The 142,345-nt window shown below is 42.2% G+C and overlaps 10 protein-coding genes across 16 annotated transcripts in view; 5 read left to right on the top strand and 5 right to left on the bottom strand.

The window, feature by feature from the left end:
• Window positions 1-8,040, top strand: part of pah (phenylalanine hydroxylase) — a 13,047-nt gene extending 5,007 nt beyond the window's left edge. For all 3 annotated transcript variants that reach the window (XM_061251046.1, XM_061251045.1, XM_061251047.1), the window contains exons 4-13: window positions 1,411-1,499; window positions 2,430-2,497; window positions 3,515-3,711; window positions 4,325-4,460; window positions 4,742-4,811; window positions 5,059-5,115; window positions 5,213-5,308; window positions 6,043-6,176; window positions 6,694-6,809; window positions 7,070-8,040. In XM_061251046.1, coding sequence (XP_061107030.1) covers window positions 1,411-1,499; window positions 2,430-2,497; window positions 3,515-3,711; window positions 4,325-4,460; window positions 4,742-4,811; window positions 5,059-5,115; window positions 5,213-5,308; window positions 6,043-6,176; window positions 6,694-6,809; window positions 7,070-7,113 — 1,007 coding nt within the window. In that variant the 3' untranslated portion in view covers window positions 7,114-8,040. The remainder of the gene's footprint in view (window positions 1-1,410; window positions 1,500-2,429; window positions 2,498-3,514; window positions 3,712-4,324; window positions 4,461-4,741; window positions 4,812-5,058; window positions 5,116-5,212; window positions 5,309-6,042; window positions 6,177-6,693; window positions 6,810-7,069) is intronic.
• Window positions 8,041-10,824: 2,784 nt separating this feature from the next.
• On the top strand, window positions 10,825-15,415 carry th2 (tyrosine hydroxylase 2). Its single transcript, XM_061251044.1, has 12 exons — window positions 10,825-11,249; window positions 11,461-11,638; window positions 11,859-11,947; window positions 12,123-12,190; window positions 12,413-12,463; window positions 12,714-12,859; window positions 13,131-13,266; window positions 13,517-13,586; window positions 13,823-13,879; window positions 14,190-14,285; window positions 14,813-14,946; window positions 15,146-15,415. The coding sequence occupies exons 1-12, from the start codon at window positions 11,031-11,033 to the stop codon at window positions 15,303-15,305; spliced, it is 1,404 nt and encodes a 467-aa protein (XP_061107028.1). The 5' UTR covers window positions 10,825-11,030; the 3' UTR covers window positions 15,306-15,415.
• A 3,744-nt stretch (window positions 15,416-19,159) lies between these two features.
• nup37 (nucleoporin 37) lies at window positions 19,160-33,628 on the bottom strand. Of its 2 annotated transcripts, XM_061252479.1 has the most exons (11): window positions 33,489-33,628; window positions 32,734-32,787; window positions 30,070-30,250; window positions 29,831-29,955; window positions 28,020-28,092; window positions 27,030-27,124; window positions 20,520-20,610; window positions 19,869-20,050; window positions 19,726-19,776; window positions 19,460-19,553; window positions 19,160-19,365 (listed from the first exon to the last, which is right to left on the bottom strand). In XM_061252479.1, the coding sequence occupies exons 3-11, from the start codon at window positions 30,220-30,222 to the stop codon at window positions 19,252-19,254; spliced, it is 978 nt and encodes a 325-aa protein (XP_061108463.1). In that variant the 5' UTR covers window positions 30,223-30,250; window positions 32,734-32,787; window positions 33,489-33,628; the 3' UTR covers window positions 19,160-19,251. The 2 variants fall into 2 exon arrangements, with proteins under 2 accessions (XP_061108463.1, XP_061108464.1); XM_061252480.1 differs by lacking the exon at window positions 32,734-32,787 and having other exon boundaries at window positions 33,489-33,616.
• A 64-nt stretch (window positions 33,629-33,692) lies between these two features.
• Window positions 33,693-43,717, top strand: parpbp (PARP1 binding protein). 3 transcript variants are annotated; one of them, XM_061251880.1, is made up of 11 exons: window positions 33,693-33,822; window positions 33,996-34,163; window positions 34,889-35,122; window positions 35,218-35,328; window positions 36,584-36,745; window positions 37,793-37,947; window positions 39,107-39,284; window positions 39,388-39,569; window positions 39,916-39,997; window positions 42,013-42,169; window positions 42,744-43,717. In XM_061251880.1, exons 2-11 carry the CDS (start codon window positions 34,014-34,016, stop codon window positions 43,073-43,075), a joined length of 1,743 nt encoding a protein of 580 aa, XP_061107864.1. In that variant the 5' UTR covers window positions 33,693-33,822; window positions 33,996-34,013; the 3' UTR covers window positions 43,076-43,717. The 3 variants fall into 3 exon arrangements, with proteins under 3 accessions (XP_061107864.1, XP_061107865.1, XP_061107863.1); XM_061251881.1 differs by having other exon boundaries at window positions 33,750-33,846; XM_061251879.1 differs by having other exon boundaries at window positions 33,772-33,870.
• A 26-nt stretch (window positions 43,718-43,743) lies between these two features.
• Window positions 43,744-45,098, bottom strand: pmch (pro-melanin-concentrating hormone). The gene is made up of 3 exons (XM_061251113.1): window positions 44,850-45,098; window positions 44,287-44,425; window positions 43,744-43,872 (listed from the first exon to the last, which is right to left on the bottom strand). The coding sequence occupies exons 1-3, from the start codon at window positions 45,096-45,098 to the stop codon at window positions 43,823-43,825; spliced, it is 438 nt and encodes a 145-aa protein (XP_061107097.1). The 3' UTR covers window positions 43,744-43,822.
• A 10,780-nt stretch (window positions 45,099-55,878) lies between these two features.
• On the bottom strand, window positions 55,879-71,936 carry igf1 (insulin-like growth factor 1). 2 transcript variants are annotated; one of them, XM_061251585.1, is made up of 5 exons: window positions 71,693-71,936; window positions 69,438-69,594; window positions 60,564-60,745; window positions 60,061-60,096; window positions 55,879-59,517 (listed from the first exon to the last, which is right to left on the bottom strand). In XM_061251585.1, exons 1-5 carry the CDS (start codon window positions 71,795-71,797, stop codon window positions 59,458-59,460), a joined length of 540 nt encoding a protein of 179 aa, XP_061107569.1. In that variant the 5' UTR covers window positions 71,798-71,936; the 3' UTR covers window positions 55,879-59,457. The 2 variants fall into 2 exon arrangements, with proteins under 2 accessions (XP_061107569.1, XP_061107570.1); XM_061251586.1 differs by lacking the exon at window positions 60,061-60,096.
• An 8,269-nt stretch (window positions 71,937-80,205) lies between these two features.
• Window positions 80,206-83,420, top strand: washc3 (WASH complex subunit 3). The gene is made up of 7 exons (XM_061252697.1): window positions 80,206-80,538; window positions 80,641-80,739; window positions 80,837-80,902; window positions 81,010-81,132; window positions 81,770-81,868; window positions 82,233-82,297; window positions 82,866-83,420. Exons 1-7 carry the CDS (start codon window positions 80,488-80,490, stop codon window positions 82,948-82,950), a joined length of 588 nt encoding a protein of 195 aa, XP_061108681.1. The 5' UTR covers window positions 80,206-80,487; the 3' UTR covers window positions 82,951-83,420.
• Window positions 83,421-93,191: 9,771 nt separating this feature from the next.
• sycp3 (synaptonemal complex protein 3) lies at window positions 93,192-97,850 on the top strand. Its single transcript, XM_061252756.1, has 8 exons — window positions 93,192-93,324; window positions 93,449-93,527; window positions 93,761-93,795; window positions 95,554-95,671; window positions 96,411-96,510; window positions 96,708-96,806; window positions 97,090-97,194; window positions 97,314-97,850. Exons 1-8 carry the CDS (start codon window positions 93,192-93,194, stop codon window positions 97,365-97,367), a joined length of 723 nt encoding a protein of 240 aa, XP_061108740.1. The 3' UTR covers window positions 97,368-97,850.
• chpt1 (choline phosphotransferase 1) lies at window positions 97,519-111,074 on the bottom strand. Its single transcript, XM_061252755.1, has 8 exons — window positions 110,633-111,074; window positions 105,064-105,211; window positions 104,362-104,503; window positions 103,502-103,586; window positions 102,696-102,827; window positions 102,390-102,548; window positions 101,933-102,058; window positions 97,519-101,338 (listed from the first exon to the last, which is right to left on the bottom strand). Exons 1-8 carry the CDS (start codon window positions 110,870-110,872, stop codon window positions 101,222-101,224), a joined length of 1,149 nt encoding a protein of 382 aa, XP_061108739.1. The 5' UTR covers window positions 110,873-111,074; the 3' UTR covers window positions 97,519-101,221.
• Window positions 111,075-112,847: 1,773 nt separating this feature from the next.
• On the bottom strand, window positions 112,848-141,699 carry LOC133134870 (myosin-binding protein C, slow-type-like). Its single transcript, XM_061251415.1, has 27 exons — window positions 141,688-141,699; window positions 135,726-135,767; window positions 134,145-134,255; window positions 133,537-133,685; window positions 132,665-132,782; window positions 132,454-132,505; window positions 131,342-131,398; window positions 128,332-128,495; window positions 127,677-127,809; window positions 123,812-123,936; window positions 123,561-123,666; window positions 123,254-123,420; window positions 122,986-123,151; window positions 122,661-122,767; window positions 122,169-122,305; window positions 121,871-122,030; window positions 121,648-121,752; window positions 120,947-121,135; window positions 120,075-120,209; window positions 119,745-119,912; window positions 119,476-119,564; window positions 119,023-119,218; window positions 118,533-118,672; window positions 117,911-118,070; window positions 116,830-116,966; window positions 116,011-116,197; window positions 112,848-113,150 (listed from the first exon to the last, which is right to left on the bottom strand). The coding sequence occupies exons 2-27, from the start codon at window positions 135,742-135,744 to the stop codon at window positions 113,059-113,061; spliced, it is 3,369 nt and encodes a 1,122-aa protein (XP_061107399.1). The 5' UTR covers window positions 135,745-135,767; window positions 141,688-141,699; the 3' UTR covers window positions 112,848-113,058.
• Window positions 141,700-142,345: the final 646 nt, after the last annotated feature.

Here is a 142,345-nt window from a genome sequence, read left to right as displayed (position 1 = left end):
GGGCACAGTGGGTGGATAGAATCAGAGCTTTGAATGGGGAAAAACAGGTAGATTTATGGAGTCAGAAGCAAAGTGTGCCAGGTCTATGTGGCCCTGTCTGCCAGACCCAGCCTGGATGACATTTTGATGCGCAGTCTGGACTTCAGTTCTTTAAGAGGGCAAGTCATACTGTCCTCTTGAAGAAGTATGTTTAACCTGATCTGTGAGTTATTTTCCCCACACATGTTACCATTGAAACATGACAAAGATTGTATAAGCTTGTGTCACTGTGGCCCCATAATCCAGACACATGAATGGTCTGCTTTCACACACACATTAGCAACACTGACCTCTATTGGTCAAACTGGTCTTCTTTCAATCCTATGATCTGCATGTCAGCATGAGTTTAATGCTGAAAGACCCCGTGCAATCAACACCATTATTTTAATAGTTGATATGTGTGATACATAAAGAATAACGATAAATAATACTATAATATTAAGCCCATTTTATATACTTTATAGGGTACGTTGTATTTCTTATCCCGAAAGCAACAAAGTTATAATATTGCTTTATACAGGAGGATACAGTATTGGTTATTATCCATGTTTATTGCATAATATAAATTTAGGCATTTATATTTTAACTAATCAGATTTGCTACCACTTAGTGGGCTGCCAATCATAAATGACCTTGAAAGGAATATCCAAACAGAACAGACAACCTCTGCAGAACTCCAACTCTCATGTTTAGAAATCACATACTTTACAGCAGAAGCCAATTTTTATATTTTCCTGTAAATGTAAAATAAAAAGTACGTACACATAATGATTTTTATGTTAAATGTTGTATACATTGCATAGGATATGGTTGGTGCAGTAAGTATTGAATAATTTAATGTCATACATAATTGTAATGTCATTACAATAACTAAACTAATGATTCTGTATTTTTGTTACTATATTTCTCTTTAACTGTATTTCTAACAAGCCATTCTTTAATACCACCCTCATTCCCAGGCTCTGGAAAATGTGATGCTGATATCAGTAATGTCAAGTCTCATGTACAAGATATTTTCTGGGAATTAATGGAATCATATGCTACTGCTACTACGACTTATTACAACCACTACTAACCACTGACTAATGCTTCACTTACGAAAAAAAATTAATGATATAGTGATTGATAATACTCAGGGCTGAGTATTATCAACTAAACTATCTAAACAAAAATGAGCTATACTCTACACAGGCACAAGGCTTTGCAATTTATGGCCCTGGGAGCCCCTCCAGACAGAATGCCTTGAACCAGCTCTGACCATCCTGCTTACAACTATAACCATCCATTGTTACTGTTACTGCTGAAAACTAATAGCTAGTCAGTTAGAAGAGATTGTAACCACATGGTGCTGTCATTGCTCTCTTTGCTCAGTGCCATGGTTTCCCAACCATATTCAGGACATGGATCTCCTCGCCAACCAGATCCTGAGCTATGGTTCTGAACTGGACTCCGACCACCCTGTAAGGAGATCTCTTCCCTTGGACATGAGAATACTCTAACTCTGTGTCCTAAACACTGAAACAACCAGAGTTGTTTCAATGACAGTCAAGGAAGCCTTAACGAGCCCTCTTTAATTTATAATGATGTTCCAAACACCTTATTTCGATTCGCCTGTTTATTGGCCTTATATCTCTGACTGTTGTCTTCTTATTTCTCAGCCTCCTTAACTGTTATTGGTACAACTCTGGTCCTCATATTGACAAACGCCAATGAGAGATGCCAAAGACAAAAGCCTACACCATACCTTATACGTGCATGTTATAAAGGTGACAGACTGCTCTTTAACTTCATAATTCATTGTTTGTCCTGTACAGAGTACAGAGCCAAAGGAACAGAAAATGTACGACTGTCCAAATACTTACAGACTGCACTGTAGCTAGTGTCCCACCTTGGGTCAATGTTGGTCCCAATCACTTAAAGAAATGGATTTTATCTGGTAAATTCAAAATTGCTCTAAATACTACAGCCATGATACCAAACCTGGCAGTGAGAACTTCTGTGGCGTGGTTATACGGTAGATGCATGTCCTGTCTGTCAAAACGTGACTTCCTTCCCTTTCTGTCTCCCCGGGATCACAGTGCGTATGCGTCACTCGCTGTGTCCCTCTCTGCTCCTATTCTCATGTAAACAATCTAGGCCGACAAACTGATGTCATTACTTTAATTGTGTCCCTGCAATTATAAATAATTACTCCCTTCCCTTCCACTATTAAAATTAAATGTATTTAGCATACGCAGGCAACACTCTACAAAGGCTTCATTTGAATGTGATTCATTGCGCAGACCAGTGTGGGAGTGAGAGGTGTCTGAGCTCTGTCTCGCATATATCCGAGTGTGTGGCCGCTGATCCTCTGGTCTGATGCATTTTTCATTTTATTTTTGATGATCTAGGGCTTCACAGACTCATTGTACAGAGCCAGAAGAAAAGAATTTGCTGAGATTGCCTACAACTACAGACAGTAACTATTTCGACAGCTTCAGAACTGCTTTAAAACAAACTGCACTGCGCTCTCTCGCTCTCTCTGTTCATGTGCCTCTGTAAAATGTGCGTGCACACGTGCACACGCGCATGGACGCAGACACACATGCACACACGCACACACAAGTGCTGGGACCCCGTTGCTAGATCTCTCCCCCGTTTTCTCTTGCTCCTTTGAGTGCTGGGCTGAACCTGTTTATGGAAAATTACCCCTCAGACAAAGGGCCTCAAATTGCAGGAGGCCAGCATGCAATTTTGAGCCTATGGCTTTGTTGTCATAATTGAGGTGTATTCTTCTGTGCCACTACAGAGAGCACCAGCGCTCAATGAGCGGGCCGCTGAAAGAGAACACATTTACATAGGAGTGGGGCCGACGTACGCTAATAGAATAATGAAGTAGACCCTCTCATTCCCAACTGCCCAAACCTCACCCACAACTCAGCTGTGCCTGTGTGTGTGTGTGTGTGTGTGTGTGTGTGTGTGAGTGCAAGCAATAGAATAGAAACAACCACATTATTATTATTATACACTTTACAATAAGGTCACATGAGTTGGCATTAACTAATGTAGTTGTTAACAGGAATTAGTTATTTACAAATGCATTAATTAAGCAAGAAATTCACTTGACATTAGTTAATGTATTTCTTAACTCCTAACTCTAAAAACTCAAGAGACTGTTGTGCGTGAAAATCCCAGGAGATCAGCAGTTTCTGAGATACTCAAACCACTTTGTCTGGCAGCAATAAGCATTCCAAGTCATTTCTTCCCCATTCTGACATTTGGTCTGAAAAACAGCTGAATCTCTTTACCATGTCTGCATGCTTTTATGAATTTAGTTGCTGCCACCTGATTGGCTGATTAAATATTTGCATTAACAAACTGGTGTACAGGTCTATCTAATAAAGTGTTCGCTGAGCGTAAGCTTGTGTGATTGACAATATATCCCTGTGTTCAGTGGTCCACAGTCTTGTGTGATTGACAATGTCTCTGTGTTCAGCGGTGAGGCTATTCCTAGGGTGGAGTATACAGAGGATGAGAAGAAGACGTGGAGAACTGTTTTTAAGGAGCTGAAGACCCTGTACCCAACGCACGCCTGCCATGAACACAATAGAGTGTTCCCTCTGCTGGAGAAATACTGTGGCTACAAGGAGGACAACATTCCCCAGCTTGAGGACATCTCACGTTTCCTGCAGTGTAAGAGCCCTCCTGCACACCGTCAGCCATTTTAGGAGAACACACGGCCTGCTCAATACACACCCTGTGAAGCCTGCTCAATACACACCCTGTGAAGCCTGCACAATACACACCCTGTGAAGCCTGCTCAATACACACCCTGTGAAGCCTGCTCAATACACACCCTGTGAAGCCTGCACAATACACACCCTGTGAAGCCTGCACAATACACACCCTGTGAAGCCTGCACAATACACACCCTGTGAAGCCTGCTCAATACACACCCTGTGAAGCCTGCTCAATACAGACCCTGTGAAGCCTGCGCAATACACACCCTGTGAAGCCTGTGCAATACACACCCTGTCAAGCCTGTGCACTATGGAGTCTGTGAAGCCTGCACAATACAGACCCTGTGAAGCCTGTGCAATACACACCCTGTGAAGCCTGCACAATACACACCCTGTGAAGCCTGCACAATATGGAGCCTGTGAAGCCATGCATATCTGAATAGCCCACTTCCGCATAAACACACACACAAACACACAGACATATATTCACACACATAAACACAGGTGGGCACACACACACACACACACACACACACACACCCACTCACATTATCCCTTTCTCTCAGCCTGCACAGGATTCAGACTGCGCCCTGTGGCTGGCCTGCTCTCCTCTCGAGACTTCCTGGCTGGACTGGCATTCAGGGTCTTCCATTCAACACAGTACATCCGTCACGGATCCAAGCCCATGTACACACCTGAGCCGTGAGTACACCTCCAGCAGGGGATCATGGCTGAAAGCACCCCGCCCAATGAATGAACTTATTGCAGGTCACTCTGGGTGAAAGTGACTAAACTGCAAATTGTTATTGGAGAAAAGATAATTTAGCAAGCAGAAAGAGAGAAAGAGGAGCAGTGACATCACTCACAGAGAGCGTGGGAGTCAACACAGGGGTTTGATAGACTGTAATTGCATCACAATTTGTTCCAAATGTGAATTTGTTGAATGAAATAATGGCAGGCACACTAAATATCCTTCTCCACAGGGACGTCTGCCACGAGGTTCTGGGACATGTGCCTCTGTTTGCGGACCCCAGCTTCGCACAGTTCTCACAGGTGCGGTGTTGAATGGAGCATTTTAATATCACATGAGACACTGCAGGGGAATCTGCACAGGCATAATCAGAGCTGCCATCACCGGATGCCATTCTCATCACCATGCGATGAGATCACCACTGACCTGGTTACATCAGGACAACACCGCCACTGACTGACACAATCAAGATGGCTGCCTTCACTGTGAAATAGTGTCATCATATTAGGGAATATATAGGCTATTTAATTTTTTTTTTTATCTCTGCAGGAAATTGGTTTGGCTTCCCTGGGCGCGCCCGATGATTATATTGAAAAGCTTTCCACTGTGAGTATGAAAGGAGTACTGTTATCATCATCATCACCATCACCATCACCATCGTCATCAGTAACACTGGGGCGCATGTCCCTGTGTCGCCCCTCAGGTGTACTGGTTCACGGTGGAGTTTGGTCTGTGCAGGCAGGACTCAGAAATACGGGCCTATGGAGCTGGACTGCTGTCCTCCTTTGGGGAGCTGCAGGTAAGAGTGAGGGGCCAGGTGTGAGGGTCTGTGTTTCCTCAATGTGGGTCTGTCTCAGATACTATCACAAAGTATATTCATGATGCCAGAGGGCGGTTCCTCAAGGAAGGTGGGGAAGTTTCTTGGATGTGTGGGATTCATAGGTACTGAGGAGAGCGCCCACACTGGTTCAGTCCTGCTGGAACCTGTAGGGTTAACAGGGTGAGAACAGGGAAGAGAGGCCTGGATGTTCACTAGAGGGGAATGGACTATTGACTCACTGACCGAGTATGGGTGAAGTAGGCTAGTAGTTAACCGGGGGATAGAGGGATGGGGAGGGGGAGAGGGGAGAATGACGAGGTTGTAATTTCATTGGACGGAATTATATCATACTCTGTCGACAGAGGATGTCCGGGTGGCAGAGCTGAGTGAAGCTGACTGTCAAACTGTGCCCTAATTCAGCCAGTCCCTGCACTTCCTGTTTACTGACACACCACGGAGTCATGCCAGTTGGGATTTCATTGAAAGGCTATGTATTTCTGTTTTCTGGAGCTGAGAGATTATGCTGATATCACAGCCTCCAGTCTCTGGAAAATGACATCATTGATTCACCATTGGTTGAACGGAATAAAACCAAATACAGGTTAATGACGTAATAAATATGACTTTATTCCGGAATACGGATAACTTAACTTTTGTTGAAAGCGGCAAATAAAAAAAATACTGTAAATACCACTGGTGATTTTCTCTTACAGTACAGTTTAACAGACAAGCCAAAACTTGAGCCATTTAACCCTGAAAAGACCTGCCTTCAGACGTACCCCATCACTGAGTTCCAACCTGTTTATTACGTGGCTGAGAGCTTTGAGGACGCCAAAGAGAAAGTCAGGTAAAATAAAGAAAATAATTCTGCAGGTCCAAATGTCCACCACTGTATACAGTATGTTTAAATAATGCTATTTGAAAACACCATTTAATTTAATGAGGAACACAACCTCAAAGAGGTTGCACAGAATAACTCCTCTGCCATTCTTATGTGCAGCCATCCTGTACAGAATAGGTCAGTTACCACTGCTATATTTGGCTGTCTAATATAAATGTCTACCACACAAGTATAGGTAGCTATATTTTTAGTCCTGTAGTCCTGAATCATGTGGAGCACCCAAAGTTACTATCTCTCCTTCAGGTTATGTTCTTGAAAATACAGAGGCTTAAATAATATTGTTGAAAAAAATATATTATAACATGCTAAAAGACCTGAATTATATATAATTTGATATTAGAAAAACATCGGTGCTGAATAGGCTAGTTAATAATTAAGTAGATAATACAAGAACAATGGAAGATTACAGCCGCAAGTTTAAAGACCTTTCTTCTGACATCGTATTTTTCTGACTTTCCTTTAGAAAGTACGCCGCGACCATTCCCCGGCCCTTCTCGGTGCGGTACAATCCGTACACACTGAGCATTGAGGTTCTGGACAACACCCAGCAGCTCACGAACCTGGCCGACACCATCAGCAGTGCGTGTGCATATTAAAATAATATCGTACATTTCTGAAATACACTAGACAAAAAATGTAGTCATGGTGGAAAACATTTATCTTTAAATAAAGAGACAGGGCTGTACAGTGTGTTTATTGGGATGCATTAGTTCGCTTCTAAATGTTTCAGTTTATGAACACATTTGCTAATTAGACGAAATGTTAGTACTGACAGATAACTGTCCTGCAAAGTGCTAATGTGACAACGTAACCTCACATTTCGATTTGCCTTGTTTCAGGTGAGATCGGGATCTTGTGCAACGCCCTTCGTAAAATGGAATGATGATTTTCACGTCTCCTGCTAATTCTTCCAGTTGTAAGATCCATTACAAGCCACACTTTCTCCAAGTGTAACCCTATCTGGTTCAGATACTTTTGAAATCGACATAGAGACAAAAATCGAATGATCCTTTGCAGAATATAATGTATATAACCTAATGCATTCACTGAATGTTTTAAAGCCTTGAATATTAAATACGTGTTTTATCTTATATGCATTTCATATGATTGAAGTAGCCTAAAACTATGAGTTTGTTTGTTTGTTTGTTGTTGTAAATGAATCAGATACAAGAAAATAAATAATCAAATCATTTACAAAATATTATTTGTAAAAGTCCAACGATGAGTGATTATCTATTTTCAGCGCGAGTAAATCTAGGTGTCGCCGGCACGTAGGCAGAAGATAATGACAGTAATTTTCAGGATCCAGATGAGACCATCTGCACTTAGAAGGATTCTCACACCAAAGCTATTATGATCCTTTGAGCAGTACGTTTTTTTAATAACCTGTTCATTATATTTTATAACCTCAGTGATTTTTTTTTGATCTTTCATTATCTATCCTCTTTTTTTGAAAACGAGAATATATCTAGCAACTTGTATGTCACTGTGGCCATAATGTAAATACGGGGGTTATATAAAAGTGAAATAATTGTTTTTTGTTTGTTTTTTTGTTTTTTTCAATTATAAGACGCATTAGCCAACATCTAAATATAAATGTATAAATTAAAAAAGCTTTAATGTGTCAGGCACCAGAGAAGTCTAATTTTGAAAGAAAGACATGGCACGTGGGTAAATACTTACAACGGCAATGCTTGTTAAAATATAAATCATTGTATATGCAAATCACTATATGCAACAAAGTGTATTTTATTCTCCACATAACATGTATACAAATAATTATAAATACAAATAAATCAATGCGTATTTATTGCTGTCGTCTTAATTTTGTGTTTGTGCTTATAACCGGAACCGAGTCCATAACACGACAGACCTCATGCTTTCTCACCGGATTTGCAAGGTCACAACAGGTGCGGCAACAATAAGAATTCCATTTACACACCATCCGAAACTATCTCTGTAATTTCAGTGGGTATACAGTATACCGAAAATACAGATTCTACACACGCTTTGTGAGCCTGCAATTCATATCAATATAAAACGGAGGAAGAAATATAACTAAAATGTGATCCAGATCCATCTTTCCTTTTTTATGGTTATTCGTAACCGTTCTTGTGATTTGATTACAACATAGTTATCCTATATTATGCAGGGCGTTAGTTTTTACAGCATTTTTATTTAGCTCAAATATATATTATTTTAAACAGAAGTCACTGTTACCACAACCCTCTGAACAGAATCACTAGCTGCAAAATGAAACATTTCACTTGCTCTAATGCTCTCAAAATATCAAATTCATGTCAAACAAAATCATTTTTTACCTTATAAAAATTCTACTCATGTATCATTGCACAAAGGTGCACAAAAAATGAACTAGAAGTCAATAGAGCACATACTCTTTTCATGACCCTTTCTGTAGTTTCTTTCATGGTGATGCATGATTTTATGGACATAAGAAATCATTTCACTTTACTGTAAGTAATAATTGAGTACCACAGCAGAAATTATATTTCACTCAGTAAAACACTTTAAAAATATATTTACAGTATTTTCTCACAACAGTTCATCATACAATAATTTAATTAATTATGCTGTAAACAAATAAAATAGTTGTTTTGCAGTAGGCTTAAATGTAAAATAAATGAATATACAATACATAAACTAATACAACAGTATGCAAAAGTGAGTAAACCCAATGTAATATAAATATATGTCCACTCGAATTAAATGCTCATTGAAGCCAAACAATTTTCATCAAATAATTGATCTTGCAATGCAGCGAGAGAAAAATCTTCTTGTGTGTTGGAGCAATCCTTGGCAGTCCCAGTCCCAGCCTGCAGTCATGCATCAATGAGGCACATTTGCACAGGGGGGTGGTGATCATAAGCTTTCCATCTCCATGCTGAGAACAGCTCTTCTATGGGATTTGGAAGTGGAGTAGGGTGGGAGGAACTCCTCTATGATGCACCTGTGTGCTGCAAACCAGGAGCAGAGTGGTGGAAACCAACGCTGTCCCAGACTACCACCAAACACTGTCCCAGACTACCCCCAAACACTATCCCAGACTACCACCAAACACTGTCCCAGACTACCACCAAACACTATCCCAGACTACCACCAAACACTGTCCCAGACTACCACCAAACACTGTCCCAGACCACCACCAAACACTGTCCCAGACTACCACCAAACACTATCCCAGACTACCACCAAACACTGTCCCAGACTACCACCAAACACTGTCCCAGACTACCACCAAACGCTGTCCCAGACCACCACCAAACGCTGTCCCAGACTACCACCAAACACTGTCCCAGACTACCACCAAACACTGTCCCAGACTACCACCAAACACTGTCCCAGACTACCACCAAACGCTGTCCCAGACTACCACCAAACGCTGTCCCAGACTACCACCAAACGCTGTCCCAGACCACCACCAAACGCTGTCCCAGACTACCACCAAACGCTGTCCCAGACTACCACCAAACGCTGTCCCAGACTACCACCAAACGCTGTCCCAGACTACCACCAAACGCTGTCCCAGACTACCACCAAATGCTGTCCCAGACTACCACCAAACACTGTCCCAGACTACCACCAAACGCTGTCCCAGACTACCACCAAGACTAGTAAATCTGCACCCACCAGGTCCCTCTCTAGAGGGGGGTTAAAGTCTGCCATTCATGGCCCCAGAGAAGGATATTCTATATTCTATGATATTCTATTATAGGTGTTCAGTGTTGTAAGGCCCAATGGTGGCGATACACATAGTCACATTTCCTCCCTGTTATCCAGGCACACTCGTTGCTGTCTTTCGCTTCTGTTTGCCTCCATTTCCCAACAACACCAACTCACTCGCTGCTTTCATAGTTGATTATGTCCTGGTGGTAGATTGGACAAAGGTGCACTTAGCATTTGCACATATGTAATAGTTTCACTTGTGTTGTTTCTGTTATCGTGACCAAATCGTGTCACTGAATGGGACGTCATTGAATTTTTGCACAATGTGTTGAGATTTGTGATTATTGATGTGCAAAAACGTGTTTGTCATTTCTATTTGAGCAACTATAAATTACTAACTTGCTTTGCAAAAATTGATAGTGTTTTCTCGATTTAGGCTCACGTTTATGTGGTAAGCAATGGAAAAATGCTTTAATGTCAATTCACTTCAGAACCCTGGACAGCACAAAAACAACGTACCAATGCGCCTGTGCTGAAGACCCATCTGTTACTTCCATACGTACTTTTTTTTACACATTAATTCATCATTATTTTAATGTTGCATTATTATTTTAAATCCATCTCTCATGAGGGCATATTATTTAAAAAAGCCTTTTCAAAGTGGGCTTTAATATTTTCACAGTCATTTTGACTGATCTTTTAAAATATTAGGCTTACTTTTACGCGGCATTCTAATAAAAGGTTGCTATTTTTATGTCATTCAAACAAAACAGTGGGGATGTGACGCTGACGCGTTAAACCTGAAAATCCTACGTAAATATACGCAACTAATTTACATACAGAGTTTAGAGGAGCCAATAAAAAGCCGCCTGCTAGACTGTAGCACACATCGTCCTTTGGAAGGAAGTTTGATACCAGATAGCTTAAACTGTAATAACAATCAATTTTCGTCTCATTTGATTTTGGAGATTCTACAAATCTGTTATTGATGTAATTGATGTAATAATTGGCTACTTGGTTTTTCCGTCAAACATTCAGAATTTACCATAGAACGGCTCATTTGTTGCCTATAACATATTATCAACTGTTAATTCCTCGACAAACGAAGGGAACTCGATGAAGACTGAGGGTGTAGTTCAGTTCACCGGTAGAAAGCGTAGCCTTATTGAAGATGCCAGGAAAGAGCGTGAGAGTGGGTTGCCCTCACCCGGCGCTTCGCGTTGTGCAGACAACTTCGTTTTTGAGGAGAAGGATGGAAAAGTTGCCCTCAATATAGTGTTCACTCTCAGTAGCGAAAAGAAATCGGCGCTATCTAAGACGGGCAAAGTTTTAGAGGTAATCGTTCAGCTCTAATATTTGCATTCCATGTCCGTAGGCTAGACTAATATTCATGATTTCAGTGTTGAGAACAATAGCGAAGGCTACCTCTAGCCTATTTTTGGATGCACATTTAGGGGCTATTAATAATGTTAATACAGCAACCATTGATTATTTATTACTACAAACAAATGGTAAAACAAATAAACAATGGTGTTTTGTTATTTAGACTTTTGAAGCCAAGATCCATCACATTGAAACCAGACCAGGAAAGAGGACGAAGAACAGCGTGGTGGCGGATCTGGAATACTTCGTCAGGTGTGAGATTCACAGCTGCGACACGGACGTCCTAATCAGTTCCCTCAAAAGGGTTGCAGATGATGTCCGCGCGATCGCTGAGGAGAAAGGTAACTGATTGTATACCGTAGACCTTTTATTTTGAGAGCAGAAAACAGTAGCCTATTTGTAGCCTATGTGTTTTTTTTTTTGCGATGTAGCTTAATTGTATTGCTGTAATGATGCGTATCCTATATTCAAGCCAAAATGAAATGATGGATAAAAATTTATGTTACTGATTTGAGCTTTGAAATTAATCTCAGAATATTTATTATTTATTTCTTCATTCAGTTCCTTGGTTCCCAAGGAAGATCGGAGATCTAGACAAATGCAATCATTTAATAACAAAATATGACCCGGATTTAGATGAAGAACACCCTGTAAGTATGATTCTACAAGCATAACTACATGTAGGCCTACATCTGTAGACAATAGATAATTATGCGCTAAATAATCTGATTAATCCATATTGACGTATATGAACGTGAAAAAGGTCTGAGAAAGAAATCATGAAACACATCAGAGTTTAAAGTAGTTCGATTTATGCATTTCAAGGGCTACAGGGATCTGGAGTACAGGAGGAGAAGAGCTTTCATCGCCGAACTCGCCTTCAACTACAAACAGTGAGTCAATGTGGAGATTCTAGTTACATAGTGCATCGAATAAGATTACACAAAACGAATATGACAGACATACACCGTGGGCTCTGTCCTGAGACATGAGCAAATTGACGATAAGGATCGAAATCTACAAACAAACCCTTAAATGAATTTGTTTGGCCCCTGCACATATTGGAGAAATGCCAAATTTCTGCATGTTCAGATGAGTTTTGCTCTGTCTTGCAGAGGAGATCCTTTGCCCAAAGTGGACTACACACCCGAGGAGACAGCCACCTGGTAAGAACTCTGCCTTTATTTAACCAGAATGGGCGATTGCTATCACTGTAATGGTGATGGAGAATACATACATATGACGATGAAGACGAGTAAGAGACACTAAAGATATCGATGATGATTTTGACAATTTTGGTCAGTATTTAAATCAGGACAGTGTTCGTAATTATTAAAATGATGTTGATAATGATGATAACTGTAAGGAAAAAGAGGGGGCAGAGGAAAAATTCTGATGGTGAAAATGATCTGACAGGAGACAGGTATACCAGACTCTGCGGGGCATATACCCCACACACGCCTGCAGGCAGTTCCTGGAGACCCTTCAGCAGCTGGAGAAGGACTGTGGATATGGAGAAGACAGCATTCCTCAACTGAGAGACGTCTCCACCTTTCTAAAAGGTTTGTTCAGGGAGGGAGCTCTTCTTTTCTCTGGATGAGAGAAAGAGAAGCCGCTGACTGTTCAAAGAACATTTGTAACAATAAAACAAAAGGCATGTGAAGTATTCAATTAGTATACATATATTATCATTTGGATAAAATATAACAGCCCACCATACAATATTTTCTTTTATGTCGGTGGTGTCTTTGACTGTGTTTGATAAAAACTGGCTGTTACCGGTGATGTCTGTAGTGTTGAATGATGATGATGTCACATCTGTCGTTCCTATAGAAAGGACCGGTTTTCAGCTGCGCCCGGTCGCTGGCTTGTTGTCTGCAAGAGACTTCCTGGCCAGCTTGGCATTCCGAGTGTTCCAGTGCACACAGTATATCCGGCATTCCTCCACCCCAATGCACTCTCCAGAGCCGTATGTTATCATCCTTACTACTATTGTCATGCGTCAGTAGTGATAAAACTGATTTTTAAAAATAAGAATAATATGATATGAACTTTAGCATTTCCAACCCTGAAAAAAAAGTGTTAATTCATTTCTGTCACAACTTTTATCATCAGTGTTATATATTCTTAATACATTTCTTTCAGGAATATTTCTGTATTGCATGAGTTTGATTTCTTGTTTAAAATGTGTCCAATTTCACATTTTTATCTCTGCACAGTGACTGCTGTCATGAACTGCTTGGTCACATCCCCATGCTGGCAGACAGAGAGTTTGCCCAGTTTTCCCAGGTAAAAAAAGAACTGGTATTCATAATATATTCATTTCCACCTGTATTTAAAAAATATAAATGAACTGCGTCAAAAATACAAATTGATGAAAACATTGCAGACTGATAAGATGGGCATATAGTAGCTTTGATGTGCTAAGCCCATTGTTCCACAGGCAGTGATGATAAGAATGTACTATTTGCAAGCACTGTGCAGTCTGGTTGGTTGTCTGATTGACCTCCTGTGCATTTTTCAAGGAAATTGGTCTAGCTTCATTGGGAGCATCAGATGAGGACATTGAAAGGCTGTCTACGGTGAGTGTGGCTATTCGATTACAAATGTGAAATGTGCTTTAATCTGTCCCAGAGGATGACTCTGGCTTCATTAGGGCAGATTTACACAGGAAACATCAACAGGCAGAGGATACTGACCAGATACAAGTTTCCAGCTTCAGCTGATAATATGCCTTTAGCGCCCTCTAGTGGTCGACAGGATGCCTTACCTGATGAACTCTTCTATATCCTCTCCATACTGGTTTTGTTGTGACATGTTGCTGCATTGCATTTCTATAATTGTGAGACCTGAAGTGAAAACTAAAATCTGGTTTCTCTCTTCCTCTCTCAGCTCTATTGGTTCACAGTGGAGTTTGGTCTCTGTAAACAGGATGGAGCAGTGAAGGCGTACGGTGCTGGACTGCTGTCTTCGTATGGAGAGCTCATGGTTAGTTACAATATAAATGAACATAGACATTCATAATCATATTCTTTGCAGTGATTCTCGTGCTTATAATGTATTGACAGCATACACAAACACAAACTCAAGTGGTACCCTCTTTCAGCTGAAGCAGTGAAGCCAGTCTGAGCAATTAGCTAAACAAACAAAAGAGTTTTATCATGAAACCGACTGATTATCATAACTCCTGAAGCTAACACTAAATCTCAATTGAACTTGACCTACTGTTTCAGATTGGTAAATTACAATGTTTTTGGGTACAAAAAAAACATTTCTCCATGTATATTAATGAAGGTATATCAGGATAGTTTGCATGTTGAGAATTGCATGTACATTTGATGCTGAAACTTAAATGTGCCTTCTAGCTAGCACCTGTAGTCTTACGTTTTAAGACCTGGTTGATGTTAGATTTTATAGATTTAATATGTGCATGAATTCTCAACCATGAATGAAATTAGATCTATCCCTCGGTGCCGGTGTCTCTGAAGTAATTCTGGAGGTCTTTCATCTTTCAGTACGCTCTCTCAAATGAGCCAGAGTACAGACCCTTCAAGGCTGAGGAGGCTGCAGTCCAGCCCTATCAAGACCAGGCCTTCCAGCCAGTATACTTTGTGTCAGAGAGCTTTGAAGATGCAAAGGCCAAGCTGGGGTAAGTTTGCAGTTCAGACAACCCCTTCCCTTACTAGTATCAGGCTCAAAGTGAAACAGGAGTAAAAACAAATGACTTTTATGCCCCCAAGATCAATATTGCTTTATTTTGGGGTGTAAAGCATCTTTTCAGGTCCTCAGTGTAACACTATAATCGCCCTGGGTAACTTTCTTACCTTAAAGTGTTTTCTGTTCTGCAGGCGGTACTCAATGACAATCCAGAAGCCCTTCTCTGTTCGGTACGACCCGTTTACATGCAGCATGGAGGTTCTGGACCAGCCAGGAAAGATCCAGAACGCTCTGAGCCAGATGAGGGAGGACTTGAAGATACTGCATAGTGCTTTGGAAAAACTGGTCTGAATCAGAACCAAATTGGGCCCAAAATGCACAAACCTCTGACGTAATTCGGAATAAGTTCAAACCGATGACAGGTGAAAATGCACATAAGCTTGTACTGTGTATAAACTGTGAGCTGCACATTCATTTCTTTTTCTGTATAATTTAAAGATTTGTTTTTTGGACAAATTATCATTTCTTTCGTTTGAAGAAATCTTCTGTTCAGCACTGAACCAAGCATCACATTCTATCACAATAAAAACCATGTGGATGCGCATTTGTTAGTAGTCTGTGAATGTGTGTGAGAGAGAATTAATCTCAGTTATTCAACCAATTACCCAAATTGAATTGATAATCAGATTTTGCTGATTGAACTCAACCAGGCTTGATTGCTGCCAGCCCAGTTGGATTTAAACTGCATTCACAGAACCTTACCATTCATATTCACTACAAAGTGTGTATAAGCACACTATGCCACGACCAAAGGAAATTCCAGAAAAGGGGGGGGGGGGGGGGGAGTTTTTAAAATATATCAGTGTGGAAAGGGTTACAAAGCTGTTTCTGTGGCTCTGGGACTCCACAGCACCACATTAAGAGTCATTATCTCCAAATGGAGAACACGTGGAACAGTGGTGAATTTTCCCTGGAGAGGGTGACATGCCAAAGGGCACAGTGACAACTCATTCAGGATGTCAAAAAGATCCCAGAACATCCAAAGCACCGCAGGCCTCTCCAGCCTCAGCTAATGCCAGTGTTCAGTGCTCGTCTCAAACAAAAAGCACCTGGATGGTCCCCAGGCCTTTTGGGATAATGAGCCTCAGGCCATAGATGACTGGCCATTATTGAAGGAAACATGAATTCTGCCATGTACTGAACCAGAAAGATCTTAATGAAAATGTCCGACCATCAGTCCATGAGCTGAAGTTGAAGTGCAATTGGAATCTGGAGTGGTGTAGTCAAAGTCAATTTGTGGTCAATGGGTCTGAATGAAGATAGTTCTATAAAGAAGAGTGAGCTAAAATTCCTCTGCAGCGATGTGAAAGGCTGATATCAAATTATCAGAAGTCCAGTTGAAACCAGTTATTAAGGGGGCAATTACTTTTTCCACAGGGGTAATATGGGTGTTTTACTTTTTTAATTCAAAAAATTTAATAATTCAAAAAAAAGGTCTTATGTTTATTCAGATTCCATCCATCCATCCATCCATTATCTGAACCCGCTTATCCTGAACAGGGTCACAGGGGGGCTGGAGCCTATCCCAGCATACATTGGGCGAAAGGCAGGAATACACCCTGGACAGGTCGCCAGTCCATCGCAGGGCACACACACCATTCACTCACACACTCATACCTACGGGCAATTTAGACTCTCCAATCAGCCTAACCTGCATGTTTTTGGACTGTGGGAGGAAACCGGAGTACCCGGAGGAAACCCACGCAGACACGGGGAGAACATGCAAACTCCGCACAGAGAGGCCCCGGCCGACGGGGATTCGAACCCAGGACCTCCTTGCTGTGAGGCGGCAGTGCTACCCACTGCACCATCCGTGCCACCTATTCAGATTCCTATCATCTCATATTACATTTTGCCTAAAGATCTGAAACCATTCCATGTGAGACGTATGCAATAATATGGGAAATTGGGAAGCGGGGCAATATTTTTTTCATGGCATTGTATGTTCCCAGTAAAACACAGCAGTGCAACAGGAATGGAGATATTAACCACATTCGAATCATGTTTTTCAAACATAGTACATAAACAGTATACAAATTCCTCACATAAGATCTGTCAAATGCACGTGCATAAAATTAGATGCATGTGTGGATAACGGATGCCCTTCCAAAACCATTTTCTAACACATCACCTTTTTTATATTTTAAATACAGTTCATTCCAATTTGCAAATCCTTCTGAAACCACTGCTTGGAACGAAAGTCGCACAGTTCCAAAAACATTTACGTTGCCACAGCAATAAGATAACCACTGTATGTTCCTGAAAAAAAATCTTGGATCTAAAATGCATGCTCAAATCCAAGTTAATTCTCCTCAGGAGCACATAGCTTTTCTTTCATAGACACCGACATTATCAGATCAATCTGTAAGCACATGTATGCTGACTAAAATACATAGACTATATATTTTTATAAACACGTTTAAGAACACAAAGGGATCTATACGTCTATGAAAGGTGATACATAGGTGATTATTAACGACGACACATCCAACATGACGCAATTTTGAGGAATAGAAGCAATGCCATGCAAAACGTACCAGCTGACCTGATTTGTAATGACTAAATGTGCCACCAGATGGCAGTCTTGAGATGAAACACTGGTCTCTGGAAACCTTGATCGAGATAGATATTTGATGACTCATTTTTCACAGAAAAGATCCCCTTTGCCTCATTCTAAATCTCTATAAAAGTTGTTATTATACCCATTGGAAAATATTCCGTGTGTGCGTAGTGATGTTGACGCTCGATGCTGATTCCCTTTGTGGTCAACGGACTCTTTTCAGCGCTGGCCCATGCCAACTCCTCTAATGTTCAGCAGAGATCCCATTTAGACTTGTTCAAACAAAGAGAACTGATCAGAATAATGATAGCAGGTAATAATGATAGCATAAATATGTATGGAGGTTTATGAACACGGTCCAAGAAAAACGCAGTGCTGTCTAACACGCATGACATACACCGCTAACAGGTGTGAAACATACCGTTTAACGCCACTGAAACGTTAACAGCTGCCAAATACGTCCGACGCGAACGCGGCAAAGACGGCAGTGTATGAAAAATAACCACTACAAACGTGCCTGCATATCAGTACCTTTCTGTACTAGGCCTCCCTCTGTGGCTCGGACTGGCACACCAGGGTCACTGTCTATTAGACAGTGCAATTAGAGCTGGCTGGCTCACGCAGAGGCTCGTTTCATTTACCCTATAATTAAACTTTGATGGCTCAGTGTTTTCTACATGTCATAAATGAACAAGTGCCGTTTCCGTGGAGGTGGGGCAACCTTTCGGGTGAGAGAATGAGAATGTAAACTTCGCGTTCGTGTTGAATGAAAAAGAATCAGCCCCTTCCCACCAAAACATCGACAGATCTTCCACCATTCCACAAAAATATATATAAAATAAAATATAAAAATAAACCAACAATAATACAGAAAACCACAACCTGTTGTGTGTCATACTGGGCAAAAGGTCATTGGCTTTGGCATTAATCAAAGACAGATCAACAAATGTTCACTAGATTCACTGAACTACTCTCTTGTGTTTACCTTCTGGATTGCAATTTCTGCAGTGTATTTCACAAAGTACATGTAAGCTGCATCTTAGACACTGGCTCATTTAAATACATCATGTAATATATGTATGAAATGCATAAACACATTGAGATTGAGTTAAATATTATATTTAAAATGTATGTATAAACACATTGATTGATTCATTCATTATTGAATATTGAAATATATTTGAAATGTATGTAAATGGAAAAAGTATGTGTGTAATAAATGCATTAAACAATACAAGTATGTACATGATAAAATACATCTTCCATATATTTTTAAATACATAATTTTAAAGCATTCAATGGTTTAAAAAAAATGGTGTGTTATTTTTTTGGTTAAGGGGGAGTATTCTGTTTGTTGGCAGAGCACTGGTTCAGGATAAACCTTCTGCCCTGTAGAACACTGTGTGCTGGTACAACATCACATCACTGGGAAGTACAGAGAAGCGTGCTTCTGAGAAAAGCAGGTCAACCAGCCACACGCTGGGTGTGTGCACATGTTTGTGTGTACAGTGCAGGTACATTTGTCTGCGTATCTGTGTTGGTACCCATACTTCATAATCACAATTACAAATTCAGTCACTACTCGTTACTGAAAATAACACTTTATTGGAAAAAACAAATCAGTATAATTTATACATTTTGGTCCTCTAATTCTAACTATAGCATTTCTCCGTAGGTCTACATCTCGGTCACCCAAAATGACAGCTTCTGGTCTCCACCAACCACACACAGCGGAAGCGTCCTATGCCAGCTTAGCCCCGCCCCAACAGTGGATGTTCCAATCATCACAGGCTGCGACAAAGGTAGAAAAAGGCGAGTTATGGTACATTTCTCACACTTTCTGACAGACACACAGACACGGAAGCCATGGACAGGAAACACTGACCTGCGGGTGACCAAGGTGATGCACCAATAACTGGCTGCTGATCTTTCCAGGGCACCCGGTGGTGGAGAAGAGATTCTCATTGGCTCTAGACCACCTGAGAAAACCAATATCATCACATCTACAGAATAGCACATACATAGACTCTCATACCAATACTACACAAATGCATATCCTACTGAAAGCAACTGCAGATGCAAGACAATGTTTTTCTCCCCATGTAAATGAAGGGCAGATTTAAAATCGTAGTTGAAAACAGCGAATGGTACCTGAACAGGCGGGCTCGGTCCACATGAACAGGTCTTTTCTCCTGTGGGTAACTGGGAGAAATGCAGACAGTTAGAGGAACAACTCAGAGCCACACACACACCACAACTGCACACCACACCCAAGCAGGCAGGAATGGGGTTACCTGGAGCGGGTGATATCCCAGATCACCCAGTCATTTCCTGCCACCGCGCCCACCTTAATGGTGTTGGTGAGGCACCAGTCAGCAGACATGAGAGGACTCTGCCCGCTGTCCAGGGACAGAATGGCCTGCTGGGTAACCAGGTCGTAGAAACGCACAATCCCGTTCTTCTCAGCGACCATCAACTGCAGGGGAGAGATGGGGGATGCACAGCTAGTCACACACTAATGGGAGCTACACAGGCCAGATTTTGGTTTATTGCAAACAGCTGAAAACCTGAAAGATTCCGATTATGTGTATCTGTGTGTGTGTGTGTGTGAGTTACCACAGAAGCCTCCATCCATCACAAGTTAATCCCCAATTTACTAGTGAGCAAAACATTAAATACAATAATGCCAATTTGTAAAGCTGCCCCAGATGTCACTCTGAGCTCACAGAAGTGCATTATGGTCTCGTCAGACACAAATGGAAATGGTAGCAATGAAGTCAATTTCAGTGCAACTGAAAGAGCTCTACGTTGAGACTGGGCCATTCCACACAGATCTGCCACGCCACCAGCGCACAGACGGAAGAAGGGACAGACAGACAGACAGACGGAGGAATCAGTTTCCACTGTGCTCCTGAGTTTGGGGCAGGAGGGTGGATGATGTTCACCTTGAAGATCTCCTCGGGGTGCCAGCACACACTCATCCCAGGAGACTGCAGCAGGAAGGTGGTGGTCAGGCTCCCATCCAAAGCCCACAGCCTGCAGACAGTGTAAACCGGTGTTTCAGTATACACAACACAAATCCAGTGGCAGCGATGGAAAAAGGAGTAAGGAGAGAGAGTTTTGACAATATATGGGTATGAGATTACACAGGTGGCATTATGCAACTTTATGCAGAAAAAAAGCACACATTGGTCAAATACACAAGAAAGAGAACAATATGCATGTATGGAAAATCAGGTGTGAATGTACATAGGTAATACGATACAGTGCAGAAGAGTAAACAGGACAGGTCTGAGTAAGTATGTATGAATGAATGTGAGAGACTGTGTAAAGCTGTGGACATTTTTTGGCTTGAGTGTGGCAAGATGAGTGTGTGTATATATTGAGTTTATAGAGGTAAGAAAGTATACAAGAATCTGTACAGGTTATAGTACAAATGTGAGTGCGCAAGAGTGTGTGTAGAGGTGAGAATGCAAACAGCCAAGATACATTCCCTCCATTTCTATTAAGGACAGTGCCACTTGGCCGTTCCACAATTAGCCATCAGGCCAAATTTCACTGTATTTATAGTTTCATTACCCCTGGGTAGGTAACTAGATGCAGGAAATATGTGATGTCAAATAAAGGCCAAGTGTGCACATACAGGTGTTAAGAGTTTATCTCGGTGCAAGTGCGAGTGTACAACTCTGTAGAGTAGGTTTTTCACTGGGAAATGCCTAAGTCAGCGGAAGTCTGGAAATCGGAGAAACAACCGGGTTTGATACTTTGAGAAAAGAAAAAAAGCGAAAGAAATGTTGAGCATCATCGAACGAAAAATGAGCGCTCAACTAACAGAACCACGGGGACAGTCTGGCGCAGCTAAAAATAAACCCTGGAGACAGGGCTGTTTCTGCGGAAGGATGATGACGTTAGCTGGCCTAGGTGTTGACAGCCCAGAGAACAAAGGATTAAACAGCTTAATACCACCAGCTAAAAATAATGAGGGACAACGTTTTTTTCCCCTCTTCCAGAAATGAAACAGAAAAGTTCTCCAAACCTAACCCAAGACCAAAATGTAACACTGCTGAAACACCAATACCTTTAGTTCTTTCACAACAATGATGCGACTGATGTTATCAGACATAAAATTCTTTCCTTATTCATAATTGTTCTTGGCAATTTACTTGTTAAAAGGGAACTTCCTGCCTCAGACAAAAATGGTGAACATCTCTTGTAGCCACTGTTAATGACAGTAGCGTCTCTCCTAAAACCCCTAATAACAAACTATCGTCATCCATACTACCAAGATTTAGCGATTGTATGGGTCATTTTAAAGGAAAGAGTACATGCTTCAAGGTTTAAGCAAAATCTTATTTTCCCACACTAAACTTACTCTATTAATATGGCCCTGAGCTCGCCATAGAAATCAGTGTGATCCATCTTGACAGAAAGATATTCTCAGGGTATAGAGGAGAGCCACATGGCCACACCAGAGATCTCCACCAAACCGCAGATTTTATACGAGACACCCAGTGGTAACAGTCTAAAAGGCTATTACCCAACGATCGAAATAAATGCACACACAAACTGTCACATTTTCGTGGCCAAAGCTTGTAGGACAGACTCTTTGCATCAGGGAGACTGGCGTTTACACTTGGGATGAAATATAGTAACTTTAAAAATGACTTGCACTGTACCATGTTATGATCACAGCATTAGCAATCTCTCTCTTCGCCATGCACCGCTAAGAGCACTCAGTCACAATAACATACTCCTTCAACCGCTCACTCTGTACCACAGTAAACTACTGTCACAATAACTCACCCTATATCACAATAACATACTGCCTCAATCACTCATTCTGTACCACAGCAACATAAGAGCTTCAACCACTGCCAATATACCACAGTAACATACTGTCACAATAACTCCATGTCACAATAACATACTGCTTCAACCGCTCACTCTATACTATAGTAAAATATCACTTCCACTACTGTCTGTACCACATTGATATAATACTCTACGACAATGACCTACTGCTTCAAACAGCTTGCACAGTGAACCACTGTGTAACGTGTTGTTTCTATCATCGCCACAAACTGAGCCAAACTATAATGTACGACTTCCACATGCAATAAACTGAATGAACTGAAAACAGTTCAGCCAGACAATATTACAGCCCGGGTGTTTGGGGCATAAATGCTTTTCCAGAATAAACGGAAATGGGAGAATGTTATGTCGGATGCGAGTGATTTGATTTATCTGACAATGCAAGATATACAAGATTAATAACTTATTCACACAGGGACATCCATCACCATTAAAGCAGAGCATTCTGATTGGCCGAACACTAAATATCCTTCACATTAATCATTTTAATTCTCCTCTCCTACGAAACTTGCCGTCAACGAGATCGCTCAATTTTCCACAGAAAAGTTAGGACCTTCAGTGGAAAAATAAACTATAAAGCCGGCCCCTGTCATCACTGCTGTGGAACACGGAAGCCAATCAGACTCAAAGCTGCACAGCAGACAAACCAATCGCATTAGGACTATAACATTCACTTCAGCTGTACATCAGAAACAAATAATAAATAAAAAAAAGAGTCAAAGTCGACGCAGAGAGCCGCCTGACTTCACAGAGCAATCTGCAGTTCCCCTGCGCACCACCAGGCAGTGCTGTGCGGCGCTCTGTGTGGGTATGAACCCACTGAACTTGGCCTCGGGTGACCCACTTCTCCCTGATGTAACGGGGGAAAGTGAGCGCTCGGAGAGCAAGCTGCCGTCCAACTTCTGTGAGGCAGAAGAGCTGCTCTCTAACTGCTCTCTCAAATCTAAACAGCCCGAAATTAAAAACACATTTTCATCAATCCGTCCCTTAAACTCGCCGAGCTGGACATGCAAGTAAATAGCGTCTCAACTTAATCGAACGCAAACAGTGCCTGAGCGGGACTGCAGCAGGGGTGTGAGGCTTGGTCCCTGGGGACTGATGTGCGCAATGCTTTCTGTTCCAGACAACGGCAGGCCAAACTGCTGAAATAAGTTCATTAGCTACATGCATTTACAGCTGTGAAATTTCCTAAATACACTTCATTTTCCGAGCACTGGGAGAGATGAAAATGTCTGGCTGCGCATTAGCGTTTGCAAACATGGAAACCCAATAAGAAACCACAGAAGAACTGCTGTATCTCACAAAGTGGCTCCCGAGGATCTGAATCCAATAACAAACCAATTAAAATAAAAGGAATAATAAATGATTAAGTTAACGGTTAAGCAAATTAAGAATGGAGGCTGGAACAGACGCCAGCATAGACAAACCTCAAAGAACTGCTCATCCACGTACAGCAAATACTGACAAGAGCTTGCACAAACAGAGCACGGAGTACAGGCTGGTTCCACAGTCTGCAAGCCACTATCGTGGAAATTGGTTAAATGATTAATTGTACAAATAAATACATAAACAGAATAAATAGCATTTCGCTGAATGCAGAGTAACTACTGAACACCAAGAAGTGCAATGGATCAACAGCAGAAACTGAGGTAAAGGCTTAAGATGGAGCTGAATCTATGCCAGATGCCACTGACTAATACAATACAAGTAAAGCAATAAATGGTAAATAACCACTGCAATAAATACACAGTAAATAATGAGAATTGAGCAGAATTAATAGCAAGCATTAGTGTATTCATCCTGGTAGTTTCAGCTCAATGAATATGAGATTAAAGAGCAGACTGTCTTTAATTTGAGGGTATACCCATATCTGCTGACCCTTGTAGGAATTACAGCCCCCACATTTTAGGGGAGTAATGGGTAAATAAATATCATCGTTAATATAGTTCTCATATTTAGTACTTGGTTGCAATGCCTTTGCATTTAATGACTGCCTGAAGTCTGTGACCCAAAGACACTGCCAGATGTTGGGAATCTTCCCTGGTAAGGATCTGCCAGGCCTGTTTCACAGCAATCTTTGGCTCCTGTTTGTTTCGGGGGATTTTTGCCTTTAGTCTTGTCTTCAGCAAGTGAAACGCATCTTCAATTAGATACTGGACGGGTCATGTACACTGCCAGTAAAGAACATTGCACTTTCTGGCCAAGAAGAAATGGCAAGATGAAGCTGAGGCATTTGGCTGAATCTGAGCAGGTGTTTCTGTAAACTTCAGAATTCATCCTGCTGCTACCGTTGGCAGTCGCATTATCGATGAAGACCAGGTAGTCAGTTCCACCGGCAGTCATACATGCACAAGCCGCAGAACTGCCTCCACCACGTTTCACAGATGACTGAGGGTGCTTCGGCTCATGAGCAGTTTCTTTCTTTCTCCACACTTTCCTCTTTCCTAAGAATGTACTGAACAGTTGATTTTGACACACCCAATGTTTTGCCTGTTTCTGATCAATTTATTCAGATTCCCCCCTCATGACGGCCTGTTTCACTGGCACGGACACTTATTTGTTTCTCATGTTGAGAGACAACAGCAACAGATTCCAAACGCAAATTCCACACCCAGAATCAACTCCAGCCTTTGTGAGTTTGTTTTGTGCATGAACTAATGCTGGAGACAAACAACTGGCCAAGAAGCAATTGAGCAGTCAACTGTCCAATTATTTTTGCTCCCCCAAAAATGGGGGACCATGTATAAAAAGAGGCCGATATCCTTAAACAGAGCATCTGATATGGATGCAAATACCCATATATTAATGATGACGGTTTGCACTTTACGTTCATATTCATCGTTGTATTTCAAACCCATTGTGCTGGACAACAGAAATTGTGTCACTGTCCCGATACCTTTGCTTTTAACTCTACATATATTTATTTTATATCATTATTATTCTTTTTTTCATCCACTCTCATATGAACACCAGCTCACACACTGTAAGGCCTGCTCCTTCACGCATATCAAAAGCTGTTTTTGTGGGCAAGTTGGAAGCCTTTCTGTGAACTCGATCCGTCTTTGATTCCTCTCTTCTCCTTCCTCCCGCAGTTCCTCCTGAAGGCAGAGGTTTTAAGTCCCCCCGCAGGTGGAAAGCTCCTCTGTTTATTTTGGCCTGAGGGGAGAGGGCGGCCGATCGGGGGAACGGGTGTTTCCTGCAGGAGTGTGGACCGGCCCGCCCCTGCGCTCTTATCTGGTGGGGAGAGAGACCCCTTCCCCAGCCTCCTCAAACTCTGAGCGTACCGCGTTCACAGAGGAAACCCAAACTACGGCCTGGGACACGACGGGTATTTGCGGAAGCCGTGCGAACGGCTGAGGCTATTTGAGAGAGAGGGTGAGCCTGTGCATGTGCAAGTTAGACGGAGCGCGTGCTGGACAGAGCTGCAGAGACCGCCAAAGAGCGTGATAGCGGCCGTCGGCGGGGGGACTCCATTTTCACCTCACCGCCGAATACAATAAGCAAAGATTTCTCCGCGTCTGTAGTTCCATTACCCACATCCCTGGGCCGGGGCAGGGTAGCTCTGCTTTGCACACTGCCCCTCCTGGGTGACAAGTGCAGGAAAATAAACACTCCACCGCGCGAGCAGTTCTGGCAAAAACACTGTACGCCACACATCAGGAAACAGCAGGACTCTGAGCGGACCAACACAGAGAGCCGATCTCCCAGGGCGTGGCTGCTGCTGCCTTTTCGACAGGGGCTACGCTGAAAGATATACTCCTTTTAAGTGGGTTATAGACCCTTAGTGCTTTATGTTCTATAATCATTACTGAGGACTTGAGCTTGCAGAATAGGGCAGACCCCACTTGTTGGTTGATTTTTGAATTAAAACTCATCAAAATAAAATGAAACCGGTCAAATGCACAACTTTTGTTCTCCGTTTGTGTATACCTTTCACCGTCAACCTGTAACATTTGGTCACACGCCACCTTCACAAATGGAGCTCATCAGAACTTGATGCTCATCAGAATGCCAAAATGCCAAAAATGGCTGGGATATTAAGTATACCTTTTCAGTTCTGGCCAGGGTATTAGCCAGTTGCTCTGGGTAACAGCTAAATGGGGGCGGCCTGTACCGTAGTGGTTATGGTACACGACTGGGACAATATAAACGTAACGTAACCCGAGATCAGAGTAAGAGGCCGGATCGCTGCCGTTACTCCGCGGCCCGATTGACGCGGTAACGGTTACCGGGAGGAGGAAAGAGCGGCCAGAGAGCGAGGAAGACACGGCGAGGGGCCGCAGGACCGCCACGGACCGAGCGTGTGTTGCGGTGAGGTCTCACTGGAAGAGCACACACTCAGCGCACCACACCCTCCAGCAGGTCTCCACGGGCGTGTTTTAGAGCGGAGGACATGGAAACGGAAGCCCATATATGGGCATGAAGTCGGCTGAGCATGGCTTGTCCACAAAGGATGTGACTCGACAGTGTGCATATGTGTTTGTGTGTGTGTGTGTGTGTGTGTCTGTGTGTGTGTGCGGGCGCGCATGTTTTGACGGCATTTGGGCTAGTGTTCATCTGTGAGGTGCGTTGCTGGAACTGACCTGCAAGTGTGGTCATCGCTGACAGAAGCAATCTGTTTCCCCTCTGTTGGTTCAAACACCAAATGATTGACATAATCAGTGTGGCCATCCATCACCTGAACAACATATGACGACACATACACACAAGCTGAACAGGGCAGTCAGAAGAACAACACCTCAATATGCACACAGTATCACAGCTCAGAACCACTCCACGTGGTAAAATGTTCCCTTTGTACCCATCATGTTAGTGTCGCCTTGTGCCAGCGTGTCAGTCAGTGTACAGTGTACATGTGTCAGCGGTTCTGTGCCGTGTCAGTGTACAGTGCCTGTGTGTGCATTGTGTGTTTATCAGTGTGATAGACTGAAATTCAATAGTGATCATCCTACGGGAGAACTACAATATGGATACCATCCTGCCTGAAACTCGCTGGAGCCTGCATCTTCTTGAAATAGTAACAAAAAAAAAAAGAGTTCCCTCTAAAAAGGCTCTGCTGTATTCGGCACAAACTCTGAAATGAGTTATGAGCTCAGCAGCTACACTGAAAACAAGCCCTTTTAGCTTTCCCTTTGAAGCCGTTACATGCGAGAGGTCACTCCACACAAAAAATATGGGTCTTTCTGTTTCTGGAGGTTGTGGGTGGAGGGGGGGATTTTCTTTTGACCAGACACAGAGAGCAGGAGGAGGACTGAGAGCCTGCCTGCCTGTCTGAAACAGGGCGTTTAATTCCTCAGCGCATTGCAGCCCAGCATGACCAAGACTGTGCAGCCGGGCACGGCCAGGAATGGGCAGTTCACCACGTCTCTCTCACGCAACGTCTCTCTCACGCAACGTCTCCCTCACGCAACGCTCCAACGTCAGCGTTTGAGAAGGGTGAGCGTGTACGGTTCTGAAGGTGAATGTCGCACGCCTGTGTGTGTGGGGTGACAGGAGGCATGCAGCAGGAGACGGTCACGCCAGGAGAGACGGGAGGTCGTGAGAGACAGGGTAGTTTGGGGGCCGTGACTCACCTTCATTTTGTGTGTGTCCTGCAGGTCGGACGTCAGAAGCCTGAGTTTCCGGTCAGCCCCGGCAGTGCAGAACCTGAAGGGGGAAAGAGTGCCCATGAACAAGGCCTCGAGACCCACACGACTAGAGAAAGCTTGGCCTAACTATCTGAGACTTGAAGGGTGAGAATGGGCCATTCAGCACATGCAGGCTCTTAGGGGTGCTTTTCCACATCTGCAGTATGGCGTGTGCGTGTGTGTTAATGACTTCTGTGGTTTGGTGTGTGTGTGTGTGTGTGTATGTGTGTGTTAATGACTTGGGCAGATATCCATAGAAACACTGCCCCAGTGATTGTAATTGCAAAGATAAACATGAAAACACGATGACCTGTGCCATTTCCTCTAATCAACCGTATTCAGCGCTGAACCACACCATTATTGACTTCTGACAACACACACACCACACCCCACACACACCAAACGCACACTCACTACACCATACACGCGAGTGCACAAACGCATACACAGGAAAGAACATCCACATCTTGATAATGAGTTCAGTCACTGCATGTTTAACGTCTGAATGCAGGAGAGCTGGGGGTCACTGAAGGAGGCAAATCCTGTTCTGAGAGGCACTCACCCTCCCCGCTCATTTGTCGTTTCCTACAGCTCACGGCCCGGACAGTGCAAAATGTGCACCGTCATGTCTGCCGCAGTGTTGCCCAACACGCAGTTTGTTGGAAGAACGGTATATTTCACTGAGTCCAGCTCGGCCGTGACTGTTCAGTGACAACCATTTATTTTCCAGATGACAACACTGGAAGCGCAGGTTGAATTTACGTGAGGTTAGGTGCTGGTTTGTGTTTGGAGTGGGTCGGTTCCTGCTACAGTCAGATCTGTTGTTTTATATGAGAAGCAGAGGTTTCCCAGCCCTCTCCCTCCTGACTCAGGGCTGTGGATCATGCTGGCTGGGGAGGCTGGCTGCGGCCCAGGTTCCCCCCGCACCGGGCCCCAGGTTCCCCCCGCACCGGGCCCCAGGTTCCCCCGCGCTGGGCCCCTTCCCCGAGCAGCAGGCCTCCCTGAAGCCTCAGGCATGCCTGCGGGAACGCCGCGCTTTTCCTGGAAGGAACACGAGCGGGGCGCCACCACCGCACGCTAACGCACACCCTCCACGATGCAGCTAACTTAACCTCTCACAAAAGAGGAGGTCTACCAGAATCTCTCCAAACTGTATTTAACCACAGGGAACCCTAGCCCCGCTCTCTCTCCGGCCTTTCTGCTGAAGATTTATCCACAGAGACTAAGTACAGTAAGTAAGCCCCGGCCTGTCTGCTGAGGGCTTAATAGCAGAGTCACAGGAAGTACAGCAGCGTTTGTCCCTCCACTGAAAGCAAACAGCCCCATTATCCTGAGCTTCCTATGACCAGGGAGCTAATGGATCCTGCCAGCACTTACCAACTGCCTTCAGCTTGAAGGAATGCTCTGTCAATTTCAGTTCTGAGGGCAAATTCAACTAACATTCGGAGGGCCTTGCAGGCATACTGAGACATATAGCTGCAGTCACTGTTCTAACACTTATAATGAGCCCATGTACAGAGGAATGCACCATGTACCTGGTGAGCAGGTGAATAGGGCAGTTTGCAGTAGGGCAGTTTTACCTGGTGAGCAGGTGAATAGGGCAGTTTGCAGTAGGGCAGTTTTACCTGGTGAGCAGGTGAATAGGGCAGTTTTAGGGCAGTTTTACCAGGTGAGCAGGTGAATAGGGCGGTTTGCAGTAGGGCAGTGGTAGCTGGTGAGCAGGGTTTATAGAGCAGTTTGTAGTAGGGCAGTGGTACCTGATGACCTGGGGAAGCTGGTCCAGTCGGGTTTCAGGGCTCCAAGCAAGGGTGTCCACACGTAGCCCATGATGAAAGATTCGCAAAATAGTGAACTCCACTCCATCCACCTCTGTGTCTTCCTCCTGCGCGCGCACACACACACACACACACAAAAAGAGTGATGAGGATGTTCCATCTCAACCGTTTTTGTCAGAATGACCACATAACCTCTGATGCCACACTTCTCTCAGGCCCACCTGGAAGCGGACGGTTCCCACCACCACGTGCTGGTTCCCCCCGTAGGCCAGGAGGGAGGAGGAGCCGCTGTGGAACGGGCTGAACTCCACAGTGTGCACGTAGTCCTCGCACGGCACCGTGTAGCTGGGCCCCCGCACATCCTCCTGCTTCATGCCGTCACCTGACCACACCCGACCACACCTGCCAGGGCGAGAGTGAGGAAGAGACCCTTTCCACATCGTCCAGATTTCCGCCCAACAAGGGGCATCCTCTTCTGCGTGTTAACAACGGCCCATTACATGAGCTAGAGAAACAAGCTTAAAGTCTCCATTGTATCAGCAGGGACTTTGCATGACGGCTGAAGCAGGAGCAGAATATTGCCAGGGTTTCTTAGAAAATTTTCATTTTCTTAGAAACCCTGAGTAAGCTGGGGAACATCAACTAATCCGTGACTAAGCCTCATGTCATTAATGCCGCTCAGTCACATGTTGCATGGTTTTCAGAATAACGATGTTGAATCAGACTGTGACCATTGAATACAGGCAGAAGTAATTTTATTGGATCCAAGCACGGTCAAACATTTTTTCATGTTGAATTTTCTGCATGTCACTAGCTCCCCAAAGACTAGGATGAAAAATAAACCATTGATGAAATGCAGCCATAAGGCCTCCTGGGCTGTTGGCACAAATGAGACCACGATATGAATGCACCTAAATGCAGTTGGTCAAGTAGACCATCTTCCGGTCAGACCACAGGATCACAGTCCAATATATCAGTTGCTTTGTTTGACACTCCTGATACAGCAACAACAACCCAGCTACCACAACACATTATATAAATGATGTAGCAACCTGATACTTCTATAGCAATGCTGTGAGAACACTTCTCCAACAAAAATTTACTGTTAGACATTGTCAACTGATATCTTGCACTCACTGCTCTCTATATCTGCTATTAACTTTGGAATAAAAATACATTATTATTCTGCCATTACTCTAGCACTCTTATAACTTCCAGATGAATTAATAGATTGCTTTTGGTTAAAATCATATGCCCTTTGGTCTTCAATCTTACACACCTTGGGAAAACTCCATTTTTGTAGCACTTGGTGATGTGGAAAAACACGATTTACCTCCTGTCAACAACTAATTTTACACTGCACACTTCCTGAGCAAGATCCAAGCACCATCCAATTACTTCACATAGTTAAGAGCATGGAGCTCTCTCTCCACTTTTCCAACTGACTTAGACAGTAGCTGCTTTCTTCTTCCAGTTTTACCTGATTGATAAAACTTACCCAGAACTGCCGTGGCCTCTCCCTACCTCCTTCCAGTAACTCATACCTCCGATAACACTGATCCCAACACTGCATGTCCTAATCTCATATCTCAATACCTACCATTACTCACAAAAGCAAATAGGCTAGAATGTAAGCAAACTAAGCATTATATTTGTTGTGACTTAATCTATAATTTTATAAATATATTGAGTCTCACATCCACACTTGAACTGCATTCTGAAAAATGGCAAAAGCATTATCTGATTGACACAGAACAGCCATCCTATCTATTCATGCAACATGCTTTACCTCTTACGTTAACAATCTATGTAAATTCTGAAATTACTTGGTTACTGCACTCTGCATTTTGCATTCTGCACTTTGCTCAGCATAAATGCAATCAATTGCAGAAGCTGCATCTTCACAGATTTTTTTTATTTCAGCACAACCTACTAAAGTTACTCTTGTGGAAACACAGGTCCAATTCATCCAACAGTTCCGGATTCAATCACTGTTTTAGCAATCAAAGCCCAGCCCTTTATTTTGGATTATTTTCCCAGAACACTTCTGTACACTCATTGACAGAAGTGTTCTGGGAAAATAATCCATTACACGTCATATGCCATTTCATCTGTGTGTCAAACAAATCATTGCAGTGGTGGTCTGTATCATGTTAGAAGTACTGAGCACTCCACACACTATCAGGGTAATGACAAGAACGATCCAGCTGTGCCTCCAGGTCTCAATGAGTATGGATGCATTTCAGCCCTGAGACAGTAAGCAGGACCACTATTGCGAGGTAATCATGGAGAGCTATCAAATGTGCACAGTCAAGCAAGATCCGCCCAGCGACGCCACGCACGGGCCTGTTTTTTTTAGCTGCAGCCATGGAAACCGATTATCCACACATGCCCTGACTGAAACTTTTCCAGGCACATGCAATGTGACCTCTTTCCTTCCCACACAAGGGGGTCCCGGGTCATGCAGATGGAGGCTTATAGAAAGCCTGAAACAGCGCCACAAGCATCAGCTGATGAAGTAATTTGAAAATGTGACATAATTCCAACCAGGCACAGCATGCACTGTGAACCTCCCTACCGCGTCAACCTACAATTATTCAATACAAGGCCATCCTTAGTGGATGGGTGGACACCTGCCTATACAACATATACAAAATAGGAAGTGGGTTTGTGAGATCTATTAAACACACATATATCATGATGCAAATATAAGCTCACAAACACTCAGATGATGTGTGAGGTTGCAACAATGTGCAAGTTTACAACAATGGATACCATCTGAAGAACTGTACAATATAACACCTGGCACTGAGGTATCATCTAACCTTACAACCTGTCAATACTACAGTCTACCAAACCTACATCAAAACTCGGAGAACACTTACAGTTCAATACAAAGCCTGCTTCCGATCCACAAGCCCCAGGGCAACTGGAAATACCTGGGGACACAGATGTTGCATCACGTTCTGGAAGCTAGAATAGCCTTTTCTGTTGTCAACCAAACACACTGTAACCCCCCGTTACATCCATTTAGCAAACCACATGTATAGCCCGTAGCCAAATATAAACGTTCTGACGTTTCTGTGAACAGAATTAACCTTGGTTTGTACTGGTACGTATGTTTATATTGTTCAAACAACAGTTGGTGTGAATACCTAGTAGCAACTTTTGCACGAGAAGACTACTTGTACGAGAAGTTATACTGTATAGCGTTGACTGTAGTACGCGGTCTAACTCACCCAGTAATGACATGGATTGACGTGAATAAACGTCAACACAGGTCAATAACAAGTGACCAAACTATGCCATGTGCAATACAATTAAAACACAGAATCAAATGGAGAGAACTTCAGGTAACTTCGATAAAGCGAATAGTTAGTGCTAGCGTTTGTGATTACAGAACATGAAGCGTATTTGAATGACAAATAAATTATGCAATATTAGCTGATCACCAACTTTGCCAAACACTCGTGACAGAAAATACAACACAAGCTAGCTAGCTAACTAACTATAGCTATATTACGTAGTTAATAGTTAGCTACGTTTAATTATAGCTAGCTAGTAACATCAACAAACAAGTTCTAATCAAAAGGTTTAGATAAAATATTCTCATAAAAAGATATAGTTACTGACAATTTACCTGAATACCAAGCCTTTTGGTTCTAATTCTGAATAAATAATTGCTTATTTTGTTCATGAAATATCATCGTATGGTAGCTTGCATTAGTTCAACCAAGACAGCCATTTATGCGCGCCTGGAATTCATGCTTGAAAATAGCAGTTTCGTCATTGGTCCACTAGTTCATTTCCGGGTTATAAGACTACCCTGTTCGTATTGGCCAGAAATCGAGTGACCGAGAGATTTAAATTTTCAAAACATTTTCCCTCACCCTGGTTTCTCAGCTGCATCACCGCACCTGGCAAATTTGTCGTACTCAAGTTGAATTTTTGAATCGCTTAGCTGCTTTTCCAAGGTGTTGATTTCACTTGGACTATTTGTGAGATTTAGATTTTTTATGATGGTACCTATTGGGATATTTAACTAACCTTAGCTTACATACAAGCTAGTATACCGTAAATGTTGGGTTCAATACTTTGAAGTGTAATACATACTGATAATCCGTCTGTTATTTTCCTCTCCTTTCAGTCTCCGCATAAGAGGACAATGGCAAGTTTGGAAGAAAACCTGAAGACCGTGGTTCGAATTTTCAGAAGAGAATGTCACCGAATTCTCGAGTCAGAGAGGACTACCATCCATGGCGCAGACGGAATGCTCACAATCCTACAGCTAGTGATGGCCGAATTAAACAAAGAGGTATATTTTTATTCCCAGTAGCGTTAAAGCTTCTAGTAATTGACTGAAGATTAAATATAGCTATGTGCTACGTGGCTAGTGAAGAACCATGTCCCATATAAGACCAAAATTTGTAGAAACGTGTGCCTGAGAACTTTGGCGTGCAAAATTGCCCAGAGGACAGCAAAACTAATAGTTTTTTTTCTTTTCTTTTTTTCCCCGTTAATTAATGGGCATATTCTTTAAAGCCACCTTTACTCATTCCTTATTGTGTAGCGTCACCTCTGCACCTATTTCTAAAAAGATGTTTAATGTCACCCTGTTCTAAAAGTTTTAAAGTTAATCCTTTCTGGGTACGTCAATGAATCAAATTTTGCAACCACAAGAACAAATTTGCTACACTGCAGTACATCAGTGGAAAAGTAACACTGATGTGTTTACCACCACATGAAAATGCAGCTCTTAGTTTGGTTATGGGGTTTGGTTGCATTTTTCTGAATTTGTATTTAGGAAATGTACTCAGTGTTTTTAATCCATCAAGATAATCTCCCGTGGTTTCCTTACTAAATATAGTTTCCCGTGGCCAAAACATGTTTGCTTTTTAACTGTGCAATATTAGCATTTTCTATCAAGATTCTCTGAAATTTCCATAACTAGTAGGCTACATCGACTCCTTATTGCCATTGACCTTGCTGGTCTTGGAAATCTCCAATGTCTTCTGCCTTCTCTCCCTTCGCTTACAACAGGAGACTGGAGAGTTTGCAGTAGCTCTGAGTGATGTCATCAGTGCCTGGAAACACTTATTGCGGGATAAATCCCGACTGCCTCACGACGGGTCCCCTCGTCTACCGAAGTATGACGTCATCCGGAAAGAGTACGACTCCTTCCTGAAGCAAACCAACGCAGTCGACCTGATAGATGTCCATGGAATGTATGAGCGTCTTAGGGGAGATCAAGACCCAAAGAGCCCACTGTCCTCGGTGAGTGGCTATGCGATTTGCTGACAGCCCTCCCGTCCTTGACCATGGAGCTGCAGACCTCATTTGAGTATGCCCTTGTCTGTCTCCTCTTTCAGCTGCAGCTGCTGCACTTCCTCTCCGGTGACGGGGAGACTACGGACGAGAAGGAATCCGTCCCTCCTTGTCCGACTACTCCCTCCAGCAGGCCAAGCCAGGGCAGCTCACAGGTGAAGCCCGTGCTCCCCCAGACCGTGTTGCATTAAAGCCGGATTCATAGTATCTGCTCTGTGTTGCCAACTGGTACAGTATGCCCCATGATCTTCCGGTCCACCTTCGTGAAATGTAATCCCTGTGTTATTCTCATTCTGATTTTGGTGCCTGTATACCCTGCCATAACCCATTGCATTCACCTTTCACATTGCAGGCAGTCTTAATCCCAGACATGCTCTGTAGTGTCTGGAAAGGGAAATTCCAGACACTATTCCAGAATTCCAGAAATTCCCTACTCATAGTGCTATAAAGCTGATGGCCAGACTAGAGGTGACCGCTGGTTGACTCCATAGTCGACTGTTCTCTTTACAGGAAGCTCCATACTGTTCCAGTCTGTTAAAGGCAGGAAAGCTGTATGGTTTAATTTTGTGGTATAGGTATATCCCATACAGAATGTGTTTTGAGTATTGTTGTAGGCTGTGTGACTGAATGCGTTAATACTCACCCCCTGACTTTACACTTGCTGTTAACATAGTGCCATGTGTCAACATGGACATTGCATTGGGTACGATTCCCAAGGGTTGGTTTGACTGTGTAACAGGTGGCTTTCGCAGTCCCTTGTACTGTGTAAAGTGCAGAAACTGAATGTTCTCAATCGTAAAGAGCTGGACTCTGAGCTGTGAAGCTGTCGTGAATACTGGTCCATTGAGCTCTCTCCTTTCCCAGGCTGGCCAACACCCGGTCTCACTCTGGAAACAATCTCCTTCCCATTAGCTGGACCCTTAAATCATATTGCTCAGATTTAAGAGGGAAATGTGAATTCAATTATGTGGTGGATATTTTAAAAAACAGAGGCTACTGCTGCCCAGTCTCCCCTGCTCTTGGCCGAACCGATGATTTATCTGTGGTTTTGCACAGTTTGATCAGCAATTTGTGCGGACTGGGTAAATCCATGACGCAGCCGATCAAAACCCGCTCAAAACTGCCAATGGTTCTTTGTTTGGCACCCACAAAAAAACATTTACAGAATATGCAGTATTAATGGTGTTGGTAATGTGTTAGTGGCTGGAGTCACAGTTTGTGAACTTCTGTTGGGGACTGATGGAGTGTTAGTCTCTCGGGTTTGTTTTCTGTGAAAAATAGTGGGCAGTGGCAGGCAGTGTTGGTGTTTCCTGGGCGAGAGCATCGTGTTGGAAGGTGGTGGCGGAACTGTTCTTCACTATGTGTGCTCGTATGTGCATTTCATGGCTTGTCTCCTGTCTGTTGCAAAAGGGACTGAAGAGGCTCTTCTGTTCATACTTGGGCCTGCTGGTAAACACCAAGAATGACCTGGCGCTGGCACACACGCTGGACGTGCCCGGCAGAGGGCTCGGACGTGTGGCTTTCACAGACCTGAAGCATGCTGCTCGCTCCAACAGCACCTCTCTCTTCCTGGTGAGGAGGTTGACAGCTTGTCTTGGGGAGGGAGGGGGGGTACTGGAGGTATTGGGTTTGGTTCCAAGGCTGTGCCATAAATCCATAATCTCTCATTTTGGGAGCCCCCAGCTGGGGGGACCCCAGTGTTAAGCACTGCACATGCCTGTCGATGGGAGGCTGAGGTTCCCTACTGTCAGCCTGTGAAGTGCGAAGCAGAAGTGAATTTTTGGAGGGGATCTATGAAACTGCATCCCAAAAACTACAGCTAACCCTCCACACAGATGTCTCATCTCCATTTTCATGTGTCCTATAAATCAGCTGAATTAATTATTTAGGTCATTAATTCTGCTCATTTAATCTCTGGTCAGGGAGTGTGGTTGGGGGGTGAGTGAGGGCAGTGTTTATGATGCTTATTAATGGGGACTTGCTTGACCTTTTTTTAACATTGATTCCTGGAGTCTGGATTGGTAGAGTAGCATGACTGTGCTGCTCACAGCTTTACTGCTAAATAAAGTGCTCCTGATAATTATTTGTGGCTTAAAGTCATGTACAGTTCATGCATAATTGGTGAAAGACCATTGGAAATAAAAATAATCAGTTTTTACTTGTTCTATTATACATGAAATACCAAAGAAAACAAATGTTATAATATTAAGCCTATTTTATTCAGTTGAGGTTATAATTGAGGTTTTTTAAATCCTGGAAGCAACGGAGTACTACTTCTGCCTGCTACAGGACGATTTGCTGTTTGTCATTTGGAGACCATGTTTATTGTGTATATCATGTGCCAATTGTATTCCAACCAGCGACCACCTTGTAGGTTGCCAGTGAGAAATGAACTTGAAGTGCATACACGTACAAAACAGTCGACCCGTGTCAGACCTCCAGTGCTCGTGTTCAGAAATAACATTGCGTTCAAATTTTCCAGTTTATATGGCCTATTTGAAAAAGTAAGTAAATCTCTATCTTGTGGCTTAACGCTATAAACGCTAGGAACAAAGTTAATTTGCAGGGTCTGTAAAGGCAGTGACGTGTCACTAACGTTCAGTTGTGCTCTTATGAAAGGCGGCGACATCGTTTGTGAGGGCGATCCAGCTAGGGGGGAGGGGGTACGCCCCCGCTGACTCTGACCCCCTGCGGAAGCACATTAAGGGCCTCTCGGACTTTGTGCATTTCACCGATCGCCTGGAAGAGCTGCTTGGAGAGATACCTGACCCCAGGTGTGCCCCCCCACCCCACCCTTTTATGCCTTCTCATCCCTGTGTCCTTCTCTAGGCTGGGGGGTGCATGCTTTCATTTGTGTAGGATTGGGGTTTTTTCAGCAGCTGGTCAATATTTCCCTTGGAGTTTATAACAGCCGACGCAATTCAGCTGGTGGAGGTAGAGGTGTTTAGGGCGGTAATGGGTAGGGTTTGATTGTATGTAGGACAGATTGTGGTGTAATGGGTAAGATCTGGTTCTATATAGGGGAGCTGTTTTGGGCAGTCATGGTGGGGTTTGATTGTATGTAGGGCAGGTTGGTGTTTGTGGCAGTAATGGGTAATATTACAATTTATTTAATATTATAAGGCAGGGTAAGGGGCTGGGTTGGGGTTAGGTTGTGCTTTAGAGTGGTAGCAGACAGGGCATTCCTCCTCTCTGTGTGCTGTTCTGCAGTAATTTCTCCAAGCCCTTGGCTGTAGGCTGACCCACCTTTGTTTTTATATGGCTTATTTTTTCCCTTCTCTTCAAATAACATTTAATGATTGCCGACTTGTGGAAGTCTTTTGATAAGCATGTTTTAACAATTCCAAAGTTATCTGAATTGCATCAAGCACATTTTAAACAAAGCATGTTCTTTGGTCAACCTCTTTCTTTTGATTTCAAGAAACCGATATCTCCAAAGACATTAAGCTATTTCATGATTATTCCCATATCCTTCATAATGTTTTTGGATTCAGTTTAAACCTGGGGCAGTGTTATCGGGTCAAAACAAGGCCCGTCTCACTGCAAAACAAGTTAGAGAAACACCTAACATCTCCAGTTCTGCTCTGCTCAATTTCCCCATGTTTTCGGATATCCTCTCCCTTTGGACTGATGTTATCACTTCACCTTCCCTTGTTGTCATGTGGGCCTTTTATGACCCCTGGGAATTCTTTTACTAAGAATAGCCGTACTTGTTTGAAGATTTTTAATTTTGTGGTGCCCAATGTGCCCAATTCATTTCTTTTTTTTAACCCTATTTTTCCTTGCTCTACCTAGTACCCATTTTCTATGTAGGCCTGACCATTCCTTACAATATCTTCCATCTGTCCATGAAGGCACACAGAGGAGACACTCATTGTTAGCATGGTTGTAGCATTTGCTGTTTTGAGTGAGCGTCGGGTCGTCTCTCCTCAGCGAGGCGGGGGCCAGGATCGTGGGCAGCATCAGGGCCGCTCTGCTGAAGGGCCGCAGCAGCGGGGACCCTGCTGGCGGGGCCGTGGAGGAGGTGGCCCGCGATCTGAGGCACCACATTAACCGCATCCACACCGCTGAGAGGGAGGAGGCCTGCGGCACGGGGATCAGCCCAGCACGGGTAACCGGGTCCCGGCCTCGTGTCACACAAACGGGCCCACGTCTTGCGTCCTTGGTTTGGAGAACGCAGCAGTTTTAATACTGGTTTTTGTTGGTGTTCTCAGCCCAGGGCGTACGCCATTAACCACGCCACGGCGTACGGAGGGCGGGAGGCTGTGAAGCTGTTCGTGGCCCTGCTGGATGAGGAGGCTTTGGCTCCGCCGTGCAGGAACAAGGCCGCACTGCTGTCTGGAGACCTTGATCCCTTCGACGGGGCAGGAGAGACCAGCATCCTCATGCTCTTCCGGTACGCCAAGTCTTCTCCACTTTACAGGCTGTCGTACTCACTGACGGGCCTTCTTGACTCTTAACTCTTGACATGCGCATAGCTGGTGTTCCCTGTCATTACCAAGTGCTGATAATAAAGAGGCTTCAAGTTATTTAGGCGGCTTCAATAAGTCTTCATATGCCTTGGAAGTCTGCTGTAATAATCGGCAAAAACCTTGCAGAAATTAAAGAAACGACTCACCTAGCTTAAATTTAATTCCTACTGAGAACTGGACCTTCCATTTTGAACTCTTGCCATGGAAAAGTGGTAGTTGCAAACCGGCCCTGATGCGGTCATCCGCTCCTCTGTGTTGTGGTTTTTTCAGGTCTCCTGAGGCTCCCACTGGCTCCTCTCCCAAACCCCTGCAGCTCCGCATCCAGGACCAGCTGGACCAAGCCAAACCCACGGTACCGGTCCCTTCTCTCCCATAGCACTCTGCACAGAAACCCAACTCAAATGGTTCCAACTGGTACCAGTGCCCCTTCTCTCAAAACCTACTGTGCAGAAATCTGTATGAGAATTACAGTGGTGGTGGTTGTGGGGGCTTGCATAGATGTAAGGTCCTTAAGAGTTCAGTCATTTCCACCAGTTCATTTGGCCCTGTCTGGAGACTAGTCTGCTGCTGAAGAGGTATCGTACTCGGGCTGTGAAAGTATTTAAACATCTGCCTGCAACACCTGCTAATAAAACTTGCCATATTCATTCAGAAATAAAACCTGCAGCTGCACCTTTTTTGTATTGCATGTGGATGTATATGCGATATATTTCAGCATTCTCTAATGGGCCCTTGGTGAAAATCAGTGTTCTGTAATGGGTTCTTGACTCCTTCAGTGTTCTGTAATGGGCCCTTTGCTGCTCCATTGTTCGGTAATGGGCCTTTGGCACTTCCTATGTGCTGAAAGGGACCGAACTGTTTTAGTGCTCTCTAATGGGTCATGAGCTCTTGCCGTTTTCCACACCTCCATGCAAAGAATGCTGGTTGCCTTTGAAGACCATTAATCAGCCAAGTAACTTAATCAGCATGAGAAATCTCAGTGCTACTTCCTACTGTCTGCAGAAGGACTTAAACCCAGACTGTCCCAATAGTTTCTTCATGTGCTGACGTCAGACTACACCGAGGTGCTGAGATTTAGTTTCTACATGGTCCCTCATTTACTGCTTCTGGGTGTGTTTCTGAAAGGCACATTAATCTTTTTTTTTTTTTTTTCCTCCACAAATTATGATTAACCCATCTTTTTTGTTCATGGGTTTATTTAAGGGGGTTTGCAAACGTTGTGAAATCTAACTCTAGCTTTTAGCTACTGTAAGAACTGATATGATTCTACTCTCATTTAAAGTATCTGAGAATTTAATCCATGAAGGACTTTTTAAATCCTGCTTTAAAAAAAAAAACCCAATTCATTTTGTTTCTTGGGCTTGAATTTGCAGGTGAAAGGCTATAAAAGGGTAGCTTAATGCACCTCACCTATGAAATGTGTCCTAAGCCTGTTACCTGAACATCATTGCTGTCTCTGAAGTCAGTGCCACATAACCAAACAGTCCTGAACTTTAAAATGGAAGCCTTTGAACTGTGGATTGTTTCCTAGTTTGCTAAGAGTAAGCATGACAAAATCAATGTTTAACCATGTTGGGAACAGTGTAAACATTGACTTAATTCTTACCATTTAGGCATTTAAAAGGTGTGCGATGAACCCACCTAATTTATTTTTGCCTTTTGCACTATGGTGGTTCTTGCCTGGATGTGAACTGGCACCTCAAAGTTGTGGGAGCTGCTTCTGCTGTGAGCAGGACGCTCTCCCAATGTGAAAGAGCACTGGGAATGAGTTTCTGTGAAATGCTTTGTTACCGAGTAGTCAGGCCAGCCGGCCCCCTGATCTGTTTGTACATTTTATTTATTTTTTCAGTTTTCCTTTGAAAAGTGATTTTTATCTGTCTGCTCTCAGCCTATCGATCTCTGTCTGGCTCTGCCTGCTCCTGGGTTGTGTCTGGGACTCTTCTGCAGACGCGCTCGGTGAGAAATCCTGGATTCTCAGTAATCCGGGATGAAAGGCAATGGGGTGTGCTGGAGATCTCTGTACGCTGGGGAGAAACGTGCTAAGGAAACTGTGGTGTTTCTGTTTGAATACTGTGTGCGTATGCGCATATACTATATATGTGCATGTCTTGTGTCTGTGTCCGCTGCTTATTTAGCTATTCTTTTAAATGTAGAAAAAGAAAAGGGAACATTCTGCCGCAGCTATTCTCACAAGCAAAAAAAATAATAATTTGGTGGATCCAAGGCAAACAAATTCTCCTTATTGGGCATGCACTTGTGGGTGTGAAACTGGCTTCTTTTCCTGCCAAGACATCCCGGTTCATTACACCGCAATGTGAAATCGCTGTGCTGATAATGAGGCATGAAAATGGCCTTTCCGCCCTGCAGGTGAAACGGAAGGCCATCAGGTCTCAGTTTGCGTGCACGTACCGGGAGGAGGACCCACCACTGATCCGGGTGCTGGAGTTCCCCAGTGCCAGCCAGGCCCCGACCTGCGTGCACCCCGCTCCCAAACGCTCCACCGAGGAGGTGTCGCTGCAGACCGGTACGTCTGCGTTACTGACACAGCAGCAGGTATAGCCCGTGTCCTGCTCCACTGCGGAAAATATGGCACGTACCCCCCCCTGCCCCCCCTAGCTTCTCTTTACCGCCAATCGCATGCAGAAACCCGAGTCTGGTTTCCATTCATAACGAACTCCCCGACCCCCGGGACTGCTTCTGCTTCCTCTGACGCCATACGCTCGGGCAGGTGCCCAGACATCCAACCGCATTCTCCCGGCCAGGTACTCGAACCCTGCCCAGGGACCGAACCTTTACATCAACCTTTTAAACGATTCCCCATTCCCTGTTCTGTAAGTTCTGGCCCCTCCACCTCTGTAGTAAACCTCTTTTGTGATCTCACGTTCTCTCCCTCTCCTATTCTGAGATTCAGGCTGTACTCCATCACGTTATATGACACCTGTTCAGTCGTGGGTTTTCAGGATAAACATGTCACTTTAAGCTGAAGGCTGACGTCAGCAGTGTTCTCGGCACCGCTTTCCCAACTCTGCGTCTCTCTCGCTCTCTGTTCCATTTTGTCCTTTTATAAACATAAGTCTCCTTTCTTCCCCTCTCTCCAGGGGAGAGTACTGTGGAGCCAGAGGGTATGGAGAGGAAAGTCCAGAGGCCTGCATTGGGGCTGCGCTGTGCCAACCCTCGGGGGGCCCAGGACCGCGCGTCCGGTAAGGGAAGAAGCGCAGGTGGTCAGGCAGGAAGCAAGGCCTGCAAGAGAAAGGAAGTGGACAGGAGCGGCGATGCGGAGAATTGTCCGCCTCCGAAGAGAGGCCCCACGGCGAAGGCCCAAAAAAACTCGGACCTGCCCTCCAGGGCGACGGCGAGGAGCTCAAACGTGGCCAAGAAGAAGAAGCTGGTCGCTGGCCAGACCACACTGACCGGCTTCTTCAGGTTGTAGGGGCGCACAGGGGAGCCTGACGGCCTCTGTGTGTGTCTGGTGTCCCATCACTCTGCTTTACGCCATAATGATGACTTATTAGGACTGAGCTAGTTGACGTGGTTTGTAATTCAAGCCCTGCACTCCATAACCCAGTCACAGTTGTTCTTTGTGTGTCTGGGAGTGGGGCTGGGAACCGAGAATGGTGTTACAGGCTGGGTTCCCGCTCTCTTGGACGTGATGGAGATTCTGCTCCCCCTCTCGTGTAAGTGGTGTGGTCGTCTTCCTGAACATTTAATAGTTGAGGTTTTTAATTGAGACATTGCATGCTGAGGCAGTAGAGTCTTCAACCGTTCTCCATTAGTATGGAAAATGGGGAGTTGTGTGTGTGTGTGTGTGGGGGGGGGGAATGCTGCGCTAGAGGATTGTGTTTGAGCTCAGAAATATGGGCTGAAGTTTTATTATTTTTTAATTTATTTATTTTGTTTAATCATGGATGTATGGATAAGCTTGCTGTATTTACAGCAACAATTTCAACCCCTTGTTCAGGCTTGCACGACATGAAGGTTCATGTGTATGATATTTTTATAGCCTTGTATGAATCAATGTACAACTTTTGTTTGCACCTTTCCAAATAATTTTTATTAAACTTTTAAACTTTCATTTACATGTCCAGTTTTTACTGTGGTGTCAGGACTCCTCTGTGGAATATCATGAGTGTTTTATGAAGAGCACCAGACACGGGCTGCCAGATTTCCGTCGTCTCTCCTACTGCTGCCAGCAGGGTCTGTACATTCTTCCCAGCATGCAGTTGTGCACTGAGGGGGAAGAAGAATACATTGGCTGTGAAACCCTTTGCCCTGTGGGGGGGGTGTCACCACACCTAATTTAGTGTGCAATTGCAGTTTTAACCAGTGTGACCGGTAGAGGAGGTTTTGATCTGTGTAATAGATTTTCACTTGCATTTTGCGGATACTCTTATCCAGAGCAATACTGTTTTTAGAAAAATCCCAATTGTACGGCTGGATATTTACTGAAGCAATTCGGGTAAAGTACCTCGCTTTAAGAGTAAAATGGCTGTGCCTCTGAATTACAGTCCTCAAATCCTGTACCCTGGTCATTATAGAGATCGTAAACCTCCCTACCGGTAAATAATTTGGTAATATTTAGCAAAATCTCATCTGTCATCAAGACGATGTAAGAGGAACAGGAGATGAAGGGGTGGTACTCACTGTCTGTCTTCTTGGGGATTTGCTCATCTGCCCCTCTGCGCAACTTGATGTTGATCTGTTCATCTGAGGTGGCTCCTGCTTCCTGCGTGTGTGGGAACTGTTGTGCTTGAAGAAGGTCTGAGCTCTGAAGACCAAAATTCTACAGGGCAGAAGTTAGTCATACCTGTTCACATGCCATAAGTGTAGAACATTCCAGATACAGCTATATCAGCTGGTTGCACAAACTGGTTAAGTCAATTACGGAAGCAAAATGGTATATATGATATGCCCCTGTTGCACTTTCTTTGTTGCTCAATATTGTTAGGAAGATTCACATTAAGCAACCTAAATAAAAGTAGCGCAAATGAGAACCAATTTCCATGTGCACCTTCCTGCTGTTCTATGATGGATTTGAGGCACCTGAATTCACATAAATTATTTCTGAAAGAAGCCTATGTTGGCAGTGATGATGTCAACAGTCTTTGTTTTAGTTGAACATGTTTTGATGTTGGTGATGCACATGGTGGTGATGTGGATGATGCTGGCACGAGAAGACTCAACGATTCGAGTTATCTGAAACCTACTGTGATGATGAAGACCTTTTTCCTCTCAAACAGGCCACTGTCCCAGGTTGGGTTCTGGATGGTGGCCAGGGCGCCGATGGAGTTCCCCGGCATGGTCTCTCCACCCATGGCTGTATTGAAGTCCTGCTCTGTCCATCCTTCATCCTGCTGTCCGGTGGGTATGGCGCTGGAGGCGGCCATTATGTAGCACCTGGAGAACAGTGCCATGGCGAAAACCACTGTGTAAGCGGAGTTGGTTGGTCTTGCCATCTTCAGAATGGTGTCTTTGGGAACGAACACTGTTATCCGAGTAGGAATGGCTTATATACCCCTGGGTATAAAGAAGGGTGGCTGATGAGCTGGAAGGGCTCATAAATGACGGCAGGAAAGTCTGGGCCCACACACTGGGCTATTCTGTTGAACTGGGCTTAAGAGGGACACGTAGCTCCACCTGTGAAAGCTGAGAACATGACTCAATTCAGGGACGGATCTAATCTAGCAGATTACATGCGTTGTGCTTCCATCCCTGTGAGGATGCGCTCTTGTCTCTGGGGAGCTGTGAATGCAGGCCCAGGGAGGGGCCACCACCTTTTCAGTCAGTGAGTGGTCAGGCATTTGTGTGGCTGTCAGGTGAGAGTCACTCTGAAGGGCTTGGATTGAGTCATCTGCTGCTACTGAAAGGACATAATGCCCACAGTCTGTCCGCTTGTTTCAGAGAGCATTGTCTCTTTAGTTAAACCCTCCGCAGGGTTGCTGAGGCCAGTGCTGACGCATGGGTGAAACGTTGAACTGATACCCCCTTCATACAATCATGGCGCAACCACCTCAAAACTGATATCATCATCATGTATTTGATCATTAGAACCCCAACCACAACCCAAACTCTCCGCCCTCACCTGCCCTTGCAACATCTCAGTTACATCTGGCTAGTGGTGGATCAAGGCCAAGTATATTGTATTTCTTTTAGTATTAAGTTTAGCTTTTCCCCTGGAGTCCCTCGTTGGGCTGCTACGCAGCACCCTGACCGTTCTCCCCCAAATGACAGAAATAGTAAAGGTAAATTATTCACTGTTACTTCTGGCTTTCATGGAAAAGATATTCATTAGGTTCATACAGTGCATATAATGTACAGATTTCCAGACTCGATCACTGGGCTACGCGTTTGCTAGCCAGCTAGGGATGTAGCAAGTAGCCAAAAACTGCTTAACCAAAACACGCTTAACCATAGTAATTTAGCTAGCTAATATAATAATCTCACAATAAAATCAACTGCCTTGACCCTTGATCCCTGTCCTCAAAATGCATAGGACTATACAAATATCACTGTATGCTATGTTAAGGATGACTGTTAGGCTACCATTCAGAACTGCCAAGAAATCACACAAAGTACTAAATATGCGGGAAATGGCGGAAATGGCAAACCATGGAATATCCAGAACTGCCAAAAACAGCAAAAAAGTCTCAGAATCTGTGACACCCATCATGACTTCTGTGACAAACACCCAGCCTTAATCATGGTCAATTGCAGAAACTGCACCTGTTGGCACTAACACACCCATTTGTCCCCCAAATGTATGTTTTCACAGCCATCAATTTAAGGAGCTGAATGTAGTGGAGCCTTATTTAAGAAAGCAAAAGGCCCTGTTGATACAGCTCTCTGGCTCTCCCAAGACCCATTCTCTTCTGAGGAAAACACAAGGGTTTGCCTTATTAACATCACAGGAGCTACAGCGCAGGGAGAAAGGAGAAGGACCTGAATAACAGCCATTGAGCTCAGCTGTAGTGATTTTACTGGGAGGCACTGGACCTTTATTCTGTAAGTGTTTGTTTTGGAGAGCGAGGAGCTCTACTGAAGGATTCAACTGGTCCTCAGGGGAGCCTGTGTTCCAGCAGCCGCTACACTGAACCTTGGAGCAGCAAGCTCTGTTGTTCTAACCCTTTCTCCTTCACTCTATCTCTATCTCCTGCTTATTCTCACATTCCTCGCTTTTCTCCCTTTTTTCTTCATATCACTTCCCTCTCTGCTCCATTTTCTTCTCTTTCTATCCCCCCCCCCCCCCCCCCCAGACAATGTGCATCTCTTTACAAGTGCAGTGGTGTTTCGTGTGTTATCACACCGGTGGTCTCCTGGTGGATAGTGATATCATTGATCATGGATTATAGCAGCTGTTGGAGGTCTAGCCTGTCGTACTGCAGGGACTGAAATGGTGCTGTACTGAGAACTGTAGTATGAAAGCATCAAAGCTATGATTTTCATCTGCAGCACTGTATCAAAGACCCTGGCAGCTGATTTTTCAGAGTGCAACATAGGAGATCACCTGGAGGCCATTTGAGACACTGATTGGGTTGCAGATGGGCCATTCAGCCAGCTGGAGCCTTGAATTAAACACAACTACTGGGGCATTATTCTTCTGGAACAGGTTGCTTGTTTTTCCTGAGGTTTCAGTAATTGCTGTGACCTTTGGGTATGACAGCTTCCATGTGTTTTAATGAAGACTTGCCGATGTGGTTACACACGCACACACACTGGCACACAGACTCCACCAGCACTGCTGACAGTGTTTTATACTGAACCATTTTGGACTGGATAATCAGTTTGCACATTTTCGCAGGTTTACCTTCTGCAGTACATTGCGATGAGCTCCATCGTCCAAAACTGTTTTTGATGTGTCCCAGACCCTGGTGCCAAACACTCCGTTCCACTCTGCTGCTGCACTTGCGTGCATTGATGCCATTTCAGTGTCCTCCCTGCTCTCTGTCCTCCCCTCCTCCTCGTTTACTGTGAACTCTTACAAAGGGTGAGGCCCATGATCATGCGGTTTTCCTTCTTTCTCGGGGATAAATTTCTAAGAACACATTACCATAATTCTCACACAGAAGAACATTAGCGCAGAAGAAGACTGCAAGATGATCTTTAGTGGCCGTATGTGATTTCCGCATGTTGGCAGATCGTGTTTGCCGGATCCCCTTTGAAGTGAGGAGGGGATGCAAACGTTAGCGTGTTAGCTGCTTCCCCCAACTGTTTTCCTTGGCCGGAGGCTGTCCGGTCCAGCAATAAGCATCCATGTCTCCCCACTGCACTACCAATCCCTCCTGGGCCTGGCCATCCATGCTATTTTGATTAATTTTATTGGAGTCCTGTGACCTTCCAGCTGGTTGGTCTTCAGGTCTTTGCCAAACTCTAATGAGACCAGCCCCTCCACTCTGGGGTGAGTTTTGGAAAGAACTGGCAACCCTCTCAGCAGTGAAGCCGTCCTAACTCCTCTCTCAATAGCGAGTAATGCAAGCATCAACTACAGAAACTATGTTGTAGCCTCCTTTTGCAGGCTTCTAACAGCCTGTTGCATGAATATACCTTAAACTGTGGGAGGAAATTTGCTCACTAAAGATTTTGAGCAGGTTACTTATCCATGCGCAAGATTTATTATTTTCTTTTTGTTTCCTGGCTCGCTGTGTACTTGTACAAATTATTTCTGCATGATTAATAACTACTAAACAATTAAACATAAACATTGCGGTTGCTATTTTCTTCACTTAAGCGTTAAGTGTTCAATGTTTGTACCCTACCTTTTAGGGAATATTGAGAGAATTGTTCAAATTTGATACCAGAAATTCATATTCAATACTACAAAATGGACGATCCTCCAAATAGTGTACTATATAGTGTATAGGGAGGGAGCCATTCCAAACACAGCCTTAGTGAATTTTTCACATTTAGTGAATGACTTTCACTAAATGAATATTGAATACCTCAAAGAAAACAATCAAACAAATCCTCTTTTAATGTTTAATGTTTAGTGTTCTTATTTTTCCCAATTAGCTAGCGAAGTAGCTTGATAACCCAGCCAATACCTATCTTTCTAACTAGATAGCTTGATAGCCGAATCAAGTCTGTGACAATCAAAACAGAGAGGAGGTAAATAACAGCCACCTCTCTGTTGCAGTCTGTGACTAGATTGTGTTTTTTCAATACCCATTAGCATAATATTCCTCTGATTGGACATGCCCAATCAGATTAAAGTGTGCCAAGCCAAGGGAAGGCTTGATTGGTCAACTATCAAACTCTTGTTTGTAACTGATCTTTCAAGTGATATAATGGCACCCATCTTTCAACAGGCTATAACCCTGATAGCTGTTCTGCCATCTTTCTCATGTGTTGATCAGAATCTGAATGCAGTTTTATTCACTCTGTGATAAACCACTCCAGGTTTACTTGATCTCATGTCAGATTCCTTCTGAATAGATCAGCTCAATCATGCTATCCTCAAGGGGCCAGTGAAACCCTCAGAAGTCAGGGCCAAATGGATGACATCATAAGACACATCTCCTTGGACCCCCCCATCAATACCACCGCCATGACATCACTGAGATTTTAACTGAAAACATTATTTCTCTCTCCCGGTGTGTGTCACCGAGAAACCAACTCTCTTGGTCTATCGCTGACCCTGGACCTTGCTTTGAACACAGCCGCAGTTGTAGTAGAGGGAGCAAGGCATGTGAGTGTTCACCACTCTGACTCTACGATGCTCTGTGTGTCCTGTTGAGTTTGGGGCTTGTGATGGGGAAGGCTCCTTTGTTGCCTGGAGAACAGACCATAGTTTCCAGGAACAATGCAGCTGATGAGGCTCCAAGGAAAATATTGCATCTGACATCATGGGTTCTTAAAGCCCACAGCTGAGCCAGCACTCTGCTGCCACAATCAGCTCTCAGTGAATTTCCACTACAGCAAAGAGGGAGCGAGAGGGAGGGAGACAGAAATGGTGGTGGGGGAGGGATGGGGGCAGGGAATATGGAGGGAAACTAAAAAGAGGGGCTAGGGCTGGCTGGTACTGCTCCACTGGGCTCGGCTAATCTTGGCTCACTTTAAGGTGAGCATTGCAATAGGTGTACAGCTCTATAGCCCGCCTGTACTGCCTTTCTCTAACACTGTCCCGATAAAATGAAATGATTTCAGGCATTCTGGGACATAATGCTTTGGAAACTTATCAGAAGAGCTAGTTTTAAACTAGGATGTGGAAGCATCCTTAAAATGTTTTTTCTGTCCTGCCTCCATCGTCTGTATAGGAGCCTCTAAAGGGATTAGAAAATAATATTGATTTTGCTAAATCTCATCATGTGGGCAAGGATCTTCCTTCAAAGCTTGTAACATCTGCACAAGTCCCCTAAATACAACAAGCAATGCATCTTCCTTCCTTCAAATAAAAATAATAATACAGTTTTCAGCATATCTCTCCTGTTTCATGTCGTGATATAAAAAGATGGACCCTTCATCCAAAGCAAGTAATTTATGCAAGTTATCTTCCAAAAGGAAACAGAATTTTCATATGAGTAATACACACAGATCGTTCTCCCATCCTGCAGACATTTCTCACCCATCTGAGCATCACAATCTTTTCAGTGCTTTCTTTCTAATATCTTGAGTGGTAGCAATGCAACACACAGGATTTGTAGAGATTGTACAGGACAACTCCTAAATGAACGGGCGATGTTTTTGCCAGTAAGTTAAGGTAACTGATCCTTGGCATTCATTAGCAGAGAAAGCACGGTTCTGCCAGCTTCTTTTTCTCCTCTGAAACAACCAAGTGAAAACTTGCGAAACCGGAGAGAGTGCTAAAGTAGACCGCAAGGTCGTTTTAAAGACAACAGCACACGTAAGCAGTGAAGCCTCTGTTTCGGAGCCGGATCCAGGAAGTGTGTCCTCAGATGAACCAAGCCCAGAACCCAACTGAGGAAGAATATTGGAAAACTGTTTTGTCCCAGAATCTGTTTCAATACTTCTCTGAAATAAGGGTTTTCATTTCGGATACATGCTGTCTCATTTCATGAGCTACTCCTGCAAAAGAAAGTTAATCTATGCAGACTTCCGTCTCATCACAGGACATTCTAATAATTGAACAAATCTGCGGTCAAGCACATTAGTAATCAGCAATGACTGTGCAAGTCCAGAAATCTGACATCTCAGTTAGATATATTGCAGTTTCATCGCATATTCTATGTGGCAGTGAATATGCACACTAATGTGATTACAAAGAGTGACTGAAGTAGACAGACACAGGTAGCTGATTACCATGACATTGTGATGTGTCATAACTATCTTATACATAGTTGCTTGACTGTTGGCTGTAGTGCTAAGGCTCTCACATTTTGTAGTTCCTTTGAATCAGTGCTTCCCAACCCTGTTCCTAAAGACCTGCCATCCTGTTGGTGTTCACTCCAACCCTAACAAAGCCCACGTCATTCAACTGCAGCCATACCTCCCCGTACCCTGCTCCTGCTGAATTGTTGGCCCTAAGCAGGCGTGGGCTTGTTTAGTGCTTGGATGGGACACTTCCTGGGAAAGCTGTTACGGCTGTGTTGTTAGTGGGCCAGTAGGTGGTAGACTTCCCTCTGGTCAAATAAATACCAATGCCCCAGTGCAGTGATGGTCGAATGTTAAACCAAGGTCCTGATGGCACTCATTGTAAAGCGTAGGGGGCTCCCTGGTGTAATGGCTTTCTCAGCATCCCACCTAATCATCCACAGTTTCATTGGCTAAAATGTGTAGTGAGCATTCTGGCGCAAAATGACTGCTGTGCATCACCCAGGTGTGTGCTACACATTGGTGGTGGTTGACCTGGTTATCATTGTCTAGTGCATTTATATCCCTTATTTTTCTCCTCTTTTTCTTTTCCTTGCTATTTTTTCTACTACTAGCTCCACCCATCGGGAGAGGCCACAAAAAGAGACTAGAAACAGGGAAATTAATAAAATGGGAATTAGGCGATTTAAATGTCAGTGCTCCCTCAAACATCAGTTGGAAGCCACCTCAGTTACAGACATGGCAGATGGGGAGAGGTGGATCCACAGGTCGGTCATTTATACGTCAGGATGCACTGATATTTTCTTGCTAAATTTTCAGGTCAGGAGAAAGGAAATTAAAAAAGTGAAAAAAGAGGAGAAAAATAAGTGATTGGAATGAACCCACTGAGTGTGAGGAAAGGCACGATATAATTGGAAGCTTTCTTTCTATTATTATTATTATATAGGGTTGAAATGAAAACTTTCAGGATAGCAGCTCTCCAGGATCCCTCTAGGTTGGGCAGCCCTGAATATCTCTCCATCATTTGGTCTAGTTGGGTAAATTACTGCACTAGTTCCATGTTTGGTTACAGAAGGTACGGGTGGAATGAGGACTAGGGGTACCCTCCCTGCACATTTAAATCATAATATGCACTGCCAGTGAGCCAAGGGCCCTTTTAATGTACATTTGAAAGGGGCATGGCTCTCTGTGCATTCATTCAAATATGCTTATAGTGAATGAGAGCTTTGACCTGTTGCTCTCTGGAGAAATGAGTGTGCCATTCTCCTCCACACGCCACTCTATTTTCCTTGGCAGAGCAACACATCTTTTAGGAAGTATCACATTATCTTGCAATGTGAGCGAGTTCACTTTTGCACTGGATAAAAGCTATCAGAGCTATGTTTTAGGCTGCTCTAACATGCCGGCAGTATCTCAGCCCTGAAAATTTGCACCAGCCTCACACATGAAAATATCTGGTGTTAATATAAAAATTGTGTTTTATTCTTTATGGATTTCATTAATGCTGATCATTGTGCTGTGATCCGCTAACAAAAACATGTTATGATGCTTGTAAGAACAACTGTTCCTATTACCTTTGGAGCTTTTACACAGATCCACAAATCAGCTGAGTTTTAATAGCTTTCTTAAAATAACCTTGAAGAAACCTCTCAAATAGCCTTTTGGATTTGCGTCACCCAGGTATTATGAAAAATGTGTAAAATTATACGGGACCAGGGGCCTGTACCATGAAGCAGAATTACAATTACGCAGTTAGCTGGAGTAAAACCCAGAACTCTCCCAAATCTGGAACATGGACTAATGTAACGAGAGCTGTTCCGGGCTTTACTTGGTGCAGTTATCCAGCCAACTCTGTAATCCTCCTTTGTGATACAGGCCCCAGGATGCTGCTTTTTTGTCGTTATCATGTTGGTTTTCATTTTAATATTTATGTTCAGTGACTACGTATGTCAATATACTGTATATTATTAACATCATTCTCATTTTCAATACATAACATCCCACTGTTTTCCAGGAATTTATCTTGATTACGGTAATAATTTTCCAGTTTTTAAATCTTTGGGTTTTTTTTTCCCCCCTCTGGAATATGACCACTGTCCACTGTCCTGTCACCAAATATGTGTATGGATGGCTGATGCTGAATAGTACTTCCTGCGGTTATTTACATGTTTAGCTCAATTTTTCACCAGAACAACTCTGGGCTCATGCAAATTGATCTCTGTATTGCAAACAGTCAAATATGGCTGATATGAGCACATACTATGGAATACCATAGAATCTAGATTTACTTCAATACATGAAAAATCGTTCATATGCTTTTGTGAGGGCACGGCAAGGGGGAGGAAGCAGGAAAAATAAAACGCTGAGGTAAGGATGGCAAATTCTTTTTTTCATCTCAGGTTTTTGTTGCAGCATTGATTTATTAATGACCATTCATTGTGCACTTATGCTCTCCTTCCTGTCTGTGAGCCGAGTCGCTCTCTCTCTCTCCCTCCCTCTCTCTCTCTCTCTCTCTCTCTCTCTCTCTCTCCCTCCCTCTCTCTCTCTCTCTCTCTCTCTCTCTCTTCCTCTCTCTCCCTCCTCGTCTGCTTTCCTCTCAGAGCTCTTCCTGCTCTTTCTGCCTTATTATCCCTTTCAGACCCTCTCTCTTACTTGGCTCTTTTTCCAACCTCTCAAGAGAGCAGACATAGATCCATCTGGGCTCCAAAGTCCAAGGCTGCGTTTAACCTTGCTTTGCGATCAGAAACATAAGGCTCAGCCTGATACAGTAGAAGAGATGAAACCATAACCATCCAATTTGGGGTACTCACGTGATGTCAAGGTCTTGTGATAAGCGCGTCTGGAAGTGGGTAAAGGATAATGAGGCAATGAGATAACAGTGAGAGGAACAAGCAAGGAGGTAAACCTCCATGCTTGTATTGTAACTTTCGGTTCTAGGACACCGGGTACTGGTGTGCATCCATTCAGGGCATTTAAAGAATTGACATATACAGTATGCCATCTCTAGTCTGGTAACTCCATGTCTATATCCCCCTTCCCTAAAGGCCTTTTATTTGATTATATAATTGTATAAATGTGCCTCTTATGCTACCAAACCCTGTATGAGCTTTCAGACATGGCACAAAAGGGATTGGATACACTATCAGGTTAATTGATTAATACTAATGTTATAATACATGTACTGTATATTGTTCATAGCTTAAACGCACAGATTAAAGCCAGAGCAGTCGTCTGGCAGTCGGAGGATTGCTGGTTCAGTCCCACCCTGGGTGTGTCAAAGTGTCCCTGAGAAAGACACCTAACCCCTAAATGCTCCTGACGAGCTGGTTGGTGCCTTGCATGGCAGCCGATCACCATTGGTGTGTGAGTGTGCGAATAAATGGGTGAATGAAAAGCATCATCCCAGCAGCGCTTTGGATAAAGGTGCTATATAAATTCCAACCATTTACCATTTGTTTACTGTAGGCACTCCTGGAACAGGACTAGAGATGTGCACTTCCAAGAAAGACTATAGTGTACCTGGTGTTTGGTTGGTGGTTGCTATTGTGTTGCTAGGTGGCTGCTATGGTGTTGCTAGGGTGTTGCTAGGGTGTTACTAGGTGGTAACCGAGCCAATCAGAGAGTTTGTATGGGTAGCTATTTGTATAATGCAAGGCAATTGATACCATTCAATTATAGTAGTACCGAGGTGACGTGGTGTTACTGAAAACCACCCTTAAAACACTTTAACCAGGAACTTTCTCAAATGTCTATGGCTAAAATGAATGGGAACCCTCTTCCAGAACCATAGGGATGGGCAATGATTACAATACCTTGGTACTCTATATGGAAGTGCTAGAGAGCCTGGTGACATCATCAGCTGAAGAGGCATTAAATATCTCAAAAGTTATTGGGAATATCGAAATGCTGTGAACAAGCACACCATTTGGGACCATGCCAGAAATTTTCCAGTTGGTTTGGCATCAATCTTTTAAAAACTGTGGGAAGAGTAGGCAGACAAAATATCCGGCAGAATAATAATGAACCTAAACTTTCAAATAATAGTAATGTGTTGCTTCACAATCGCAGTAATAAAATGTTTGCTTGTGTATCTGGCTCCAAAAATATTTGTTTAACCGCTCCTCTGTTCTAACTGTTAAACATAAGGAACTGCAAATGTCCGGCAATAGTGTGGCTCTATACAATCGCTATCTATCTGTGTAGACGCCGATGGGAGCTGTATTGGTGAGCGCTGTCTGTTGATCAAAGCTTGCTGAACCTATGTCAACATGGTAAAAACAGTCTGTTTCTTTTGGGGGTCTGCAGAGAGGCACACTTCTGTAATGTGGTTGTTTGTTAAGTATTACAGCCTGGAGGAATACAGTGCAGTGTGTACCTATTTGGAAAGTGACACCATTTTGTTGATTTGTCTGTACTCCAGAACATTGAAATGAAGCAGTGAATACTGTATGAGGTTAAAGTGCTAACTCTCACCTTTCATTTGATAGTATACATATGAATTGATCCTGAGTGTGGAATTTGCATTTGGAGTCTTCTGCTGTTGTGTCTCAATATGAGGATCGAATAAGTGTCACTGCCAGTAAAGCAGGCCATTGTGAGGCTGAAAAAAGCAATCAGAGACATAGTCAAAACATTGGATTTGTCAAAATTAACCGTTTGATAACTTGTTAGGAAGCAAAAATGCATTGCTGAGCTCAGCAATAGCAAACAACCACCGGATACAGCTGTAAATACCAAAAGCTTACAGTCTGCACTATAACCTCATATTCATTGTTTCATTTCCAATCCAACATGCTGAAGTACAGAGCCAAAGCAATAACAAAAAAAAGCTTTCATGCTGCACTGCACTGTATACAGTATACTGCATATACCATTTAAGTGTGTGTGTGTGTGTGTGTGTGTGTGTGTGTGTGTGTGTGTCTGTGTGCACATACTGTACTTGTATTTGAAATAATTCTCCAGACAAATGAGGAATATTGACAAGTGGTTTATTCAGCAGGAATTGTGAACAATCTGTCAGTATTTAAACATTTTCTACAGAATATAATGGAGCACCAATAATAATAAGCGCTTTAATCAAACAATCATCTGTCCTTTTATAGACAGTTTTAAAATTCCTTTTGAGACACTTTTCTTAACATAGGGCTTGATTAAGACAAAACTCTCACTTTTGCATTTCCTTAAAATCAAGAACCATTTTATTTTATGCTGTGGAAATGTTTTTGAATTTACCCTTCTTCTTTTTTTTTCAAATAAACAAATAAACAATGCAATAATTCCTGCAGAAATCCGGTTGATTCAACCCTATAATTCTGCTTACAGCGACTTTTAAAAAGTTTCCTCAGATTTTATTTTTAATTGGCTATGCAACAGACAACACCTGCATTGCTCAGCTTTGTGTGGAGTAACGTGTTTCTGACAGGAACAAATGGAGCTTGTTGTACCAGACTTGACAAGCATCAGATATCACCTGAAGCATACTACAAACTAAACAGAGACAAAACAGACTGGCAGGCCAAGCTCCACTGGCTCCCAGTGTCTGAAACCAACACCCGACACAACAAACTGAATATGTGTGAGCTGCATTTAGTACCACGTAAATCAGCTGTTCTGTTACTTCAGGAAAAACATACCTCAGATCAGGCTGCCCTAAGAAACAAATCATTGTCAAGGAGGACCATTCATTGCTGTCCTGCTGGCCGTATCTCTCATGACAATGAGACGTTCCAGTGCATATTACGCTTGTTGCATGTTGTACATATATTTTCTAAAGTCAACATTACCGATTCTTGCAGTACATGAGTTACAGGACAGACAAAAGTTTACTATGACTATGATCTTGGTAACAATTTAAGATTACAGTTCACAGTACTTTTTGTCAAGTCATTTGGCATAGGGGTCAATTATGAATAATAATAATAATAATAATAATAAAATAATAATAATAATAACAATAATAATAATTTACAAACAGTAGAAAAAAGGCAATTAGCCTTCTTGGGATCATATCAGATATGTTTTTCCATGCATTCACAGATTTCACAGAAATACATTTGCTCACTTACACAACTAACTGATTGAAATAGCTTACAAATAATAATAATAAAAAACTTAAAAATCGTGGCCACACGGCTGTGCAAAAGGAAAGAGCTCCGACCCCCAGCTCCACCTTCATTTCTTTCACTGCTTTAGCCAACCCTTGCAGATAACACACTACAAAATAGCACCATTATACAGTGGATAAAATTTCTTAATACAGTTTTGCTATATGACACCATCATGTACAATGACAGTAGAACAATGCATAAAATAATTTAAGTGGTAGTATTGGTGGAATATACACAGGCACAGAGGAGGCAGTGTGATGGGATGTGATATAATCTTAGGTTATTGTGACATTGCACACTTTTAGTGTGTGACAGATTGTGCAAACTGCTGCAACACTTGGAAATACTTGGGAAGTGAGCCAGATCAGGTTGTTCTCAAAGAGGGCTTTTCGAGCTGCTGCATGAAACTTGCCCACTATTAGTTTTGTTTTGCGCTATGGTGAGTGTCCGATTGTGCACAAAATTGTGTTCTGAGTTGCAATACGGTGTGAATATGCATGCTTTTGCATGTGAGACAAGAACCTTGTGTTATGTATAGTTTATGCGTGTGAGAGTACTTTGGTTTGGTTGCTGTTGCTATTTATGTTCAAAAGCATCTGTTATCTAGAAAATAAAGGATCCTCCATATACTTGCAGAATATAAGAATGCAAATCAATCCTTTGCCTTCACTCAATGAAAAAGTGCAATCAATCATATAATTTCTGCCTCTGGGTATTGTCATTTGTCAGGTTCCTTACTTGTACTATGGGCCAGACCAACTTGATACTCTGACGAAAGATAGGTCTGTCCAAACATTTGAGGAAGTTCTTTGCTAATAAGCCAATAGTCTTGTACAGTCTCGTATGAGTATGGCCCCAATTGGAGGTTTTAAAAAGCATAATTTACAGTATTATTGTTTGTAGCTAGCAGCAAACCTAAAGGCTCAACATTATAACACATCACACCAACAGTATGTGTGTGTCCAACAATAACTTGGTAGGAAACCAACGACCTCCACTCCATTGCAGTCTACATTTGTTTGGTGCTATGAGACTAACCTTGTTGCTTGGCCGGATTACACCAGCTAGCTAACCACCTACGTAGCTAGTATACATTCTCACTCATAAAATGGGGAGTAAAACTACATTTTACTGTGCAAAATCTCATTCATGTAATACCATTTTAATACACAGCCCTAGATCATGGCATGAGATTTAACTTTTTTTCAATCTCATGGTTTGAGATTTAACCAATTTATTTCTTTTTTTTTTTAGAAAAGGCATTGCAATATTGGAATATAATTATGTTAGCACACCTTTGAAGTAGTATACTTCTTATGAAATCTCCATATGTACAATCTAGCAATGCTAGTGCCAAATGTGGGGATCAGAACTGGAGCACAAGAGGAGGTCAAGTCACGGGGAGGAGTGAAATGAGGAACTTATCTAAATGTTGGGAGCACCAATCATATCACAGGATTCTTTGCGGACCATATCTCACCAACTGCAACTTCACTTTCTAGATGGCCCAAGCATTTGGGGCTATGACTAATTTTTAGGTGTCTATTTTCATAACCCTTCCAGTTGCAATTGCAATCTAATTTGCACTAAGATGCAGACATCTGCCTTCAAGTCTGGCCTGATGAAATCTCCCGGAGAGTGGACACCAAGTCTGGCTTTCTGAAACACATTGAAGATAGAAAGCCTTTCTGGCCTCTCTTTGGAACTGCCTTGTGGACACAACATACTTACCACATTACTGTTATGCCATAGTAAATGTATTATTGTCACAGAAGTATGGGGAGACCCTTATTTAAACTCCAAACTGTTTCCACATTTAATGATTATCCAAACAGTATCCTTGTTGTAAGCCTGTGAATATGTTCATTGAGTATTTGTATTGTGAATAATTGCATTTTTGCTGGGGTATTGGGTGTTTCACATGGTTAATCAAAGTTTATAAACACTGAATGTGAACCATCTGGTGCAGGTGTAGACTTGTTCAATGGCAATATTATGCAGATTGATCAAATTCAGGTTTACCCTGGTATAGGTTTGAGGTCTTTAAGAGGTGTGCCAGGAGCTGGTTTGTCTTGGGCACAAGAAAGTCCAAAACCTTCTGATCCCTTGTCCTCCTGGTGCACACATTCTACAACAGTATAATGCCATGGAACTGTTTGTTTTGCCAATCTTTGCAGTTACACTGGCTCAGTGTATTGTTTGGCCTTAACTCTCATCTTACTTTCTCCCAGTTTATATGAAGAATTGTTTAAATTAATCTCTCCCTCTACATTTTGATTTACCCCTAGGTCTAGTTTTTGCTTTGACAGCCCACCTGGGGCTGACACAAGCCCCTTCTACCTCCCACTTAAAACAAAACATGCCTCCCGTCTTCCACCATCAATCTGTCCTTTTTGCTTCCCCCAGCATGTTATTCGTTCTATCCGTCACTCTTGGCTTAGTTCTACATCCGATAATTTCTGCCCCCCGTGTTCCCTCGACTGGAGTTCTTCTGATGCACCTCCTGAAACAGAGCAGGAAAAGTCTTGGTACAGAGGTATGCAGGATTTTAATTGTGCAGCGAGGACATGATTAAATGTTATACTGTAAGTATTGGACACAAAGGCTGTGCGTGAATGAATGAGGATTTAAGATGCACAGAACAGCCAACTTGCAAATGAGTGGAGGTAAAGGAAGCATTGGAAACAGGGCCAGAGAATGAATTCAGTGAAACGCAGAATTCTAGAAACAGAGCCAGAATGGCATCTGGCATGCAAGTCCTAGAAACTGTGTGCACCTAGAGGGAGTGCACCTGCAGTCCACAGGCCTGTCAAAGGAACAACTGGTGACACAGTATGCCAACCGCAATCGAGTGAATAACAAGTGAATTACCAATGCATCATAGCAAATCCAACTGCTCAGGCTCAATGTTGTTTCCATAAGAAGGTTTTAACACATACAGTGCAGAGTTAGAACGGAATATGCAGGCATGCTTCACACGTAAGCTGGCACTAGGAGCACCAGCGCAGGCATGCAGCATCAAATCTCCAGCAAGAGGAAAACATACCTTACAGGATGGGTGACTATTACCGGACATTTGCTTCTGTGAAATAGAGTAAAAAAGCAATAGTGGCTAAGTCAAATAGTTGGGACCCTTGAGGGGAGAGGGGGAGTCATATGTTTTATTAAGCATGGGGTACATGGCCAGAAGCAGAGTTTAAGAAAAATGACATATAGCAAATGTTACTGATCATGTAATATCAATCCATGACTCAAAAACCAAGGTGCAGGTTTCAGAGACAATATAAATCTTCTCAAGTGATCTTATTTTATCTGTATGTAAAATAATAAAAAAGATTCGTGGAGGGTGGGTACTTGACACCGATGGGTAAATTGACCAATAATGTTCAGATCTATTAATCCGACAGCTATTTTGGAGTGAGATCATCTGGCCCCCTGTAAGTGTCTAAAACCCTGTAGTCACAATCACTCTTCCACCTGTATTGGTATCAAGCGCAGCCAGGCGTCCTCCTCCCGTCAGTGTTTTGTGTGGTACAGGATGGCGCTTACCTTCTGGGTTTTTGGTATGTCCGTGTGGCGCTGTGCCCTGACGGAGCGGGCGGCCTTGCCCGGTTTCACCGGCGCGCAGTACATCTCCAGCCTCCGTAGCTCACAGCTCTGGAAGCAGCACTCGTCCACTATGCCTCGATTGTGTGAGCGTCTGGAGCTGGATCCATAGCCTGTCGGTTTACCTGAGGAAGGCAAGGTGAGAGAGGGTTTACCCGGGATTGAGAGAGAAAGCATCGGTGGGATTATCTTGGAATAGAGAATTAGAGAGTTTACCGAGGAAAGAGGAAGAGAGAGAGGTTACCTACAAGTGAGAGAGCAAAAGAGAGGCTAAACTTACCTGGGAGACAGAAATAAGGATACAGGGTTGATTTACCTGGCAGGGAGAGGAAGGGAAGGAAAGAAAAATAAAGGAAGAAAGTGTGGGTTTCCTTGGCAGAGAGAGGGAGATGGACAAAGACCACAATGTCCTAGAGAAGATCAAATTGTACTGCCACACTCTACGTTGCATACAGGTAGAATTTCCGCTCTACACAGATCACTTTGTTCTTCTGTCACACACAGAACAAGGGCTGGTGTAGTGCTGTCAGACCTGGACCCTGGCAGTAAACTCTAAGATGGAAATGAGGTATCATCAGCTGGCAGAATGGATCAGACTTTCCATCTAAAACTTTTTTACTGAATTCTGCTAAAACAAAAAATAGTTTTTGTGATATCTGGTATCAAATTTGGTATCAAATCACAGTCCACAGTAGCAGTTGTAATGTAATGTCTTGGGAACAACTACTGGTAGTCTTCCTCATACAGTTCCTAACTGAACATGGAGAATGAAACCCTTTTGTTCTTGTGATTGTACTGCCTTAAACACAAATTGCAGCCACAGGTATGTACCGTATTTAAAAGTGAAGACAATGACAGCCTCATAGACATGGTATAAAATGTACAGGGGATTTTTGCACTTTGCCAGTTGCCTAAGGACCCTTATTGTACTGTGCAGACAGTGGTGCAGCTCACCCTCTGATATGCATGTCTAATGTCCTTGCCCATGACCCACTGACCTTTTTCTACACTACAGAAATTGTGTCAGAAATAGGCCAAGCAGCATTGGTTTCTGACAATACAGCACATGTATGGAATTCAGGGGTAATACACATTCAGACCCATGTTAAAAACATAACCAAACTGGCTCTGATATCTTACACAGACTGATGCTGAAAGGTTCAGTCAAGCATTGGACAGCTGCAACAAAATGCAGCCAGAAAACTGACAAAAGCCAAAAAGAAAACCAATATTACTCCTGTCCTTTAATCCCTGTATGGAGTTGCATGTAGATTGAGAAGTGATTTTAAGATCGTTTTAAGGCAGAGAATGGTCCCAATACCTAAACATATACTCTACATGTATTTGAAGTGCTAACTAATTACAGCCCCCTGACAATCTCAGATCATCCAAAGCAAAGAAGTTCCAACAGTTAAACTAAACAATGGAAGAGACAGGTTTTTCTTTTATGCCCTTAAAATGTTTCTTCCTTCTGCAACCTTGAATAAAGAAGACTAGCAGGAATGGCATAAAAACTCACCAAACTTGGTAGGTTTATGGAGGACTGTGTCAAGTGCATACACTGACCAAATGATGGTACCATAGCAATTGATTGAAAATGGCAGTTGATTGAAAATATAGGCAGAAAGCATTTTTTTTGAGGGATGCCACACTAGTCCAGAAAAAACGCGAGTGTGCCACAGATGTTTTTACTCAGCAAGAAACTGCTGGTGAAGAAGATTTGAGCAAGAATTTGAAGATATGAAGGTATGATTGGGTAAGTGAGATTTGAATGAGAGCAGGGGTATGCCACTCAGACTTACGACCTCTATAACGATATGGAGCTTTTCCTGCTACTCTCACTGCAGCTGCCCATTGGGCCAGACAAGATCAGCACTTGTGACAGAGGGAGTCATGGGTCTTTCAGTTTTGTGGCAAAGGTTTTCTGGAAGATCTGACTCCATCCAATTGACTACTCCATTTAATGCCTTTTCTGAAATATCTCACTCTTCATTTACAATTCCCCTCTCGCTCAGCACACTTCTGAAAATGAGCAATATAGCTCCAATAGGCTTTTCCCTGTTACCAAATGAAATAATAATTTAATATGGCATTTACAAGGAGGAAATGCCTTTGCCTTTCAGAGTTAATAGCTCTTGGCTCAAAATGCTGCCAGCGCTGACAAAGTGCATTAACTTCTGCTCTCTGCTCACCTTGTCCTGACAACACTATTCAGGACGAAGAGGGGCCCTAACTGTGGAACAGATTAGTCCAAAGACTATGAACCCTGGCAGGGATTTATTGCATGTTGCTGCAATGAGGAGGTGAAGGAGCAAGAGCTGTTGCTGCAATGTGCATTTTGGAGGTAAGGGGGTGTGACATACAATGAAAGAGAGAGCAGATATTTTTGTGGCTTTTGATATTATAATCATCTACCTTTCACCAAATTCTCATACCCTGTTTTACCTTGTATTTGTGATTCAGAATGTCAAATTATAGGCCTGTTATCAGTGTTGCAATGTCCTCTGTCAATTTGGGAAGCAGGATAACGTACATCCTCTGAAGCGTCTGCTGCCAGCTGGTGCCTCTTTTCACTCTGCAGTTTGCCAGCTGAGCTGTGCAGTCGTTCTGCTGGAGGACTAAACTTCACGAGCATCTGGCGCAGGCAAACTGCTGGTGCCCAGACAACCTGAGGGTTTGATTCCAGACTGGGGTGCGTCACCACAATGAGAATGAGCACTTCAGCCACCTGATAGCCTGCTAGCCTCTCCTGAATGCAAAACAAAAACCCCAAGACAAACTTAAAGACCTTCCGGCTGAGCAAATATGCACTGACACAGCACTCAGTTCCCCAGTTGATTCTTCACAGTATTACCATAATATTACAGGGCCTACATTTCTCTGAACATACTTAAACTAACATATAACATTATTACTCCTCTACTGTCTTTACTCCATTAACATATAACATTTTCACAAATGATTCTGTTCCAGGATTCTACAGTGTGCCATTTTTTGTGTCTGTGTGGCAGAATTAAACAAAAAACCACACATTACCTGCAAATGTTATCTCCACATGAAATTAAGGCATATGCGATCAGACCTGGTGGATTTCTACATACTTCCAAAACCACAATGCATGAACTGCGTCAGAAACACCACCACCACCTTAACCCACCCCATCTAAACTGTCTACAGCCTCACAGTGACACAAAAGATATGGTTTCCCTTTGTGCAACAGACTAAACTTCATCATTCAAAACCACAAACCAAAAGAGAATTCACGTCCAAACCATCCACACAAAAGAGGGCAGTGTGACACTACAGGCTTTGTGAATGGAGTAGTAGAAAATGGATGAGGGGCTCTACCCAGCCAGTCTAAATAAACACTCTGTGCAAGCTATGCAAGTGTACAACAGCAGCACCCACATGTCACAAAATTCAGTCCATTCATATATGCCCAGCCTCAACCAATGTAGCCATCACCTGTGTGTCCACAGGCAAACACACAACTTAACTACAAGTGTGACACACACAACCAATACAGAGCCATCAAACTGTTTTTATAGGTTTTCCATTACTGCTTCCAGGTCTCTAACCTAGTGGTTTAGGCCTGCTGGATTGAAGCTGTACATAATTCTGACAGGTCAGCTGGTTTGACCATTATCAGCCTCTGAACAATGGGGTTTCATGAGGGAGAGGAACTGTCTCCAGCCCTAGTGTGTGACTATGCAACGAGACAAGTTGTGGGAGCCATATTTCTGCTGCGTGGGCAGGTTTCTGGCCTATGCTTTTCTGGCCCATTTTCCATTCCTGTTCAAAATAAAGCCCCACAAATTGTCATCCTCTGCTTTCCTTCAAATAACGTGTAAACCTGCAACACAAACAGCTGGAGTGGGGAGCATAATCAGCTGGAGAAGGCTTTAAAGCACCGCCATTAGAAGGATTACTGCCTCTAATCCCTGTAAACAAAGGGCCGTGTCCCACAGCCTTTGTAAACAAACACAGAATATAACCTTTCAAGCCGCCACCCGCTATGCCATGCCCAGTGCCAAAATCCACAGTGGGTGCAAGCTTTTGCTCGAGTCTTTAGTCCTAAGGATTCTATGCAGATTAGGATACTTCTCTTTTGTTTGTATCACACATTCTGCACAGATAGAAATTTGGTTGCATGTACCCATCTTTCATTGTCACATGCATTTGGGGCAGGTTGGATCATGTGCCTTTTTATTTTATTTGAACTACTCCACCAAGGCCTGCCCTCCAAAGAATGCCATTGTATAATGGAGGATAACAGTTCTGGAGTATACATTATATAATTTTACCTCTACAGTCTGGCCAGTAAAAGAAATCAGATCCTCTGAGTAATGGTCATTGTAATCGCTGTGTTTATAAGGTCACGTTATATTGAGATCCCACCTGGAGAGAAAATTTAATAAATTACATGAATTAGCCAGGGAATCCTTATCACCTCCTAAAGTTATTTACAGCAAAAACAGAAATAGTCATGAATCTATGGTAGAGAAGGGTCTCTATACCAAAGTGATCTTCCAGACGGAGATAACAGAGTTTACTCTGTGAGGAGGTGGAGCTAACATTAGGTCCCCTCTAGTGAGTGGGAAAATGTTATCACGAGAGCTGTGGAGGGTCATGGATGATGTCTGTAGATTATAGATGATGTCTGTAGATGTCTGTAGCCTGCATCTTTCTTAAATCTGCCCACCCACCGAACATATGGGATACATTCTCAGACATGGCAACTTGAAAAACCGGTAACAAATAACCGCCATTGAAATCCATCTGACTAAAACCTCCTTTGCCATTTGCTGACACCTTCAATTTCACCTTTGTTAACACTATTCTCATTAGAAATGTGCAGCTTTACTGAATGTTTTTTGTCAAAGAGAGCTGCGTGCAGGAGGCAGGATGCTGGTCCATCCGGCATCTCTGCAGCTCTGTGCTGAACGGTATTTGTAGCAGCACATTCCTCACACAAGCTGCAGTGGAAAAAGGACCCGATTCCCCACCAGAGTGCCACAGCAAGCATATGGCTTTTACAGGCTGCTGCTGGTTAATAAAATGAGTGGATTCTTGGAGCGGTTGCAGGCCACTGCCTGCAGAGAGTCCAGGCGATTTACGGCAGGAGGGGGACTGTAAAACGCTGCAATGAACCTGGAAACTACCTCTTTATTGCTGGTACCACAAAGCTTTATAGCCAAACTAAATTTCCTTCTCATTTTACACACTGATTTGTCTTCATTTGTTATGCAATTGAAATCCAACCTTTGTTGGCCCCCAATTTTATGTCCGTTGAAGTGGGGAATTTCTCCCCTTTTTCACCAGGAGTTGGAATTGGCAATTCGCCATGTCCTTCTCCACTCACCACTACATCTCTCACACCTGCGCAAGAAGTATTGGCTTAAAGCATGTCCGGTTCTTTCATGCCAACAGCTCTGGTGCTCGGAACTGCATCTCTCACCAAAGATAAATAGCAACCTGCGGGCACCTGGAGTGTTAGTAAGAGGTGCTAATTCAGCAGTATTTTGAGAGCCTCTGGACAATTTCAGCCAACCATACCCGAGGAGGATTGAGCCAATTGTATCCCTCTGCTGTCAACTCCCAGTAATAATTGGATAATGACATAGAAAATTATTTCATGAGATGTCTGAGCTATTTGGCTCAGTCTGTACTCAGAACGGACAAGAATTGGAAGAGCCCCTGCTCTCTCCCTTGTAATCTAATTATCACTTAAAGAGGTTGTCAGGCACCTAATACTGTGTGCCAATTGATGGTCCGGGTGCTTTGTCTTAACTAGAATGTGTCTTCACCACCTTTTTTATTGCAAGGTATCTGAAGGAGGAGCATATGACCGAACACCTGCTTTGAGCCGAGTCTGAGACCACTATTAAAACCCAAGAGGAGAGATGCTACCAGTCTTTGCTTAATCCCACAATTTCCTGATGCTGAGGCTTGAAACTCATCTATCCTCTTTCCTCTGGGGAAGAGACTCACCTGTGTGCCAACTGGCGTTCTGTTTACACACCGTCCTCTTTCTAGTTGTCTCCAGCTGTTTCAGCACTTTTTTCATTTATTGCTGACTATTCCTACTTTATTTCCTGCTTCATTCTTCATTTTAATGTTTTCGGGTCTCTTTGGACCACCTTTCCTCTGGTGTGTTGAAAGAAATAACTCTCTCAAGAATAGTTTTTGGCATTGTTTAACATTTACCACTTAGTTCATGAGTAATGGATCTCAAGAAACGGTGCGTCAGTTTCTGAAAACCTGCAGAGAGAACATAATTTACAACCCAGCATTACAGCGCCTTTGAGGCCAAGTGCCATTGCATCTCAAACCACTCAAGCCATTTTGTATCTCGTAATCAGGATGCATTTCCACTCTCTGAAGAGAATAATCCCTTTGGGCTGAAGTTCAGTGGAATTGGTTCTGAGGTACCCGGGCACAGGGCAGCAGAGCTTCTAACCGTAATGTCGAGAGTGAACGTTGAAATTTCTCCCTAGTTCTTGAATGAGACCATGTTTTTGTGTGCATGTAAGTAGACGTGAAGACAGTATTCCTCCAGATTAGTTCACAGAGCTATGAGGGCTATGTGCAGGGCACTGGATGACAAAGGCTTAACAATCTAGAGGGGACATTCCTGTTTAGACTGCCGGTTACATGAATTTGTTCAGTACTGTCATCTCTCCTTGGCACCAGTCCATTGCTGTTTAACTCTTTACAATTACAGTATCCAGGAGACTTAAATGAAAGCTAAATCGAGCTCTCTGTGAGTTAAATAACCACCCGAGCAGAGATGGAAGCCATGTACAATATCAATGCAGGGAATTAAAAATTGTTGCCACTGAATTGTCACAGAATATGAACTGAACACCGAAACAGTTCCTGGGGACAGGGACAGGGACATTTTGCTTCAGCAGAGTGGAGGTTTTCATGGATTCATTGGCCACTTGGTTTTTGATTTGAGCTTGAACCCACTATCTCATTCCTTTGAGTGTCCTCTACTTAAGATACTCTCTTTAGTCCAGCCACCATGGATAAGTTATTGCTGCAACACAGTTCCATTTGCATGAATACAAAAAAAATCATGCTAGAAAATTGGAAAAACTGACTATGATTGGCACCTTTTCTCAGCCTACACTTTGTTCCAATTATATATTGGTTCCAGAAGGTAATTTCTCATGTATCTGTAGTGGTGGTGACATATACAGTTCTGAAATATTTGAGCGGCTTACTTAACTGTGGCTTGTGCTCCACTACAGCATTCCACAGTTCTGCAGAGGCACAGAACATGACACTACCCTCCCAATTATGTGCTGCACATTCGCTTTGGAACCAGCAGATCGCCAGACCAGTGATCAGTCCTTCTCTGTTCCTGTACATGCCAATCTGATGCTGGTCACAGCCGGTAGACACAAAACTCTTGATCCTTGTCTTGATGCTACCCCTGTACCTTTTTTTGGTATTGCCGTTGTTTTTTTGTTTTTTTTAAGTAGTCCTGGCAGCATCAATAGGCCTTTCCCTACAGGAGGTTGCACTGGACATCCCTGTCTATGGCTGTGAGTGAGCCATGAGATGACCCTCAATCACCCTTTTACACAAAGGTGGTCACCTCCGGGCTGTGCCAATCGAGCGGCTCCTGGGTTTGGCGGGTGTCCCAGCCTCACGGACTTTGGAGGTTGAGGAAGAAGTGGCGAGCCGGTCTGCCAGTGCAGCATCTGCTAGCAGCCAGACCAGCTGACGCTGTCTATCGCCCACTCGGGCAGGGGAGCAGCGCTCTCTGAGACAGGCGGAGCTGAGAGTGTGCAGATACAGCAAGAGGAGGAGGATGTTCTGCACACACTCCACTGCCCTGAAAGGCCTGCCGCGTGAGAGCGGATAGAGGACGGGAAGCTCACGGCATTACAATGGCACAAGTGGATTAGAGCGGTAAAGTGCACCCCGCTGTCCACAATGTTACACGCGTCAGCATGAATGAGCCAACCAATCTTGGCGGGCTCAGTTTTCAAGCAAGCAAAAAAAAAAAGTTCTTCTGTGCAGTTTTCATTTGAAAGACCTCCAAAATCAATGTGAATGCAGGTGGCATGGGGATATTGAGGGGTGGGGGGTGGGCATGCAGGAGTTCATTTAATAGTAGCTGGAGGCCGATAATGTGAATTTCCCTGGCTTTGATACATGTCCAGTTAGCCCATAAACAGTACCCTGCAGGGACTATGGTATTGTAGAGGACAGCATCTGTGAAAACCACTGCAAAGGGCCAAAGTGTAACTAGTGATAGCCACTGAGTAGAAGGATGAACCTGGAATCTGGGCTTTTAGTGGAAAATGCGGTGTTTAAGTCCACACCAAACGTTTTCTTTGGGAAGCTTTCCCATTCCGCTGGAAAACAGCTCATTTCTGTGCTCGCAGTTTTACTCCTTTTTACTGCCAGCTTCCACTTAAAAGTGCTGCCCCTAAGGAGAGAGCAGCTACTTACCATAGACGTAATATACATCTAGCTTGTTAAATATCAATCTACACTTAATTTACCTCTCAGCACCCAATAATATAACACTGCCTTCAGATTTCCCCTGCAGAATAGCCATGTATCAGCCTACAGTGAATCACACAATAACACTATCACACTCAGGGGGGAAATAACAAGAGGATCAGAGCGGTGCCCTCACTCTCGTCTGTTAGCCAGACTGGATCCGGAGAAAGGAAGAGGACAGAAAGTCAGATGAAATAAGGGCAAGGAGAAACATCTGTTTTTTTATTTATGAAGAGTCCATTAGCACGGGGGGGAAGCAGCAGTTCTTTATGAATAAATAAAAAGTGCACTTACTGAAATAAAAGCCTCTGTCTCCACACACAAACTGCAGGGTGTCCACCAGCTCAGCCCCACAAAGCGTCTCAGCGCCTGCTGTCACCACCGGGGTGAGGGTCAGAACGCACAGCACCAGAGAGAGGGTGTGCGTGCAGGAGATACAGCACATTTTACACTGCAACCAATGAGAGAGAGAGAGAGAGAGGGAGAGAGAGAGAAAGAGAGAGAGAGAGAGAGAGCAAGAGAGAGAGAGAGAGAGGGACAGAGAGTGGTACTTGGTCAGTAAAACCAATACAGCACAATTTACACAGTAACCAATAGGAGATATACAAGCATGAACAATGTAACCAACAGGAGAAGAGAGAGACAGGGATGGAGAGTGAAAAGAGAGAGAGGGAGAGAGAGAGATAGAGGGAGAGAGCACTAACCAATAGGAGAAAGATACAGTACACTGGCTCGATTGTGCAGAATTCTGCCAGGGTAACAGCAGCCTTAAATCCTTGCTCTCATCTGCATCACGTCATTCTAATTGGCAGAAGTCTGCCCTTTAAAGTCTAGCCTTCTCATCATCTTATTGTAATCATAGTGTTCACACACAGCAGACTGAAGTTCTGAAGCCATCACATAGATAAACAGGTGGCTAAATAGAGATTGATGGATAATGTCTGACTACTAAACATACAAAAAAATACAATTACGTGGAGGCTGACAGTCATTATTTAAGTTCTGACATTATGTGTCGCTAAGATCATATAAACCAACAGGTCACACACAAGCATGAACACACAGACACACACACACACAGCCTGTCTGGTGCATACACATGGTTTTTAAATGTTGACTGTGAGATCATATTAAGATCTATTGAGTGATGATGAAACAAGCCTCCTCCAAGGAGAATGAATGTCTCACATCTGGCCCAGAGGCCAAGATACTTATTCCAATCAGTGATTTAAGTGTGCCGATATAATACATTGAATATTTTATAACACAGCACGCTTACTAAAAAAAAGATAATTATGCCCACCGGTTTGTGAATAATTTAAAGTTCGTTTAAAGCGTTTAAAGCCCAGCATGCATTAAGAATACTATTCTAATTCACGTACACTAGGGAAATGTACCACAGAAGTACACAGAAGGTATCGATTAAGCTAAGCGATTCTGTAATAACTGATGGCATGAAACATGACATTACATTTAATACTTAAGTATTTAATACTAAAGCTTTCATGAGAAATAGACCATTCATTTCAAATCACCACCATTCTCTTAAAGTGTGAGGAATGAGCAATCCGACACTATTAGCTATCACAAAAGCGCCAAATCGCTCATTTCTAAAGTACTGAGGCGGGGGTGACTTCACTTCAACCTGATATGATAAACTGCAGAGCCACCAAACCAGACAGTGCGACCCATGGGAAGCTCCGTCGACCAAACTTACATAACAAATAGTATTAAAGAGTATATTGGAACTCCCACTCCCTATTTTCGCAGGGCGCCGAGGGGAGGCACAGACTTAAAAAAAAAAAAAAAAAAGTATTTTCACCCTTTGTTCTGAAGTTTATTGTTTCTGTTTCGTTTGTGCGGAGTCAAGCGAATTTAAAATTGAACTTGAAAAGCAGGTAGTATAACGTGAGTGGTTCATAATAAAGAGAAAACCCGAACAAACGCATCTGCTATGGCGCGCAGAAACCTATAGGCTACGTGCAGCACGCTGAGTTCCTAAACACCTGTCTAATAGGCTAGCCATACATTTTGTCTGTGCATTTACGTCTACACAAACGCATTTGATCATATTAAACGCATTACAAGCATGCACGTACCTATTATAAAATCTTCATTATGTATTTATAATTCACCCTGGGTACGTCTATGCACAAAAAGCATGCCCTTCTGTATCTATATCCACGTTTACGCGCCTTTTCCTCTTAGATCTAAAATGTGTTGTACTTGGCAAATGAGTAATACATAACATTTCCAGCCTGTAATTTCTGAAAAAACATTTAGTTAGGCAACACACAAAGCTTGCAAGTGCGCATCTATTAAGTCAAATAGTTTAAATATTGATAGCCAAATAGCAAAAAGATCAATGTCAATAAAGTTAAATGGTAATACAGTCTGCATATCACATACATGCGTTAATGTTGCAAGCACTCTGGCTGTATGTATAGCCTACAGTTACAAAATATTTATTTTCAAAATGCAAAATAATTAGATAAAGTCTAACAGAGGAATAAAATGTGAATATTCAGAACGAAAAAGAATAAAGTTACCTTGAAGACATCACACAGTTGCCACTGAAAGAAGTATCCGTTAAACATCCCCGTGGGTCTCTCAGCGCGCCAAAGCCCAGCAAAGAGGAATATGTTTGAAGTCATTAAAAAAACAGCGAGGAAGAGGATGAGGTGCAGGCAATGTCACATCTCAATATTCCGACTTTGTTCCATTGCGCAGGCTCGTTTCAGTGAAGTGAGATTTAGCGAACAGGAGACGGATTTAGAGAGAAAATCCCTCACATTTATCCACATTACACTGACGTTTTCAACAGGAAACAGCTGGGGCCGTATTTGCCTTCTCCTCTCGCTAAGTTATTCATTAAGGATTTTGGGCACATTGTCAAATAACGTCATTCCACTTTTTCTTAGATGGGATTGAATTTTGATCTCGTTAAGACTTTCAAGATTAAGTGGAGTTCTCGTGCCACCCGCACTGCATATTAAATACTTGTTAGGTGAAGAATAACATTCTCTCTGATACAGCTGGAACTACAATGGTGCGAAAGAGCAGCTGGAGGAGTCATCACGAAGCACTTGTGCGCGTAAGAGTCAGACTTTAGGTATGGCGTATGTCCCGTAGCCCAAGCCTACGTTAAAATGCCCCGCACACTAGCCCATAGTCAAGAATGCTCTACAGAAGAGTCAGATCGATTGTGCACTTTATTATCTTGTCTCTTTATTAAAAAACGCGCTTTAAATACATCTAGAGGAACAAGCTATGTTTCAACATATTGTGGCTACCGTAAAAAACAAAAGTGTAGCATGTCCAGACAAACACTCTGGATCACTTTGAGTTGGTTAGTTTTGCATGATGTTTTGGCATTGTGACATCAGAGCTTGCCCAATGTTTTCTGTCTGGACAAGCGCCTGTAACGCTTGAACGTATCTCCAACCACCGCTCAGCCGGTTCAGAGTACGTCACGGTCTGTGTTCCGCGGAAATATCAAGGTTCAAATTGCCTTGAACGATCAAATATGGTATAAATCGTCGTAAATAGGGGAGACCGGGGATGGATGTAACATTGGGTTTGTAACACAATCAAGCAATCAGGGATCATGTGGCAATTTGATTACTATTGTTAGGACCCATATTCCCCTTTGAGTTTGCAGGTGAAGTTTGATGATTCTGTGTGAAATATTTGCAGAATTCATGCTAGCTTCAAACCAGCATCCCAAAATAGCTGGCATGAGGGATTGGGGATAGTTGTAACTGATAATTCTAGTTACCGTATATTGGTTTGGAAAGAGATTTGTTTTTAGAAATTAAGCTGTTTTACAATTAAAGACTGAAAACTTGGATTATTTTATTCAAATGTTGATTATTGTTGATGGTTATACATTTTAGAGCAAAAAGTGTTCCAATCATCCACGGTGATTAAATTCATGGTCTTAGAAACAATTCTTCTTGCCGACTGTAGCCTGAACTCTTGTCACTTCGGTTAAACAGTGGGGACATCCAATATTGTGGAATAATTGCCGTGAAGTTGCCAAAACCATGGCACGAAAGATAAAAATTATGCTTTTCAGACCATGTCATTGCCTGTGTGACAGAAGAAGACTGTGAGCTAGTGGTCAAGGCTGAACTGTGAGGGTTCTCTAGTGATGCATGCTCATATCACAAAGCTGAATGAATCCAGGCATGCACCAGTGTCCCAAGGCCTTCTGGACTCATTGGTGCCCTATGGCAGTGATCAAGAGATTGGGCCCAACTCTGTGCCTGTGGTCACCAACAGCTTTACTCTCAGAACCTCAGAGAGAATGCTTTCATAACGGATGAGGCACAGTATTTCCCAGAGGCACCTGCTGCTGACCTGTACCAAATGGCCCACAGACATATCCTCCAGGGAATATTTCTGCATCTACCTCCCTATTTCCCGAAGACAATAACTCCACCAGACTCTGACTGACTGACTGACTGATGTGTTATTATAATTCCCCTCAGCTTGTGAATGGTGTGAGTGCTGTGTAAAGGCCTAAAAATGTGCCTTGTGAAGAGTGCCCCCTGGCTGCTCCCTCTGTCTGTTCTACATTAGTTTTACACTGCCATTGACAACGCAAAAATAAATGTCACAAGAGACACCCGTGCTGTTACAATCACATATAAACGTTTTGAAGAATTTACCGGTTGCCTTGCTGCTTGGTCTGTTTGTCTGACTGTTTGATTGGGTATTTCCACTGGAATGGATTGAAACTAGAGAAGAACAGTGTATCTTCTGTCTTTTGAATGTATTCTTCTTGGACATGTGAATCTTATGTGCACTATAGGCTCCACAGTATAGGAGATCAACACTGATCCAATCACCGGGTAGAACATCACTTATCCAGTCAGCTAGATGGGTACATCATTCCAGTGAGGCTAGGTCTGTTGACAGCTGTGGATGACGGCCTGCAAAGTTAAGATCGTGTGGCAAAAAAATAGGTCATTACAAATACACACAGTCCCACTCACAAACACTAAGCTGAGGTTAGAAAAGGTAATAGACAATCACATATTCACAGTGATCTTATCCTCAGATTTAGTTCTGCATCATGCCCGTTTAGTTTTCTTCCCCCCACAGTGTTCCATCCCAATCACATTGAGATTTGCAGGCAAAGAAAAGCATGTTACAAGAGTTTTTCAACACAAAAGTAATTAGACACCGAAGTGAAAAGCCTCATCATGATTGGTCACCTGTGAAAAGATAGTGTGGAATTCCAAGAGGCCATTTTGTGAGGCTGTTCTGACTGGGTTTTCACTTTCAGAAGACATTTTGAGACAATGTATTGGCCAGATTTCAATAAAAAATGAAATCTTTACACTGTGATAGCACAAAAGGATGTTTCAGAACAACAAAGCAGGCACCATATTCATAGTACTTAGAAAACATCTTTCAAAGAGCCACTCTATGTTCACATGTTGATCTGAGAGGAGAGGAGAATAGAATATTGAAGGAGCTACACGCACAGGATGTTTAGGAAGAGAGGTCTGAGAGATTATGGGATTGTGATTGAGAGAGATCTGTAAAAATGCACTAAAAATAACAGAGCAGATGGAGGGAAGATTTGTGTTGAATCAAAACATGGGAGGTATAGTGTTGTGATGTCAGCAATTGTTCACTGTGACCTGGATAAGACAGCCTCTGACAGATTGGACTCTCATGATGAGTGGGTTTCTCAAAAAACAATTTTGGTTCAAACACACAGATTGAGTGTTGATATCAATGCAAAGTCCTCCCAGTGTTCTGGCATACAGTGAACTGTGACTACCTCAGGGAGGCATAAATGCTACAATACATTCACATCAGGAAATATGGTTTGAAAGCAACAAACACTGGAGAACATAGATCACTGTCCTGTCTCCAGAACTGAAGTTGATTCAAGCAGTTGATTCATGCATGCATTTTTTTAGCAGTCTGCATTCAAAGTTAAGATCAGTACCTCGGGACCACATTGAACACAAATCCAATCAAGGACAGAGCTGCACAGATATGGTCTTGCATTTGAAAATAAACACAAACAAACAACACAGTCGTGATACGGCAGAGAAGAGACGTGACCGAGAGGCAGGACTTTAGAGGGAAGGGACAGGTAGGAGACCTGAGGATGTGAAGTGGAGTCGTGTAAAGTGATGTGATTTAAGTCTTTGTTCTATATTGTGTGTTGCTTAAAATTTAAAATATGCCTGCATATTGTAGGAAGAAACTAGTAGACCTCCGACTAATTATATTGTTCAAGTCACATTCCCACTGTAGAAATGACAGTAGCGATAAACCACATCAGCATCTCAAAACTGAAAGTGACCTGTGTGTCATTGTGTGCATATAACTGAATGCATACAATTCAATTTACAGTTGATCTGCAATTGCATTGATGCAATGTAACAAATGTTTGCTACTGAATGTACAGTAATGCTGTAAAATAATTTTGTCCAGTCACATTCCTACACAACCTAACCTCTATTGGAAAGCTGAAACGGAATACAGAGAATGGTAAGTTAAGAATATCTCTCATTTGTTTCCTGTTTGAATATTGCTTACTTTTTAGTTATTTGTATTTAAAAAGGAGGAAGCATTTGTTTATAAACACAATGGAGCGAGACACTGTGAGATTTCTGGCTCGAAAAGCACTGTTGTTGTAGGAGCAGTTGCCTTTTTTTTTAGTATCCAAGGCAGTAGTTTTAACAGTCACGGATTTGGTTCAAACCAAAGCATTCAATTAGATTTAAATACATCAATGCAACTGGATACCAAGAACAGACAGCACCCCTTCAAAAAGGGAATTTTCAGAACCCTAGAACTAGCAGCCCCACTTTACATCCATTGCTCCATTGTGTTGTAATGGAGCATGTGCCAGATGAGAGATACTTCCTTTCACATTCTCTGCATTTTGGGTTCATGTTTATCCCAGTGGAAGTTGTTTTTCTGCATAGCATGTCTGATTTGTATAATGCATTTTAACATGGAAGGTTTTAGCACCACTCTGATAGTATGTATGACTTATTAAACTTGTGGTTAAGTAAAACACACACAACAAAATATAACAGTATAACAGTATATAACAGTAACAGACTGTCATATAAAGGAAGGGGAAAAAACAAATCTATGAGATTGACTTCTTAGTTGCCATGAACTAATGTAGTTATTAGAACACTCCTGAGAACTACAATAGTGAAATAGTTATTAATGGTTAATTGATTTTAAGTTTATCATATGGTTAATGCATAAATAGGTAACTAATTCCATTATATAAGTAATTACAGTATAGTAGTTAACATTAGTAGCTAACAAAGACATTAACAAATGAAAAGTTAATTCCATGCTTAATTGATGCATTTGTTCATCAATTCATTCATGTTAGGAACTACATTAGTTAAGGCCAATTCATGTACCTTATGGTGTAAGTCTGACCTAAAACTGTAATAAATATAGCACAATTAAAAACCACATGAAGGCTCACAGGATTTAAAATTCCTCAGCAAGAGCAAGTTTTTTTCCCTTTGTTTATCACCCTATATTGCATTTCAGTCTCAGTCTTGGTCTCGACCACCTTTACTCTTTCTCTCCCACCTTGCTTCTCTGTTGCCAATCTCTTTCTCCCTCCACCTTGAATTTTCTGACCTGAGGGGCTTGTTTTCACTCCACAGGACTTTGGTGGGGGGGGCATCCTGTGTCCGCTCCAACCCAGTGACCCTGCCCCTGCTGCCGAAATCTTGAAATCTTACAGGGTAGTATAGTAGCAGAGTCAGGTGTCCTGGAGGCACAGGACTGTAGACAGCTAGGAAGCACTGACAGAGGCCCAGCCTGTGCAGAGGGGGTGATGTTCTGCACAGACTCACAGTAGACAGAGACCCGAAACCCTGGGAGGAGGGCTGCTGATCCGTCTGGGCATGCAGCAGAGTTCATATGAGGACAAGGTCCGACAGGAGGAGCCCCTTAACTCCTTCCTTTCAGTATCCACAATTCCGGGCCTTCCTCCCTCCTCCCAAACCAGGAGATGTCCTCAGATCAGCCCTGATCGAAATGTGCATGAGAATTTTGAGCTGCAATATTGGAACCATTTCTACTCCTTTTGAGTTATAATGTATCAAACTTCACTGATGCCTGCTGGGAAAGCTGATTGAACTGTGGGTGTGTTTCTCTGATTAAAGCCAGCCCCAAATTACAGTACTTGCTCAATATGGTCTACAGTTATGCAGTGCAACAGACACTGGCAGGGAACGGAGAGTGCATGCCTGTGTGTTTATGGGTAGGTGCATGTGTGGTTGTGGATGTGTGGCATCTCTGTTCATATGGAAGAAATAAAGACACCATCAAGCAAAGTGGAGAAGGCCTCTTGTTTTGATATTCTGTGTTACTGTAGCAACATGCAGACCTTGTAATAGGAGTCAGAAAGCAAATTCCTTGGTACCTCTTCATTTATAAAATCAAATTAAGAATTTAAGAAAGGCTGAACCTGTAGCTTAAAATGAGAATGTGCTGAGGCATTAAGTATTATGTTTGCAACATGGTGTATGTGAACTAGGAGTGCATTACAAAATCTTTTTGAATATGAAAGCAGCAAGTAAGGAAAACTTGAATGTCCTGTCTCAACCCAAGACAAAAACCAGAGTAATGCAAAATCTTAATTTTCATATTTACCATTTGCGATATTTGTACATTCTATGCATGTAATAAGTACTGTAAACAATGTCAGTCCCCTTTAAAATACTTCTATCGAAATTGTAAACATAGTATCATTGTGGTAACAGTTAGTTGGGGTTATATAGGGTTGTGCATACAGCCTGTATAAGCATTTACTATATGTATGACATATGAGGTTATAGCACATTTATAGCATATGATGTATTATGTAAACATAATATATCATACGCAACTTTGAACCTTTCATGTTGTGCCTCTTCCTTCTCTCTTGAACTCTTCTTTCGGATTTCATGCTACCACTGTCACTGTTACTTGCAGATTTATTATTGTAGTATTGTCCCCTGGGTCCACCAGAAACCGAACCGAACCCAAATGAGCTTCACGCCCTTCTTCCCTGAGGACAGCACCCCTATTCTGCTCCTGCTTCAACCCCCAGATCCATACCTCACAGTCCTTTCTTCTTCATCTTCCTGTCTCTTCGCTGTAGCTCAGTCCCAAACCACAGACAAGGCTGGAACTAACTCACCTAGTCTTAACCAGGGGCTGCCCTTCTGTGGAGACAACTTAAGTGAACTAAAAGAGCAGCAATATGCTCAATTACCAACCTGTCTCACTCCTCTCATTTTTACCTAAAATGGCTCTCAAACTCATAGGGATCCCTGTGCATGCTGTATTTTGTTAGAGACAATTTCTAGCTCAAATAAGCTTGTGGAATTTCATATTTCCTTCCGTAAACTTATTGACACAATGCAAGTTTGGCTCCTTATCAATTGCTTTGTCCTTAAATTAAGTGTCTAACAAATGGTGTGTTTTAGTGGCTAGGTATCTACCCTTTCACCAATATGAGGCCACTAATTCACCTCAGTCTTTATTTGATTTTATTAAGAATTATTTAACCTATTTTTATGTAATCATTTGAAATTTAGCACAACAAGCACAATGTCAATATGGGACTATTATTCTTCATGGCATGTTCAGCTATTGCTGACATAATGTGGTTTAAAATGGTGAATAGTCCTTCAATACATGAAAGGCTAATTAAGAAAAATTAACAGCTTGTTAAAATTCCAAGATTGTAATTGTGGCAGGAATGAGAACCCGCATGTGCAGGGGCTCCCAGGACCGAGCTGGAGAACTGCTGCTCGAGAGCAACCATTCAGTTCTGCAGTTCTCCCTTCACAACTTCACCCAAAAGTCTACACAGCCACTTGTACAAGCTGGGGAAAATCTTTTATAGACTTACCTCTAAGTATTCCCTTGCTTACTGGTCTACTGGTGAATCTCTTCAAGCAGATATATCAATATAACATCACTTCAAAAGGCAACATCCTTTCCCACAATGGATTAGGCTACTTTTGTTCTCTGGGGTACAGATTTCTGATGAAATTTAGAGGGGGAGGGTATCTCGCTCACACACATACCTGTCATTCCCAGGCATTTTTTACAGAGTTTTAAATAGGTTTTCACATTGCCCTGTGTGAAAATGTTGAAAAGAGAAAAAAGTATTACATTAACCAATTATTCTGACAAAAGTCAGTTAATACAATATAGAGGGCCACAATGGTCAAGCCATGTTTGTTAATTCCAAACGATGAACATTCACAGGAATATTTGAATTGTGAAATATGTGGTTAGTATTATTTATGTGATAATTGTTTCATTACAAGGTGCAATTATACATTTTCTATGGAAAGTTGTTTGAAAATGGCAAGGCTACCTGTGATATCTATATGCCTAATCTCAACTGTAAATCAAAAAGAGAGATCGTCATACTGTTACAGTAGGATAGGCATAAAACAGTTATGTCATTTATTGCAAAAATTTGTTCTCATAAAGACTACTGGAATGAAGCAGGAATTGTTTGGCCCCAAATGTGCAGCAAAACGTATCTCTTCACAAATGGCCAACAGGTTCTTGCATATGGACTTTGGTTCTTCATCACGGATCCCTTACTGCGCGTTGGACCACTTATTAGCTGCACTTGACCTCCATCTAGTGTGGAATTGATGAAATACATTTTAATGGAGAGTGGGCAATTTCCAAAAGTATTAAGTTAAACAAGCCTAAATGCACGGAGAAGAATCCGGCCCATCAACTCTCACGCATCAAGGAAGCTCCTCTCCACAGAGACATTCTACAGCAGTTTGTACCATGTTGTTCGTTTGAATATTAGCTAATTAACAATTATAATTAACTGAAAGTGAATGTTTGCTACTACTTGATTTTTATGGTGACGACTTCAGAGATAGCACATTTTGACGACTGGAAATGTATGCTTCAAACTTTCTTTTAAAAAATCCTCCAAGGAAAAAAACAGGTTTACTATTAGTAAACTACAACTACCACAATGCATCGCTTTATGTCTAGCTACGCGTGCACAGCATCTTTCCACTCTTTTATCTTTTCGGCAGTTTCTTGATTTGACAAATGTCAACAGTGTTACCGTTATTGGTCTCAGGTATTAAAAATGACTAAAATAACGATATGTGGATTTTACTGCGATTCACTCCTGTGTCTGGGATAGTTTGACAATTGCCTAACATTTCCGGGTCAGCTTATAATCACGTGAAATACATTTGACAGCATTACTAACTGCGGAACTGTGAATAGCTACCTTAGCTAACCTATCTGAAATACCGTTTACTGATACAAGTACACCTGGAAGGTGTAAAACATGGACGAAGATGGACTGCCCATAGTTGGATCGGGAATAGATTTAACAAAGGTGAGTTTTATCCTGAATGACAGCCAACAATCCACGTCAACTGGCTAACTAAATTGGGCTACCAAGCGTATCATGAAAACCTGTTTATTGTGGTTCATCTAGGTACCAGCTATCCAGCAGAAGAGAATCGTTGCCTTTCTCAACCAGTTTATTGTGCACACTGTCCGATTCCTTAACCGATTCTCCACCGTCTGCGAAGAGGTAACAAGCAAGCAAAACTGGTTTCTCTCACTTTTGTTTTGCTGTGTATGATTGGTCTATAGTCAGTGTTGTTTTCATTGTTGTCTCCATCTCCTAGAAACTGGCCAACGTATCCCTTCGTATTCAGAAAATTGAAACCACTCTCAGTATTTTGGAAGCAAAGGTTTGCGATATTAATTAATTAACTTCAATGAAGCTATTTCAAATCACAAGTGGTATCCCTTTTGTACAGTGGGGATACAACTATGTTATCGGTATGTCTCTTTTCAGCTGTCCTCCATTCCTGGTCTGGAAGATGTGAGAATAGAAGCGGTAGGACCAGCTGTAGACTCCAACGGTCCAGCGATGGTAACCAGCCAGTCGCAGATTCCTGCAGCTACGTCTCCTCCTGAGGTACTGTATGAAACATATGTGCACCCATCCCGACAAAACACATGTATCGGAGCATATGATGGGAACAGCCTGTCAGTTCATCTTTTGAGCCAACTTCAGCCATCTGCGTAGTGGTTAAGGTACATGACTGGGTCCCACAAGGTTGGTGGTTCGATTCCCGGTGTAGCCACAATAAGATCCGCACAGCCGTTGGGCCCTTCAGCAAGGCCCTTAACCCTGCATTGCTCCAGGGGAGGATTGTCTCCTGCGTAGTTTAATCAACTGTACGTCTCTTTGGATAAAAGCGTCAGCCAAATGACATATAATACACCCTGAGTCTCATTTAACGCTTATGTAATAAGCGTGATTTGTAGCCTTGGCTATTCCAATAGTAGCCAGGGCTGGGGGGGGACTCTACATTATTTAACGCTGTACAATCATGTCAGTATGTGCTTCCTCTTTGTTTGTTTTTTTTAAACATAACGTATTGTAACCTGGCATTTTTATGTCACAACAGAATCAGAAAAGTTAATAGTTATGGTCGCGATTATGTTTTATGATTATGTGTTCCTCGACAGTTCATGCAGGCTTCCAACAAAGTCTATATATGTGTTTTATTTAGTTTAGCCATTCTGTCTGTCCTGTTCCAACTGTACAGGAGACACCAGACCAGCAGAGAGCAGAAGCAGTCACAGAGAACATCCCAACTGTGTCTACAGACCCGCGTTATGCCAGATACCTGAAAATGGTGCAAGTGGTGAGTCTGGGCTCATTGGTCATGCGGAGCCAAGCAGTTATTATTTTGCTGAAAATGGTATTATCGGCTACATTTAAATATGAATAAGAAAGTATATTTCCATAAATAGGAATTGTCCTCAAAAAGTAATTGCATTCCAAAAAAACGTCCTCGCCTTTTATAAATATAAATGGTTATAAATACCTCAAGTTCATCTGCTTTTGCATTTGAGGTCTTTCAGCCTGAGGTTAATGTAAATTTGAAAGAGAAGGTGGAGAGTAATCGTGGTGCATTTGTAAATATTATATTCTATTATGTGGTCTTCTAAGGAGGGATAATATGACAACTTCTACAGTTTGTTCACACTTCTGACTTCTCTTCCCAGGGTGTTCCAGTAATGGCTATAAAAAACAAGATGATCAATGATGGCTTGGATCCCAGCCTACTGGAGTGAGTGTGTTTATACACTACATTCCCTCTTTTTCTGTATCAGTCTACATGCTGTATCACTCCAACGACTCCTCTATTCCTCTCATTCCCTCATAAGTTTTAATAGAAGTTGAGTAATATACACTCAGTAATATACACTTTATTAGGTATTTATTAGACCTTTTTTTTTTATTTTACTTAAGTCTTCTGCTGCTGTTGCCTCCTTAGAGGTTTGATGCAGTCAAAGTCAGTTAATCACATTTCTCCCCCATTCTGATGGTTGATGTAAGCATTAATTGAAGCTCCTTACCTGTATCTGCATGATTTTATGCAAAGCACTGGTGCCAAATGATTGGCTGATTAGATAATCGCATGAATAAGTAGGTGTGCAGGTGTTCCTAATAAAGTGCCCTATGAGTGTATATTCACTCATTCAGTGGGTTTGGCAAATTTGGCAAGCCAATGCCCTGTCCAGTGTCCACCCTCCTCATAGGTTGTGTGGCCTCAAAGGGGTGTGCTCTGCCAGCAACGTGGGGAACCCGGGTGGCTTTCTGGGATTGATTTGTGGAATTCGTCTGCCTTGCTCTAGCACTCCCAATGCACTCGTGCCTGATGTGGGGAAGAAGGATGGGGATGATGACAGCTCCAGCGGCGAATCATCTTTCAGCGACTGACTCCTCTTGTGCCTTAGCAACGAATCATCGCTTGGCGACTGACCCCTCCCAGAAAGAGTTAGAGTGACACTACAGCCTTACAGTGAGAGCCTTACAGTGAGTGCAGTGTACATGAGTGGCAGAAGAGGAAAGAAGGGGAGGAGAATAGGAAGTCCTGCCTCAGTTCATTACTCTGGTCAGGATTTGGTCTATCAAAGAACATCTTAAAGTACAAGCTTTTATCGCCTGAAATGTGAAATGGCTTTTAGCTGAGCAAGAAAGAGATCAGACTAATGTGAAAAGACCTCAAAAGAACTATTTGCACTTTTATGTCTGTCAGCTCTTGATTTTTTCCCTTATTGATGTAATGACATTGCGATTTGCCAAATGCTCAACTGTATGTGGTAAGCAATTTACCATATATAATAACAATAATGTACAAAGATGTAATATAGATGCATAATAAAGACTCCCTACTCAGTACAAAGTAATTACTGTAATATTCAGTGTTCATAAAAAAACCCAGGCTCTCTCATTTGTATGCAGTCTGCCATTTGGGAGGTGTTTCTCATTCAATATGAGGTTTATGGTATGATTCATTTCAAGTTGCTGTACCTCCAATGACGGATTCTCTCTGCCTGATTCTTGACTGACTGGATCATGTTTACAACCTAACATTTCCATGTTTGGGCACATAGCCTACTTGTGTTGTTCATGGCCAAACATGTCACAGTGCTGCAAACAGGCTTTTTTAGTTGTCAGCTTGCGAGTTAAACTACACAATTGCCAAATTTCAGGTGTAAAGAAAATACCGTGGCAACAGCAGCTGTTATGAAATAAGCAGCAGTGCTGGGAGAAAAATAACTGCCAAAAACTATGAATACTATTTTTTTTTAATACAAGTATATGCTAATTAAAACATAGGTTACTTTTACATACTTATTTTTCTTACTTGCATGCTTTTATTCAAAGATAGGTTGTGTACAGAAAGAATAACCTGCGCATGGCATGTATCATTATTAAGCTGCTAAATCAAAGGAAACTTCAGAGATTTTTTTCTGATGGTACTTGGGTTATTTAAATTTGGTTATTTTACATTGTCACTAGATGGCACACTTGGTCTGAATTTCATCAAGCATAGTTTATTTTGTTCAAATCAACCAATTCCTTGTGTATGCTGTGGCTTTAATATGAAAATGCACAAGGACATTTAATTTGTCATTTAATGCACTACAGCAGAAGCTCCATTAAGAGAAGGGTTAGTTTTTCAACAGACTGTATTTTAAATTGATGTGAATTACAAGCCCTGTGGATTAGAATATAATGTCTTTTATTGTTTCACCCCCTCCCAGTCTTTTTGTCTAATCAGAGCTCTCAATTCGATATTTGTGATATAGGAATGCCAGCCAACAGAGCAGATAATTCCCAGATAATCAAAAGAAAACCCTGAAAGTCTGCTCTTTATCCGACTCCTAGCCCTGCCACACACAGTGAAATTCACTGTAAAATGGATTCATGAATTTATATGAATCTGCTGAATTATTTTAATTGATGTTCTTAAAATTGAATGTGGACATTTATGTTTAAAATTTGTTTCACGTTTTTGGATTTGCTGCAAAACATTAAGTACTTATTCATAGTCAAACTGAAAATAAAGGCTCCGTTAATTATTCTCTAATTAACCAGCACATCTGAGGAATGTTTTTAAAAAGGGATTGCTTACAAGATTGGCGTCAGCATATACACAAGCATTATTTCAGATGAGGGCGGATGCTTCTTATTTCTGTCTTCAGTGTGGATACTGTAGCCACTGAATTCATTCTGATTCCAGTCCAGTGGAGTAAGGGTGAAAAATTGAACAATATATAAGATATAAAGGAAACCAAACTAGATTTCATAATAAACGTTACCATGTTTTATCAGAGAATTATCAAGTCAGTATATTTAGCATATTACTTGAAAATTGATACACTTAAATCACTGTAATAAATTATTTGAATAAATGACTAATTCAGACTTTAGTCAATGTGGAGGTGGAGGGCATTGTCCCTGGAATTCCTATGGGTAGTGCACCATGTGATCACAGTGGGGGATTAGACTGAAACCCAAGCTGGGGGAATTAGAGTTAACTTTAGAACAACTGTTTGGAGTGGCACCAAGCCAGACCTCACGTATAAAGGTCAACACACTTTTATTGACTGACAGTCTCGAGACTGATTGGGGACCATCTCCGCTCCGATTGGCAGACAGTCCGAGACCACCTCAATCAAAGACTTGGCTGTAGCTTGAGGCATTGTCATAGCTGGACATAGCTTGTTGTCTTATATGTCTTACCATAATTAGTTGTATCTCATGGTATTTTTTTTTTTTCATAGCCAGCTAATATATTGTTACAGTATTATTATACAGCAACTTGTGGTTTCATTATTGCCAGATACTGTCTTGTGTTAATACAGAATAGTCTAAATGAATACTTGGCGTGCTGTGGATGGCGCTGTTAAAGCACTGCATTTCAGTAAACCGCCATGCGTCGGCCAAGTTCAAGGGTAAACTCTTGATCATGCCAGCCAGCTTCAGCCAACAGCCCTGCTGGGAGGTGTATAATGTCACACAGAGAAGTAGGATTTCAGAGAGGGGGGATTTTCTTCATATCATCATGTAAGGCTGGGTCATATGGCTTTTTGGACAACTAGTAAATGTTGTATCGTACACAATAATTGCGCAGCTCACCTGGTGGATTTCAAAGTGATTCCAGGAAAGAAAAAAGGCATCACTGTTGAGTTCATTGAGACTTTATTGCCTATCACAATTATTTTTCCTGGAAATGTTGTGTTGGAGGTTATTCCACAGTTGCACAACAAAGTTGTTAATTCTATATTTCAGTGACTAATTGTGATATTTATAAAACAATTATTTGACCAGTTGGGGAGGGTGAAAAGAAAGAAAGTGAACATGGACAACTGCTTTACGAAAGGCATATCTTTTAGTGAATAAATGCAATAGAGTGAGTTATTTAATTGATTTAGGCATCAAACTATCTTCAAAAAGCCAAAAATAGAGAATGCAGTACTATTAGGAACCAACTGTGTGATAAGCTATAATTCACAAAGAAACCATCGTACAACCATGAACATAATTTCCAGTACACATGCAAACAGGCCAAGTAAGGAACTAACAACACCACCATCCAAGAAATACAAATTCAACTGCAACTAGATTAGTACAGCAAGGGGCTAAAAGTTTAGACAGAAAATATATTTTAAAAACTCATTGTGCAAACTGTACTAGATACCTGCGGTCCAATGCATTATGCATACATGGAGAAAATGTGTGGGTATCTAGTATACTGTCACAGGTGTTATAGGAAGTGGGTGGAGGTGCTGAAGTATTGAGTAAAGCAGCTTGTCAGCACCAAAGGAGTAGGTGGAGTGGAGGAGTTGGACTCTTTGGAGAAATTGGTGGGGGGTGTTATTGTGACCTTCAGTGACAGGCGGAAGAGTGGCCGGTCGGGGGGGTAATATTTTGGATCAGAGAGAGGGTGGGGGAGATATTTATTTTCAATGCTGATAGATTATATTTATTGATAACCAGCATTAGACTGACAGTGATGTTGTTGAAAGCTCCATTATTGTTTATTGGGAAACCCTTGTCATCTGCTCATACCGTTTCTTGAAAAAAGGCCCCGTGCTGTATGGATGTGTGGCCCCTGTATGCCCCTGTGCACATGCTTACCCTGGGGGCCGTGGCATGCGTATTTGCATTTCATAGATGCATTCAATTTGTCCTAATGTATATGCTTATGTGCTTGTGTTACAGATTACATTACATTACATTATTGGCATTTGGCAGACGCTCTTATCCAGAGCGACGTACAACAAAGTGCATACCCATAACCAGGGATAAGTTCGCTGAAAGACCCTAGAGGTAAGTACAATTTCAACTGCTACCTGTACAACAAAGATAAGGACAAGGGCCAATTTTTATTTTTTTTATTTATTTTTATTTTTTTGAACAAACAAACAAACAGAGCAAAAGTCACCAAAGTTAACTATCCAAACACTGCTTACCTAGCCAACTAAAATACTGATACACAAGTCACAGAGACAACAATTAAGGTTCACAGGGAGGTAGGGAGGGATGGGGAGAGGTGCTGTTTGAAGAGGTGTGTCTTCAGCTTGCGCTTGAAGGTGGGGAGGGATTCTATAGTTCTGACCTCAACGGGGAGTTCGTTCCACCACCGTGGAGCCAGAACAGACAGTAGTCGTGAGCGTGAGGTGGAGGTTCTGAGAGGGGGAGGTGCCAAGCGGCCTGTGGAGGCTGAACGAAGAGGTCTGGCAGGGGTGTAGGGTCTGATGATTTTTTGCAGATAAGCTGGGGAAGACCCTTTAACTGCTTGGAAGGCTAGCACCAATGTTTTCAATTTGATGCGAGCCATGACAGGCAGCCAGTGGAGGGAAGTAAGCAGGGGGGTGACGTGTGAGTATTTGGGAAGGTTGAAGACCAGACGAGCTGCTGCATTCTGGATGAGTTGGAGGGGTCTGATGGCAGACGCTGGGAGGCCAGCCAAGAGGGAATTGCAGTAGTCCAGGCGGGACAGAACCATCGCTTGGACCAGGAGCTGGGTCGAGTAGGGGGTGAGAAAGGGGCGGATTCTCCGTATGTTGTATAGGAAGAACCTGCAAGACCGGGTCACCGCCGCAATGTTCTCGGAAAGGGACAGTCTGCTGTCCATCACCACGCCGAGGTTCCTTGCACTGGGTGACGGCGTGAGTGTGGTATCCCCGAGGGAAATGGAGAGATCCAGATGGGGAGAGGCATTAGCAGGGATGAATATCATTTCAGTTTGACCTGAGTTGAGCTTTAGATGGTGGTTGTCCATCCAGCTCTGGATGTCCCTCAGGCAAGCGGAGATACGGGCTGAAACCTGCGTATCAGACGGCGGGAACGAGACGAAGAGTTGGGTATCGTCCGCATAGCAGTGGTAGGATAGCCCATGTGCAGTGATCACAGGGCCAAGGGAGCGAGTGTAGAGAGAAAAAAGAAGCGGGCCAAGGACTGAGCCCTGGGGAACTCCTGTGGCGAGGGGCCGAGGTGTCGATACCGAACCAGCCCAGGCAACCTGGAAGGAGCGACCAGAGAGGTAGGACTCAATCCAGTCCAGGGCTGTGCCACAGATGCCCGTTGCTGACAGGGCAGACAGGAGGATGGAGTGATCCACAGTGTCGAAGGCAGCAGAGAGATCTAGAAGAATGAGGACAGAGGAGAGGGAGGCTGCTCGTGCGGCATGAAGTGACTCACTGACGGAGAGGAGCGCAGTCTCTGTCGAGTGGCCCGATCTGAAGCCAGACTGATGGGGGTCTAGCAGGTTGTTGTTAGAAAAGAAGGAAGAAAGTTGAGTAGAAGCGGCTCGTTCTATAGTTTTAGAAAGGAAAGGAAGAAGAGATACTGGGCGGTAGTTCTGGATGATGGAGGGATCCAGGGTAGGCTTTTTTAGCAGGCTTTTTTAGATTACATACTTACAAAAGCTGTTACAGAACTTGATATTATTTTATGTTGCAGATGTGTTAGTAATCTTTGTTACAGTTGTGTTCAAATGAATAGCAGTGCGTTAAAAAAAATGGAATAAAGTCCAAATATATTTTAATTGCTTTTAGTTCAATATTTCAAATGTATTGGATTATAAATTCAATTCCAAATCAAAGCATTAGCTAATTTTATCAAGTCTGTGTTATTCTTTTACAGGAAGCAAAGAAAATGAATATTAATCTGTTTAAAAAAATGGCAGTGTCAACATTTTTCTCTTCAAACTCTCTTCAAAGTGTATAAACTGAATACATTTTTCAAGATTTAACTTCACAGCCCAGGATGGGGGATTGCGCTCACTTACTCGTGTGTTTGGGGTCGTTGTATTGCTATTTTCTTGAACACAACTGTACATATAATTACTGAATCAGTAGATGAGTTTATCACACATGCTTACTGCAGCTGTAACATATGTTTTTAGTGTGTGCATATGCATGTGAATATCCCACACTCGTTTAAGATGTCTCTAAATATATAAGCATGGCTGACTTGGAAAGGACAGGGGTGTTTCTGGGCCAGGTGAAATGTTGGCGAACCATACCTCATAGCCCAGGGCAACAGGATGTATCTGTGTTGGCACTTTCTCCTGCCTGTAGTGAATGCTCTCATGCTCCAGGATCTAACAGGCTCATAAAGATAGAAAGGTAGCTCAGCTCTGCTGTTTATAGGGCAGCATAATCCTGAAATAGTATAATGAGATATTAATTATATAGGGTTCTAGGAGCCGGGGGACAAAATGAGCCTGTATAAACATGTAGGAATAGGGATGCATGGCAGGGTGTTTGTGTGTTTATGAGGGGATGGCAGGTCCATGTCAGTGGGAATGAAAAAGAGTGGGCAGCTGGGCACAGCAGGGTAAGCAGTCTCCTCAATCATGCCTGACATGCCGCACCTGACAACAAGCATGACGTCGTAGAGTGTTTCATTTCCACTGGTTTGAAGTGTCTCTCAGATCCATTTGAGCTCTACAATCCTACAGCTCAGTCCGTCTGCCTTCGTGGGTCTCTGATATCGAATGGCAGCATTGTACAATGTTGTTCATTCCGTCAGAGTGTGTGTGACATTAGAACCACGGTGTTGCTTCGTGTGGGATGTTCGCGCTGGAGCGTGTCTTTCAGCTCTATAGCAGCACCTGCACTCAGGGGCCAATATCTTCCTGCTCCATCCAAGTGCTCATATGACTTCAAGCTTCTGACCCAGCGTGCGGAAGAATCTAGCCCCGGGTGCCAAGGAACTTAGTGCCTGTTTGCGTTTTTGCTCTGGGTGGAGCCTCAGCAGCGCCATCCGTCGGGTGTCAGTCACTTCCTGTCACTTGCTGCCAGCCCGTCATCATCACATCTCCTGGCAGCACCTTTAGAAATTCTCTGGCAGCACCTCCACCCACCTCCTACTGTCATGCCATCTGCCCACTCATTCCAGAGACAGCCTTCAGAGACTCTTTTGTCCCTTATAATCAGCTGATAGAACAGGTCCCACAGATGCTGTCATTTCAGTTTGGCTGTTTTGACAGTTAATACTGTAGTGAGAGAATAAAAGTGCATTTATTACATAACCATACAGAAGGGCAAAACCATAGTGCGCATTCCCCTTTCATAATTTCATTCCTCTGGTTTCTGTTAAGATTGAACCATTTCACCCCCCATGTATGGTAATGCCAGTGATTGACAGAGCTGGAGTCTCGGATTGAATAACTCTTTAGTACTCGGGCTGAAATGCATGAGTAGAAAATGTCTAGAAAATGGATGGGCATTTGTGCATATATTGTTGGAAGAAGTGCATTTCAGCAAATGTCTAAGGAAGGGTGTATACTGTCAAACCATGACCTGGATTCAATCAGCATATTGCACAAACATTCATTTCAATTTTCAAAATATATATATTTTTTGCATTTATTACCACCCAATAACCAGTAAATGTGAGATCTCAACATGTCGCGCTCAGGAAATAAAACATTTTCTACTATTTTCTTTTCTAAAAATTGCACTTCCTGTAGATTATGTGTTCAAGTCTCTTACGCAAAATTTGTGTTGAGAAAATACTGTGAAGTAATCCAATCTGGAAAATGTCTCAAAATGCTTTCTAGTACATGACACCACACTTGTTGTGTTCTCAACTCAATTTCAATCATGCATTTTACTACAAACAATTTGTGTTATACAGCCTGACTGAAATTGTTACCTGGCGCTATGACCCATATACTTGTTCTCTTCCTCACAAACACAGTTGGTTTAGTGAACACAAGCAAGTTCAAGACATCCACCTTTTGTAGCACCTTGACCCAGCACATAGACATTTTACTGGGGAACAACAGCTGTGGGTTCACGATGAACCTCACAGTGGACATGACTCCGATTGTTCAACTTTGCATCATATCAGCGCTTTGCCTAACCTTTTTGTAGGCACTCTGGAAGCAAATGTAAAATATAATATGGACACCTGTGAGGTTGCTGCCCTGGAATAACATTCAGAGAGATATTTGGGGAGACCAAGCACGTGAGAATTTGGTAATTATTAAAATTTCTGAATCTATTGGTTTTAACAGTTAATGGCCTGTTCAACACCCTGAATATATGAAGAACACAGGATGCATTAAGTGACACACTCGGTTCTTATCCATCCTAATTGTAATTGTTATGCTGAGCATTCCCTGAGTGCTCCTGTCCTGCTTGGAAAACAAATATGTGAAAAATGTTAAGCCTGTGGAGCTTTTGTGGATTGAGAAAGGCTATTTTGAGGATTCTCAAAATACGGAATGAATACGGAATGTCTTCCTGGAAAACACACACCCATAATAGAGAGAGCAGCGTCTGAGGTTTTGATTTGAATTAAGAGATTGGTCAGAATCTCTGAGATTTTGAGGTGGCAGCTCCTGGTCTAGCAGTTTGGAGAACATCATATCCTGTCTGGAGTCTGAGCCAAAATTAAATGGATAGATTCATCCTAACAATATCCCAATTTCCTTATTCCAATTTTGGTTCACATAAATATTGGGCATGTGGTGTGGAATTGGATTCATTAGTAATACTAATGTTTCGGTATGTGTGGGCTTACTGTATGCAGGTGCCAGTTTTGGCACCTTTTCCCCACAGAATGCTTTACATCCATGGTCAAGCAGGATTTAATATAGAGTCCACTGGGGACATGCTGAGTAGGCCCTAAGAATCCAAGCAATATGAGAAAGACTGCTATAGTCACTTCCTCATAACAGCTCATTCATGTGAGGATAAGCTAGTATTAGGAGTCACATTCCTGCTCACTGGACACATCTCAGAGATGACTGACTGTGGCTGCTGAAGACGCAGTTGTGGTCCCAAGCAGGAGGCTGTTGTTTCGGAGATAAAGCCTTAGTGTCAGCATGTGGCAAAGAGGAAATTTTTATTGCCCACAGAGTCTAATGGCTTTAGTGACCTTTCAGAATGCTTGTTCACACTGTGGAAGGGCAGAATCAGCTGGCCTTCCTTCCATCCTGATGAAATCATCGGCTGGGGTGGCTAAATGTAGCCTGCTGTGTTCTGGCCTTAATGCAGCAGACTTCTCTGATGTCTCTAAACATTTAGAAAATTCTGCCTCATCAGTTTCCATTGTCTCTTTAAAAAAGGGGAACTAATGTTATTTATCGCAGAACTGCAGTTTTGAACAATCTGAATGTGGATCTTGTGATGAGGATATGATGTAATACAAACAGTTCCCACTTCCCAAAATGAAATGTTCAAACAGACTGGGTGAAAGGAGAGGTGTCAATCGCTTGGTCAAATGGTGCCAAAGCAGGAAGGCTGAAAATGATGCCGGGATTTAGCTACCACCAATCCCTTTTTCTAGGCTAGTCTATGGCTCACATTGGTTCCCCGGGCAATTTAGCCATTGCAAAAAGGACCTGTCCTGGCTCTTGAAGCTATTATGAGTCAGGAAATGTCAACTATTTTACGACAAACACTGAGCAGCTCCTTCACAGTCCTCTGAACAATCTAAACTGAATGCGTTTACGTTCTTGTCACCTGAACTACCGTATGCGCACTTAGGCAAGTTTCATCCACTGAACTCGATGTCATGGCACGCACGAGTCGATGCCTGAACTCGATGCTTTCATCGCGACTCGCGAGCATTGACGATCGCGAGCCGCAAATTGTTCGTAAGTCATATAACGGTAGCTAGCTAATTAACTGTGTCATCGTTTTGTTTTTTGCTGAAACCGACAGAATATATAGTTAACGATTAAGATCATAAATTACTGAATATACTTTTCCTGACGTCTTCAGTAGTGGTCTTCTAACTGAGATCGCGATCATTGGTGATTAAGGTAGATAGCTAGTGAGCTAACGTTAGCTCTAATTTAATTTAGCGCGGCAAGCTTTTCGCTGACGTTAGCTGCGTCAAACTTGGCGGCGACTCTCATTTTGGCCATAATTAACCGTTTTGGAGAGCAGCGAAATTTTAACACCTGAAATACAGCTCTCTTTTTTTCTTTTTAAAGAAATAGCTATATTGCTTAGCTGGTTGTAAATAAGTGTGTGAAATAATTGCCAAAATACAAGTCAGAACTAATTTAGAACAACGTCAAATTAAGTGTTAGGTAAATAATAAACTTGGAATTAGCTAGCTATCTAAGTTAGCTTGATAACTAAGTTAGATCATAATAAATACGAGGGAATTTTACTACAGGGACGAAGTGATCGAAGAAAATGGCCTCGGCAGGGAGAAAACAGACGAGGAAGGTGAAGAATACACAAAACTCAAATGATCTCCATGCGTATGATTTTACCGTTGACGATGAAAAGAAAGGTCTGAGCGGCTCAGAGGACGAAGTGAGAGAAGGTAGCCTTTCGCCTGCTGGCCTAGACGTTATTGTAGCTAGCTAGTTAATAAATCAACCTTACCAGTGTAACTAATGTAGCTAATGTACTATTCATTTTTGACCTGTATGTCTTGAAATTAGCAGATGAAACTCCAGTTGTTGAAAAGCTGGCGAAGAAAAGACCCACTGCTTTGGAAGAAGATCAAATAAATGTGGGAATGGGGTGGGTAACGTTAAATGTACAGTAACGTTAACTTAAAATTATTTAATTTAAAATACCTAGTTAACATACCCTGGTGTATCCAGCTATGACCAGCTTGAAATACCAGCTACCAGCTGTTTCAAAACATAGCATGAGCTGGTCTTAACTGGTCAACCAGCTACCAACTGTTTCAAAACCTAGTTTTAGCTGTTTTGCCATTTTCAGCTGAATAAAATTGAATTTCCTTCCTTCAGGAGCGAGGTACAAACTATGTTGGAAAGGTTTGGAGGCAAGTTGATTTTGTTTCTTTGATTAAACATACATTTATCACAAGTCAGAATAGTAGTATGTTACACTGGGTGAATTTAGATGAATATGTTTGATATTTATTAAAGTTGTTCCAGGCTTTAGTGAAAACATTATATATTATGCACATATTGCACAGCTGAGCAGAACTTTGTGAAGTAAGAATTACTTCACAAGACACTACTGTTAATTTGCATACCCAGAAAATCTAAAAAGCACTATTGGGATGCAACTTTGTCATGCAAAGATACAATGGGCTCCAGAATTATTTGCATCTTCGACTGGCAAGAGTTAAATTCAGAATGCCAAATGTGAAAAATACTGTACTTCATTAATGTTTCAAGAGACACAACCAAAATAGTTCATTCATGAATAATACGTTCAAAAAACGATTTCACCAAAATTAAGATTACATTTACAACTTGGTGCATCCACCTCTTGCATGGGCATAAGCATGGGTCCCAATAATTCTGGAGCCCTCTGTATGTATGGTGAGACAGACAACCAGACAACATCTAGCAGAAAGAGAACTAAAGAGGAGAGGCAGTCTCCAGGCAATAAAACCCAGTATTCTACTCGGCAGTTTCCAACTTTGCACACAGTTTGCTCACAGTAATGGGTGTAGGGCAGTTCACCCAAAAATGTAAGTTTGTTTCCACTTACCCAGAGTACTATCACTTAGTTGGCTTCGCTGAGATATGACATTTTCTAGATCTGACAAGTTGTTTTAGACTGATAAGGGTTTTTTATGGTAATGAATCCGCCGAAAATGTACATTAGAAAAACTCAACAGCAATGTCTCTTTTTAAATATATAGTTACAGTTGCTAGGGAACATCAATAGAGCTCAAAAATGCATATTTATTCTGCGGAAACTCAAAGCACACCAGTGGGAGTTTCCATGAAGCAGGACAATTTGAGTTAACTGCAAACCCAAGTGAAACCCGGATGCACCTAAATTAGATTAAAGTCAAAAGAGTTGTTCTGGGTTTTACTCGTTTAGTTATCTGGCTAGCTGAAATAATCCTGCTTTGTGGAACAACCCCCAGCACTCTGGAGCAAAGTGTCTGTTCGCTATGCTTGGCTTGCGTATGAAAACATCAAAGTGTATGTGCTAGCCAGCTGTGAATTTGTATGGAAATTGTGCCAAGGCATAGGACTTCTTTATCTCGCAATGTCGGACTATGACGATGACATGGACACCTTCTCCGAAATACTGGTGTGTTTCAGCGGATGCAGGTGGCAACTGTGGCATTATATTTGGAACAAGGTGTTTCTGTTGAGTTTTTCCATTGTATGTTTTTGGCAGATCATACATATCCATTATATTATCATTTTGGTATAATTTTTTTTTTTAAAGAGATTTTTTTGGCCTTTTTCAGCTTTATTGGACAGTATATATAGTATAGAGAGACAGGAAGAACGGGAGCGAGAGAGAGGGGAAGACATGCGACAAATGTCGGACGGTCGGATTCGAACCGCCGACGTCGCGGCTCACAATGAGCATGCGGTCAGTGCTCTACAGGCTGCGCCACCGAGACACCCACATTTTGGTATAATTATCCATAGAATCCATCATATCAAATCTAAAAAGGTTGTCAAGTCTAGTAAATATCATCTGGACGAATCGATAGTACTCTGGGCAAGTGAAAATGACTGGAATTGGATTTTTGCTTTAACTGGCCCTTTAAAAGATTTGCGTGAGTGAATTGTGTCTTTTGAAAACACTTCATACATTCCAGCTGACATCAGTAAGGCCCTGCAGGCGAAGAGGAAGCGGCTTGAGTCCTACACCAAGAGTACCTTGAAGGGCAGCAACCAGAAGCTGGAGCAGCTGTGGAAGACCCAGCAGTGTCAGAGGTGAGGTCCAGTGTTCTGTGCCTGTTGACCAAGGCCATTGGGCCACAGGCCGCCAACAAGTTGGCTGTGGGTTGAGTAGAGGAACTGGTGGGATGCAAAATAATAAAGCAGAAAATAAACATTATCTGGCTCAAACCCTACATTAAAATGAACATATTCTCAATAATGACTCCTTCCTACCATTTGTAGAATGACATGATTAATCCCCACAATCAGTATTATTTATAAAGTTCAATGCTGCATTCAAAGTTAATACCTTAGAGCTCATTATTCCTCCAATCTACCACCATTTACTTAAAATATCACACCACACAAAGTGCCTAAAATCTCTAAGACTCCTCTCATTCAGCAGATACCTGTATCTCTCTCCACATACATTCCACATACATTTTGTCCAAAAACCTAAAAATGAGCAACCTGAACATAAGCATGCCAAACTACTCCAATATTATACTACATACCAATGATAGGACAGTACATTTATGTTATGAGAATTATGTTATGAGACGGGCCATAATGTTAAGAAAAGGTCTGCTGTTTTAGGCTTACTAATGGAGGTGGCATACAGACAGCATCTGCTTACTTCCTAGACTTCAGCTCAACATCTCTTGAGAGTGGGATGGGCCTGCATTGGTTATGCATGTCTGCAACACGCACTTTGGACAATATCCAGGTGGTGTGATTTCAGTGCATCATTTTTATTGGGGTGTTTGTGAATGTGTTTCCTGTGTTCCTGCAGGCAGAAGCTGACACAGGAGTACTCCCAGGAGGTGTTCTCTGTGCTGCAGCAGTGGGAGACTGATGTGCAGAAATCAGAGGAACAGGAGGAGAAACTTAATGTTGGTTTTCAGAGGCTTAGCTCTTACACACCCCCACACACAGCCATACACAACAACACATACATACCTAACATACAAAGTTGAAGGTTCAAATGAGTGCTCCTGTAGTTTTTTTTCCCCCTAAGACCGTCCACTTGTTTTGGTAATTGTACAGTAAATTAATTCCAGCTTCCTTTAAACCATCTTCTCTTTTGCAGAATTTATTTCGACAGCAGCAGAAGCTCTTCCAGCAGGCCAGAGTTGTACAGAGCCAAAAACTTAAGACTGTCAAACAGATGTATGAGCAGTTTGCCAAGGTAAGACATTGGCCAGTTTGTGGAACTTTTGAACGTCTCTCCCTGCTTGAGTATGTTTGCATGTTTATCAACATCCTTCCTCAACATATCCTTGCTCACACTTTTGAGTGCCAGTGCATGTCTTTGGGCTGAAATACCTGCTAGAATTGAGCATTCCAGTACAATGGTTTAGAGACTGTTCTGTTTACATGCTAATCTAATAGGACCCAAAAGTGAACAGCTGAATGTTTAAAGATGTGTGAATTTTTTGCATGCTGCCTTCTGTGCATGTGTGTTTGAGTAGAGCATGGAGGAGATGGAGAAGAGTCACGAGTCCTTTCTAATGGGAGCACAGTCAGAGCTACGCAAAGAGATGGGCTTACTGCAGAAAAAGATATTGATGGACACAGTGAGTAAAAACACATAATTCAGACTCTTAATTAACAAGAAAGATTTCAAGAAATATTGGTCTCTGCACAACTGTCCTTTGTGGCTCCTTCTGCAGCTAACACCTGCTTGTCCCCACAGCAACAGCAGGAGATGGCAACCGTGCGCAAGTCTCTCCACTCCATGCTGTTCTGAGGACTTCTGCATCCTTCACCAGACAACATCCATTTGAGTGTACCCATAATGGCACTCAATAGAGCCACAGTGAAGACAATGAAAGCTCAGGTCCAGCCACACTCATTCACCACAACATCACAACCATTAACAGGTCAGGTGTTAGCACCAGTTTGTAAATGGAAAATAATTTTATTGCTTTTCACTCATATTACCGTGTTAGTATAATGTCGCAAACACATTATATTGACGCAGAAAATGCAAAGGCAAAATGCATTTGTGCACCGTTTTAATGCACCACTTTCATTCCAAGTTTGAAAACCTTGTAACCTGTTAAAATGTTTCTATAATGCAGTTGAAATAGCAGAGTTTTGTTTTTTTTCTTTACAGAGCATGTGGCAGTGCCAAATCTGGTGATGTCACATTACATCAAACCAAAAAAAGAACTGCTGCTTTTTAAATATATGCAGCGACAATGTTTTGCTCACTCAGCCCAGTTGATTAAAAAACAGTAGAGCATTTGTCATTAAAAATAAATTATTTAATAAAAAATTGAACATTTGCCTTTTTTCCTGAAATCACCGCCAAAATCTGTTTTTAATGAGCAAAATCCCTTTGTCTCTCCTACTCTGTTAAGACAAAGGTAGACCTTAAAAGGGATCTGTACCCTGTTTAAGAACTACTTGTCCTGTAGGCACTAGTCACATAGTGGTCCTCTACTCACCTAATCATGAACTCACAATTATACATCAATCATCATAAAGCATTGAGTTTCAAGTACCCATGTATATACAAATACTTTGTATATAAAAGTGTGTATGTGTGTGTGTGTGCGTGTGTTTTGAGTGAGCACAATGTCAGAATAGTGAAATGTCCAGTTTTTAGTGTTATAAATACATACATTTCTTAATCATTGTATGGTATTCGTATAAATTCTGTTGCATAAAGAACAACTAAGAACAGAAAATGTTAATGAAAAGAGTGCTACCAGGCAACCTGCTCTTTGCTTGCATACATCCAGATTCACATATAAACTGAGAAAAGAAAAAAGAAAATTCACATTCAAAATTTAAGGCTATCAACATAATTAAATTCAATCACACATTATATTAGCCCTTGAGGAAGAGACTATGTAAAGCAGCTGGCATCTCAGTGTAAATGCATCACCACCCAGTGGCAATGACCAGTGAAATCATGCCTGCGCACAAGGTCCTCTCCTACATGTGTAGAGATGTTTTAAAGGAAAAATTCACCCGAAAATTACCCAAATTCGATTGCTCAAGGTTGGTCCTGGAGGATTCCTGTGTATGCCGGGGTATGCCATAATTACAATCCCAGAATGTGTTTTGCGAGATTATTTACGTTCTTAAAGCCACATCATTTCAGAAATAGCTATTCATGCCATGACGTATAGCAGTTATTGTACTATATTACAAACAACTAACTTGGGCTACATAAAAACAGGTTTATTAAACTGATCAAGTTAAGGGAATGATGTGAATCAATAGGCTCGTAATAAGTGAAAGTGCCACTAGAAACTAGAACTAACAATTTGGTTGATAATGAATTCAAAGACAACGCAAATGATAAGAAGGCAAACCTGCATTGTGTTAAGCTTAAGGCAAAACATTTTTTAGTTAAACACGTCTTACAACCCGATTAGGAGCCTATTTGATTCCCCTCAGTGCTGAATTTAATTTAAAATGATCAGTTTAACATATTTGTTACTTATTTTTATGTAGTTGTTTGCAATATAGCACAACAATCACACTGGTAACATAGGACCACCATACTTCATGGCATGCATAGCTATTTCTGACATAATGAGGTAAACGAGGGTAATTAATCCCTCTGAAATATAACATGAAAAGCACTTGAGAAAAATATATAGCTTGCAAAAATTCTGGGATTGCAATTGTGGTTGGAACGACAACCCCCTCCCAAGATGACAAGTCAGACACCCAGAGCATGTCATCCGGTGGGTGTTCTCACCTGACGTGGGCAAGAAGAGCCTTATTCACATCAGTATACATCAGTATATGTTTGTAAATGTTCTGTCAATCACACCGTCTGCTCAATTGACCGGTCCCTGTCAATCAAACAGATGTCACTGGCTTTTAAACTCAGGTCTTGAGCTCCCAAGCATATTGTGATGTTTATGAGAATTTGGTCAACTGCTTGCTTGGAATTTAATTATAATGCCAAAATCGGAGGACTTGCTTTGGTGGACATGACCATTACAAAAAGGTTACTTTACAATTATGGTAATGAATCAAGCAATATTTTGAATAAATCACAACCACAGTGAGCATGAGTAACACTATGGTGCGGTGAATTTTTCCTTCAGTCAAGGCTAGAGATTGTCCACACATGCAGCAGAGAACCAGGGGGGTTTGCAGGTGGAGGCATTCATTTTGGAGGTCAATGTTGTAGTGAAGTGTGGGTAGAGGTACAGGCTTGGAAGGGTTTGTAGTAATTGGTTGTCACTGGTGGCCGCATTAACACTGAGACCTGGTCCCCTGTAAACCTGCAGCTCTTGACAGATAATCCAGAATTTACCATTCCACATTTAAATTTTACCATTCCATATCATTTTCATTGGAAAGAATTGAGGTTATAAGCATTTGTTCTCGTTGCACTTTTAACAGTTCCTGAACCAACCAAGTAATTAAAATGTTAATTTAGATGAGATGACTGTATACTGTACAAGTAATGTATACAGTCATCGGTGCTGCTATAGACCTTTGGGGCAAATGTCAAATGATCTTAACTTCCCAATTGTGATCACATAGTATTACATTTCTCAATTTGTAAGCAATGCACGTCAGTCCAAAGGAAAGGCCTATAGCACCTCCAACTGTACTTTAAGGAACTGAAGTCACTTGTTCTATTGATCCAGCAACACTCAAATAAGGATAGAAACAGGCACTAGCTCATTTGATAACATAGCAAGATGGATAGCATTATTGTCGATGTCCACTCCTAATTCAAGGTTTAACTGATGTTCAACAATATGTAGAAATTGACAGGAGGGAGGCATTCCATTGCAGGTGTTGAGAGTCCCGTCATTCCTTGTCACACCACAGATTTCTTGTTTCAGCCACCCAGCCCCGTAAGAGGTGTGGGCAAGCCTTAAATATTAGCATCATTTGCAGCTCACACGTAAATACGCAAGGGTTCTTCTCACCTGTGTCTAGTGCATGGATTACGAAATGTCTGGATCAGATGTAAATAAGTTAGCATTATTTAAACATTTGCCCAAAAGGACGACAGCAGTCCTGTAATAATTTTTCTAAATCAAACAAAATTGGTTTTTGGGTTAAATAAACTGGAAATAATGACAGAAAACCTGTTGTATTAGGCAGGATTTTTTGCATGTCCATCTGCAAAAAAGTTTCCTGTCTATGAGTCAGTATTTCAGATAGTGAATTGATGTCACCAGCATGGACACAGCTCGTCCACGATATGTAAATGGAGTCACTGGATTTCTGCTCATGTACCCACTGTACATGGTGGAGTACAGCTCATATTGTTTAAGATCCATTAATCAACAAGGCACCAATTGTGCTGGTTTGTAATGAGATTCATTCACTCAAACAGTTATTGGAAGTGAACACAATGTCTATTTAGAGCAAGAAAAAGAAACTCCAGCACACAAGGTATTTCCATGATTATTTCCAGTCCAGTATATCTCAGTCCAGTGAACTGTAAGGCATGCATCATTCATTAGCTCGGTTAGATGTGAATGGTCCGGTCTAATTGTAGGTAGTTATGGTGTCAAGGCTGATTAGTTTTTGGTTTGAGGGGTCCTCCAGATCTGCTGTAAGCAGTGGGGTGGCATCTTCGCTCACCCCAGCCTCTTCCTGGGCGGACCGTCAGTCCTGGTTCTTGCAGACCTGCGGGGTGATGCTGAACACACTGATCTTCAAGTGGGCAGCGATTTGAATACACACGCCCGTACAGTACCTTGTCAGATCCACCAAGGAGAGAAGCTGAATATGTTAAAGGGGTTAGGAAAGAAAACAAAAAGGGAAACTGTTAAAAGGACTTATCATTAGCATTAGATAGCACAATCACCTGACATTTCAAGAAATAATTCAGTTTACACGGGGGTTGTATAATCTTACCTGAAACTGGCTGTTGTGGGGGTAAGTTTTAGTTCTAGCCAGCAGAACACCACCATATTTGCTAATCATTTTCAGTCTTGACCTCAATTAGTTGTGGTCAGGTGTTTCAGTGCTGGGCTAAGAAGAAAACTGTATCCACACCAGCCTTTAAGATTGGGAGATTTGCCAAGCTCTCCAGTTGGTAATTAACTACATATATAAAAGACTGTTTTGAATTAACTACATTTCTTTTGATTGGTTATCATGAATTACTGCAATTAGAGTGACCTCAAAGCAACTTTACTACTCTAAAAGTGTTTGATAGTATTTAAAGGGCACAGAAGTCCCCTCTGCTAAATAACCCTCTGTAGAAACACCCTGAGGAGCAGGACTGAATTCAACGTTAAATATTTCCCAGGTCAAACTCTGTAGGTTGAGGAACATTATGGCACGATAATCAGATGTTTCAAGAGGACTCACCAGAGCTGTGCAAAGGACAAAGTACTCATTAATGAAACTGTTGAAATATTGGTTTAGGAAGAGGAGTCCGGGACCAATGAAGGCTGTGTCCGGAAGATGAAGTTCGCTCTTGGTCATATGGGCAACCTATATAAAAAGAGCAACATCAGGAAAAAGGACCATGGGAAAGGTTCTGCATGGATATCATATAGATGTAGAAGAAACAGTGAGAACAAACGCCATTACCTTGCTAACCAACAACAAACACAAAATCGATGGATACATGTTGGCCACCTGACAGTGAATGTAGAAATGGCAAAAATATAACTTACTTGTGGTTTATGGTAACTAGGAACTATGGTAATAAGACATTTATATTTGACCGTAGTCACCATATCCACATTTCAGTTTGTTTGTGTATCAAATGGTTGAGTGATACTATTTTTCAGTGTGAGGATTTGTTCAATTTGTGACGCACAACAAGCTTGTTGGAGATCTTAGCCATGACCAATCCAAAGGTAAGGATGTAGAGGCAAGGGTGGAGCTCAAATAGCTGGCTGGAAGATTTCTTGAAAATGATGAAGGCCAAAGTGAGTATGAGAACAACGTGCATCCCTGGTGACAGCACACTGGTATCCTGCAAGAAACAAACTCATGTCAACATGTCGTAACTACAGAGTATGGTATGCTCACTAGTGCGCTCACTACATATTTGAAAATGAGAAAATACTAAGCCTTTCCAGAATGCATTAAAGCCCTCGATTAGGACATTTAACAGACTTACTGCCACAGTGGAGCCATTCTTGCCAACTCCACCATTCATGATGACCTGGAAGTAGTTTGAGCAGGAGAAGAGGGCACCTCCAATGATACCCATGATGGGGAAAATGTGCAGTTTTATTCCCAAGACAGGCAGCTGGGGAGAAACGCAAGGCTGGTGTCACAATAACACCGACACGCAAGTCTTCCATTTTGTCAGGAAGCCATGAAGCAGCATGCGGAGCGTGATGGGACAGTAAGAGCAGCCAGGTGGAGACTGCAGAGCCATCGGGGGACTGGAAGCCCCTTCCCCTCTGTGTAAGCCACGTCATGTGCATGGGTGATCTGCTGCCATGACAGTTGTTACCCATAAGTACCTTCTCACCTTGCAATGTTCTGTTTTGTCACATTTCCTGAGGCAGCACAGAGCAAAAATGAAACAAAAGTTCTATTTAAAGGCCAGCAGTGGATTGGATTGGTTCTGCCGTTTACAATGAGCCAACACTGTTCAGACTTTCAATACTGCAAGAACAATGAGTTCATATTATTTTACTTTGGTTGCTGGCAGTTACTGACTCTTGGAAAATAATGCTTTCACTATTAAGTTCTATTATTTCTAGCTTACTGTTTTTGAGGGAACATAATTTGATATACTGGTCATTTATACTACCAGAATTGAATATGTCATCTAAGTATAAAGTATACAATTTTACACCAAAGACAAAGGAAACAAACAAAAAAATGTGTTGTCCATCTGTAGTGTGATTTGTGAGGGGTGGGGGTGGGGGGGCGTTCTCAAATCTCATGCATGCATGTTTCTTCAGGTCTTACCCTGCTATCCCACAGACCCACTCCACCGAAGGCTGTCATCAGATACATGATAATGATGGCGAACTGGACCTCCGTAACATCCACCCTAGGAGAGGAGCACTTCTGAGTCAGCAGATGAAATGACACAAACAGCACAGTGGTCTACATAGGACACATGTCAGAGGCCCCATAACAATAACGGGCCTGGAATGTTTTCTTTTCTCACATGTTAGTTCAGCTGCTAATGAAAGAAAAAAAATTGAATGTAAAAACAGGCAGCAGTTGGCTATAAAAATATCTGTCACCCTTCACATTCTTCTAAAGGTCCCAAGGCACCAACCCAATCCCACTGGCCCCACCTCTACTTAATTAGTCCACACCCCTGTCATTGGTGCCCTCGCCTGTCAATGAGCACATTCTCAAGCTTCTCATTCAGTCACAGTTAATCTGGTCTCATCAGAGCAAAAATGCTAAACTTCCCCTAAAGCACCCTGCGCTAAAGCCACGAGGGCTTTCATCAACTATTAGAAAAGCTGGAGTCTACCATCAGGGAATATCAAGACATTGGTGTTATTTATTGCTGAGGGATTAAGAGATCTTAGCAGAGCTTAGCATGTGCTAAAAGATGCATTTCTCAGGTGCAGCACACGGAGTGATGTGGCCGACTCCTAACTTGTGTGTCTGGTACAGGACTGTGGAGTGCCGCTCCAGAGATACAGTTCCTACAGTGCCTACTTTCACAAGCGAGATTTCATATGATGTGACAGAAACGGGACTAATGATTGTGCAATAAACCTTTGAGCAAATTTTAAGAATGAAGCAAACTGTTGTGAACAATGCCGTTCCAGGGAAGGAGTGACATTGACAGCGGTCATACTCACAGGCCAAAGCGAAGTGTGCCGGAAACGTAAGTCTGCCAGTGCGCACAGAAGAACATGAACATGCCCACAAAGCCGCAGAAGAACATCCAGTTAGGGTACGCCCCCATCCCACAGCAAATGCATGTTCCCACAGCAACAAACACTATGAACACAACATAGCAAATAGTCACACTGTGTCAGGAGGCCACAATTATTTTTTAGTTCAGAATGGGTTTAATTTAGGGCTGTCAACAGAAAAATTAACTATTCACTAACAGGAATATCTTAACTGATGCAAACAATACAGTGGGTGTATTTTATGATACAATGGCTATGTAGTGTTTTTAGAAACCAAATGAAATGTTACTCAACTAGTTCTCCAAGCCTTTACTTTTTAAGTAACACTGTCTAGTTAACTGACCTTGCTTATAGTAAGGGGGCAACTTGCCACAGGTTGGTGGAATCTCTTGTGGGATAATAAACAGCTCGGCAGGCTGCCTTGCCACATAAGGTAACACTGAGGGTTAAGCTCGGCAGGATACATTTCAGAGGCATTGCCAATGTCCCTTTTGCATGGACTGAGATGAAACGAACAAAGAAAGAGCTCAGTGTCCAGGGGAAGTGCCTCCAGCAGAGGAGATAAGGGTGAAAACTAGACCGTAGGCACACTGCTTGGTGTTCCGAACTTCCTGTTGGTGCAGGGTGGGGGTGGGGGAGGATTACCTGTGGAGACAGCGTCGCAGCCATGATCAAAGAGCTCCCCAAGAGCAGAGCTGCTGTTGGTTCGCCGCGCTTGCTTCCCGTCAATGGCGTCCAGGGACTGGTAGATGAACAGACCCAATGCACTGAGGATGAACGCCCAAGATGGAGCCTGAGATACAGAGACACACCAAGGATTAGTTCATCATTTCAGCTTTCACAGTACTGACAACATTTCACACTTGCCACACTCCATCTGACAACCAGAAAAACCCCAAAACACCTCCCATCCCAGGTTAATTTATTTTTGTAAACAGAATGACGAATGAGGCTTCACTGAATTTCCATATCTTAACAGCCTCAAGATTAATCCCTGTGAACATACAAATTAAAAAAATAATCCATCTGTCAAGTGCCTCGCACCCAATCTACAACAAAAGCTGTACAGCCTTTGCCAGCTGTGTAAAGGAATTAAATATCATCAGCCATCAGGCCCCAACACAAAGTAAAATGTGTGCACTTATATGTACTCTGTTAAGAGTTGAATTAACAGACATTTTACTGTGAAGAAGGTTCAGTGACATGGCTAGGCCAATGGGTCTCAAGGAAATTGTTGATATTCTTGGTCAAGACACTGAATCTGAACTGTAAACCAAGAATTCTTCCAATACATAAGAGTAATATTTAAAATGTCCTGATTATTTATCAATGCAGGTAAAGTAAGAAAGCAGTGGGGAGCAGTGAACTGGGGAGAAAGCAGAGAATGACTACTCTGAGAAGAAAGGCCTGAGTGCAGTGTCTCCATTTCAGGCAAGACTGCTTGTGAGAACCTGTTGCTAATCCCAGCTCAGATATTGCTCAATAAGGATACTGAATCAAGCTAAAAGGATCCAACAGGTGTACTGATCAATGGCCTATATACAAATGAAGCAGTCATTCTTTCAGAAGGACCTGTAAATATTATGCCCCAGAATGTGTGAGCAAGATTGTTTTCCCCACAGGTACCATTATGATGAATTGGCACCATGGTAACAGACAGGACAAAAGTGCTTTCATTTGCAGTACTTAATGAGGCTAGTGCATATTAATTGTCTGCAGCTGAGGCTACAGTCTGGCAGGTGGTACCCTAAATACAGTCATTGCTGCTAATTATTTAACTTCAGCATATTGATTGTGGAAAATTACACAGCCTTGAAGTGAGTGTTTTTCTGTTGAACTGTTGTAGGCAGTAGACAACAAATCAGAACAATGGTACTCATTATGACTTAGGACAATTTTGTCCTGGGGGCCTGTATCACAAAGCAGACTTACAGAGTTAGCTGGATAACTGCACCAAGTCAAACCAGGAACATCACTTTTTTACTGCAGTCCATGTTCCAGATTTGGGAAGGCTCTGGGTTACTGAAATTATCCAGATAACTCAGTAATCCTGCTTTGTGATACTGGCCCCGGATGTACTGTCTTTTGTTTTGCACATTCAAATGTCTGTACCACAAACCAATGCAGATGTTATGACTCTATGTTAAGATCTATAAAATATCATCATTAACGTCTTGTCTACGACTAAACCGGGCACACTGTATGGTGTTGCAAATTGGAAATAATGCAATAGGCTATGGTTGCTGGGAAATATGTGTATATATATATATAGACTTTATTATGCAAGGTGTGTACAAGATATAGGCCTATATATTATATATTATTTACCTGAGTAGACAATTGGCCAATAATTATAATTTCGAGAATTATGTGGGGGGGGGGGGGGGGGTATATGAGAACACCTAGAAATACTATAACACTCACTATAAATTGATGTGAATCAAGTCTCTGTTTATTATTACTATTATTATTATTATTAGGAGTAGTAGTAGTAGTAGTAACATTATTATTAGTAGTAGTATTATTATTGTTTACAGGAATTTGTGTTTCAAGGGCTTCTTCAAATTACATTCTCATATGCAGGGGTTTTGATAGTTATTTCAATATGAACTCCGTTGCAGAGACATTTACCATTTACCATTTACCAATAATGAGGTTTATCTGGGAATAATGATGGATATGTCTCATAACTTCCTTGTGGGTGGTAACAGCTTTTCTCAGCCAATAGGCAGTTCCCATCATGCATCAGTTGCGCAGTCGGCTGAGAGCAACTGTGTGGCCTAGCCCTGAAAACTGTGAGCGCCTCACTCCCGTGAGATTTCTGCGGCTTGCGCAGTCGGATTTCCAGAGCAAGTCGGACAACATTCTAAGAGTCATGCAATGCGCAGCCCTAGCTCATCTCAAACAAGCCGGACAAACCAGTATGGGTGCGTCTTTCTAGCCGCCAACCTTTTGGTTTCAATAAAAATTGGAATCAAATACATTTATTTGATTCACCTTGTTGTAAACTGTTACCGAGCAGTTTTAAATGCTCAATTTTTGAAAGAAATAAAATAAAATTCATAAAATGAGTTCCCTGCTTTAGGTGCATAGAGGCAGGTAACTGCACAATGGCATAAAATAAAATATTTTTGCATCTCAGTCAGTATCTCATTTTTGGCTGTGTTAAGTTGTATCTGAACTCCATGCATTCACCTGATGTCTGATGGTACAGCACTTAATTTTTGTAAGGAGTGAGTAGCTACACTATGGTAATTGAATTATATCTGTGGGAAAAAGTGCTGGGTGTGGTTGTGGGGTATGCCCTACAAACCCACAATTTTGCCAATGGCATAGCTGATATTCCTAAATAAAATCAACTCAGTCACAATATCAATCATTTGTTCAACTCACTAAAACAGCATTCACAACTTTTCGAAAAGAAAGTCCAGAGACCATTCAAGCTATCTTCTTATCATGTTGCAAATTGTTCCCTTTAGGGAATGTAGAATGAAACTATGGATATAGAATAATCTTCACAAAAGAATCTAACAGACATTCCCTGAATATATCATTGACAGGCATGAATAATACTCTCATTTTCATCTCCTCAAGCATCACTTGCTTACTATGACCCCTTAAAGTACTAGATTGTACCTGTGGACTGCTGCTTAAAACATGTCTGGATGTAAAAACATAACCTTGGGATTTCATGGGTAAATCATCTTGGACAGTTCAGTCAAATTTACTGTGAAAGAGAACAGCCAAACGGCATTTACAGAAGCTTGTTTTTTTTTTACCTTTAGTCAGCTCACTTGTTTTTGACTTTGTATGTATACCTTGTATTGACAGAGTGCAGGCCATGGAAACATAAACAGCCAAAGTCTTTCACTTTAACATATGCTAAACTCACCAATGAGAACTGATCCATCTTGCTCTATTGGACTAGAACATTTTTTTTTAAATGAACATTCAGGGCATCCACAATCAAGTCTGCTGTACCTAAATAATTGGTAACTGAGTATTGGTATGTTTGGCCTACTATATAACTATAGCTAGTCAGATAATCCATTACAAATAAACTTTTACAAAGCAGCCTAGATTCTGTCATGAGGGGTTGGGGTCTGAATAAGTGGATTTGGGATTACAGAATCTAGTCAGATAATCCATTACAAATAAACTTTTAAAAAGCAGCCTAGATTCTGTCATGAGGGGTTGGGGATTGTATTAGTGGATTTGAGATTACAGATGACCCAGTCTGACAACAGCGTCTCTGGGACAGCCATCTGTGGCCACTCAGCAAGCTGCCTGTGCTGCTCTACCAGATTTTATAAATCACAGATTAGGCTGATCTACAATGTGACAGTATTACAGTTAATATTTCTGTGTTTATTTTAATCCATTTACCTTCTTCTCCCATCAGGAAAAGCACATTGTACTGTGTTGCATGTTTTTCTCATTGCTACAAACAACCAGAAACAATCATGGTTTCTATTCTGAAGGGCATTGTGTGCAGTTATTTTAGGTTGACTGGAAACCCTCTCTCCCAGAGGGCCACAATATGCTGCCCCTGCAGGGAGCTGGCCATAATTGGCACAGGCATGGGGGGGGATCCATGTAATAAAATAATGTATTAATACGAGGTGGCACCCAACAGCCGCAAAATATTACATTAAACATTACTGTAGTAGTATTTTTTATTGGTATGTACTGGTCCAGTCCAAAGGGGCTGTATACTACATTGCCATTTGATCATAGATATGGTGTCCTCTATCACATCATGGACGCATTAACTACACACTGTTAAAAGTAGGAATGGAAACTGTTCTATGTTTTCCATTTCATTCTTAATGGGCATTTTGTCTTTCATAAGTGCACATCTTTCCACTGCAGAACATGCCATTCCCAAATCCTAGATAGTCGGACTTGGCATATTTACTGCAATATGCAATCAACCATTTGTAAACATCACTTCATGCGAGATGGCTGTCAATGTGATATTGTTGACAAATAATTCTGCAGCAGGCAGGGCAGGTACCCATACGTATTGCTAAAGCCGTGCTGAACTTTCAGATGCCAACGGAGTCTGAGCCATGGACTTTGCGTCTATGGTTCCTGATACACACAATAAAGAGCCATATCCTAGGACTGATATAATAGGTGGCTACCCCAGGCCATTGTACTGTGTTCGAAGGTGCATGGGTCAGTTTGATAAGGTTGCCTTACAGGCCTCAAGTTTAAAAAGTATTTTAGCTTTAAACAATTTAACTGAAGTTAACAGTTGCGTCTTCCCTGCTCCCTTTGAGTGGCTAGCTAAGTAATTGCAACTTTAAAGTTACTCGGTGAGACACTAAATAACGTTAGTTGTATCATTGCGTTACATATATAAGCACAGTAACTTACAATAGGATGTAAGCTACCGCTTAATTTACTTAGCCAACGCCGTATTTGGCTCTCTGTGACTTACTGACTTTGGTTTGAGTTTAATTTTAGAACCTAGCTACACAATACAGCTGTACTAGTTTAGACTAGCGAACTTTAGCTAGCCAGATTGCAAACAAGTTAAAGACATGAGGTTATCTAGGTGGCTCATCTAGCATATATAAATACTGCTACGCTTAATTAAACATCAAGCAAATTACTAATTACATTGACGTAACATTGATCTTGAACAGAGTAATTGTAGCAAGAAACCCACAATATCGAATAACTGTTAACAGGCTTGAGCTAAAACGTTATTTAGGCTGCAAGTTAGACTGCATTCCAGAAGGGAGATTAATGCCATTACAGTCTCCTTTTTCTACGGAGATTAAATTAGCTAATGTTATCCAGCCACTAGTAACGGCAGTTTCGTAATGTTGCTTGGTAGCTCGGTAATGATACTACTAGCTAGCGTAAGTACATCAACAAGTAGCTGGTAGCTAGCTAGGTAAGTTAGCAACAATTAACTTAGCTAACGTTACATATTAACTTGCTGAAATGTTTCAGTTAGCTTGCTAAAAAAAAAGAACTCGGGCTACATTATAGCTACACTGATCATGAACGATAAACTAGAGGTGTGGTGTCAATTTACTGCAACAGTCGAGGAACGAGAAACACGAGTTTGGTTAGGTAGCTAGCTTAGTTAAGTTAAGTTACGGTTACTGACAGCATTGACGTGAACTCGTCATAGAAAGTTTAGCCAGCTAGCTAGCGTACTTCAGTGATAATGTAAGGTCGTAATAACGTTACTTACCTCCTCTGTTGCCGAAGGACAATAGTAAACCAGAATAACCGTAGTGAAAATATTAACAACCAATCCAGTAATAGTCAGGGTGTTGGGTGCGACCCAGGTAGGGATTTGTTGTACCAACCAATTCCAGTAAATCTGACAAGGCGGTTCGAATAAGGACCGACCAGAAGCACTGTACTTGTGTTCTTCAAGCCGCTTCAGCTGCTGGGCTGACAGCGGCTCTGACCACAGACAGTGTGTCATTGTTAGCTGGCTGGTGTCTCTGGGGGTTCGAAAGAAGGTACAGCCGATCAAATCGCTGAAGGTTCCTGTTCTTTTGAGCACTCCTCACGTACTCCAAGTGACAACTCACACATTTGGTCTTGTTGTTAAGAGAGTCATTTTTGAAGACACAACCCAGAGTTTTTCTCTTCAAGCGACAGACAGTGGTGGTGCTGCTCCTAGAGGAAATAGGCTTCCGGAAGGCAGGGAAGCCGGGAAATTTAAATAGTTAACATCGATCTTTGAATTTACCATGGCGATTAGGAAGTGTGCACATCAAAATATTATCGAAGTAACAGCAGTTTCGTATTGTCAATGCCTAGCTAACAACCAACACTGGCACTATTAAGATAGAATACACTACTTTACATTGAATAAGAGCTTACACGTCAAACTGAACACTAATAACAACCTAATTGCAAAGGCTCATTTTGTGTGACTGCAGGTAGGCTACATAAATACTGAATATATCTAACAGTTGAACTGATCTAATCAAAGCAGGCTTCATATTACCCCCAGTACCAGTTTAATTCCTCCAGTAAAACGTTCTCATCATGCACTTTCACTATAATAATTAGTTGTTATTTTTATTACACGTTAAGATCACACATATGTGATCAGAATGTTCTTACAGTAACATTTTAATGCTGATGTAAAAATCACTACTGCTAATTGAAAGCAATGTGAGTTCCTGAAGTTTTTGTAGTTACTTATTAATTAATAGATCAACTAAGGCAGTCATACAGTTAACTCACCTGATTTCCTGGGTCTGCCCATCATAAGGAGAAAACAAATACCAGCAGACTATGTGGCACTCAATGGCCAGGGTTGCTGACCCCTGCCATACATATCGTGCACACTGATTTGGCACATATGCGGCAAATATGTGACTACAATGATTATTGTTACAAGTGACAAAAATGTTTGCAGATTCAACTAATAAACAGTAATTCAAATAAAGATGTCACAAGATAGTTTATTATTTAAATTATATAATTGCACAGATATCCATCAGGTAAAAGCATGCTCTCATATCAAAGCTGAGCCAGTTGTACTCAGATACTTGTACATACTGAGAAATTACATTTACAGAGAAAACATCAGAAGTTGTCTTTCATGTGGAAACATGGCTATTCACACCGAGAATACTATATATGGAGAGACCATGAGGACAAACTCCTAGGACAGGCAGTAATGGTATACATACAAGTGGACACACCTGGGAAGAATACTGGTACACATGAGCATCATGCCATACGAGAAAGAATGTGAGAAAGCATTTGAGAGGAAAACATGTTTATGTTCAAGCCTTCAGATCACAATACTATGGTTCTAATTTGTCCACAACAACAACATAAAAACATTTCTTAAAATGTACTAAATGTCAGTTAAAATAAATATTACAGTTTATATGATTGCATACACAAGAAAATGCTACTGCGGTCAAAGAAACGATTAAATTAACTGTAAAATCACAAAAATATTACAGACAAATTCGAAATCTGTCCAATCAGAGACTGTAAATAAAATGAATAAATAAAATGTGTTTCTTCAAACAAATCTTCTTTCATACGCAAGTCTCTAAATTTGTCTGGGGATATTTTGAAAAGCTCTAATGAACACTGACTAGAAATATGCATTACAACGTTAGCCATTTTTTAAACTGAACAATTTGGTACCACACAGTAAAATGTCCAGTGTTAATTCAACTCGAACAAAATAGAAATGAGTTCAGTAGTGATTATATGTACTCCGTAAGAGTTGATTTAACACCAAACATTTTACTGTGCATAATTCAGTTTGTGGGAATCTTCTGTTTACCTCACCCTTCCAGCCTTCTATGTGAAGATTACCACATCTACTTCTACAACAAAGCAACTGCCCAAACTCCTTTTTTGGAGTGCTTTGGAGTATAAAATCAGTCTTTAAATGGCCACTTGAAATGGACAGTGGGAAGTGTGACAGCTGATGTCAAACATACACTTTTATGGTATAACCAGGTACATGGCTTTATGTCTGACTACAGAAAGACTCCCCCCTCCCCAGCACCACTGGCTCTGGGTTGCTAAGGTAAGGAGAGCTAAGGAGGTTGCTAAGGAGAAAGAGATATAGGTAACCAGTGGTAATATGGTTTCCGGAAAGCCCAGCTGTAGCAGTGGTCAATCTCTTCACTTCCCCTCTGGCTCAGAGCCCTTCATGTACTTATCAATCAGTTGTAAAGGCACTCCCCTCTGCATTAGCTCATAGAAGGTAAAGCCCCCTGATGAAGAAAGGAGAGACATGGTCAACGCACAGTCAACGGAATACAGAGAGGTTTGGAAAAAGAACAGCCACAGCCATTGCAGAACACAGTGAGAGGAGAAATAGCCACATGACTCATACAAAGAGGACAGACACGGCCAGTGTTGAGTAGAAAGAATAGAGTTTTGGTCAGACTGAAGTTGGAGAAATAGTAGGGGGATAAGATGTGGTGAGTGTGAAGATGGCATAGGACAAAATAGAATTCAGGAAACTATATTTCACTTGCGATCCAAATGTATGTTTTGGTTGTGATAATAAAATGTAAATACATTTACTTGCCTAAGCATCTGCTGTATCTGCAAACCCATAATGCTTGAAACTGTAAAGAAGTTGGATCCCCCGATGTAAGCAATGTTGCAATGTTCCTTCACAGCTATGTCCATCCAGTGTATCAAGACTGTGATCTTTTATTCTAGGTTGGATTAGCCTGATCTTGTGGGCAAGTCTGAGATAATTCCACTTAGGTTTTCCCAAGGCTAGGTAGTATTAAGTCTGAAAGCCTTTAATTGGGTCTTGGGGATTACTCACCTTTTGTGTGGTAAATGTTACATGAGAAACATAACGCTGTTACCAGGGGAAACAGAAGTTACACAGGCAGTCAGCAGCACATCATTCTACTGCAGGAAGCCCACAGGTCCACTGGGATGGATATGCCTCACCCCCACTGACACAGATGCTCCATAAATATCTACTTGAGACGTTCTTATTCCAAAAGATGTATTGGCTACCTTTATGTAACACGGATGTTTAGTTTATCAACATATCTGTATCATTACTAAGTCTAAATTGTTCTCATCTGCACAAATTTTATAATGTTCTTGTGGCAAGGTGGCTCAGTTTACGGGAAGGAAGCAGGGCAATCTGAGGTCCACGCCTACTGGTTAAGTAGGCGCACACCTGGAATCAGTTGCGAATCAGTCCAGGCTTTTAAAATGTGTGCTTTTTTCCACAGTAGGCGGCTGAGACCGGGAACACGTAGGAGAGGATAGAGAGAGCCGAGACCAGAGAGAGCCAAAAAGCTACATGAGTCGGGTTATTTTCTTTGCATCTGTTATTTTTGTTTATTACTTTTGCACAGAACCTGTGAGGGTGAAGACTTTTGTTGATCTTTCATTTGGGCAGAATTTCCGTATCTCCCTGTGCCCTGCTCTTCTGTCCTCACAGGGGTGTCACTGCGTGTGACAGTTATTATGGCCAGTTTGTTAATTATGTAACTTAAATGTATCTGAAAGGGGAAATATCTCCAAAGACTAATTTTATTCGTAAAGCCATTACTAACCTAATTCCTGATGGACATGTAGATACATAAATAATTAAGAAACTAAAATGTACATACAGTACATATATGTGAAATAATTGTGTCTGAGTAATAAAATTAACATTTCTTAACTGAAATATTATTCCCAGCCGGACAAATAGAGTGCTCTGGCAACATTCAGCCACAAGAAAACCTTCCTATGCACAGTCTGAGATTTGTGAAGGTAGGCACTTTTCTAGGCTGTTTTTGGTAAATTGCATGCTTTGCATACAAATTATCCTGTACACAGTCAAGGGGCTCTATTTGTGCTAAGCACAGTTGATGTTTTTCTAACAATGGTTTAAATTGATCAGGTTCTCTGGCCTTAAATTGCTTTGAGTGCTACCTTTGCCTATCAAACTATTTTATCTGTTACACCCACTGCATTATATCATCCCCCCCTGGAGTCTAACCAGCCTGGAGCTACCCCCCACTTTAAACTAGTGCCTGAGTAACACCCTCTTATTTGCATCGGAAAGGTGCAGAATGAATGCTATAAGCTTCATATGTCAGGACCATATGAAAGCTTACCTTAGATGAGAACATACACTCACACTTCCTGGGTGACTGGGGGAGAGAAGAGAAGAGGTGTTAACACATTTTACATGAATGAGTTACATGTGTTCACGGGAGCAGGCCTTTTTTAGCTGTGGAATGACTTAAGTCATTTCACAGTTAAATGTGTTACGTGATTGAGTGTGTGCGTGCGTGCCTGTGTGCATGCTTGTGTGTGTTGAATAGGTTTGGAGACTTAAAGATTGTGGGAACAAGGGTTTGTTAAAGGTAAAGCCACAGTTGGGATTATGTGATTCATTTATGTAGAAGGTAAAATGGGCGTGGTGTAGGATTGTCCAAAGAGTGAAATAGAAGTGGTTAGACTAAACAGGAATGATCAAACTATTATATGATTGCAAGGGGCATGCATGAACAATCCAGAGTATCATGAATGATGAATTCACAGTTCTGACAAAAATGGTCAAATCATTAAACTGATTACTGTACGTACATTTCATCTCACAAAAGGACTTGGGGGAGAACCCTTTCAAAATAATTTAAAGAAAAACACAAAAACTTGGAGAAAAAAAACATTTTAGCAAAATTAAAAATAAAGAATCTGCAAGGCAGCACCAGAGGGATGGAGAATCTGCCTGCCAAATTCACAGAGCATTCCCATGAGAGCTAGTGTCTGCGCTGCTGCAATTTTGTTAACTCCTGTTTTGTAGTCTGTGAGCTCACATCTAGCCTGCAAATCTGAGGGATTTTAACTATGCAGTGAGTTTGTGCACTTCCCCTTTGCTGTTATTCTAGGAATTCAGCCTGTCCTGCAAGTTTCTGAGCTTTCTTCCCTTCCCATCAAAACAGAGAATCTGTGAGTTCCTGTCTGTGAACCTATCAATTTTTGTGCTTGAGTCTGTTCATTTGACTGAACTTGCAGATATGTCATTCTAATTTCAATCAAATTTAAGATATCACATACCTTACAAAACAGAACTTAAACTAGAGCCGCAGCCTCAGGACTGACCTTTCACTTCAAGCTTACAGTCCACCTGCGCCTCCCCCAGGTCATTGATGGCTTTGCAGGTGTAGGTGCCCCCATCATAGGGGTTCGGCTTACGAATCTCCAGGGTACACACGCCTTGGTTGCTAAACATGCGGTACCGTGGGTCGTCAATGATAGCAATCTTATTTTTCATCCATATCACTTTAGGCTAAAACCAGAAAAACAAAAGACATTCTCAGACTTACTGACCTTATCAAACACAGGACGTTGTTGTTAAATTAAAAACACTGAGGATATGAAAAAGGGTTAAGGCTTAAACCATTACATGGTGCTAAATAGTGACATCTTATCTCACTAGCAATTGAAAAAGTCAGTTGCTAAAGAGATGTCTCAAAGGCACTCAGGTGGTTATATTCAAATGCCCTCTGAATTTATGAATTTTTGTACCCTGCTTTTTCATTAATTTACAATGTGTACTTAGACTACTTAGATTACACTCTTAGCTAATACTGTGATGGAGACACCCCCACCCCCCCACTAATGTAAGAGTAATTCTAATACAATACAATAAAAATACAGAATAATAGAATTAGCCATAAAACATATTCCATTGTCTAGGCTTTTCGGTAACTCAAAATGCAAATATAGTACTACAGTAATCAATTATCAAGCATCAAGTCTGTGACCCAGACTGGCTATGAAATTGCTGGATTGAAGTTTTCATGTTCGACACATAGGAAATTATGTAAGATGACAGCTTCTCCCTCAGGCCTAGAAGAATGGCACTAGGTGTATGAGAAGCAAAGCTCGCCTTTCCCTCCTAAGAGGGAGGTAACCTACCCGGGGGTTGGCGCGGACACTGCAGTTGAGTGTGGCGTTGTAGCCGGCGATAGCAAATGTGTTGATCAGGGGCTGAGTGAAGTTGGGTGCCTCTGCAAAGTCGTATTCGTTGTACTCTGGGATCTTCAGGTTAAGGTCTGCGGAAGGAAGGGGAGAGTGGGGTTGTGCATGATACGGGCCCTGGGCTGTATCATGAAGGAATGTCCCATGTGAGGGGAAGGAGACAACACAGCATCACTGAAATCATATCGTAACAGGAACACTACCACAATCATCATTCGGTGTCATCTCACGTGTACTGTAGCTGTTACAAAGTCCCCATTGAAGTCAGCTGCAATACACTTCATACCATTAGTTATAAATTTGATCAGTTAGCACAAATATACCACTGCCATACCAATATCAACCAGGGCTACATTGTATTTGTATACAGTAACAGACTGTTGATGTTTAGTTTTGAAAGTAATTACAGGGTTTCTAAACATTTTCTATTAATGCACATGCCATTGTGGGTCAGACACCTTCAGGTTATGTGTTAAACCTGAAATACATGTTTTTCTCCTTTATATTGTTGCACAACCAGGTGGCCAACCCTCATATATGTCATTCATTTTAAATGAGTATTTGTCCTTTTTTCCTGTAAAAAGGTACAGCTTAATCCTTAATCCTGAGCCCACAATGAAGCACCTCTGCATGCCTTTTGAATTGGCAATAGAGAATAACTGACAGCACAATCAGTGTCAACATGTCACTGTTTCATGTAGTTTTCATAATCCAAGAAAAAAAAGGGTTACGTGAAGCAAAAGATAAGTATTAATGTTTGCACCATGCAAGAATTACAGTTTTTAAGCAAAATCAAACACTTAACACAAAGCCTTGAATCCTGGTATATTTTTATTCTGCAACTGAAAAAAAAACACTCCTGACTCAATTCATCACTTCTAAATCACACTTCTAAAACACTAAAAACAGAACATGAACTGCAATGTAAAAGGACACGGTTTTTTGCGTGTGTGTGCAGTGTGTGAGAGAATGTTGGGAGATGGGGGGCCTTGTGCCTTCCCAGCTGAGGCAGACATACCCTCCTTCAAGATGAACGCACTGTCCTTGGTGGCAGTGGCACACTCGCTCAGCCCACACATGTTCTCTGAGAAGATGCGGAAGAAGTACTCGTTCCCCACGACCAACTCTGTGAGGGTGATGCAGTTGCGGTGGTAGTGCTCCACACACGTGTACCACTCCTGTTACAGACATAGAATGGAGAGCACATGTAGGGCCTTCCTGTTCTCAGGGTAATTCAATATTCAGTGGTACAAACAAACATGAACGTATGCCAGCAGAAAACAAGGCATATATTGCAATGAAAGAATAAACACCCAAGCTGTAAAATCCAGCTCTGCCAGCGTGACCAGCTTTAAATATTTATCTGGTCTAAGCAGGTCATAAGCTGGTCATAAGCTGGTCTTGCAGGGTATAAGCTGGTCAACCAGCATGGCCAACCAGGTCATAAAACTGTACCAGCTGTTTCAAAACATAGCTTGAGCTGGTCAAACCATGTTAAACTGGGAGCTGGTCTGAACTGGTTAACCAACGAAACCATGTCGAGCTGGGAGCTGGTCTGAACTGGTCTACCAGCTGTTTCAAACTTAGCTTGAGCTGTCACATATGCGCACACACACACATACATGCTCACACACACAAACCATTGTCTTCTTGTCTGCTTTCTGAATGGTGTAGCCTGATATCGGTGCATTGCCACTGTCCTTTGGGGGAATCCATTCCAATGCTACATTCTCTCCCCACACTTCTTCAATCTTCACACACTGTGGGGGCCCAGGGAGGTCTGTTGGGTTAATAACAATTCACAGATCAGATGAAAAAAGGAGAACAAATGGTGAAGACGATCAATGACCTACATTAATATACAGTAGGTCCAAGTTCCGACTGTGCCTGAACAGTCTTGGAAGGCACAGTGGGAACTTGGACTTAATTATTTTATTAAGTTCAATAATAATTAGTTAATGAAATCATTATTTTATTTTAATTTGACGTGTGAAATAGGTTGTTGTTCATTATTATACTGTACATTATTATTCTATCATTAAGGTCTAAGATGATGGACAACTTGCCAATGACATTAATCGAGACATCCAAGATTAACTCAGTAATCGGTATATCTAAAGATGGACTCACCCACAATCTGGATGTCTAAAATGGCAGTGTCCACATAGTTCTCCACGTGCACGGACATCTCATATTTCCCAGAGTGCTTCCTCTCAGCCTTGCGGATGAAGATAATGCTGTCGCATTCACTGTTGCGAATGCTCACCTGTGTAGGGTCCACAGCCTGCCCCCCCTTCAACCAGCTCACCTTTGGTCTTGGCTTCCCCTGAAAATCAGCCATAGGTCAGTTACGTATCTCCAGAAATGTAACCTCCATCGTCTTCTGAAGAGCACTCGAATTCTGATGTTCTCTATCACTTATATAAAATAAACATTCCATGTCACTTAAGAGTCATGGATATATTTTCAGAGAAGTCATTTATATTGATATCACCGATGTAATGGTGAAAAGACCCTAAATAAAGTCTATGCCTGTTTTTCTGTCGACCCATTGGAGTGCTTAGAGTATAGATTTTGCCTTACCAGGAAGGGAATGACAAGATTAATGGCCTCTCCGACCCTGCGTATGTACGTCTGCTTCAGATGTCTGGGCAGGCGAATCTTGGGACGTTCTGTGCAGGGGGTATAAACGGCCACACAGACTCTGACACTGTGTCCAAGTGCAGTTCACTGTGTGTGTATGAGTGCTTACACGTGCAGTGTGTGTGTCTGGAAATAGTTCATTAACTTCTAATATGACTTTGTGCATGTCTACAAACAGCATTTGGCGCAGGGGAGGGGGGGGGTCTCACCAATGATCTCTTTGACCAGAATGGGGTGTTGGAGTGTCCGTGGTATGCTGGACCCTGCTTTATTGATAGCCTTCACCCTCACGAAGATCTTGCTCTCTGGAGGCAGACCTGTGATGGTGTACTTGGTTTTCTCTGTCATCTCCGGGTTAGCCACAACCCACTCTTCGGCTACAGGCAAGACAGTGCTCTGAGTTATTAAACATTTCACAATTCCAGCCATTTTAAAGGGAAAGGGGAACTGAATCTGTTTGCCTGCCTCCAACTTAACAATACCACTGTTTCATAAGTTAACAAAATTCTAGTTTGCTAGTTGACATAGTGTTTTCTTACTTCCTTCAAAGCAGTACTCCACTACGTAGCCATCCAGCCCGGCTGCACCAATGGTGTCAGGGGGGCGCCACTTCATCGTCACTGTTGTGTCTGTGACATCATCCACCACCAGCACTGTCGGATCACTTGTAACAGCTGTGGGGAAACGTTGGTCAATGTTAATGACATGAGGTGTAGAATCAAGCTATGACCAGCCTGAAATACCAGCTACCAGCTGTTTCAAAACATTGCTTGAGCTGGTCAAACCATGTTGAGTATAGAGCTGATCTAACTGGTCAACCAGCTACCAACTGTTTCAATACCAAGCTTGAGCTGCTTTGTTTCTAGCAGGGTTGGTATTATGTGAATATGTGTATATTGACTAGTGCATAAGTCATGGAGACATTCTCACCTCGGTATACTCAGGAAAGGAGCCCCCAACCAAGTCCCGCCCCCACCACCACCATCTTGCCAAGTATGAAATCAGTCTGTTCATCAGGCCTCAGGTCTCATTAAGAGCAGCTCTTAACTTTGATTCTTACATTCTGACACATACCACAGTTCTACCGAAGCATGCAGCTGCGGCAGCCATTTGGCCAGGAGGAGTCACTGATCTCGTAAACCTATAATCCTGCTGCAATTCGGCAGCCATTATAAAGTCACACTTAATATCCCCAGAATGTTGTGAATGCCACAGCACCCACAGTGGCAGCTGCAGTTCAAGACGCCTCCACTTTGATGCCAGAGGTCAAAGGTCATACTTTGGTCTCACATACAAGGTAAGATTGAATTATTTTTTTCCAGGCCTATTTAATAGTGCAATGCCTATATAACCTTGGACATAAAGAAGCAGCCAGAAAAGGAAAAGGCATCAGGGTGAATAGCATATTTACCCAAGGGTATAAAGGCTCTGGAAGGATCGCTGGGGCGGGATGTGCCAATGGCATTCACTGCAAACACTCGCACTTCATAGGGAACACCTTCGATCATCTTCTTAGGTTCAAAACTTGTCTCTTTGCAAAGGTCAAAGTTCAGTCGCATCCACCTGGAACTCTGTTTCTTCTTCCTCTCAATGAAGTAACCTACAATACAAACAGAAATTAAACTTTTAACACATGCAGTACAATATATACAGAGATATTTTCTAATACATCATAAAATAAATACACATGAACATATTCTACTAATACTGTACTAATGAGATTCAGTGTGCATCTGGGTTTATTAAATAACCACAACTTTTTAAGTTTGTATTTTTATTTTTATTTTCTTTGGAAATGTGCATCTACTGTACATCATGTCTTACAAAAGAATGTCAAACAAGAATTCCATTTCTACATTGTAAATTTACGATTGCATGCATTAGCTTCAAAATTAACATTAAAATGTCCCCTCTGTGCCACTGCCGCTCCGACTTGAAATTTGTCATAAAAAGGCTATGAAAATAATAACTAAGATTGTCCCCAGGAAATTAGGTAATTTTCACATTAAGAATAACTAAAGAATAAGATTCATTGTGCAAACTCTGATACAGACACACATGCATGGATACAAACACACACATACATGCACACATAGTTATAACACTGCATACCTAAGAGGGGTGAGCCTCCATCATAGACAGGCGGGTCCCAGGCCATCAAACACCAATCTCCTCCCACCTCAGGAACCATTGGGGCCTCCGGGGGGTCGGGAATGTCTGAAGATGAGGACAGTTGGTCTGTATGAGACTCCTACCGCTGGCCAAACTCATAAACAGAATTTAACTTCGATGTTAATGCTGTCTGAGTATCACATCTAAATGTGGATTGTCATACCAACGACCTTGACTTTGACAGTGGCTGTATCCTCTCCTGCTTCATTCTGCACCACAATCTTGTAGCTGTCTGTGTCACCCCGCTCTGTGACATCTATTGTGAGGCTGGTGTGGTCAGGGAACGTCTCTGCTCGAACCCTACTGCCCAATTCCGGGATAACCTTTGATGGCCAAAACACACACACATATATATATATATGAAATCCCTGACACTTATCTCTTCCCTCCCACCTCTCCACTCCTCAATTGGGCTCTTTCCATCTTCACTCTTCCTCTACCCCCTACATCCCGATTCTCACCCTTTCCCCCTTCATCCACACCACTCTGGGGGCAGGCTCTCCACTGATTGGGACCTCCAGACGTAATTTGTTTCCTGCCACAATGGTCACAGTGTTATCCGGGAAATTTAGACTGTCCAAGTGCACTTTGGGGGGATCTGCATTGGACAAAATAAAACAATAACATGGTATTATGTTAATCATAATCATGTGCATGGCTGCATGGTATGTCATAACCATAAGTTAAGGGCATCAAACTTGAGTCCAGAGGGGCTGTCCTTTCAGTCAGCAGCCAATTAAGGTCTTGAAAAATTATGTTTGGATTCTTTAGCAACTGCTTAAATTAATGATCTGTTTTCTGAATATTATTTTGGTTTTAGTTGGAGAAACACTGAGCAACTCATCCCTTTTATCCACAACAGTTTTGTATAAACTAAATTACTACAATAGACAACTTCAGACAAGTTCCATGATCAGTAGTTCTGGGTCAGTGCTGCAGGGTCAGCGTTGTACCTATTATGTGGACTCTGCAAGAAAGGCTTTGAGTGTACCCCTCCAGCACAAAGGTGTAATCCCCCGCATCATGGATCGAGGCGTTCTCAATTTCTAGTCTGTGGTTCCTACAACAAAGGGGGAAAAGCGGTATTGTTGTGCTGTGGAGGGACAATAATGTTTACACAGTGCTGGACGTTTCAGAGAGAATGCACTCCTACTAGGGGAATACAGATGCTTGACTGAGTGGGACTGAGGGAACTGCATACTGTTAAACTGAGGGAGGGCCCATTTGCTGCAACGTGCGGACCGTGTGGTCCCTGATTGGACGAGGGTCTGGACGCACCTGGCTCTGTGTGTGATATTGATGTGGTCATTCTGCTGGATCAGCTGGCCGTTCCGGTACCAGCGTCCTGGCACGTTCCCGGGGGAGATCTCACAGTGCAGCTTGAGGGGCTGACCCAAACGGATCGTCTGGCCACTCAGGTCCTGATGAATCTTCAGAGGTTTTACTGTGGAGATTTAAAGCGATGAGGATGGTCGGGTCTGTGTGGAGGAGGATAGGCATGAGGGATAGGCACCAGGAGGGGCCATATGTGAGAGGATACACTCACAGTCAACTTGAATGTGGGCCTGACTGGTGCCACCTGTGGCCATCACGGAATAAGTGCCGGTGTCCTCTTTCATGGCATCGTCGATGATCAGATAGTGCTTATTCCCGTCGCTCTTGACTCGGTAGCGAGAGCGGACTCCGATTGGGAGCTCCACGCCATTCTTCATCCTGAGATTCAGAGTCAGGAATTGCGGCAGAAGCATTGATTCCTTCTAGCTACTTTTCCTGGTACTCATCAGTGCTAGTATGATGCAGAGGATCTATTTCCTACTAATTTCTCATTGTAGAACAAGGAAAGAGCTGTGTACCATTTAACTGGAGCTCCATCTTCAGACACCTCACACTCCAACTCGATTCGTTCATTCACTGTGGTTTTCACTGGTTGCAGCTCTTTAGTTATCTTCACTGGTAACTCTGTGAGGGATCAGGTTGCATCATCAGACATGACACAGAATGACACTAAGATGGACGGGAGGTTGCATCCCAGAGGGCATATCTACAAAACCAAGGACACCAGAGTTGCCAAACATAGCCAGGGAAACCTACTGCAACAGCCTACCTTTAACAAACAGTTCAGTGGTGGACTTCTCTTCACCAGCAGCGACGGTGTAGGCAGCATCATCCTGCAGGGTGCAGTTATTGATGATCATTATCCGCTGGGTGCCTTTGTGCTCAAAGATGTACCTGCAGAGACATCCCATCAATCAGCCCATTGCACTGTCATCAATGAGGAATGGGGTTGCAGAAGAGCAAACACGTGGCCCATATGGACACTGCTGCGAGACACACAACCAAAGGTCACCACTGCTGATATGTGCTCCATACACACTTTGTAAGATAATATTTTATTTGGGATATTTCAGAGCTGGAGTTTTGTGAATGAGGGATTCCATGCTAAGTAAACAAATCCTAAAGCCCAAGAGGTGGAAATCTAGGTTGAGAGACATTTTGACATAAATAGACTAGATTAACCCCAATATAACTCAGGTGTTATGTGGATATAGCCTGGCTACGTCCTAGTTGGACTAATTATGAAGTGAGCATTAAATGATCAAAAGTAGAGTGAACAAGGTTGATGATGATAGTTGGCATCGGACAGGGGATGGTAATACTTCAGCATCTCAGATTTAAACTGGCTGAAAATAAAGAGGCAGATCAAAGCAACTGAAATAGAACTGGTGAGGCCTTTTGCAAAAAAGAAGCACGTTAGTTAAAAGTAGCCTTGCAAACAGACAAATCATTAACATTCGCAAGTTTGGTAACTTGCTTCATAAGTTAGCAGGTAGGCAACCCTAGCTAGCTAATGAACCTCTTCATTTTAACAGACATTACATTTTTCCAACACATTGCTTGCCATGATTATGAATTCTGTAGCTAGCAAGATAATTGAACTAGTGAACACAAGTATGTTCTTCACAGATTAATTAGGCCAGCTGGTAGCCTGAAGTCATGTTAGCAGCTAACTAGCAAATATTCACACTAGCTAATTCTTGTCGTACCCATATTCTTTTCATACCAGGTACATGAACCTTTCTGTAAGGACAAATATTAGAAATCACTTTGAAAATGTAATTTGAGTGTGTGTGTGCATGTGTATGCATTTGGCACAAGTTTCAAATTTCAAGCGAAGGCTATATTTTAAAAAATGTACATTTACATTTTAGTCATTTAGCAGACACTTTTAACCCAAAGCAGCGTACAAGTAAATAAGTTCCTCAACAAGTGGAAAGCACCAAATCCATGTAAATAAATAGCAAAGCACTCACGTGTAGCGTCATAAACATAAACGATAGTCGAAGTAAATGCATAGTACGATTTTCTTAGGGTATAGAAGAGGGAAATGGAGGAAGGGTCAATCTACAGTCTACAATCTACTAAGGTACAGTCTGCAGTCAGCATGAAAACATGGGGAGCAATTCTGCCATTCTGAGGGTGGTGGGCAGGTCATTCCACCACTGAGGAACCCGAACAGAGAACAGGTGTGAATCTGCAGCCCAGCCACCTGGTGCACATAATGAGGGGACCACAAGGTGACCAGAGCTGGCAGACTTTAGTGGTCTTGCTGGGGTGTAAAGTTCAATTGGAGTCTGGATGTAAGGTGGGGCAGTCCCTTTAGCAGCCTAGAATGCTAACACTAGTTCCATGAATTGGATGCGCGCAGCAACAGGCAACCAGTAGAGGGCGATTAAAAGTGGGCTGAAAAGGACCTGGGCTGGTGGTCAGGCAGGCAACAGCATTCTGGACCAACTGGAGGGGCTTGTAGCAATCCAGGAGAGAGAGAGAGAGAGGGAGTGCCTGGACTAGAAGCTGGGTGGCTTTCTCAGCCAGGAGATGATGGATCCAGCATACATTGTGGAGGAAGAACCTGCAGCCTCAGGCATTGGAGGATATATGTGCAGCCAAGCTGAGATTGTCATCAAGGGTCACCCCAAGATTCTTGACTGAGCAGGAGGGCGATACAACAAATTCCATGACGGTCAGTGAACGGTTTATCATTGGAGAGGACTTGTAAAGGAATGTAAAGAAGCTCAGTCTTGCCAAGGTTAAGCTTCAGGTGGTGGGAGGTCATCCACAGAGAGATGTCAGCCAAGCAGGCAGCTATTGCCTCATCATTATATTATACCCATCTTTTCCTCCTGCAGCTAGTGGACAAACACATCACTGTCTGCTGCATTGCCTTCCAGAATCTTTCTTTTTACCAATTCCCTGTCTATCCCCACAACCAATCACCAACATTTCTGTTGAAAAGTTCCCAGACTCCCCAAACCCAAAATGTGCAGCCATACATAGACAGATGTACATACACTGACAGACTTGCATGCATCAGCCATGAAAGAGCTTTGGAGGGCACACTCCAGTACTGCACCAAAGTGACCGGTATTCATACACCATATGTTAGCAGCATTCCAGAGGGAGCAGAGTGGACAAGGGAACTTACTTCCTTTGACTTGGGTTTGAAGGTGGCGCCGGAACATGGCCGCAGAGTGATGTGGTAGAAGTAGAGGTTATTGCAGAGAGTGAGGATCACCACGACAAGGCATGACAGAAACACAGAACAGAGGTACAGAGAGACATCATGCCTGGAGTGGACTGGAAGAGCAATTAGTGACGCAACAAGAAAAAGAGCACTGAGAAGCCGCCAGGGGGGGATCCTGGGATTTCTGTGCCTCTTGACACAATGGACTGGAAAACTGTATTAACCTCCCAGATGGCTTTAACCATGTTTCACTTTGAACGACCACTGCCTGGTGGCCCTCAGTACTGTAGCATTGCCTTTAACATCAACTTTGCTGTAAACTTATAACTTAAACGTGTAGCTAAGGGTTCAGAATGAACAACAATGTACCAAAACCAAACAGTGACTGGCAGGGGGAAATTGGACTTCTGTGAAAAAGGGGAAACATATTTGAAGGTGTTAATGGTAATGACATCCATATGCATTGGATGAAAGGTTAAATTCACAGACTTGTGGGGTGCTTGTGGTTAGGACAGGGTCACAAAAATCAACTGCTGGTCAGAGGCAGTTCAGAGTATAACTGGGTTAAAGTCCTGTGAGGGAGGAACCACAATTTTCCTGAATGGAGGTGAACCAATATGTTGTATCATACGCTACATTTCCACCCAAATGTAGCTCAGGGCCACACACTACCCAGCCAAACCAAAGGGTATTTACAACACTGCTGTAATGCTGGCATCTTAAGCATGTCACATAAACATTGGAAGAACAATATGTTAGCTGTGAATTGACTGCCAATGGTTCACAAGCAGGGATAAACAGCACTACATACTGACAATAAAATACAATGGGAGCTGTGTTCATACCAGGATGAGTGCCACCACTGAGCATCCACAGGGAAACATTTCAATATATTCTCTTTTTTGGGTCTCCCTGCCAATAAGGGCTGTATATTTTGAGTATTTGACCCTCATATGGGAAAGTTGCAGTTTCAAACTCCAGATGGCGCAAATGGCATCTTTCTTTTGGATGAGGTCTTAGTTCAGTGCTATCACAACCACGAGGTATGGACACGGCCTCCAGAAAAATATGACTGCAAAATTAGATTTAAAAAAAGATTCTGGGTCATATTTATCAATATACTATAGGATGTGAAAATGGTCTGGAATATTGTGGGGCAACATGTGTGTGCAGTATATCATAGATAGACAGTGTAAGCCCATCTAAAATCGTGCAGTAGTTATTGATACCCCCAAGTCATTTATGAACCATTGCTTCTCTGGCTGCTAGGAGCTGCCCAGAACAGTGCTTAACCTTTAAACAAGCCCATCAAACCACAAACGAAACACATTTGATTAGGAGAGACGCCTAAAAAAGGGGTTTCATTCATACGAATCTGAAGCAGTGAAAATGTCAATAGTACAAAGTACAAATGATAAGCAGATAAATAAAACCTTGTGCAACATACTTTGGGGTGGGCCTGATCTCTTGGCCATTCTTGAGCCACTTCAGCTCCACAGTAGGATCAGCCAGGTCCACCATAAACCGGATCTTTCCACCCTTGTCCACCTGATATGCCGGCTCCAGCTTTTTGGCAAAAGCTTCAAAAGACATAGTAAATATTGGTCACGGCCATCTGTGGCTATTCTCTGAAAAAGAATACTTCTCTCAAGATCACCTTTTCATTACATCACCAGTTAGGACAAGCAGAAGCATTATGTTTCCAAATTCTTTGTCTCGCTTCATTTTGGACATTTCCAAACATTCCCTAAATTTTATACATTTTATAATTTTTTATTTATATTGCATATCATGGTAAACATGCCCATTTATTGGAGTACCTGGAGTACCTGTTTCATTATCGGCCTGCTAGGTAATGTTTCATTATGTGACATTTTTATTCACATTTTCACCCCTTAAGTATTGCCCCCGTTTTTGACTACATAATCCCGGTCTCATCTCAAAGGTAACCCTTGGAGATCAGAAGTACTGTAAATATTATTTTTTTTTTAAAAAGTTACAAATGCTCACAAACACAGTGGAAGTGGAAGATTTTTTTTCTCTCTGCAAAGTGGATACAGACTGGCTGTGGCTGTGCCTGGTGGGCTTCGAAATATCCATACCTTCACTTTTCTTCTCCTCCTTCTTGGTCTTCTTCAGTCTCCTCAGCAGACCCCTCAGGTCAGTGATGCCGTACATGAAAGCGATCTTCTCATACTCATCCGGCCGGGCGTTCTTCAGGATTTCCCACACGTCCACCTCCGGGGTATCGTCCTGCTTCGGCTCCCTTGGCACCAGAGGTCAGGGCATTAGGTGAAGGCTCACAGAGTGACTGTCGCTACATGCACTGAGGAACTGCACTAAGAGGGGGCATGGAAGGTGGCGCGCTGTATATAACAGGGGGCAAGGCGGTTATACTCGGCACTGACGGAAGGCGAGATGGTGTTAATCAAACTGTCGGGGAGGAGTAGCATCTTGGACAAATATTTTGAGAGTAACGGGCTTAACAGTGACGCTCTTTATGGAGTTCCTCAGAGCATGTCGCACAAAGGGATGGGCATAAACTGTAATGAACCTGTTCTCACTTGCAACCATATGGCTTTAGGCAGTGTTACAAGGGAAGGGGAGGCTTAATGAGTAGACTTGCATACTGTGTCGGGGGGATAAAATAGAATTTTAATTGAGTAGGGGGCCTAAGGTTTGGGGTGTGTGGGTCGGTCTGTGCGTGTGTGCGAGCACAAATATGTGCATGCATAAGTTAATTAAATGTATAGTCAAGTGGTTTTGCAGGGGAATATCGAAGAATGTGAGGGTTTAGTCAGGCAATGTTGTTTCTTCTGGTAGGGGATACAGAATTGAGGATTGATACCTTTAAGGACACCTTAAAATGCTTTTGTTTTTAGGGCTGCACTGTTTAAGAGATTGATCAGGCTTTTTCATTGACCAAAGCTGGAAAAGGCATGCAGTCATATGTGCTGGTACAGGGAATGGGGCCTGGATGTGCAGAAATAGGGCATGTACAGGAAGGATCTTCTTACAATCTTCTTAGTGCTTAATCAGCAGAGATAAATACAGTAACCTCTGGTAATTGCCCATCCCTTTGTATTGTACTCTCTTAGTGCGTGTTAGAGACTGCTGGAAGCCTTAAAAGGGACAGCTCATGGGACTTTAGATGTAAATTCACAGTTAGTAAAGCAATGTTACCTTGATTTTAAAAGCTTCCATTAGTGAGCAATATGAATATCATTCATCCAGCCCTTTCTTTCCAAGACATCTCTCCCAATGTCTGAAAGCTTTGAGGCCATCCGGCATGAGATATTTCATTTTAATCTTGGTTCCAATTCTGTTTATTTTCAGGCAGGAATTAAAAAGCTTACTTTAAATAATATATTAAAGACCACTAAAACGAAATGCATTCTTATAGGTTTTTTTCATTGTTCAAATATAACAATGTAGTGGTAACACTATTTTACAGCATCATTTATAAATGGTTTATTAACAGGTTACGAGCAATTGTGTGACATCATGTATTTATTGCTATGTAAATATATTGCTGAATCCAGGTGAAATGCATACCAGTCATAACTAAGAATTACAGACAAAGTCCATTTTAATTATTGACAGAGGTTAATAGAACATTTATAAATGTTGCTTTTCAATGAAGTGTTATCATACTACAGTAGGCCAACACTCTTGCTTTTTCCACTACCTATAGCTACAGTCCATGCTGGTGAAGCTACAGGATTATGGTACTTACCCACAGTAAGGTCTAATCTTTTAATAACTTATTCACTTTACTAACCTGTTCATTCTGAATGAAAAAAGAAGAGACAACCCCAAATGTAATTTTGCTAAAGTGGATAGGTTCAGTCAACTCGCAGTGTAGTTTGCCTCAATTTAAGCAACTATGGCTACTTAACAAATGTTAAATATTCCATTAACAATGAAAAATTGTGTTTTGGAAAAACTGAAATACAGTTGACAGAATACTGCCTCTGAATATTTTTCTCAGTGCATAACATTATGCAAGGCTGCTGCAGAACATGAATCTCCCAAAAAGAAAAGTGAAAAAAAAGAAAAAATGAAAAGAAAAAATGGGAAAAAGTTTTGTAAGGGAAAAAAGGACGTTGAGGGCTGATGCTCAATGGCATAAGAAGTGTGAATCAGCATACAAAAGTCAATTGCAATGTGTAATATACTGTTAAAGTACATGTATGTCTAAATTGTATTGTCTTAATGGTAAATGGTTGGCATTTATAAAGCGCCTCTACCCAAAGCGCTGTACAATTGATGCTTCTCATTCACCCATTCATACACACACTCACACACCACCGGCGATTGGCTGCCATGCAAGGCGCCGACCAGCTCGTCAGGAGCATTTGGGGGTTAAGTGTCTTGTTCAGGGACACTTCGAAACAGCCCGGGCGGGGGATCGACCGGCAACCCTCCGACTGCCAGAAGACTGCTCTTACAGCCTGAGCCATGTCGCCCCCTTAATCTTAGTGTTATGTATAAACTATATTCAGCATCATTGTAGTCACAAAATCCATAAAACCATATATACATTTAAAATCATCCATCCATCCATCCATTATCTGAACCCGCTTATCCTGATCAGGGTCGCAGGGGGGCTGGAGCCTATCCCAGCATACATTGGGCGAAAGGCAGGAATACACCCTGGACAGGTCGCCAGTCCATCGCAGGGCACACGCACCATTCACTCACACACTCACACCTACGGGCAATTTAGACTCTCCAATCAGCCTAACCTGCATGTCTTTGGACTGTGGGAGGAAACCGGAGTACCCGGAGGAAACCCACGCAGACACGGGGAGAACATGCAAACTCCGCACAGAGAGGCCCCGGCCGACGGGGATTCGAACCCAGGACCTCCTTGCTGTGAGGCGGCAGTGCTACCCACTGCACCATCCGTGCCGCCTCCATTTAAAATCATTTACAGGTAAATTTGGAAGAATAAAAGATTCAATTGTGGTGACAAGCTGCAAACTCTCAAGCTCACCAAAGAGAAAAAGACAAAGTAAGAATAATCAGTTGGGAGACCCAGGCCAGGGTTTCAGGGGTTAAAAGAGACAAAAATCCTCTGTCCACTATGAGGTGGACTGTTATTCTCACCTATGTTTAAGGAGACCACTAAAGTCAAGCTCTCCTGCATCGTCTTGTCCTTCACTGCTGTGGTTAACAGGGAAAGATTAATGGACATTTAATGACAACAGACACAGTAACAGACACCACAGAAACAATGCTAAAAAAACAACGCAAAGCCTAGGCACTGACTGCAATCTATGCATTAGGTCCAGACTAACGCATAATTGGGGCTTACACAAAAACCCTTGGCTTTGTTTCTGTACCAGAAGGCTCTGAACAAACTGGTTTGTGTAAGGGGGACCAAGAGTGATCCCAGCTAACACATAACAATATTCTCACCATCCTTCAGCTGTGTGTAACATCACTGTGAGGCTACGGGGTTAAAGTGATGTTCTGAGAATGTTATGTAGGAGCTGGGATGTTTGCGTTGCTTTCAGGCACACTGTTGAGAGGGACTCTTTCAGTGCAAGCGTTGGCCATATTATCAATTCCTAGGGTTGGGTTGGGTTGGGTTGGTTGGTTGGCTTGTTAATATCCCTTATGAAGGTTTCTCCCTTTGGATTTCACAGTAGTTTGGCAGTTTGTCAAACCATGTAACTACATTGGTTTGTCATAAGTTGTCTGTGCCATGGTTTGCATGTCTTTTCATACTCAACCATGATGCCACTTTTCTATCCAAACCATTATTGTGGATTTACCAGGGAAAACTTTTATAAGAGACCTCATTACAAGTACTGAGTACTTATACATACTTTGTTCTAGGACATAGGGTGGTAGTCCAATTCCGTGGTTGGCCAAATGAAATCTCCAGTTTGATTGTTCTCATTTTGCCCTTTCTCAAAGCACCAGTTGGCTGACACAGGTATACTTTCTTTTAGCTAGACCCCTAATTATGTAATGAATATTATACTAGTGATCCCATACCTTATCTGATATAGAGTGGGGATACTGCTTCATTTATATAAACAGACAGATTCTTAAAATTCTTTCTGAGGTAAATACGCATTGATAATACATTATTACTTGAACAATTGTGTAATGCTTTAGAAGGTATATGAAAGGATGAAAGAACACTGTTCCTGGGGACTTCTTCAGACATTCTCTGTAAAGGGTGTGGTTGGTAAGTGTAGCTTTTTTACCTTCTTTTAAAAGCTGATCGAATGTCAATGCTAGGAGAGGCTTCAGGGATGTCTGAAAGATTAGAGTAGATTGGTTGTGTATGTTGATTGCTCTTGGAGAAACAAATCCAGCATTACTCATTATCACACTTTCGAGAAAAAGCAAAAGAATGGGCTTACTATCCCACTGCCATGGTTCTGTGGACAGCACTGTGAATACAATAGAACATACCTTTAATCTCTAAATCAAAGGAGCAGCTGTCAAATTTGTCCTTGTAGGTAACCTCACACCTGTAATTCCCAGTAAAGTTATCTTTGGCCTTCATGATGTGCATTTCAAATGTATGAACCTGCAAGGTGATAGACAGGTTCAGCATCAGTAGGACAAAGAGAGACAAGAGACAAGTATGCCAACAGCAAAGGAACCACAAATTGCACAAGGCATTTGTGTGACTTTTTCTCAGACCTACCAAAAGTCACTGGGGATCATTTCTGTCTGTAAGCTAAAGTGCATTAGCACATTTCGCACACAGTCTTATCTCGAGAGATCTACAGATGTGTATACATACAGGTTTAGTCAAAGAGAACAGATGCCAAGTTAGAGCTTATTGTATTTATCAGTGTTTCAGTCTACAAAATTATTAGGTGCCAAAACGTAATTTTTCACACATACTGTCTTATTACAAAGGCCATGATATTCCCTGAAGCCATGTACCACAATGAATGGTTACTGTTTGAGTGTCCTGTGCTGAAGGTTCAATGTCAGTCCTCAGAACACATGTCTTTGCCAAGTAAGGATTACAGAGAGAATGCTATGACTGCTCATGCTACATGAATGCACTTTCCCAGAAATTAGTAATATTGTAGACAGTGAAGAGAAGGCAAACAATTATTTAATGGAACCTAACAGTCATATTTTCAAGGCACTGCTCATAAGGATTGTCAAAGGCTAATACAACCAACAACCTAAGGAAAACACCACATCCAACTGAAAAGAAAAATGTAGCTTCTAAAGTGAGGCTTTTGCAATGGATCTGTGTTTAAGGATATATGGATATAATACGGATTTACTTTTGAAGCATTGAATAATTTGACAGCCCTAACCTTGGTGAAGCGGTCAAAGCTCTCCTTCAGCTGCAGGTGCTTCCCGGTCTTACTGGCCAGATCCATCCACTTCCCTTTGAACCATTTGATGGTGGGTTTGCGCAACAGGTCTTTGGCCTCCACCTTGGCAACGAAACTTATGTCTTCACCTTTAAAGCATATGAATTCAACAGTGACTTCCCACAACTGAGAGAAACCCCAGACTTTTCTGAATGCATTCGCCACAGCTAATTTATGCACCAGAGAAGGTTGTGCAATCGTTGTTCACAGATCTTGTAGAGGGGTGATTAAAAAGACAATAATGTAAATACTGACCTAGCCCACTCTATTCTCCACTCACTCTATTCTTCCTTCAGAGCAGAGTAAAGTAATTTGTGTAGTTGCGGAGGTTTTGTGTAAAGTGTGTTTTTTGGAAGTAATGTCTGCAAAAAATGCTTTGCCCCCAAGTGAATAACCGTCCACAAATTAACTCAGAAATAAATTCAGAATAACTCTCCACAGATAAACCCTTCCTGGCTCAACACTTTCCAGATCCTTCCCAGATTGATGCTTTGTTACTTAGACTTTCCTCCCAGCTGACCTTGAGCAAGCTCTGTTTGTGGACTCACCCACACTGATGGAGCCACTCTGGGGTTTCTCTATGAGCAGGGTAGAGAGCTGGGTGTTCTCCACAGGCTTGTCCAGTTCTTCCACAGACTGTCCTTCTCCAAGAGACCACACTGTTGAACACACACATGCATGCGCACACACACCAACACACACAGAGACAAACACACACACACACACACACACCACATCACCTACCCGGCTAATACGTAAATGTAAATGGTTGGCATTTATACTGCGCGTTTATCCAAAGCGCTGTACAATTGATGCTTCTCATTCACCCATTCATACACACACTCACACACCAACGGCGATTGGCTGCCATGCAAGGCACCAACCAGCTCGTCAGGAGCAATTGGGGGTTAGGTGTCTTGCTCAGGGACACTTTTCCACACCCAGGGCGGAATCGAACCGGCAACCCTCTGACTGCCTGCCTGTCTTACCTCCTGAGCCAATGTCACCAAAATGTTACAATGCACTGCAACATTTTTAAAACATTGGAGCAAGTTTGAATTGAATAAACAAAATAGTTGCAGATTGGGGGGGAAAAAAGTTGCTGCAATGCATTTATTCACCACAACCTTGCTGCAATGTTGAAAAAGTTGCAAGCAAGGAGGAGACTGGACTGCATGTTCAGGAGAGCTAGAGACATGAGAAACCTGTATTACTCCGTTCATATAAATTGCATTCACCCAGATTGTAAGATAAAAGGAAAGAAAGTTAAAAACCAACACAACAACAGCAAGTACTACATCAGTTTGCTGATAATTCTTAACATAATGACAGTACATCCAGAAATTTGTAATGCACTCCATATATTTCATGAGTAACTATCTATATTAACTAACCAACTATATTTTCTATATTTGTCTTACTCCAAAAAAAGGTTTAGCAAATGTTCTTTGATTTATTCAGTTTGAGATGTTCTAGCCCTCTGACTAGAGGAGAGAGATGTGGAATGAGGGAGGGCCCACAATTGACACAGGCATTGTTCTGGGTTTTTCTGCCCTAATCTCTTCCTCTTAGTGCTCAGCTTCCATGCCACACTCTTGCAGGGCTTCAGATCTAATGTGCAACGTTCCACTGGTGTGTCTTTAGTTTTGAGCGCTCGCTCCTTTCATTTTCCCATCTCACATGAAAATGTGCAGCAGTGCAGAGACTATGGCCTCTATTGAAATGCATTCTGTCCTTCAGTTTTGGTAACACATCTACATATACAAGCAAGAATAATTCTTATTGGTTTGTTCAGATTGTGTTCTATCAACTGTTTCATCAAGAGAAAACATTTGATTCACCTTAAAGGAAAGGCCAGAAGACATTACAGCTTTATTGAAAGGAGACCAAGGTCTATCATTTCCAAAAGCCTCATAGCTTCCTACAAGCATCGGATAGACACTGAACTATGATGTTTTGGAAACTGTTCTTTTTCATTGAGAATAAAGGCTGTGGTCCAATGAACCCAAATGTGTTAGGGCCATTTCGGCATGCTCCATTGGACCAGCCATACTGGGAAGATGAAGACAGGGCAAACTTTAGCGTATACTTAGAAGCCTATTCTTACTGTCATTATTGCATAGTATTACCTGAGTCCTTTCTCCCCATGGCTGACTCAGGAAGGCTATCATCTAAACGAAGACAGAGAGAAATTTACAGCATATTATGTAAAATAGTACTGTAAAGTCCATAGCAACACCTGCTACACACAATCACATATACACAGAGGACAGGCATGCAATTGCAGATGCCCACCAAGCAAGTTACTGTGAACACTGTGGAATTCTGACATAAAACCTGACATTCTCACATAATGGTCTGCCAATGAAAAAGCATATATTAATGAAAAAGTTGTATCAGGTTGTTGGTGGGCTTTCCAGGCTGAATTTATATAAGCTTTTTTATAAAAAGAGACAAATATGAATATTTACAGTAATGAAAAAAATATTGGTTAATTCTAATGCCTTGGGGATACCATTTTTCCCATGAATAACATGGCAGCATCATGTTAGTCCTTATTCTCAACACATCACTGCCAGCAGTAATCAGTGGTAAGAAGTATCAGTATTAATGAGCAAATTTGGAGTTTTGGGTATAGAACTATTGTCTAAAATATCATATTATTCATTAGCAGAGAGTTCAGACCAAAATTAAAATATCACACAATATTTTGGCTTGCAAATCATTTTTAGGGCAATTTGTGCAACACAAAGTCTAATGAATTTCACAAACAACGATACTGAGAGATTTTATGGAGCATTATCGTCAGAATTCCAAAAGATGAACTTTAGACTTTTCCATATTTTATAGACAATAATGTTAGAAAGCAGTCTCCACAAAGACATAAGCAAACTCACAGGATAGAAGACATGTCTATTCAAGAGCTAGTGGAAAGTGCTTGAAGATATATCTAAATTGTCTAATCATTAACTGACCTATATTGAACATTTGTTAAACATTTAGATTACTCTAATCTGTAGCAGCGTTACTAAAATATCACTTCAAAATTCGCTTCAAAATTCACACGAAAACTTCTAAAAATAAACATGTCTCCAAACATGTTTTCTTTGACCAGGCAGGGGTAGCTACATTATAGCTCTACACTAGATGTTCCATTATAGCTGAAACTATTGGGTTAATGCAGGTTTAAATCATCTCCTTACAAGGCAGCTCAATAGACAGTTTCTTGAGTGAATTGGCCTCCTCTGTGAAAGAAAGCACAGTATGAATGAGTTGGTAAATCTTCAGAATGTCTGTATGTGTGTCCCTGTGGAGTAAATCGCAAACAAGTTGAAAAAGTACACGGATGCCCATCAAACTTGTAAATTTACCAATTTAACAGTATCTGTAAATGTAATGAATAATCAAACAAACAAATCTCTAAATTGATAACAACGTGTCTTTTCCTTTGTAAATGTGGTGCGGTGATACCATAAAGTTGGTAATTAACTTGGATCAGAAGGTTGATCTACAAAAGTACAGAAGATACGTACATGCATTATACATACATTTTATGTATGCACATTGTAATACAATACACATGGTACATACATCTTTGTATGCATTGTACAAATACATATACTATGTTTGTTATTTAACATTATTCCTTTATATGAATTTATCACCATATAAAGATAGTGTGCTTGTAGGAATGCAGGTTGATTTTGGACACTGTACAGAAAGAGCACACAAACAGTGAAATGCATGTACTGTATGTATGTATTTGAATAATACACATACACATACATTGCATTCGATTAAATGCTAATCACATAGGCCAGTGCTCCAAAGGCTGCAAAACTGGTCTATTGGTCTCCCTTAAAAACCATGATACCGTGTACCATGTGGCCTTTTAGAAGAAAAATATGTTGAGAACCCAGAAAAATACCTCATCATCACATACCAAGCATACAAATACACTGTTACACACTAAAGGGTGAATACACTAGGATAATCAGGGGGCAGGGCTATCTTACGGCAACAGGAGTTGTCTAGACTGCATCTGCAGAGTGTGGCATTCCAAAACAACAGATCCACTGGGGCTCCCACTGTGACAGTCTCTGGGTGGAGCGTGACATGAAGATGATGGTTGTGGTTACTAACCTGGTGGGGCCGGCGGTGATGGGGTTCTGGCAGCAGTGTCATCATCTTTATCTGCAATAAAGGCATGATTGACACTTCGGCTGACCAGTCGCTGTGCTTCACTCCATCACCGCACACCAATCCCAACCAATGCAGGACATGAAGGGTGGTTTTATGTGACATGGAAGTCATGCAATATGGCAGTCAAGGGAACTGCCTGTGAAGGATACATGTTGTTTTGTGAACAAGACATGAATTAGTTGTTTTTGTTGTTTTTTTGCTGACTTTCATCAGCTCAGGATATGATGAGGTCACTGTTGCCTGGCAGAATAATGTTGTCTTACCGCTGTTGAAAGGGAAGCTCATGCACATCCTTCTATAGCTCACTCACTCCCCAAACGAAGGGGGGCAGTGTACTTGTACACACACACACAGATACAAACTCTTACACATATACGCCCACATACTCTGTCTCTTTCACTCTCTCTCTTTCACTTGCTCTGTCTCTCACTCACACACACACACACATGCTAAAGGTTACATTCATTATCAGACCTGCCGTGGGTGGGGATGGGGTAGCCACCCCATTAACTGCCTCCGCTTCCTCCTTCACTGGTTTCCCAGGCGGCACTAGTTGGAACAAGGCTTACATACATTATACTCACCTCACATACAAGTTACACATGAAAGTGGTGACGTTGTGAAAGAATTCCTAAATATAAAATCAGCAAACATTCTGTAAAAGTGTACCTCCCCACTAAACAAAAAGAAATCAAGCTGTATTTAACTACATAGATACAGTATGCCTTGTGTGACAATGAAATGGTATGTTGAGATAAAATTTAGCCATAGGAGAAGCATTTAAAAGCATTGATAAGATGAGCTTGAAGCAGAAACTACACTATTCAATAAGCCAAGCATAAGTGGATTCGCAGCTCTTTAAAGGTACAATAGGTAATTTTGGACTTGCAGCAACAAACACTGTTTATCCCTCCCCCTTCACTGTGAATGTGCTGACGTTGAAACGACCCCACGCCATTGGCTGTGGCAATTACAACCAATTTTTAACCAATGAGCTCAAATTATTGTACAGCTATACAATGTTTTGGTACAGAGTGTCGGTCCGTCAACTGCATATTTTGAAACCCAAATTTAAGGACTATAAACACAGGCAGAGGGTGACTCAACAATTCAGTGAACCCTTTTCAATGATATGAAGGGATTTAATGGTCTTGTAACAATGCTTTAACACAAAAATCTGACCAATTGTACCTTTAACAGAATTTCAAAAGCATTGTTTGTTAATCATTCAACAAAGACCCATCAGTTCAGTAAACAATAAGATACCAGCAGCAAACCAAATATAGATAATTTTTGATAGCTGAATATTTCTCAAAACCTCAGATTACACATACAATGCAGTCTCTAAAACCATTGTTGAACTGAACTGGAGAACCCTATGTTGACTTTTAGAGTGTTAGTGGTCCAGCAGCTTTGGCATATTTGCTAGGCTTCACTTACCACGGTGAGTGGGTGTGCTTGGGTCCTTCTCCTTTAGACCAGTGTCAAAAGCCTGTACAGGCTTCTTTATTCCAGCATCTACAGGCTTTTTTATTCCAGCATCTACAGCCTTCTCAGGTACCTTCAGCCCAGCATCTACAGCCTTCTCAGGTTCCTTCAGCCCAGCATCTACAGCCTTCTCAGGTTCCTTCAGCACAGCATCTACAGCCTTCTCAGGTACCTTCAGCCCAGCATCTACAGCCTTCTCAGGTTCCTTCAGCACAGCATCTACAGCCTTCTCAGGTTCCTTCAGCCCAGCATCTACAGCCTTCTCAGGTACCTTCAGCCCAGCATCTACAGCCTTCTCAGGTTCCTTCAGCACAGCATCTACAGCCTTCTCAGGTTCCTTCAGCCCAGCATCTACAGCCTTTTCAGGTTCCTCCAGCCCAGCATCTACAGCCTTCTCAGGTTCCTTCAGCCCAGCATCTACAGCCTCCTCAGTTACTTTCAGCTCAGCAACTACAGGCTGCACAAGCTTGGGCATTCCACCATCTACAGCCTTCTCAGGTTCCTTCAGCCCAGCATCTACAGCCTTCTCAGGTACCTTCAGCCCAGCATCTACAGCCTCCTCAGGTACCTTCAGCCCAGCATCTACAGCCTTCTCAGGTTCCTTCAGCCCAGCATCTACAGCCTTCTCAGTTACTTTCGGCTCAGCAACTACGGGCTGCACAAGCTTGGGCATTCCACCATCTATAGCCTTCTCAGGTACCTTCAGCCCTGCATCTACAGCCTTCTCAGGTACCTTCAGCCCAGCATCTACAGGCTGCATAGGCTCTGGCATTCCAGCATCTATCGTCTCCACAGATGCCTTCAGGTCTGTGTCTACAGCCTGAGGTTCCTTCAGCTCAGCATCTACAGGCTGCACAGGCAAGTTCAGCCCAGCATCTACAGCCTCCTCAGGTTCCTTCAGGTCTGTGTCTACAGGCTCTGTACAGTAGACACAGCACCATGGCTAAAGCAAAGCAGGCCTCGGACACAACCACGGTGCAAGCTTCACAAAAACAGCCAACACTCTGCAAATCACTCAAACACAGTGCATGAGCATATGAGGTGCACATGCTGAGGACAGACATAGAGCTTAAACAAGTAAATTCAGGTGCTGAACATATGGAGCATTGTATCGCAGGCCAGTGCATATTCACCTTGTAGCAAAACGTTCTAGAATTTACAGCACTAATACATATTATCCAAAGACTCTTACAGTGAATACACTGAATATATAATTTCATGATTGATCCAGCAAACTGAAACTGCAACTGGGGATCTGGATAAATCCTGATGATGAGTTAAAATGTGTGGTAATTTTGCCAGATGTAACTGTTAATGTTTCAGGTCCGCATCATTTTTTTTAATTTTTTTTTTCAGATTTTTCCCTTTTTACCCTGCCAAGTCCCTCCCTCTGGAGCAGCGAGCCAATTATTGTTGCCCCACGTGAGCCGGCCAAACTTGGCTTTTGGCAGGACCAAGAATCGAACCCCAGTCCCCGGTGTGCAACTGCAGCAAACTGCAACCGCAAGTCTGCTGCGTCTTAGCCCGCATCAGACTTTAATGATTTAGGTGCATTCTAAATAGAATCCGAAAGATTTTGATAGCTATTTCTGAGGTGAGTCCAATTCGGACAAAGCAGCAGCAAATCTAGTGATCCTATATCTATAATAAATCCTCTAGAAGACATAATATTCCACTCAATGAACACTCAAAATCACAGTGAAAAAAAAAAACTCAGTTTTGGAATTTAAATGGGATTGTTAATAACCAAAGATGGAATCAAAGTATGAATGTAGAATGCACAATCTGGACAACTGCCATATTGAATAAGCATTTGCACCACAGGTGCAGTGGTCAGTGAATCTTCTCCTACACTTCAAACAGTGTCACAACAGCCAAAAAACCAACCTCACTGGGGATGAAATCATATTCCATTGAGACTATAGCTATCAAAAACCAATGTATGCTTGACAGCTTGAGTATAGTAAATAACAGTTCTGTCCCATCGAAAACATACCTGTAATATACATAGTATTATAATTGCTTCCATACTGCACCTTATCTTTGAAACATGCTCAACCTGTTAGTAAAAGCAGGGACAATTACCAGCTTTTCAGCCCAGAGAGCAGAGAACTGTTCAGGCAGTGTGTAGAGACAGTGTGCACTATGAGTCTTGGTGGGGAAAGGAAACAGTGAAATAAAAATGGAGGCGAAGATTTAAAATCAAATGGTCACAAAAAAAGAACTCAAGTGTGGACACTCACTCACACAGACACACGTGACAAAAACTCCTGCTGTGTGAGCGAATTAGGAAGTGCGAATGATGGAGGAAGTGTCCAGGGTAGGTGGACAGAGGGTGGTGTGATAGAAAGTGTGGAAGGGGGGGAAGAGGAACAAAGGGCACAAAGCAAGTTCACCCACCTGAAGGTAGCGCAGTCTCAGGAGCCTCACTGCTGTCTGGGGCAACACTCTCTAAGTATGTGACAAACATAGCTCGATAATTAATGCTGCTTGATAAACCAGAGCCACAACAAGATGGGCACACACACATTCAGCACATGATAAACAAGACTAAACGGCTACCAGTCACAGCTCATCTGTATCCGCAAATGGCGAACTTGAGCTGTTTGATGGATGCAAAACTTACAGGAAATGTATGTACACAAATTGTTATAGATACATGGCATGGTCTTGGCTGTTATGTGAATGTCCATATGGATGACTGATGTGGCAATGTCTACATCAGCTAGAACTTAAATTACACAAAGAGAGACCTAGTTCTCAGTGTTACTGTAACTAACTGCAGAAGCAGTCTGTCACAGTGTCCTTACTTTGGTTGTATAGTGCAAAATGTACAGATTAATTTCATAGAGGTAGATTCAGGTGAGACTAAACATGTGAGCCTCTTCATGTTGTGCTACTCAGGACTCAGGTCAACCCTACCATCAGTGCACACTCCAATACAAAACCAGTTTGGTGGCCAGATGGGACAAAAGGTGTCAGCTGAATTAACAAGACTGGATCAGCCAATTAGCCAATGTAATGTAATGATTCTGCCTGTCTGTCCTTGAGATCTTAG

Source organism: Conger conger, chromosome 8 (genome assembly GCF_963514075.1).
Source record: "Conger conger chromosome 8, fConCon1.1, whole genome shotgun sequence".
Taxonomy (NCBI): Eukaryota; Metazoa; Chordata; class Actinopteri; order Anguilliformes; family Congridae; genus Conger; species Conger conger.
Note: the sequence above shows the minus strand (reverse complement) of the source record. Positions and strands in the feature narration are given on the sequence as shown.

Bases quoted from the DNA above. Each gene is read 5' to 3' on its own strand.
- th2 (XM_061251044.1), top strand. From the start codon at position 11,031: ATGAAGACTGAGGGTGTAGTTCAGTTCACCGGTAGAAAGCGTAGCCTT. The intron at 12,191-12,412 runs GTGAGTCAATGT...TCTGTCTTGCAG, and splicing joins CTCGCCTTCAACTACAAACA to AGGAGATCCTTTGCCCAAAG. The intron at 12,860-13,130 runs GTTTGTTCAGGG...TCGTTCCTATAG, and splicing joins CGTCTCCACCTTTCTAAAAG to AAAGGACCGGTTTTCAGCTG.
- nup37 (XM_061252479.1), bottom strand. From the start codon at position 30,222: ATGAAGCAGGAGGATGTGCGGGGGCCCAGCTACACGGTGCCGTGCGAG. The intron at 28,093-29,830 runs GTACCACTGCCC...TTCCCCCTTCAG, and splicing joins CAGCTTCCCCAGGTCATCAG to GTTCTGCACTGCCGGGGCTG. The intron at 19,366-19,459 runs GTCAGTGTTTCC...CCTTTGTCGCAG, and splicing joins ATCACCTTGGTCACCCGCAG to CCTGTGATGATTGGAACATC.
- parpbp (XM_061251879.1), top strand. The intron at 36,746-37,792 runs GTGAGGAGGTTG...CTCTTATGAAAG, and splicing joins ACAGCACCTCTCTCTTCCTG to GCGGCGACATCGTTTGTGAG. The intron at 39,570-39,915 runs GTACGCCAAGTC...TGGTTTTTTCAG, and splicing joins AGCATCCTCATGCTCTTCCG to GTCTCCTGAGGCTCCCACTG.
- pmch (XM_061251113.1), bottom strand. From the start codon at position 45,098: ATGGCAAGACCAACCAACTCCGCTTACACAGTGGTTTTCGCCATGGCA. The intron at 44,426-44,849 runs GTAGGTTTCAGA...TCTGCCCTGTAG, and splicing joins AAAAGGTCTTCATCATCACA to AATTTTGGTCTTCAGAGCTC. The intron at 43,873-44,286 runs GTGAGTACCACC...CTTCCCCCTCAG, and splicing joins AATCCCCAAGAAGACAGACA to TGCACAACTGCATGCTGGGA.
- igf1 (XM_061251585.1), bottom strand. From the start codon at position 71,797: ATGACTTCAAACATATTCCTCTTTGCTGGGCTTTGGCGCGCTGAGAGA. The intron at 60,746-69,437 runs GTAAGTGCACTT...TGCCTTCCTCAG, and splicing joins AGACAGAGGCTTTTATTTCA to GTAAACCGACAGGCTATGGA. The intron at 60,097-60,563 runs GTAAGCGCCATC...TCTATTTCACAG, and splicing joins ACATACCAAAAACCCAGAAG to AAGCAAATGTCCGGTAATAG.
- washc3 (XM_061252697.1), top strand. From the start codon at position 80,488: ATGGACGAAGATGGACTGCCCATAGTTGGATCGGGAATAGATTTAACA. The intron at 80,539-80,640 runs GTGAGTTTTATC...TGGTTCATCTAG, and splicing joins CGGGAATAGATTTAACAAAG to GTACCAGCTATCCAGCAGAA. The intron at 80,903-81,009 runs GTTTGCGATATT...GTCTCTTTTCAG, and splicing joins TCAGTATTTTGGAAGCAAAG to CTGTCCTCCATTCCTGGTCT.
- sycp3 (XM_061252756.1), top strand. From the start codon at position 93,192: ATGGCCTCGGCAGGGAGAAAACAGACGAGGAAGGTGAAGAATACACAA. The intron at 93,325-93,448 runs GTAGCCTTTCGC...TGAAATTAGCAG, and splicing joins AGAGGACGAAGTGAGAGAAG to ATGAAACTCCAGTTGTTGAA. The intron at 95,672-96,410 runs GTGAGGTCCAGT...GTGTTCCTGCAG, and splicing joins AAGACCCAGCAGTGTCAGAG to GCAGAAGCTGACACAGGAGT.
- chpt1 (XM_061252755.1), bottom strand. From the start codon at position 110,872: ATGACACACTGTCTGTGGTCAGAGCCGCTGTCAGCCCAGCAGCTGAAG. The intron at 105,212-110,632 runs GTAAGTAACGTT...TCTGTATCTCAG, and splicing joins GTCCTTCGGCAACAGAGGAG to GCTCCATCTTGGGCGTTCAT. The intron at 104,504-105,063 runs GTAATCCTCCCC...TTGTGTTCATAG, and splicing joins CTGCGACGCTGTCTCCACAG to TGTTTGTTGCTGTGGGAACA.
- LOC133134870 (XM_061251415.1), bottom strand. The intron at 128,496-131,341 runs GTGAGAATAACA...TCTGGTGCCAAG, and splicing joins AGTGGTCTCCTTAAACATAG to GGAGCCGAAGCAGGACGATA. The intron at 121,136-121,647 runs GTATGCAGTGTT...TTTGTATTGTAG, and splicing joins TGGAGGCTCACCCCTCTTAG to GTTACTTCATTGAGAGGAAG.